The 144,179-nt window shown below is 34.3% G+C and overlaps 12 protein-coding genes across 47 annotated transcripts; 8 read left to right on the forward strand and 4 right to left on the reverse strand.

The window, feature by feature from the left end:
- Positions 1–1,275: 1,275 nt before the first annotated feature.
- Positions 1,276–38,748, reverse strand: LOC116770304 (uncharacterized). The gene is made up of 4 exons (XM_032661722.2): positions 38,699–38,748; positions 38,345–38,448; positions 34,372–37,873; positions 1,276–1,407 (listed from the first exon to the last, which is right to left on the reverse strand). Exons 1-4 carry the CDS (start codon positions 38,746–38,748, stop codon positions 1,350–1,352), a joined length of 3,714 nt encoding a protein of 1,237 aa, XP_032517613.2. The 3' UTR covers positions 1,276–1,349.
- A 1,307-nt stretch (positions 38,749–40,055) lies between these two features.
- LOC116770430 (uncharacterized) lies at positions 40,056–44,455 on the reverse strand. Its single transcript, XM_032661901.2, has 5 exons — positions 44,251–44,455; positions 43,859–44,006; positions 42,346–42,506; positions 40,649–40,814; positions 40,056–40,284 (listed from the first exon to the last, which is right to left on the reverse strand). The coding sequence occupies exons 1-5, from the start codon at positions 44,370–44,372 to the stop codon at positions 40,114–40,116; spliced, it is 768 nt and encodes a 255-aa protein (XP_032517792.2). The 5' UTR covers positions 44,373–44,455; the 3' UTR covers positions 40,056–40,113.
- A 2,713-nt stretch (positions 44,456–47,168) lies between these two features.
- On the forward strand, positions 47,169–63,193 carry LOC116770201 (protein yellow). The gene is made up of 3 exons (XM_032661574.2): positions 47,169–47,283; positions 60,449–60,720; positions 61,711–63,193. The coding sequence occupies exons 2-3, from the start codon at positions 60,456–60,458 to the stop codon at positions 62,808–62,810; spliced, it is 1,365 nt and encodes a 454-aa protein (XP_032517465.2). The 5' UTR covers positions 47,169–47,283; positions 60,449–60,455; the 3' UTR covers positions 62,811–63,193.
- A 1,118-nt stretch (positions 63,194–64,311) lies between these two features.
- On the forward strand, positions 64,312–70,001 carry LOC116770221 (uncharacterized). The gene is made up of 9 exons (XM_032661604.2): positions 64,312–64,441; positions 64,784–64,915; positions 65,050–65,197; positions 65,623–65,829; positions 66,056–66,204; positions 66,587–66,714; positions 67,114–67,264; positions 67,432–67,527; positions 69,677–70,001. Exons 1-9 carry the CDS (start codon positions 64,340–64,342, stop codon positions 69,800–69,802), a joined length of 1,239 nt encoding a protein of 412 aa, XP_032517495.2. The 5' UTR covers positions 64,312–64,339; the 3' UTR covers positions 69,803–70,001.
- A 14,424-nt stretch (positions 70,002–84,425) lies between these two features.
- Positions 84,426–102,599, forward strand: LOC116769983 (myosin heavy chain, muscle). Of its 36 annotated transcripts, XM_032661283.2 has the most exons (25): positions 84,426–84,694; positions 85,166–85,309; positions 86,442–86,626; positions 86,741–86,936; positions 87,108–87,171; positions 87,423–87,521; positions 88,155–88,258; positions 89,319–89,456; positions 89,557–89,826; positions 90,766–90,936; positions 92,139–92,318; positions 92,395–92,551; positions 93,015–93,073; positions 93,969–94,056; positions 94,450–94,567; positions 95,359–95,476; positions 96,175–96,311; positions 96,385–96,511; positions 96,923–97,132; positions 97,645–98,531; positions 99,031–99,109; positions 99,638–99,883; positions 99,964–101,799; positions 101,916–101,956; positions 102,196–102,599. In XM_032661283.2, exons 1-24 carry the CDS (start codon positions 84,488–84,490, stop codon positions 101,937–101,939), a joined length of 5,844 nt encoding a protein of 1,947 aa, XP_032517174.1. In that variant the 5' UTR covers positions 84,426–84,487; the 3' UTR covers positions 101,940–101,956; positions 102,196–102,599. The 36 variants fall into 36 exon arrangements, with proteins under 36 accessions (XP_032517174.1, XP_032517161.1, XP_032517173.1 ...); XM_032661270.2 differs by lacking the exons at positions 85,166–85,309; positions 88,155–88,258; positions 90,766–90,936; positions 93,015–93,073; positions 101,916–101,956 and adding exons at positions 84,958–85,101; positions 87,840–87,943; positions 90,364–90,534; positions 93,351–93,403; XM_032661282.2 differs by lacking the exons at positions 85,166–85,309; positions 88,155–88,258; positions 90,766–90,936; ... (2 more) ...; positions 99,031–99,109; positions 101,916–101,956 and adding exons at positions 84,958–85,101; positions 87,840–87,943; positions 90,364–90,534; ... (1 more) ...; positions 95,728–95,845; positions 98,731–98,809.
- Positions 102,600–106,182: 3,583 nt separating this feature from the next.
- LOC116770320 (multiple inositol polyphosphate phosphatase 1-like) lies at positions 106,183–110,755 on the reverse strand. The gene is made up of 8 exons (XM_032661741.2): positions 109,764–110,755; positions 109,499–109,667; positions 108,945–109,096; positions 108,474–108,758; positions 108,255–108,353; positions 107,942–108,151; positions 107,611–107,858; positions 106,183–107,130 (listed from the first exon to the last, which is right to left on the reverse strand). The coding sequence occupies exons 2-8, from the start codon at positions 109,650–109,652 to the stop codon at positions 106,878–106,880; spliced, it is 1,401 nt and encodes a 466-aa protein (XP_032517632.2). The 5' UTR covers positions 109,653–109,667; positions 109,764–110,755; the 3' UTR covers positions 106,183–106,877.
- A 122-nt stretch (positions 110,756–110,877) lies between these two features.
- Positions 110,878–114,529, reverse strand: LOC133320182 (odorant receptor 13a-like). Its single transcript, XM_061527627.1, has 9 exons — positions 114,384–114,529; positions 114,071–114,177; positions 112,691–112,801; positions 112,520–112,574; positions 112,298–112,441; positions 111,827–112,006; positions 111,562–111,663; positions 111,230–111,313; positions 110,878–111,036 (listed from the first exon to the last, which is right to left on the reverse strand). Exons 1-9 carry the CDS (start codon positions 114,507–114,509, stop codon positions 110,980–110,982), a joined length of 966 nt encoding a protein of 321 aa, XP_061383611.1. The 5' UTR covers positions 114,510–114,529; the 3' UTR covers positions 110,878–110,979.
- Positions 114,530–117,859: 3,330 nt separating this feature from the next.
- Positions 117,860–123,777, forward strand: LOC116770318 (odorant receptor Or1-like). Its single transcript, XM_061527628.1, has 8 exons — positions 117,860–118,238; positions 118,420–118,636; positions 118,844–118,954; positions 119,909–120,101; positions 121,294–121,455; positions 122,522–122,626; positions 123,218–123,373; positions 123,643–123,777. The coding sequence occupies exons 1-8, from the start codon at positions 118,088–118,090 to the stop codon at positions 123,700–123,702; spliced, it is 1,155 nt and encodes a 384-aa protein (XP_061383612.1). The 5' UTR covers positions 117,860–118,087; the 3' UTR covers positions 123,703–123,777.
- Positions 123,778–124,975: 1,198 nt separating this feature from the next.
- LOC116770321 (odorant receptor 94a-like) lies at positions 124,976–129,521 on the forward strand. Its single transcript, XM_061527629.1, has 9 exons — positions 124,976–125,248; positions 125,455–125,561; positions 126,831–126,941; positions 127,058–127,121; positions 127,172–127,315; positions 127,596–127,775; positions 127,939–128,040; positions 128,289–128,444; positions 128,567–129,521. The coding sequence occupies exons 1-9, from the start codon at positions 125,123–125,125 to the stop codon at positions 128,621–128,623; spliced, it is 1,047 nt and encodes a 348-aa protein (XP_061383613.1). The 5' UTR covers positions 124,976–125,122; the 3' UTR covers positions 128,624–129,521.
- A 116-nt stretch (positions 129,522–129,637) lies between these two features.
- Positions 129,638–132,206, forward strand: LOC133320181 (multiple inositol polyphosphate phosphatase 1-like). Its single transcript, XM_061527626.1, has 7 exons — positions 129,638–129,947; positions 130,044–130,212; positions 130,668–130,819; positions 131,005–131,289; positions 131,419–131,517; positions 131,629–131,838; positions 131,922–132,206. The coding sequence occupies exons 2-7, from the start codon at positions 130,059–130,061 to the stop codon at positions 132,171–132,173; spliced, it is 1,152 nt and encodes a 383-aa protein (XP_061383610.1). The 5' UTR covers positions 129,638–129,947; positions 130,044–130,058; the 3' UTR covers positions 132,174–132,206.
- A 1,199-nt stretch (positions 132,207–133,405) lies between these two features.
- On the forward strand, positions 133,406–138,281 carry LOC133320195 (odorant receptor 94a-like). The gene is made up of 10 exons (XM_061527757.1): positions 133,406–133,907; positions 134,114–134,220; positions 134,686–134,740; positions 135,541–135,701; positions 135,818–135,881; positions 135,932–136,075; positions 136,356–136,535; positions 136,699–136,800; positions 137,049–137,204; positions 137,327–138,281. The coding sequence occupies exons 1-10, from the start codon at positions 133,782–133,784 to the stop codon at positions 137,381–137,383; spliced, it is 1,152 nt and encodes a 383-aa protein (XP_061383741.1). The 5' UTR covers positions 133,406–133,781; the 3' UTR covers positions 137,384–138,281.
- Positions 138,282–138,397: 116 nt separating this feature from the next.
- On the forward strand, positions 138,398–142,363 carry LOC133320180 (multiple inositol polyphosphate phosphatase 1-like). Its single transcript, XM_061527623.1, has 8 exons — positions 138,398–138,707; positions 138,804–138,972; positions 139,428–139,579; positions 139,766–140,050; positions 140,180–140,278; positions 140,390–140,599; positions 140,683–140,930; positions 141,427–142,363. The coding sequence occupies exons 2-8, from the start codon at positions 138,819–138,821 to the stop codon at positions 141,677–141,679; spliced, it is 1,401 nt and encodes a 466-aa protein (XP_061383607.1). The 5' UTR covers positions 138,398–138,707; positions 138,804–138,818; the 3' UTR covers positions 141,680–142,363.
- Positions 142,364–144,179: the final 1,816 nt, after the last annotated feature.

Genomic DNA, 144,179 nt, shown 5'->3' on the forward strand with positions numbered 1-144,179 from the left:
ACTCAATGTAACTATCACAACTAAATAAATTATAAATCTATGCCATTTATTCCGTCTATACCCGATTTAATGCACCATCTTATAAAATAGGGATATGGTATTCGGAGCGTCGGCGATTTTTATTCGTTAGATCGCTACTGGATCGATTAATATGCAAATAACCGGCGCTCGCTCTAATGCTTCACTGTAAGCAATTCCGTACCAACATTGCCGCGACTGTGAACTCGTCTTAGCATTTCTTAATCACCGTTTAATTTCCTTCAAGCGGCGACCCAGCGATAGTTTTCATTGTTAAGAACGTTTAAGACGAAGAAAATAATATTTATCATAAAATTAAAACGTATACAGACAATATTATTTTTTGTCGCACTCAATATAACAATGGCGATGGTTTATGAACGTTATTTTAATATGTTTGTCACGTTAAAAGTATTAGTCTGCGGACGTCGGTCCCAGTCATTGACTTGCAATTAAAAAAACATTAAGCCGCGATATAGAACTAGCACGACAACCGCTCAAACAACGATGGCCGCGCTCTTACAAACTAAATGTAATTGCTTTTAGATATTCATTCGCAGCTGAATAAGTCACACGAATGCGTCGCCGGTTTAATAGGGAACTTAATGTTTTATATTATTATAGTATGTGATGTTGAGGCGAGTTCACGAGCCACTTTACATGTTACGACCACGACACGGGGAGCTAACGACATCGGACGGATCATTACGTTCGCCATACAGAGGGGTGCCGCGGGGTGAATAGAAACGGACCTTACTACTATAAAATACAGTTTGAAACGGTCTGACGCGGTGGACGAAATCCTAAACCATACCCCAAATCAAAACTCAACGAATTACAACATCAACATAGTTTCAAATCATAGCCTCTTTTTAAAACAAAAATATGAACAGACAATATTAAATTTGTGAGACGGGACGGCGACAGAAAAGGAATTAGTTAAAAACAACACGCGCCTTCGTCTCCGGTGACATTCGCCTCACGTCGAACGAAATCAACACAGATAATCTTAAATAACAATAAATAAAATAAAAACTACAAATAATAATTAACCTATTGTCTTTAACCAAGTTCGGGAACTTTGGAATTCGTTTAGTCTTTGCACGAATCACTTCAGCACCTCGTAGAAGGTGGCCACTAGCCGATATACATCTAATGTTCCGTCGTGTTGCGTGTCTAATGCTCTCCCCCTCCTCCACTCCCTCCGCAGCTCCTCACTCCCGCGCCGCTCCTCTCTCTCCACCAGCCCCCTCAACCCCCCAGTCCCCCCTCATCCCCCGTGCGTCGATCACGGCTCAGTGCGCAGGCGGCGGCCCGCGCGGTGCCCGCGGTCAGTCGCCGGTCGCGGTCACTGTCGTCCAACTCCACGGGCTGTTGTAGCTTTTTTGACTGAAAACAAACGAATAGAAAAATCACAAACTGTGACAAAAACAAAATTAATTAACATGAAAAATAAAGGAGATAAGATGTCGGTTGTTTCTATTTTATTTACTGTATTTCTATAGAAATCAGTCAGTCCGTGTCGTGGGCGGGAGAGCGAGAGACTCGAGCGTCCATACTCGTTCTTTGATTCTGAGTTGTATGTCAACAATAAATACGTTTAGGAAAATGCTGGTCTCTCACAAGAGTACTTCAACGATTCCTTCTCATTTTACATTAGGACTAAAAAAACAACGGACGAAGTAAAGATGGCTGTATGATTCAAACAATTAAAAATAAAATAAAATATTAGGATATCTATAGACATTTGTCAGGGTCAATACTCAAAATTATCTTTATTTTTAGACAAACGTGAAGACCCTATCACATGAGATTTAATTGGTTATCGTTAAGGTCCCAATAGTTATAGGGTTATAGATATTTTTTGTTGGATTGCTAGTTTGTTTTAGTTTAAACTAAAACCGGGTGTGATGAAAATAAATCTAAGACTAATAGAAAATAAGGCATATTATAATATGTATATCCTTTACCTATGTCTGTACACTGTTCTATCTGTTATAAATGGATGCAGCTTACAGCACTCGTCATGACGGCAGCAGTTTGTATTGGACACAATGACCTTGAAACGGTTCACTTCCTCACATAATCGTGCGTCTGGTAGCTTACGGGACGTAGCTGCATACGTACACTATCCCGTACAATGAATAGACGAACGCGCTTCCGTATTATTATTATTTTTGTATAATAAACACAAGAAAACCTCCGAAATTATCTTGTTTAGTAACAGCATGCACCGTTATAAAGATATTATATCAGTAGGGACGAACTAACTAACTATTGGCTTGAGTTGTTTAAACTTTAAATATCTTCATCTATGAATATTTCTAGACAAGACCCTCATAGAGTTGAGGCTCGCGTAATATTTGAAAGTATGTATTAAATTATTAAAGTTGTGTCACAATTCTTAGTCTAAAATCTGAATAACGTAAACGAAGTCTTTAGAATTTTAAGTTCATTCATAACGCATAACTTAATGTTTTATTCCGTTTGTCATAAAGAACATAATCGTATAAATGTATAAGTACTTATAGTGTCTTTGGTCTTCTTAAAGTGTTTATTTTAGCTTGTTTGCTAATCCTTCAGTGAGACTTAATTTAAATTCAAACTGAATACAAAGTCGAGGAGACTGTTAAAAAGGTTGGAATAACTTACAAGACAAGGTATTCCTTAACTTTTTTTACTCGACAGCAATTTCTTTGGGGATTAAGTTTAAGAGATAGGGCGAGAATAAATTGGTATTTAAATAAGTATGGAGTTTGTCGACCTTTTGTATTAATAGAAAAATATGAGTTTTACTCGCTGGTAATATATTGAACTTTTAGGGCGAACCGCTGGCGCGTTTTAATATATGTACTTTATATTTAAAGTAGAATTATATACACCCTATAAAAAACTGCAAGAAAACATCATTGATAGCGAAAACTCTGTCGTTTTTTTTTCAAATATAATAAAAATTAAATAAATTTTCTATCATATAAACTCAAAACATATGTTTGAAATAACTGTATGATGTGAAATTTAAACGCGAAGACGCATCTGAGAGAGACTTACACGAACTTGACACACATATCAGTTATGAATTATGTAGGATTTTACAACACGCGACGCGTTTTTAAATATAATTACGTTTGTGTGGTGTGAGCTGTGGCCGAGAGCGAGGATTATAATCAGGGAAAGGGAAAAGTAAACGTGTCGTAGATTTTGAAATTGAGGTTTAATTAGTTAAACTGATTAGAAGATTCAAATCAAGTCCTATTGATTCAATCTCAGCGCAGAAACTTAATGTTTAAAGATATAAATAATTAGATTAGGTTTGCACCATCAAGGAAGAATTTATAAAACTACACGAACAACTGAAAGGTTTTTTATAATCCCCCACTATGCGACCAGCTGTAATGCGACATGCGATAAATGGACATTGAACACTCGTGTAGTTAGTACTCAGCCTTCATTTGATCAATAATTTTATAACATCGATTTTCTTTAATAATTTTCAATATAATTTATTAAATTAATCGCTGAATACAATATTTTTATCAAAACTAAGCTTTACCTGAAAATCGTAACAGAATGAAAACAAAACCCTATAATTTAAAAGGTATTAGCGTAATTCAATAAAGTTTATAAGACGTTTATAGAATCATATAAATATTTATTTATTATAATATATATAATATGTCAGTAGTTTCTGAACGATCTTAATGCCTGTCATTTGCGGGTAACATTTCCGCCCGCAGCGCAGCGCCGCCGCGATTGTACAAGCACGTGAAGTGGAAATTATTGAATGATGTTTAAAAAATGTAATGGGAATTGTGTCTGTATCGCGGTAAGACACTTTGTTTTTTCCCCGCGTGATATGTAGTTCAGTGGACGTTTACCGAGAATAGTGATTAATATTTTTCATAGCTGTTTATTTAGTTTTTGTATTGATATAATATAACGATGTCCCTTAATATAGTCTAGTGCGTGTCTGGCATTCTAAACGATAGTTAATTTTGACACTCGCTAGAAAAATGTCAAACGTATATATATAGAGTTATTTATCGCGGGACAACTATTTTAATGAAGGCAATTCGCGGTGTCAAAACACATTCGTCTTATAGGAATTCAACGCTTATATTTTGTTATTTATTACGAGATGAATTTTACATGTGCATAAATATTAATGCAGTTCTCTGGAGTATATAATGTTGATACGAAACAGAAATAAGGCTAGCTCTCGCAGTGTGACGGAATCCATTCCTACTCTCCAATTTATAAATGTCGTGTCGCCAGTTTTGCTACCGATAATTGACGTTTAGTCGTGTCATACGGGCCATAGGGGCTGTATTGAAAATAACCTCAACTCTATTCATACATCGCACTAATCGTGACAAACAATAGTTTTTATTAGTTTGAAGCTATGAGTGTGTCAATACCGGGTGTATTCGTTCTAATAATAATTTTAACTTTCTAGTTATGTTACGTATTTAAATAAAACTCATATTATCAGGATGCTGATAAAACGAGAATCGTTCACATCTCGTCTGCGCGTGATAGCGGTTGCTCTAAACTAACCGAAACGTCGGGAGGATGTAGTTAAATAATACAGAAACGCGTAGTAAATCCAATAATATTAGTTTTATTTAAATGAATACTCCCGAAAGTCTTAGATCTCATTAATTTATTTTGCAATTCAAGTACAGGTAATTGTCAAACAGTTTACCTTTAAATCTAAACTACAAAAATAATATTAATATATATTCGATAAAACCGATATTTTTTTAATTGTTAGAGAAAACGACTTACATATAACAATGTATTTTAAAGAGTTTCTTATTTGATAATTTGTTAAAAGAAATTTGATATATTACAACGATTAATTTTATCTCGTGTTGGCTGCTTGGATTAGTTATTAGAACGTGACGTCAACTAACATGGACCCGTTATATGAAAGAATTACTCGATTTTTGAAGTGAAACTTCTTATGCGACTTTTAACAAGGTTGCGTTAAACTTTCAACGCTCCTGGGGAGGGGGAACAGAAAGAGACGGAGCGAGAGTAAATGGGTTGGTCAATTGTGAATTGTAAGCAATGTTTATGAACTTTGTCTTAAAAAAAACAATATGAGGTCACAAAAAATTTCTATCCTTTCCTATTTAGATTTACGAAGTTCGAAATCGAATATAGTAGCACAAAAATATTTATATATAGTGTCCTAGTAAGTACCTACCGTTAATTAAGCAACACTGAAACGACGCTAGAAAAAGTACCTTTAAGTATCTACTGTATTAGAACCTTATCCAACGAGATTAATCTCTGCCGTAAACGAAATACAATTTATCTAATAAAATGTAAAAGTCAATTTTACAATTACAAACTATCCCGATAAGAGTCTACTAACTAGGTATGTCTTGGAAAAATATTCAAAGCGAAAAATATAAGACTATATATTAAATAATATCTTGTTCATATTATAACATGTGTCATACCCAGGCGTCGCCTCATGGTATCAACTATCAAGGACTGGTGTCTTTGGTACCACTAATAAACATTATTTAGAGAATGTTTCACATCAAACGTAAAACATTTTACAAAAAACTAAACTTCCCTATATGAATGTTAGTTAAAACTCTCCACGCCGCTATCCTTTTTTTTTTATAAAAAAAAATCTATCTGAACTTCGGATATGTGATATTCTTTATTTTTATACAGCGCTGCAGTTTTCATGGAGATTAAATTTTTTTTACGCAATTATTCTGTTTTATTTCAAAATTGAAACAATGTCGCCTTTATAATAAAGAGAAACTGAATACAGACGTTTTGTAAACAAAATGTAAGCTGCGGGTGATGTATTCATTATAATAAAACCCGAAATGTCGAAACCGCTTGAATTATAGCGCAATAAAGCGACAATGTCGCTGAACTATTAAGATATTCGGAATAAAGTAGAACTCGTAATAAAATTTGAACATACTGTATGTAGGAAACATAAAATAATACTGCGGCTTTTATTACCAGATATTACAGAAGAAAACTACTAAAACAGTTCTTATTTGATTACAATATATATACATATATATACTAATATCCGTAATATTATTAAAACTTATGTATTTTATAAATAAAATTTTCACAGCGCATGAGTTTCGGTGTCATGTTTCTATTTAAAAAAAGCGTTAAAAATCGTTTTTTTTTTAAATAAATAGTAAAAAGTAAAGTAATTTATAATCGATTACCATATTAACAGCAGTGTGAAAGTCCGAATGTGTAAATACCATTACGGTTTTACATTAGCACACTGAGAAGAGAAAAACAAACATGGCGACCACTCATTACTATTAACGGAAGAGTTATTTGATATCTGGCAAATATATTAATATTATTTAATTATTATAATCATTAAATTCAGTCATCTTAATTATAAACACCATTTAATTTTGTAGACACACCTACTTTTTGTTTGTAAAAGTTAAAAAAAAAAGGAAACGATGATATATCGTATGTTCTAGAAATTAAAAAAAATATAATTCATATACATTTGTGTTTAACGCCGTTGTTTCTTATATAAAGGCGTAATTTCAAATTTGTTTACATCAGTATATCTAGTGATGGTTTATAGAAGATATTCGGTTGACATAATACATCGATACATTAGTGTTGTGCGACACATTACAGTATTTATCGGTTTTCGTATTTTATTTTTTTATATTGGTACTGTAGTAAATTTTAGTTAAAATAGTTATTATTGTTACTATAAATTGTGATTGTTATTACAAATGTAACATTGTTTGTAAATTAGTTCAGACAATGACTCATTTACGAGTAAATATGATTGTAAAAACAGTTCTGGTGATTTGTTAGATTAGATCAGCTCTTCGTTCGTTGCTTTGAAGATTTAAAAAAATATATATAATAAATTATTTCTTCTACAAACATGGGTATTGTGTAATAAAATCTATTCTCAGAAAACTAGTAAATACTTAGTTAAAACTTATCATGATACTAAATGATATTTACCGATAAACCGATAAATTATTGAATCGAGATCAAGGCGTGAATAATAAAAGATATTACAAATAACTATAATAAATTATATGAATGTATGTTAATATACATATAATATAAATTCCACAAGCGAATGTATCTGTGGCATTTCACGATATTGTTATAAAATGAAGCCCCTTAAATATCAGAACATTTGAATCGTTCGAATTGTTTACTTAATAAAGGTCATCGACCCGATTTTGGTTTATTTAGTGTTTGGTACCGAATTTGTCGTTATAGAATGTGAATAATGCAGTGCTATTATAATAATATAATTATATTTAATTCATGTATTAATTAAAGCCCTTCGCAACATGAACGTAATTGAAATTGAAACATTATTGTCATATTAAATTACCTACTCCCACGATAGTACGAATTGTTCTAATTTACGTACAATATAACAATACACAATGATATTATAGTTATTATATATGTTAAGAAGCTTTCTTTAAATACCCTATTAGACCGGTATAACGTTTATGAGACGGTCTCATGGCGATTGGAACAAATTGTGTCATCCCGAGAAGATCCTTACATTGTAACGACCATTCAAATGATAGCATCGCACTAATGAGACACGTCTATTGTTTATAATAATTATTAATTATTTAATTCAATATCTACGGCAACACTTTATTCTTGAAAATGATATTTAATTACAATGGCAACATTTGTTTGTACAGATAATATAGAATTTCATCAAACATTTCTACTTTGTTCTGTCTTTTTTCCTCATGTCAAAGTAATTCGAGATACTCGGTGAATTTAAAATTGGAATATCTATAACTGAGGAAATTTCGAGTGGTTTTTCATAAGAATTCTAAATATGAGTCTTAATAAAAAAATATTATGGTTTTGTTTAGTGAATTTAATATGACTAGTAGCGTCTGGTTACAACATTGTTTTAAAATTTACATAACTTATGTACGAGCAAATATTAAATATACGTTTTGGACGCTTCTCTACGATCCTCTTTGCATTCACTTTGCGTCGTGTCGTTTCAAATTAAGGAATATGCAAACGGAAAACATAATAAATATAACATAAAATGGACTCAAATTAATTAAATAAATTGAAATGTAACGTAATATTAATAATATTGTAAGCGGGAAACCATAAATGTTTCGTATAATTTGAAAAAGTCCAACCCGGCTTTAATAAATATCAGAGGAATGAAGACCTTTGAATATTCTGATAATTAAACATCAGCGCATATTAATTTAATAAAAATATGTTGTGTCAAAGCGAAACGACGACGAGGTCGCTTCCAATTTACTTAACGAGGAAATTTCACGAATATATTTCTTTGCTTGATGTAAGATGTGTACATTTCGACATCCTGGGGTCGTGGGAGGTCTCGGGGGGTCTCGGGGGGTCGTGGGGGGGGACCCCCGGGCTGTTCGAGGGGGTCGAGACATGCAAGTATGTTTGCACACCATTTGCTTGTTTTCGTATATCAAATGTTATACCTCATATAATAAGTAATATATGTGACGTCAGTTCTTATCAGTCTCTTTAATATGCTTACGTCTATAAAGCATATAAGAGTATTATATTATAATGAATGTTTATATAAAATTTCCGACTCAGTATGATAGTCTTGTTTTTTTGATGTCTATCAACCTCTGGTAATATAATAGATGTGAATCATATTTTTCTTCCAGGGATACTGCAATACTTTTTATTCTCCAATACGATTTTTCTAAGGGTGGCTTAGATTTTAGTTTTTGTTCCAATGTGGAAACGTTCCTTCTAGTTGGTAAATGACTGGCCCACGGAGCCTTCAACTGATTTCATCTGTGAGATATCTTATCCTTTTCACTTGATTCAATAAAAATACAAATAATTCAGAGTCTGTCATAAACTTTTCGTTGTAAGAAAAATTGAAATTTTACTAAAATATTTTTTATAACTTTTTGTTCAAATAATCAAAATGACTAAAATACTATTTCTAATTTAAAATAACAAGTTTAAATTAATATTATTGAGTGTTGCGACTGATTTCGTATATAACTTGTACTTTATCTTTTGGAAAATATAATACGCATTCGTACAAGATACAAATCTTCAAATGGACATCATCTTATTTATAGCCCAAAATTAATAAAAAATATAAAATTAATGGTAAAGTCATGATTAATATTATATTTTTCATTAAATAAAATGAATTTACATTAAGATCTCTCTGTTTCGCTTGTCAAATTAAGTGTCAAAAGTAATAATCGAAAACCGTAAGGTATGAAGTATAAGGTATAATAATTAAATAGTGCTACAGTTTAATTAAAAAGAAAAGAGGTATATTATTATACTTTTTATATTAATTAATATTATTAAAGTTAAGTTAAAAAATACTTGAGTAATGTCAACAGGATTTAAGTGGAGACTCATTTTTGTAGATGTCACAGTGACATATCTGACACTTGACAGATATTTATTAATAACATTAAATATATATCTACTTAATACTTAATAAGTAATAACATCATCCTTTTTCCATAATTTAATTGATTCAAAGCATTTATTCTTTACTGTTATCCGCATCAGCAATCAATAAAGTTTTGTTAAAGACGGAGAAAATTGTTGCTAATTCAAAGGTAAGCGACTTCCATACACTCTGTTGATGTGTGTACTATTCATAAGAGAGGGATATAGAATCTTCTGGAATATACTATAAAAGACGCAACAAGTCCAATTATATTACATAATTTGTACTATTTTTATACAATAGTGACAATATATTTGACAACAGTGTTTCGTTTGAAATAACTAGTACGAGTATGATTTCCACAAGTTTGAATCGTAACACTACAAAATCCTCTCTCGTTTATCATTCAATAATCAGCGTTAATACTATAATGTGCGAAGATGAAAAACTATTACCCCACCGTATGCTGTGTGATTGTAAGCTTGTGATAAACATAATAAGTATGAACAAAATCAAAATAGAAAGCCTTATATATAGGTTCACGGACCTATAGATAAAAATAATAGTAATTTATGTATCCATTAGTCAATCCTGGGGACGTTCAGAAACATTACATGGAAATTTGAAAAATTAATTTGGTTATATTTTCCTATTTCATATTTCATTAGCCGAAGTCGAAGCACGAGTTCGTAAAGTAATAAATGTAATATCTTTATACACAGACGGATTAATGAACAAACATTTAATATATATGTATATATGTTTTAGAGCGTCACAATGTATATATACATATGAAGAACAGTTGCAATTTTCATTAAAACCAGCTCGTCCGGGACCTGGTCGGGGTGAGGCCGGGGTGAGGCCGCGGGCCGCGGGCCCCGGGCGATGTAATTACTGGAAAATCTATTACGTTAAACGCATCATAGAATAACTATTTATATTACTAGTACACGCTTCGCACAACTCCCATCATGATTCAAATGTTTCGCGTGGATTTTATTTGATTTCAATTATTCCGAATCAATCCACAATCGAATATAAATCGCCATTGGAACATTCAAAACTGCGACGTTAAAAATAACTATGTTGATAGTCGATAAAAAAGGTTTTATTGTAACGAAAAACAAAACAATTCCTTCATTAAATCGTTCCACTCGTAGTCAAAATAACAGAAATCCATTAGTGTTGCTTAGCAGTAATGCCAATTAGAGATATTTTTGTTACGAAAAAATCTCCGTATTCCGACCCACGCACGGGGTGCCACCCTACTCCCTGCACCCTGCACCCTTCGCCCCCCGCGTACACCCTCGGGGGGTGTGAACCACCTCTCAGCCATCCCACTAAGGGTGCGCTCACATGAAGACAATGCCGTCCTGTGTAACGCTGTACTCTCGTTATAAACTAGTTCCTATGATAGGACCTCTTTATAAGTTTACCAATCAATCGATGTCCTCTGTTCCATTAAGTATCTTCTTTTCCATTATTTTCCATTAACCAAATCAGTTAAACAAAGCGGATTACTTCGTGCGAGCGAATAATCCTTATTGATTGATGTGACGTTGATCAGAATTAATATTAGCATTTGGAGGCGACATGCAATACGTGTCGATAAAACTATTATTAATTTAATAAAGTTATTATAAAAGCCGTAATAAAATATATGGCGTCTGTATAATTAATATAATGGAATTATTAATTTATAACGTTACTTCAATAATATCAAAGAGATGTCAAATATTCAGGAAGCATATATTAATGATGGCGTCCGATTTTTTCTTTTTTCCTGTTGTGAATTATTCCGACCTCGCCTTTATAGGTCAGAGCGTGTCATATGAAAGCGGACCTTATGCTTCATGTGTTACGTGCCACGTTCGTGTGCACCGATCGATCGATCCCGACACACGCGTATTGACGTATGCCAAATACACTTATGTAACATGACGCGTATCTGAATAATGGCTTTAGAATTTATTATTTACTCCTTTTAATTATAACACAAACGTTTTGTACATATTATAATATAACCTCTTTCCCTAAAGTCGATGTTTTATAATCGATATTTTTTTTTTGTAAAACATCGATTTTGGTCAAGACACCTGTCAAGGTCCTGTTTTTTGTTTTGGTTTATTATAGTTTCCTTGGCACTTTTCGTTAATGCGTCTTCGTTTAATTTAAAAGAATCGTGTTTTTTTTAATATATGACTCTGAAGTAACCAAAGATGGCGCACGACACTGCACAATATTAAAAATAATTATGGAATATACTTTATAGAGTATATACATTTATTTAAAATCCACGAAGGCCGTATGTTCAGCGTCATAAATTAACATTTCATCAGCTCTAATCTAATTGACTGTTGACCTCACACGCTTACCACTGCACGTAATCTAATAAACCACAGAAAAAAACATCCTAGCTACGTTAAAGAGATTTACAAGAGAACTAGAAACTTTTTAACGTTTATAGAAAGCATTTCTATTTATATTTGTAAAATAGTTTGAAATTCACAACTTAAATGAAGTGATGTCTTCGGATATAACTCATAAAAAAGCCTCCTTACATAGTTAGACTATAAACCGAATATTATAAAATTTTATGTTACTAACAATAGTTTAATATTTCTGTTTAAATATACTTTTATTCACAAATTTATCCTTATATTATGTTTTGCAATCGATGTGTTTTTTTGTGAAAAAGTCAAAGGCCTAAGTGAATTATGTTATCTGTTGCAGTTGACGTGTTGAACGACACATGCGTAAACAAAATGGAGGACGCATCACTCAATACGTAATGACGTTAAATGTAATGAGAATACTAAAATAAAAATCGCATTCACTATATTAGTGTTAGAAAGACACTGAAATAGTTAAAATTATTGTGATATTATACACTTATATAGAAATAAATCATAGTACTTGTTACTTGTAAGTACCTAGTAGTATTTATATATTTCATCATATCCTTTTTATGCACTTTATTTTCCTGTTGTTTTTGTAACTCAATTCATTATACGTATTATAATGGAAATCTGATATAGAATTTGCATTTTATAACTCAATTTATTTGAATTAGTATTTTAATAACGCGACATGAATGGTACGATTAAAAGTATTGATATATTATACGTAATGCGCTTTAATAATATGTAGTTTTTTCATCAGAATTAAACTAGTATCTTAATATTAGTCGAGAGATAATATGAGAAGAGAAGTTACGTTTGTATTGTAAAGAAAACCGTGTGTTTGATACTAATATCACTTGTAATAAAAATTCAATATAAATATATACCAAAAGACTATCTCCGTATAACTTAATAAGTAAACGTAATTTAATTCAACCAGAGGGATTCCCGTTAGTTCAATCCAAATCTTCTCAGGTTGTTTGTTATATATTCTTAATCATGTGAATGAAGATCATTTCTTTGTAAAGTATTTCTGGGACGGCCTTTAATATAACAACTGATGCTACATACGATGTCCAATAGATGGCGCTAATAAAATACTGAGACTAAATTAGGCGTAATGGATATTTTTTGCAATATATTTGCCTAAGACTTTGTCTCCATATTAAACTCAATTTAAGATAGACGTCATCATCTTTATGAGGCGTCATGAGATTTCTCGAGGACCCATGACTAACAATGGAACTTCCTTAGGATAAGATTCTTTCGATTAAAAAAGATTGTATATTGGCCTTTAATTTAAGGAGAAACAGCGTGACAAACATATAGCGGAATTAAAAACTATACTCTTTTGAAATCGGTTAAAAAATAGCGTACTCCTCTTGCTATTACCTGTTTGTTAGTGATATCCCATCAAAATCAGTCCAACGGTTATTGAGATTACGGAGCAAACAGACAGACAGTCAGACAAAAATTTAAAATGTTCATTTTTGTTGTAGGTATTGTATAAAACCGTTTAAATGAAACTAGTATTGCGAATACTCGCGAAAATCTTAGATCTCATTATTGTATAAAACCGTATCAAAAATTTAGATTTTATTCAAATCATGAATAATTATCAATTAATATTTAATTGTAAGAATGAGATGACTTTTCTAAATGAAAATAATTTCCTACCTTACGATGTTTTGAAATTGAACAATTAATAAATTTAATAAAAATTTTCAGTAGGATATACCGGTTTTTACAAATTCCTTATTTGAAAAATTTGTTTGAGTGATTCTCATTGACGCGAAAAATTGACCAATGGAATAGCTTCTTTTGTGTTGAATATGTTGAAATTATTGAATCTGGAGAGACGCTATTGGTGGAAATATTTATAATTTTGACAATGTCACTACTACTAAGAGACGAGACGCGACAAATTCTGCTAGCAAACGTTTAAGTTTCGAAGTCACCTGGAGAATTAAATTGACAATACTTATATATAAATAAATAATAAATACTCGAGATTTTTACAACTTAATCAGTTCAGTGTAACGGTAGTCGGAGGGGCGATTCCCACATACATTATTATAGTTTTTCGAATTTACTCCTAAAGGTTAGAATTTTTTTTCGTGAAACCTATAAAATAAGATACAGTAAATATTTTTGCTCAAAATATAAATCGATTTAAAATATATATCTTTTACACACTTGCATATAATATATTGATATTATAATGATTTATATGACAGTTAACGGAAACGGGTAACATTCATAACGAGATAATCACAGTTCGGACGGATATCACAAAAGGAGACTCGCTGGCAATTATTGTGAAATATGATTTAATATACCTAACACGGTCACTCGGAACACATCCGAGACCAACTCCGAGAAGTACTTAGATATAAAACTACAAGTAAAATATCATTCATAATCCGTTTAAATTGAAAGATTCCTCGGGCGTTGCGGGGGTTACGATGTGTATGGTTTTTGATCCAGCTATCCCGCGGGATCTCCGGGATGCCGGGATCGGCGGGATACGGGATTATATATAAAATCGGTTTCCATTTAAGCACCTTTCGTTTTACAATTCGATTTATTTTGTTTGGATTTATGTCTGATAGGGTTGAATATAGGCGAGGACTAAAAGTATTGAGCTACGAAAAGACACATTTAAAGTTGGTTTAAATATTTATTAATCAAACTTCGTGAAAAAGACATAGAAATATGCATAAAAATATTTTTTTTTTGGTACATGTAACAAATAATAAGAAACTATGTTCAACAAATAATCCTAATTCCTAAGTAAATAAGCAGAAAGTTTAAAAATTTTGAATAATAAGTGCGCTCTCGGTTCAATGGAACACTCCAAGGTTGTTGCTAAGTGACGCGAGCGAGCGGCACGGGAAAATATTATCTACAGACTCGACAATAAGGACTGACACATACAGCCGCGGGACATTAAAATGTGTAGTAATTACATTTATCCAATAACATATTTAAACGATACTCAAAACTCATAGGAAACAAAACAAAAGAGAAATAATTTATTCGTCTATTAAAACTTCATTAATAGTTTACAATATAAATAAGTGTTTAATCGGATGCACGGATTCTATAAAATTCAAATTTACAAGTCGACGTTCCGACCCAAATCCGCGTTCATAATATTGCATATTTCATAAAGGAGGTTAGCGACCTGCATGACACATTGTATGCAAGCGATTATGACCTTTATTTAAAACACTAATAAAGGATATAATAACGTGCATTATTTGGCGTTCAACTTGCTCAATACAGATGGCACATGTCATTTGGATTTTAATCGCCCTTCCTTTCCTGATTTTGCCTTTACTTATATATATTATGCCAAAACTAAAATTACACATTTCCTTTGTTATTATCCTCATTAATGTGTAGTAAATATTGCTTACTTGTTACATAAATGGCGGAAAGTTATCATTGCTGGCAATACTATCAGATTCTATAGCACTTCTTGTGATGTGTTCTCTTTATACGGAAAATAAGTTTTTAATTACATTAACATTATAATTGAATTCTATTATGGTCATTATATATTCATCAGCAAAACTTCAGTATGTTGTACATTGCCAGTGGAAAATAATCGTTTGTAACAATGTACTTTATATGTACATTTATATTATCATAAACATGGAATGAAATTACGTTCGCAATAAATATAAATTAATGTATACGTACATAACAAATTACGACTTCATATTCTTTGAATCAAATATATAAAAACTTTTTCGTTCCGATTTTTTTGCTTGGTTCAAATAATTATTACGCTGAAATATTAACGTCATCAATATTTATAAAGTAATTACGTCCGTACATTAATTAAATGTTTTAAAGCTATAAAGCTTAAGTTAATTTATTTTGGAATAAATATTATACATCCTTGTTTGGATAATTTTATTGCTATTATTACGGAGTAGTTTTATTTATTTAAACTGTGGCTTCTGCGGAGCACAGTGTATAAATAAGTTTAAATTGACATACGTCATAATGAAAATGTCCGCTGTCACAAAACAATCAAATTATTGTCAATTTACGATACTTAAAATAATGATAGTGTAATATCTTGTCTTTGATGTATTTCATGAGAACTATACACTACTATTATATTCATATAGTCAACGAAATATAATTATATCATTTTTATCAATACATAAGGCGGACAAACGTTAGAACGTTTATAAACGCAGTCTGTTTTACGTAAATATAAAAAAAATTGATATATTTCTGTCTAAGAACAAAAGATTAAATTAAATACATTTTTAAATAAGCAGAGTAATTTCTTTAATATTTAATAACCGAAATAAAATAGTCTTTTATAATCTGTCATGTGATAATAAGGCTGCAAGGACTCAGAATAGTCGATGTTTAAATGAAACTAGTGTTATTCGGATTTACTACGCGGATTTTTATTATTTAAAAACTACATAATCCCGACGTTTCGGTTACTTTGCAGCAACCGTGATCACGCCTCGTCTGCCCGTGATCACGGTTGCTGCAAAGTAACCGAAACGTCGGGATTATGTAGTTTTTAAATAATAAAAATCCGCGTAGTAAATCCGAATAACACTAGTTTCATTTAAATGAATACTCGCGAAAATCTTAGATCTCAATAGTCGATGTTATTTGATTTCCATTATAATCTCAGCTTTTCTCAAGTAAAACAAACGCAGTTGCTAACGTTTTATTCAGATCTTTAGCTGAGGCTTAGGTTTCCTCACTCCTGACCCACTCTGATATGTTTAGCGATTTAGTTTTCTTTCGTTGCAATCCATTATAATAACTTCAACGTTTTCTTCTATAGTATTGAATTTGATTTAATATGTATGCCAAAATGTTACGGTCTTTGTATTTAGGGACAGTATAAGGAAACACATTATACACACACATACATGTAAATAACGCACACATACAATTTGGCAATGTCGTGAATGATGGAGAATGTGGATGTAGTCTTATTCGGTAGTTTTTACTTCATTTAACATAGTGAGATGTAAGACTTTCGCGAGTTTTATATTTAAATTCATTGAACATAGTATTTAATGAAGAAACCCTATAAAAACTCATTATCCACTATAGGAATGTTTGTCAGTGATTTTGAAATAAACTGTTTTATAACGTATGAGCTATTTAATATGTGCTGGGAATTCCTTTAAAGTTATTTCAATTATCAACGAAATAACGCATCAGTTATCCGACGAATGCAATACAAATGGCATTTGATTTTCGTTTGATGTTTCTGTTTCGCCGTTGATGAGGCTTGGGAGGTTCGGCAAACCCCATCGGCTGTACAAATATATCCAATCGACAAACTATACGCGAAATATAACCTAGCGTTAAGCGTAGCTTTGTTGACTTTAAATTTTATATGAAATAAGAATATGTTTGAGTTCCTATATATGTATGTATAGTATTTTCTAATCATTCAGTAGGTATAAATTTATTGCAACAATAATTAATACAAGTTTTCATCGACGCACTATATACGAAGCGTTTCTCGTTTCTGTTTCAATAATCTACATTAATATTGTATTGTACGAAATTTTATGTATGATAAACTGTTAACGCTCAGTATGTAGTGTGACGATAAAAACTGATGGTAAGAGTACTGGTCACCGGTCACGTCTATCCTCTTTATCCAATCAAATATTAAGGACTTAATACATTCTATTGAAATGTTACTTGTATATTATTTAATATATATCACATAAAGTTCAAACCCGTATACACTATTTTATTATATTTTTTATTTCTTGAAATCTTTTCTTAGAAAATTGCAAGATTCCAACAGCATAATTTTAATAACAGTTAGGAAATTTTCTCACGAGTTTCAGACGATTATTTTCATTAAATCTATATACTGTACGTGTTTTGTGGCTTTGCTTGAAATGTTCTGATGTGTGGAGTAATCATTATCAAACATCAACTATCATGTCCATACAAAGCCTTGGACTGCTGACGAATTACTTGTTTAAAAAAAATCATTTTGTTTTCTATCAAAACTTTTGCTTTGTGATTTCCCGTTGAGAGCACAAAATTAGATTTAAAAACACGTCTTCAATCAGCGTGTCATTACAGAGTTTCTATTAAGGTCGTAAATAACAAATATATAATTCTATTTTCTTTTGCATATTCGACTCAAGAATTTATTAAGCCTTTTAAGAAACTAAGTATAGCAATAATGTTATTTAGATATTCATGATTTAAAGTCCAATCACGAATAAAAACAAAGTAATGAGTGTTTTCATTGCAAATTGATAACACGTCCCGACTGGATATAATCATGAAGTGCTCTCTCTGAGACACGTCTTTCACCCCGCTCCTATTTCTCTACGCTTATTTCGTATAACTAATTATGCCTGTTTTTTGTGATATTTTACGCAGGCTGTTGGACAAAAAAAAATGTATATAACGCTATTTCTGTTGTCAAGTGTGAAGGGCCCTCGTCGTACCTCAAGCACCCGGTGACTGAAGGGCCACTAGTTTATGGGGTAACTTTATTATACTAAAATTTAACTACGTACTTTCTATGTTGCGGTTTATGAGTTTTTGCGTAATACCCTCAGTGGAATTTTGTCTATGTTTATCGATTCTGAAAGCTTGAGACAATATTTTTATACCAATGATGGTGCTAAAATATTAAAGCAATAGATATTAAGGAAGCGAACCACAGGACAGGTTGGGATCCTCTCCGTATTGATGTATATTTCTTTCAAACTATTATTATATCGTTTAAAAAAGTTAAAATTTCTTAATAATTCTCTTAACTGTATTCTATACTAGTATTAAAATCTTATATCAATGTATATAGAAAATATTTCTATTTTAAGAAACTCGAAAATACAGTTAAAATCTTATATCTCGTCTCTACCTGAGCGGAACACACCGCTTCATGTTGGAACAGCTCTGCGGTCTGCGGTCTGCGGTCGGCGAGACGGTTTTAACATTTTAAGCATTTAAAAGAAACAATGTAGCCTAAGTGCTAACAGTAGCCAGGCGAGGCGATGGATAACTAGAATCTACGCTAACTGTGATGCTATTTAAAAAAAATAAATCATTAAATACTCTGTGTTCATCTTGTGTTATCTTGAACGAAGTCTTAATAAATTTCAATGTCATAAATAATTTGACATATATGACAATAATACTGTCATCTCGATTGTCAGATTCGAAGATGAAATACAGTGAGAACTGTTTTTTAAATATTATCTCGTATTAAGATAAATAAAAGAAATAATTTATATAGTTAGTAATGATTTAAATCTAATTTAAATGAATGAAAACAAAGAATATTAGTGAATAGGCAGCATGGTCTAAGATCTCAGTCAATCCAAAAGGAAGAAAAAAAAATTAATTACAGATTCGTAAATTATTTAGTGTTCATTCTTGTTATCCACGTTGTATGTTACGTCACTATTTTAATCATGGCTTTATTATCTTGAACATACATTTTAACAAATTAAATTAAACAAGGGATTATATTATATATCAAACAAAACATTATTGTGCTGTATCTGTTATGAAATAAATATTTATTATTTACAATACGTTATATTATATTTCCTTTGATCTTTTATTGTTAATTCAATTAATAATTTATTTGGATGGCCGATATTTGTTCACTTTGTTTGTCCGCGAGTTGTTTGAATTGAAAATTTAATATTGAAAGTCAATTATCGATAACTTCGTTATATTTATAAAGATATTATTGTTTCAGTTATTTTTATTATATCTACTGTAAAAAAAACTTAAACTATTTCGTGTAATCTGAGTTTTCTGTATTTCCGCAACTCTTAGTAAATATTTCATAAATTAAAGTATGAGATTGAGAACGAACGATAAACGAATACTATGAAAGTTTACGGTAACCGAAATCTAGACGTTTCCTCGAGGCCATCGACAGGACAATGAAACATACCGTGAAGCGTGTGTTGCAAGTATTAAGGGAGTTATCGACTCGCTGTAAGGTTGAGCGAACAATGGAGCTTTTAGTTCGTCAATAGCTGGTGCGGCTCGTGTTCTTCAAGCACGTCCAGGATAACGTACAATGAGAGAGAGGTCCCCGACCCCGGGCCTCGCTTAAACATTAACTTTCATACTGATAACGCGTGGAAACGGCGCAAATATGAAATAAATGCTTGTATATTTTGATTTATATATTTTCTAGTTTATTATTTGACAACAGATCTATTTCAAATCTCTCTAATATTAGACCACAGATAAAATATATGAATGTAACAGCCAAACATATTTTTAATTATGTTGCAGAATGCACATTAATGTTTTGTGATTAAATATAATTAAAAGTTAAATATATTATAAGCATTGTATATTAACGCGAACTAACACAGTTAGACCGTCGTAACTGTTAGCAAGGAATGTTCATACTACCAGCGAGCGCGGGCAACACTACACTGACAGCTCGTTGGTCTATGACGCCGAAGTTGATTGACATATTTTTAATCTACTCTTTATTTGACACATTTAAGTTTTATTTTTTAGTTTTGTATTTTATAATTAAAAAATTTAGAACTTAAGAATAACTGAAATATACTTTATATCACGGAAAATAAAGTTTGATATTGTATGTAAATAATAATAATATATTTATGACTTTTTTTTTATCATGCAACAATTTAATTGAATAATCTTGTTGAACTGAATTCAAATTAAAATGAATAAAATATAAAAGAATATTTTAAAGTACATAATTTATTAATTTTTTTTATTGTTGTGACGTTTAAAGTATCAATTTCATTAAATTAAAAAAAACTCGACAAAAGTGTTACTGAATACAAGGAAATTCCAATTATATATAAAAATATATATATTTTTTAAATATACACAACTGAATCGACAACTCTAATTACGTTGTTGAAAATTACTCTTTCAAGCGATATTTAAAAGTATATCGTTGTGTGGCGTCAGAGCTTTGTGAAGATAGTTTAAAACTGGGTTAATGTTAACTAGAACTAAACTACCGATAACTGTAAGTAATTACAGTCCTTATGAGAAACGAAATCAGTTGAAACTTATTGTAACAAAATTATAATATATTCATTTTCTTTAGGAATGTAATTTAATACTAGACATTTTTCAAACGATATTAAAGTTTAAATATCTTAATACTTTTAAAGAACAATGAATAGAAATTATAACATTATTATGACAAGTTTAAAGTTAAGCAAACAAAATTGAAAACACTGTTACATAAAATACAAACAAATTTAAGAAAACAGTGGAATTAGTACGATTCGTATTAAAAAAAAAAGATCAAAAATCCATTTAAACAATTATAACAATTATAAATGACTCCTGAACCCCTTGCAAGTTCAATTGCCGTGTCCAATTGCTGCGCGGATACAATGAGCAACCCCACACCGACACAAAACGACCTAATAATATTAACCCTTAACACTCACAATTAAAGCGTAAATTCCTTTGACGTAAAAAGACAGCGACAACTCGAACGACAACATGTATCTTAATGAGCGGGAACAAGTTTGAATTTCGAACGTCGGTTTCAGACCGCATTCTTATTCGTATGCATCTTAATGCAACGGGTGAAGTTCTAATTTGGAACATCAGCGGAGTGTGTTGGCATTCCTGCATGGAAGCATTCTTGACGCTTTGAACCCACATTTTAATTGATAAAAACAGGGGTGAGCTCGCTTTGCTATAAATACTCTTGTTAAGAATGAAGCCCCATCGGAGTAACTCTATTGACGACTGAGCTGTCAATTGACTCGGTGGGAATTAGTGCACGGTTTGTTTTTGTTGAAACCGTTCAACAAATTTATATTGGAAGAATATTTGAAACATTACACTCTTTAACATAACATTATTGTTACAAAAAAATACTCTATACGTCTACAGACCGTATAAAGACGGAGAGAGCAAAAAGGATTTATATAACACGAATGGTTCGTTGAAGTATGTATAATGCATGTATTCCAGTGTAGTCAAGGTTAGCAATGCAACGTGTTTCATACCGGTTCTGCTTACCCGGTCGGCTCCTAACATACTTACTAACTTATTAGTGATAATAGACGTTCAAGCAATACTTTAATTTTTTATACATCTTACTCACAGACGAGGGCTGTAAGTTTTTATATAACTTCTGATATTTATAGAATGAGTATAATCCATTATTAACGCTCAATTTATAATACGATAAGATAATTCTAAAAGTGAAATTATTATGCATATATTATAATTTTCCTTGATTTATTTAATTGTATGCTAATTTATCTTCCTTCATCACGTGTGAGTGAAACATTAGTTGTTTTAAATTATATTTTTGAAGCAGTCATTTTAGATCGATCTAGAAATAATGGTTTGATATATTTAAGAAAATACCATAGATAATATTCAATTTAATCTCCGGAGCGTTGAACCGCCAACCCACAGACTATATAGAGGGACATTTTTAATTGAATTATAATCTATTCGTTGTGGTTTCAACAAAGTTACTCATTTTTCTAATTTTCTCTGCGGTCAAATAAAAAAATGTAATAGAACTATGTAGTTAAAATTAACACAATTTAATTTATATTTAAAGATATATAATTTTATTTTTATTTAATACTGATGTGGCTGAATATAAGTCATATATGACATATGACTGAAATGTTCAAAGAAGACTGAAATAGAGATTTTTTTATGTTCATTTAATTTAGAAAGGAAATTCAAAGTCTGCTAAACTTAAGTCTCAGAAAAATATGTATGAAAACATATAGTGGTAGTAAATATTTATCTTTATTGTGTTGACAGTTTTTTTCTGATGGACTAAGCTGGTAGTCATAAATAACTCTTATTGTCTTTGGCTTACAGAATGAGAAGTGTCTTATGATAAACAATATTAATATATTTTTCTATTTATTTCACTTATTATTATGTAATTAAAAAATAATAATTAATTACATTTCAGTGTTTTTAAGACTATTAATTTTTCTTTTTTATAAATATCTATAAACCCGGTTAGAGCTAGAACTCTTTAAATGAAAACTAAATTTCTAAACGGAAAATCATTTGAGAGAAATCACTGCTCTAAGTTGCTTTCCTGACACGAGACCGAGGCGGGTTTGTAGCGCAACTTTCATCAATTTCATAATTCCAAAACTATTCGCAAATACAATCTAACAACCTTCAATAAATGATTAAATTTAATAACAGGATGTTAAAGAAAGTAACAACCACAATAATACTTTAAGAAAAAAAACAGAGGTTAAGACGACAGTAACTTGATTTTGTGGTATCGCGTATAATAGTTCGAAATTCAAAAAAAGCCCGGCATGAATGAATCGCGTGTAGCGACAGTGACCTTGCACGCGTCCCCCGCACGCAAATTATCGACCGCTGCAGTTCCTTCCGCCGGCTCCCTTGTTTGGGATTTTGAAAATGGAATGTTTGTATTACTACACTTTTTTTGTGGCCGCGACCAGGTTAGCGATAGCGAAAGTTTAAAGCGGTTCAGCCATCTTCCCTTATATACAGCAGAACGTTTGAATTCAATTTCTTTTATCCGTTTCGTTTGTAGGTCAGCAGGATACTGAAGTTCATATAATATTAGTAATACGATAAGGCGTAATTACCAATGTTTAACGATGGTTATGAATATTCAGCACAAAATGTTATCTTTACGAGCAGAAATTAATAATGACGTTTTAACGATAAGATACGTTACTGCACCAATTTTTTAGTAGTTACTAGTTAGGTAGTTGATTCATGTAATTTAAGGGGAAGTTGATTTATTTAAAAAAAAAAATTGTATTTATTTAAAATAATAAATTAAAAACGTATACATAAAATTTTTAGTTCCGTATAAAAGGCACATATATTGTTAATACTTTATTATCCTAAACATTAAGTCGGAGCCGCATAAAGCATTCACAATGTGTTTTTTTTACTCCATGGAGTCCAACTAAAAGGAGGTTATTAAATTTATAGGTACTATATATATGTTTATATAGTACCTATAAATGAAACATCGATTAATCCTTCCGCTGTTAGCTTTACGCGAATACAATTCGCCTTAATCTCTTTACATCCGACGTAATGTTACTAAATGAATAATTTAATTCCATCCATTTTAATTGCGTTAAGTAAAATTGAATTTGACAATTTTCCAGTGAGGAAAGTTCTAGTATTATTTTTATTTTATACTGTTTGATAAATAGCAGTTTCTAGTTATAGTTTTATTATTTATTCTATTTTAAAGCGCCAAAGAGGTGTGTAATAACAACGAAATAAATCTAAGATTTTGAACAAAAAGTGTGCATGTATATTTTATTTAACGATCTGCTTAATTTCTTGTAATTCTCGTTACAATGTCATTTTTTATCGTATCGAGTTCTATTCAAGATTTGTACAAAAATTTGTCAGATTTATTTTTGCATTTATAATATCTGTATTATAATTATAACAAATTTTAAAACTTGCTTTTTTTCGTCAACTTTATCTTTTATGATTTATATTACATTTATTTCTGGACATGAAATTTAAATGTCATTTGAAATTGACATTAGTTTTTCTCTTCTTAATAAATTATTTCTATTCACAAAATAAAAGCACCCATTAAATAAAATTGTTAGCTATTTCTCAAAAGATAAGCCCCTTGTAATTATTAAGATGTTATCATACGTGCAATTATAGAATAACGCAACAAGCACTACAAGCAACCCATAAAAGATAATTGATTTCACTATTAATATATAGAATATGTTTACGATGATACAGCCAATGTCGACACGTCAAAAGTGGAATCCACTGAACACTTTGAAAATCAAAAAAAAAAAAAAACACTATCTAGTGAATTTTTGAAAAAATATATGTACATTTTATATTCTGATTTATTTATTCAAACGTTTCGTAGACGTAAATAACGTGACCTGCTGATACTTGAGCATTGCGACACGTGAACGACATAATATAAAAGCGGATAGTGAAATAAAAAAAAATCAAGAGAAGACAAGACGATTTCATTATGTTTTCTATTCGCATCCTTCAATCTATGGACATCTCACATGAATTTACCTAAAGCTCAAGAAATAACAAAAAAGGTTCTATTTTTTTTTTACTATGACTACAGTTTAAATGTTTCTCTGGTCATTTGATATCAAACATGGCTATCTCCTAGGATAGGAGCGAGGCAATCAGCCACGAGTTACAACCAGTTGTTAAGATAAAATCAATAACAGTATCCTCATATCTGCGATATCTTTAATATTCCATTGTACGTTCATTTTATCCATCGCTTTCAAGTGAACTCGGATTCTGTACAACGTCCTCCCCCGTGACAGCGCGCTTAATTCATACTATTAAACTCTTTGGATTATTTTTTATAAAATTCTTACTAGCTTCAAATTCAATCTATTTATAATGGTCCATCGGATGAGATTTAAAATTTAAATCCGCTGTATTGAAAAAATAATAGATTGCTTGACGCAGCTCTCGGCGCGAGTGCGTCTGCAAATCCGATTTTATTAATTAAAAACAATCAATATCCTTTTCTGTTTGACGGCTTTCAGATATCCAGCTCATCTGCTGTACGTGCCCTAAACGTACGTCGATAACTGTAACATTTGACATTATTCTGACAGTGACGTATAAATATTAATTTGAACGTATTTTACACACTACACATACATACTACATACGATAAACAAAGAAGAGATTAAAAGCTATCAAAGCTATCTATACTGTGTTTCAACTCATTAATCCCCTCGGTGTTATACAAAACGTCTACGTGTTTCCTGTTCGGAGTTATCTCTGTAGCAGATCAGCGATTTAATCGTAAGGATGAAGCAATGTAACATATAACATACGTAGAGGAGTGCTTCGAGTTGTATGGAATAAATCACGTGATACATCTGTAGTCGATGAGATCGATAGTGGCCATGGACAAGAAGGTATCCGGGCTAAGCGAGCTCCCCCGGGATACCCTGCACCCTGCATCCATTGCAACTGTTTTGAATGTAAGCAACAGCTGACTGCGAGGTTGCCTCTCCCCGGCGCGAGGTTGCCGCTCGGCGAGGCGATCGACCGACCGTCCCCCCCGACCCGCCACCACCCCCCACGGCTAGGTACATTCTACGTTTCTCAACGCTCAGCCTGAAATAGTTGGCCCTTTTATAGACAGTGGGAAAGGTAATTTTTGCGTTTGTTACGATACCGGAGCCGAATATAGAGCTGGGATGTTTATGATGATGTGGCGAGTGCCGCGTCACTGCTCTGTGTTCCCATGTAGTGAGTGAGGACGACGTTTATTCAATTAGCCCCGAAACGTCGTAAAAAGCTGAATGATCTCGTGGGAGTCTGCCTTTTATCGATCCACGTCGAGCGGGTCGGATGCTGCTCGGATGCTGATCGGATGCGAAACGAGTATATCCGACAGAACAGAGATGAAGCCTTTTGAATTATTTAAATTTTTTCCCAATCAAAATCAATACGCCATACTCGATTGTAGATTAATTTAATGAAAGTCCTAACTCTTAGGAATAGTCTGCATTTGATTTAAATAAATAAACCGATGTTAATTTATGCTCGTCTGTGGCATTTACAGGTTTAAGAAACCATGTGTTAGTGTTAAAATTGTGTATTAAACTTCGAACCGACTTGGAGGTCGTATTTCATCTTACGAAAAAAGTATTACATACTTTCATAATACATATGATCATGTTGGTATACTGAGTTGATTTCCGACTTCAAACAAACAGCATTTAAAGTTATCTAAAAGCAGTCTATCTCAAGGTAATTCTATATTTTACTACTTAAAAAAAATCCCAACCTTAAAATGTTCCGTCTATCAAATCCGCATAATCTTTCAGTTTCCCCAATGTTTATTTGAATCTACAAACTAAACACTCACAGTCCATGTTTTTTTTATTTTTAAATAATAGTGACATCAGTATACGAGCAAAAAAACTACCTCCTAATAACCTACTACAGAAGAATGGTGTGAACGACAATCCCAAAGAAAAATTCTCATATAAATTATTAATATATGATAAGTCTTAGTTATTGCTTCAACTAATATATCTTTACTTTTACCACATCTAGCGTCACACCACTCACGAAGCGTTTCTAATATCAATTCATAAACCTTCACAATATAGTATCAACTAATTTAAAAACTCGAAATGCACCGTATATAGTGGGACGATGCTAATTTGTGGAACAAAACAGCATTCTATACAAACAGATATAAACTCACTAATGTAATTACACAAACAATAACAATAAAAGTAATACAAACAGAAGTATCGCTAAAAGATGCTCGAAATTAAATAAAGTCTTCATTGTATCTAGAGTCCTATAATATTCAATCATGCAATCGACAGATGTTCAAAATCTCGAAGCGCTTAATCCTTGCAGGTGTATGACGAAAAGATAACTCGGATTACACGTCAATTTAATGACGTATTTTAATATCAGGTGCAATTAAATTAATTTAAACGATAAATGCATTTCCATTTTATTCGTCCTAATATTATAAGGTTATAATTTCCGAAGTGACGTTTGGTTTAACTTGAGAATAGCTTAATATTATAATGGAGTCAAGGCCGGGTTTTTAAAACAAGCTCTTAAGAATACGAATATATCTAGAAACGCTATTTTAGCTGTCAACAAGCTGTTAACGACTTATTGAAAAATAAAAAATAAAAGTCTGTCTCTATCGATTGTGATTCTAATTCATTAAACGTAATTTGGTTTCTTCTATATAAAATTTTCAATAGTTAATTTTTAATATTGAAACAGGAAACGTATTATTATGCACAGTTATAATTGAATATTAAGTCATTGCTTCAGTAATTTTACATAACTTTCCATTCGAACACGCGGAACGAACATTTAAATATCTGTTGTTATATTTGTGGTTTTGGTCAAAGTAGTTTGACCTCTTGAATAAAAGTTATAAATTATAAAGCCCTAAAGTTATAAATTTATAAACAACATAAAAAACACCTTAAACTGGACTTACCAGGCTTAAAACTAAAAAGGTTTTCTCCAAAACTTTTCTGCTATTTAATTTTGTATGGCAGTTACGCAATAAATCAAAATTCATATTTTTTCTTCTTTCATTATCTACATATCTTCAGGATTTTTATATGATTAAGTTTACATCAATGGACATTTTCAATAAAAAGACATAATTATTAAGACATAATATTATCATAAAATGTACTGTTAAAATATAAAATTTTATTTTAGTTACACATGAATAAACCATTTAAAATGTAATGTGAGTTCTCTTTCATTTTTAGTCTGTGTGCAGAGTGTGACGAAATTAGCTCAGTGTCAAAAATGGCAACTATTGTTAGCAAACGTCACAATGGAAGGGTCCACTTTCTATACTACAAAGGTATGTATTATCATGCTAAAATGAAAAGAGGAAATCTAATAGGATCTGCTCGTTTTTGTTCTAAATGTACGTGTATTGTTTGAACGAAATGTTTTTAGATAAAAGCATGTTAATTTTAAAAATTTTAATCACGGGTATCGTGCTCAAATAAACTAAAGATATTTATAAGCAATAACTATTTTTCTTTTACTTGTGTCAGGTTATTATATAAGTTTTATAACTGTGCTTTAATGAAAATAGTTTTGTCAACTATTAAGAATGATCTTTACTCAGAAAGTTTCATAATTACTATCTTATTGGAACGTTAGTTTTGCAATCAAATATTTTCTGCTAATTATTTTCAGAGCACACATGCCTTAGACATCATATTTACATTTAATTACTACTTTTAATATTGTCTAAATATTGATTTAATTTAACTTGACCATTTAAGTGATTTTGACTTCAGTACAATTACGGCTGAAAAAGACGAGTTATTAATTACGTTAAATGTATACAAGACGTAACGATATGTGCGATTTGTAAAGAGAACAAATTAAAGCTAATTCCAATAATAGATAACACAAAATTTAATATTTAACTGGTAGGATAGATTGATGTAATGATTCGTACAAAAAAGTTGAATACAACAAAAGTTCGGTACGTAATCCCCGAAAGGCGAGTCAGCTGTGACGTCACGCCTCTGACAAAGGTGGTTGAACTTCAACCAAGTTTGAGACAATGACGCTAAACACGGTTAGCCTATTTAATAATTTGTTAAGTTAGCCGTGCCATAATTTTTTTAATGTTTGATGGTAACTCGTTACGAATATAGAAATTAACGTTATTACGTATATATAAAATATGAAGTGCTTTCTGTCGGTCCGTTTTGAATGTTTACTGTTCGTAGTTCTATTTCATTTTACTTTATTTCAAAACACTGCTGAAAACTGCGTTCGAATTTCAAACTCCTGTATTCGGTTTTGTTTAAAATCCCGCTGTTTTTTTTTAATGAAAACAATGGAATCCAATGAAGCGCTTTTCAATTACATCGCAAACTTCTTTCAGAACTAGGTATACTGTTTATGGAATATATACTTTAAAAATATATATAATGGATGTTAATCAATTGTTTTGCTTATCATTGTGTAAAAAAAGTAAGTTTTTCGATTGTTTTTATAATAACATTGAATACAAGGACTGTCTAATAAAGAGTATTTTTTAATTTAGTTGTCCCACAGTTCCGCCAGGGGCGCTGCTGACGGGAGCCTCGTGTATGTCTTTCAATATATAAATGAATGTAGGACCTTGAATGTAAAACCTATGTAGGTATTATATATGTGTTTCTGTTAGGTAATTTTATCGCAGGCACTAAACAAATTAATGACTGCTGGTTAATTGGCGTAATTAAAACCAGCCGTGCGATCCTAGAAGTAGTTATTGTTTTATATGTGTGTGAGTTTAATATATATAAATATATATTATATACACGTGTGCGGTATAAAGTGAAGTCGAAAGCTTTTATACAAAATATATATACATATTTGTAAATGGTCCTCGCAGCCTCCTACAGTATTCCAACTCAGCGACCGTGAGTATATTATATAATTCTATGTACCGTAAAATGTCTGAGTGCTAAATAACTAGAATTATAAAGGTGAAAAAAAAATTAATTAGACTCGGCGAGGGAAGTGTTTAGTGATGTCGGAGATGGAGGACGGCTGAGGAAATTTTTAATGATGTAAATTTAAAAAAGTTTTTAACAAACCAGAGAAATTTTGAAAAAAAAAACGACGAATACATCCAAAACCTACTATATCGAACGCAGCCTTTTGATAAATAGGAAAATGTGTGTAAGATGGTGAATGAGGTCAAACCGTCTTGTATCCGAATGTATGATACGTATTTCAAGGAAAATCGATAAATACAAGGAACTGTCCCGGGCGCAGTCACTGGCCTGCGTGTGAGGAGTTACGACTTGTACGAGAGCGAGCGAGACAACAGATGTACTACACGGAACACACAGTACTGCAATGTTCAATTGAAACACTAACACGCCACCTCTCCATACGTCACATCGCACAGCCCATTATAAGTTTATATAAAAATATATAGCATTATAAAAATAAATATGGTTTAAAAAATGTCGCCGAAAGGGAACGCTGTTTGATACATTTCATCTTGCCCCGGGGACCAATCACTGGCGGGGCACGATAACGTCAGAGACGAGTTCGTGTAATATAATGAAAGACACTCTCTAGCCAAAACAACTCATACATCCACACGATCAGCTCCAGAAGACTTAAAATTAATGGCACATAATTAATGACTATGTTTAAAAAAGATTTTAATTAAAAAAAAAACAACTCAAATCCATTACGTTTCGAAATATATGTGATGCTTTCTGTGTGATCTCGTGAGTAATTAGTAAACAGTTTTTTAATTCATGATATATTTTTAATTTAATTGCTCAACCGTCATACAAAAGAATTGAACATACAGTCACAGAGTATTTTAAAATCGTTTAAAGATGTACATCACTAGAAAGAACTGCGCCATTATGGTTGTAACATCAATCATGTTTGACATTTGCTAAATATGTCTGATTTGGTTTGACATTTTGGTGAATCGTCCAAAGTAATTCGCTTTTCGTGCTGTCGAGATTACCTTTGAACGTACAAGCTAGTTCCCGAAACGTTTAACCTTTATATTTAATATATGTAGTTACATCTATCAGAACCAGCTTTATTTGTATGAAAGTATAACGTGTATTGATTTAAGTCTGACAATTACTATCAGCGGTCGCTTCCCACGACTTTACTTTAATAAATTAAACATAATACTAACTGGACACTGGACCTTGAAACGATGGAAAATACACTTGAATTATTAAAACTTCAAGGACTTCTCTGTTTTAAGGTAAAATATTAAAAATATATGGAATAAAAGCTTCTTACGTTGTATTGAAGTTATTGAATTGGCCCTCATACTTATATCGATTAATATTAATTATATAACATCAATCAATTGGAGCTGATTGATATCTTCATATATTGATTATCGGTAATACATTTAACTATAGCACGGCTGGTTCTAATTAAATACTACCGAATTAATTGATCCACCGTCGGCATGTCAAAGGCAACAATACGATACGTACATGTATATGATATATATAATACATATGTACAATAATAACTACATAACCCACGAACTCCGTATATATTTTTTCTATGTAATTAAACATTAAAGTTATTATTATTAATCGCGTTACTACGGGAATATTTATTGTGTTCATGACTTCCGAGAGCTCCGATTTTAATATTATCTGTGACTAGCGAAGCAACCCCGCCCGGTTTGTTCCGAAAATCTTATACGAATTCGATGCTGTGTGGGAATTAAATATATTGTGTTATATATAATACGAGCTGCAAGGGAACCCTCACTTTAATATATCATGAGTTCAGTGTTGTTACTCCAAGTTTCCATATGCCCACTGCATACGAATGGTCTCACGTTTCTCATTCAATGATCTACGTTAATGCTATAATGTGACATGATCTATGAATGAAAAACTATTAAATCTCCGTATGTAGTGTGACGATGGAAACTTGTTGTAAGCGTACTGAGTATATAACTTTAAAAAAAATCATAGATTTCTGTTTGAATTAAATTAACTTCCAATAAAATAAATTTTCAATAACCCAAAAATATATCTACATTAGTGCGCCTCTAAAGGAAGAAAAACTTTTCGTATGTCACCTCATGTATTTCCGCATTGTTTGTGTTATAAATATTATTTTATAATTTAACAACAATAATTTGATAACAAATAATTGCTTATAACCTCTTATTCGATTAATATAACATTGTTTGAGGATATGTTTGGGATAACAAGACAAAGTTTTTGCCCTGTTATTGTAATATATTATTATTTTGTTGTATTATTAATGGCTGAGATTGTGATGGAATATTAGGAATATTAACAAAATAAATTTCTAACAACAAGAGCTCTTAGGTTTCAAATAAGACTCTTTAAGTTTAGAATTCTAAATTTGTTTAGAAATGCCGGCGACAGATTTGGTTCCGTATTTAGTGTTTATATTGGAACTATTTGGGTCAGACGATGTCATTTCGAGAAATGTCCAAGAATGGTGATTCAGAGAGTCCCAAATTAAAACTGTTACACCACTGAATTATTATTGGTGGATTTTAAGGAACGATTGAATTGACACTATCGGTTGACTGGAGGGCACCTAGATTTGAAATGTGACAGATTCTCCAAACTGTCTGAAATATTTTCCATTTACAGTGGTTTGAATTCATCGTATCTGTTATAAAATTTAAAAACTGTATACGTAGTGTAAGTTGTAAGTTTCACGGTTACTGCGGACTTAGCGTTTTCATTTTCTCATTCAATAACCTTAATACTATGTGCAAAGGTTTGTGAATGAAAACTTTTAACGCTCCGTTTGTAGTGTGACGACGAAAATTTCTCGTAGTTATAAAGTACACAGACTAAAATTATAAGTAAAAAATAGCTTATTTAAAAAATGTATGACCGAAGAAAATCAATTTTTACATCTATAATAATAATACTCTCACTGGTTCTGTTATAGTAGCATTACACAGAAATCCTCACAAGAATCTTCAAAAAAATATTCATCTATAAAATAAGGTTAGAAAATTTAAGGAGAAAGTTTAAAAATTCAATCAAATATAAGTGCGAAATAAAGTTAAAAGGTTCCAATGAGATATTCAGATTGCTTCAAACAATTAACATTTTTGTTTCCTTGTCGGTATAATGTTTGGTTTATGGAAGGGTTGAATTTTAATGAAATTTTTATAAAATGTAATCCTTTAGGCTGTTTGTGTAACATGTTCCCTAAATACAAAGTCTTGTTACAACACACCCTGTGCTTTAATTGGGCTCTGTCCATAAAATGTGTACTTTAGTTTAAAACGTTATTTACGTGGAAAATGTTGAAAGCTCTTGTTATTATTGAAATAATTAAAGCGAATTATCTCTTAAATTTCACTTTATTGTTGACCGGAAAAATGTAATTGTGTTGTTAGGCTTTCGCTTTTTACGACATAATAATGTAATTGGTCAACAGACAACAGTGTAACACAAAATTTTTACCAGACATCGACTACTGAACCCGATGCGCATTGTTTTATTACAATCTTAAAACTCTTATATTTTGATAGAATCATACGTTTATTTTTAAAACGGAGCAGACAGAGTAAGCAGAGCATTCAAAGGAAAAGATCTTCCAATAGATATGAAAATAAATTCGGTAATCACACAATATGATCTCAAATAAACCTGATTGAGGTGCGATTAACAGGCAAACGGAGTCGGGGCCCGAGGCTTGTATAATATCGTAAAGGAATAACGCTCTTTCAATGCTACACGATGATGATACAATTCATATGTATAATTAATAGTTCGTTATTACCATGTTTCTTCAAAAGAAATCGGTAGTTATGTGTAATGGCCGGATATAATGGTGTAATGAACTTAATGGCTCTGTGAGAACTTTGACAATATATCGTTACTTAATATAACTGTTCGGTCAATGAGATTAAATATTGGTTTGTGTTACGGAAGGTTTAGGCATTATCACTTGCTTCACTATCATACTTAGAAGTTGTGCGTCAAAATTGTATTCTAATGTCAAATAGTATGCAGCCATCATATATAAAAATTGGCTTCCATAGCATAATGTGTAAGCGATTATTGTTTCATTAACGGACGATGCTGTTTTTTTTTTTAAGTTATTGTATTCAACGAAAATATTCGCCAGCTCTTATAGATGTAATGAATTTCAAATGTTTTTGTAAAAAAAACGTTTAGACGCCTCGTTAATTCATATTTAAAGGACGTTCGGATAACAATAAGTTAATTTGTACCCGTGGCACGTATAAAGTATGTGCAGATATCTGCATTTATTATTGGCATCCTTTTTATCTAGTCGCGTTCCCGAGATATCGGTATGTAGAAAATATGACGGCGTCATTTGAGGTTACGAGAAAGAAACATGGCTCATAGTTTATGTGAAGTGAACAGAATAATACGAAAAAAATAAAGGCCCTCGTGGCTGTAATGAAACTAAAAGACTTACTTGCCGAATAAGGGATGCCACAGGTGGAAGGACGAGGGGTCGTGGGGGTGCGGCGGAAGGTGAGCCGGGGGCTCCCCTGACGTGGTGCTGCCGACCTCGGGCTCCTCTCGACGCCGGCCCAACGGTGTACCAGCCGTCCGACGAGACCCCACCGAGGCCGCCGCCGCCGCCGGCTCCAACAGGTTGTGCAGCGACTTCACACTGATCCGAGGCCGCGTGGACTCCTGGCTGGTCGGTGTTCGCTGGTGGTTCTGTGACTCCGACTGTTTCACAGATTGCAGGTAGTTGTTGTTCGGGTAGTACGGACTGCTCGGACTCTTCTGCTGTCCGGTGCGAGGGGAGCGTTGGTTGCTCATCATCTGAGGGTTGAAATATGGTATCTGCAGTCCCGGCAATGGCATGTTGGGCCTCATGTTCGGATTCATGCCAGGATACATCCCTTGTAGGAACGGATTGTGGGCCATCGATCTCTGGTTGTTGTAGTTGTGAGCTACAGGGCTCGTCCGTGCCGAGGAGTGCGGTTTGTTGGGATGACTCTTAGTGGAATGCACGAAGGGATTCTGAACGTCGCTCGATTTCGAAAGTTCCTTCATCTGCTCGGCCATCGTTGGCTTGGGTCTCTGAGAGGACGAGGCGTTAGCGTGCGACATGGCCTCCTGCCACATTGCGAACTGTAATCTGTTATCGTAATCCATAGGTGGCATCATGGGGAAGCCTCCCGGGTTCATGAAACGAGCGGAGGGGTTGAACATCTGCGACAGATCTGGATAGTTGGGACCGGTATAGCCAGATGAATTCAAAGCTTTCAGGAAGTCCATGTTTTGAGAGCAAGCCGCCATCGCCTCGAGCTGACTTAAGTACGGTAACCACAACATCTGGTTGAGCGCGGCTGAGGTTGCCGCGTCTATGTCGCCGGCGAGAGCGTCCATAGACGGTATGGGCTTCGGTTGACTAGTTTGATCCGGCTGCGGTGTGCTCGTGTGATCTGTTCGCGGATAGTTCTTAGATGATGAGGTTAATTTCGCTTCTTTTTCCTTTGGCTTAGGCGAGGTCAGATTCTTCTCCTCGTTTTCTATGATATTCTCCAACTGTGATAATGATATGACGAGTATGTCCGGGTCTTGTAAGACGGCCGGGTAAGCGAACGCTTCCGGTAACCTCAGCTCCGGCCTTTGTAACAGTAATGCGGGTATCTCTCTGCCGGGAGCAGCCAATATTGAATTTAATTTATCTTTAGGAACTAAGAGAGGATCCGGAATGTGAAATTCTGGGCTCGATTTCAATAGTTGGAATTGTTGGTGAGGTGTCGCCTCGTCATAAGTTTGACTGTGGAGTTTCTCCGGTTTTTTAGATAACTGTTCTTCTCCACATTTCTTAAACACCTTACTTATCTTCGCCAAGTCTTCGGTGGACTCGCGTCTCAATTTTTTCTCCTGAGGTTCGCCGAATTCTTTATTGAGTTTTTTCATCTCGTCGGAACAACTGGACACTGTCGGGCTGGCAGACTTTCTATGTTTTCCCAAATTTAACGGTTCACACTGTTGTTTTGTTATCGTAACTTCGGACGTGTACATCTTAGGCGAGGGAGAGGATAAAAGAGTTTCCAAAAATAGTGTCTGTTTGCTCTTAGTGAGCGGCATCGTGAATATTTCTGGCGAGGACGGTACAGCCGGAATGCCGCTGGGTTGTGGTGATTGCATCGCATCCGACTCCCTGGATGGCGCCCGCGGCACGTCCGTCCTACGCGGCGAGGCGTGCGGCGTCGGCAGTCGCCTGTGGACTGTTAAATCCTTAGGTTGTTCGTCGTTGACGGACATGTTGTCATGCATATGCGAAGTGTCATTATCGTTGGCGAGCATGAAGGCAGGAATGTTCTTTTCAACATGTTTTGTGCTTAAGTCTGTTGGTTGATCATCTTTGGTCGACAATTCTTCTGAAATATCTTTATCATATTCATCATGTACGTCCTGGATTGTTGGAATGCTCTCTTGAATCTGTTGAATACTTTCCAGGGCGACTTCAGCGGTTTCCTCTTCAGGATCTTCTGGGATTTGTTCACTTTTTTGGGGACAAATCGCGTTTAGTGGCTGTTCTTCACTAGATGGTTCATCGACTGTGTTTATTTCGCTTTGATCAGGATCTGATACAGCGTGTGGGTCCTCGTATGTCTTATCTTCATACGTTTCCTTCGTGTCGGCCTCGGGTTCGGTGTAACTAGAGTCATCGACACTGACCTCACCTTGTTGTTTCTTTTCAGCGTCCATGTTATAGTCAATTTGATTATCTTCATTCGCTTCTTGTTGCTCGATGACAGCGGGTACGGTTTCGACAGGACATGGCGACGTTTCCGGCGGGGCAAATACTTCTTCCGTCATGTAAGATTGTTCTACATCTTGAGTGGGGTCCGCTTGTGTCATGTGATCACCGATATGATGCAAATGGAGAAGACCCTGAGCAGCAGTGATACTGCTCTGGCCGGGCGATTCCAGCGTCTGTTCCAGGCGGTTTATAATATCCGAAACTGGCGCGTTGTTCAGCAGCATATCGGCCTCTTCCTCTGCATACTCTCCCGACCCGTGAACCAGATGCGCTAACTTATCCAAAGCCTGCCCGAGTATCTGGTTGTCTTCGCATCCTTTTTCAACTAACGATTCCAGCAACGCTTCATCGTGCGGTCCTCCCAACTCCGGCAGGTAATGTACCTCGCTGATGGTCTCAAACAGATCTTTATGAGCACCGATTTCACTGGCGTACTCTTCGGCGCGGTCGGGAGGAGCCTTCCGATCGAAGTACATCGTGTCGTCAGCTCGCTTCGGTTCACCGAGATCGAAAGACATGACGTCACGGGCGACCTCTTCACCCGGCAGGAACGGGTAGGACGAGGAGGCGTCCAGTTCGAGGAGACGCTCGCCGCGCTGCTGGTTGAACTCCAGCTCAGCCACCGCCAGCAGGTTATCCAGAGGAGTAGGCGGCGGCCGCGGCACTGCAATAGTATGTGACGGGATGTGGGACTCCAGATCGGGCTGCAACCACACGGAGGGCGCGGGCCGAGGCAAGGGCTCGGGCGGCTCGGGGGGCGCGACGGACACCGCGGACCGCGCTCGACGTCGAGAACGTCTGCGCCGGCGACGCTCACGAGGGGTCACCGGAGGCGCCGGGGGCGGGGGAACACGGATAGAATTATATATCTCGGTGCGCGGGATTACGCGCCAACCGGAGGGAGTTCGCGCTATACGGATACGATTCCGAGGGTCGTAGTCTTCGCAGCGGACCTCCTGCACTTCGCCGTCTCGCTGGCGCGCCCACAGGAACACGGGCCGCAGACGAGGGGCCGGACGGTCGCACAGCGAGGGTGCGGAGCTGCGCGCGCGGCGCTGGGGCGGCACGAGGGGGGCGCGGGGCGGGGGCGCGCTGCGGCCGCGCGCGGCATGGAGGCGGGCGGCGCGAGGCTCGCCGCCGCCGCCGGGCGCCCGCGGAGACACTCCGGCCGCCGCACGACTCTCTCAGGCGACGACCGCGCGAACGCGGCCCCGAGGCGGACTGGCGGCCGGCGCTCGCCCCGCCCCGCGGCCCGCGCGCCCCGCTCCCGCCGCGCCCCGCCCAGCATCGATCGGCGCCTGCACGCCCTGCACCCGCACGTAAACACGCCGCCCGCCGCTCCCCGCCGCGCTGCGTGCCCTCGTTAATCTTAAATCCATATCTGAGCGCCGCGGCGCCGTCCGCCCCCGGCCGCCCCCGGTCGACCGAGCCCCGGGAACGGTCGAGGTGTCCGCTTACAAAAAATATCTTATATCTGTCGACCGTCCGTTCAGGTTCCCCGTCCCGAACTATTGATTTTTATCTTCCTATAGGTCCCCCGCTAATGCCCGCCGTGCGATCGTCATATCACTCGTTCTAGAGCGTCTCTCTGTCTGTAACACTACAACCTAACCCGCGTCCTCACCGGGGGTCGGTCACATGTTCCGTCTCTAACCACTAGTCTGATCGTGAGGTCCCGGTAACGATCTGTAATCCTGGTCGGCTCCGGTCTGAGCTTTGCGGTCGAACGACGATTTAACGTAGAGAGTATGAAAGTCCCTACAAATGAACACGTATATACAAACTTTACGCTCGATAATATTACGAGATACAGAATAAAGTATGCGGCAATAAATTTCAGCAAATATACTATGAAAATGCGTATAGTCGAGTGATGACTTTTCCCCCCCGAGTGGACTATTCAAAGTTAAGAATTTAATATGAAAATTTATTTATGTTTTCCTATAAGATTCACAGATGGCCTTCTCACTGCTCTAGGTTACTCGTGTATCTGTGTTCAGACTATCGCCGAGAGAGGGCGCTTACATCTTTCTTTTCAACGACGTTTTCTTGCACCATTTTCTACACATATAATATGAATAAATTATAAAAACTTAATCACGATGAAAACTGAAACAGCACTCGAAGGCTCTATAGTCCTCACCGTCTACCCTTGCGTCCTTGCAGCCCTACTACTGTTACAGTTCTCGTAATGAACGGGATAGTTTTCAATGTTATTTGTACACATACCTGGTCTCAGTTTCTGACCTGTGACTGTTAACTCACCGGAATTAGCTTTCGAAAATAAAACTACTATAGCTCCAAAAATTTCCTTTGAATCTTTCTTTTATTTCAGAAAACATGTGCACTTGTTTCGTGTTCTATTCAGAAGCGACTACCACCTCTCTAATGATTGGTACAGTGAATTAATGTTGGAGGCTGGCTAAAGTGTGTGTTAGAGAGTTAGATGCAGGCCTACATAGGAGGGTATATTTCAGTTACCTCTACTCTCTAAGATAATTCATAATATAATATGATAAAGCCCCTTTACTATAAGTCTTACATTTTACTGTTGACATACGTTAGACACCTCACTTATCAGTACCGATAACAAGTTGTAATACATCGATCTCCTACCGATATCAGGTATAGAGGTGCCCTTGAGCCCTAATTATGCCCATCCAAGAGGGAAGTTTTTTGTGTGTATATAGAGAACAAGTCCGGCCATTTGTGGGATACTGCTGTCACATGGTAGCTGGTAGGTGCTGATCACATTTATCAGCACCTACCTCGCAGCTTGGGACGTCGTCGACACGTAGAGGTCAGGTCCTTGGTGACCACGATTTCGTTATAACCCTAATGATGTGGACCTATCATGTTGATATTTGTTAAGAGCTAGTCACTCCTGACGGCCTCTCGGAATTTAATATGATACGCTTTGGAGAGTGCGCACAGGAACCGAGAGCATCAGTTCTATAACGAAATAAGAGGTATAGCGGATGGGTTTACAAAAAATATGCATTTTGACGCATAAAAAATGCTTACGACAGATCTTGATAGCAACTAACTCAGATACATTTGTTGATGATTTTTGGTCCGTCGGTTTAATCACGAAATAATCACCGAAAAATATTTCAGGTACTGAACGTTAGATCACATCGTGAGAGATATTTTTTTTTTATTTTCCCGTCTAACTATCCAATGCACAAACCAGCGATAGAAAAGTCGTATTCAGTACAAATTTATACATACGGAACACTCTTGTAAATATATAGTAACTAAAAAAAATGCTATTAAAAAAAAGAATAAGAAATGAGAGTCGTTTGTTATGTTTGTACACAGATTGTATTTATAACTGGCGCGATAGCATTAAAAAATAAAAAAAATTATGGTTCATATAATTTATTGTAATGACTAGTTCGTAGTTAAAGTTGCCATTTTCTTTTACGTCCGCCTCCTTTGCTTTTTGTTTCTCTCGAGCTGTATTTTGTATCTGTGTACAGTCTGCAGCACGTGTATCGTCCCGGCTAACATCACCACCACCGTCCCGAACGTTACTATATAGTAATGATCAGAGTTACCGACGGCTACATGCCACTCGAGTGGATCTGAGACCTGGAACACAAAAATTTGTTTTGTAAAATTATTTACAAATATATAAATGTAATACTAGGTTTTGTTGGCGACTTCCTTGGCTCTGTCTTTTGTTATATGTTAATAGTGAAACGAATGACTTGTGCTTAACACAATAGTGAGCCAGTTCTTAGAGACATTTATCGCATGTGACCTTGACAGACAACTGTTAAGACATACCGAGGGGGTAAATGACTGGCAGTGCGATGTCTAATCAACATAATTAAAAAGTTGTATCAAAATCCGCTCAGTATATTTTATATGAAAGAATAAAAACCATCCACAGCCCCTCACTAATTTACGTATTTACAATATTAGTGCTATATTTAATATATACAACACTTACAACATCAGCTGGTAGCTGTTTCCAATGACACACCCTCAGTGACACGTGGTCCGGGCAGAAGCTGTTAGCCTGCGACAGTTCACTGTAGAAGTCCCCGCACCCGTCCAACTTGTTCTTTGGGCAGTATAAATACAACTTTGGATGCGCCACATCGTTTTTTACAGCTCTGAAAAAAAAACATTTCAATACATGTTGTTTTCAAGATTTATGTTTTTATTTTTGTTGTAATCAGAGCATTTGGTCACAGTCGATACTGTTCATCCATGAGACGGGCGCTTCGTATTCTCGATCAGCACATCAATTTTTTTTTTGATTGGCGTTCGAAGCGAGATGCGAATGGAAACGTCAAATTGTGAACGGTCAGTGGTTAGCGTAAATCAGAGACAGATGGCGCTGGCATCGACATAGATCACGCTATTTATGGTATGAATTGATTCGGTTAGGGGCCTCCGGTTTTATATTAAGTATAGTAAATTGGTCTCAGATATACTTATTAGCTAGATCAGTACACGGAGTGGTGTAATATGTATATACCCCTATCAGTATACAGGACTTCCGGGAGTGAATAGTGTGAGCGTGAAATACACCAGGAGAAGATCAATCACTTGGCTTCATTTAAGTTGGAAAGTGTTGTTATATATTGTCTTTGATAGCAGTATATAGTAATAAAATGCTTCCAAAAAAAACTACCCCCAAAAGAGACTAAACTCAGATTTTTAGTTCAGAATATTATAAAGTATAAACTGACTAACAAAACTATTGTTGTAAAGATTTATCTGATGTTTTGTTATGATTAGTATCTTTTGAAATTGAATCAGAAGTGATGTCTGTATGTAAGGTACAAAAAAATGTAAATAGCTCCTAACGGTCACTGGTCTTACAAAAGAAAAATTTGATCAGAGTTGACGAATAAATGGAACTTCTATGAGATATAAGTAACTGAGACATTGATAAAGATTAATTGCACTAGCTTTGTTGGTGCTTGACTATTACGGATGGCTTGCTGACTTGTACTAAGGACCTAGCAAGTTATTTTTAATATTTTAGCCATTACTGTAATACCAGTTTTTAAATCTTAATTTAACAAACTTTATAAATATACAACAATTTAATAAATTAACATTTTAAATAGCAGCACTACTCACACAAGTAATTAATGAAGGTACACCGGACTGGTATAAGTTCACTTACCACCCGCCTCTACTTAACAAACCGGATATACTGTTAATAAGTTAAACATCAAACAGGAAGGGGTTATTGTAAATTATGATCTCATAACAAACAAAACTAACAAGTGTTTCATACATTATTTTTATTTATGTGAATGGTGGCAAGCGAGCAGACGGCCTACTTCATGGGCAGTAGTGACCCTCGCCCATGGACATCAGCAACATAGATGTTGCGTTGCCAAACTTGACTGTTGTGGAAAAGGAAGGGCTAGGAATAAGGAAATGGCAGGAAAGGTTGGAAACAGGGAAAGGGCAACCAGCTCTCTCACTCATCGGACAAAACGCAGCCACTAAAGGCTACATCACGCCGATCTTCTGTGAGAGGGTGGTACTTCTCCGGTCGAGCCAACCCATGTTTCAGCTGCAGTAACTTGACCACAGTTAGGCTTTCATTCACATTATGATCCGATAGAAAAATTCAAGAGAGTTTAAAAATTAATATTATATGCATGTGGTATTAATTGTTACCTGCCCCCGGCCCTGGCTCGGTGGTACCTGGCGTGGACGGGCACATGTATGTTTATGTGTGACCTGTTGTCAGTGATGTGACCGAACAGCTGCATCACCACAGGGCTGGCGTCCTCAGCAAACAGTTCAGTATTCACTGGACTCTTAAAGAATGTGTATATCTGGAATTATGTATTAGATATTTATATCATCAGTACATTTAAAAACAAAAATAGTGCAGGCACTAACAAAAACAGCTACACAAGGATAGAGATGGGAGGAAATAAAAAAAAATGTTGTCTAAAACATAATGTAGACAAGAAACTTATGTAAAATATCTTCATAGAATCTATGTAACTTTCTTTTATACAGAATATATTTGAGTTTTATTATTAGAAGACGAACCTATTAAGTAATGCGGTTACTACATTTAATATATAATAAAAAAATATCAGTTATATTCAGGATTCAATCATTTTCAATGAATTTCTTAAAAATTATGATACATTATGGGATCCTAACTCATAGACGACTACAGTAAGGATCTATATATCTTAAATATAATATATACATAGATATAGTTAAATTAAACGAGTGACTAATATATGCAGAGTTCTCTAAAAGTCATACTAACTAGATGTATGACCAATATATTCACAGTGGCGTAGTTATAAGTACATACATATATATATATGTTATCAAACAATTTCCTACATAATATAAATATAAACACAAATTTATCTCTTCTTGAGTTATCAATAACTTAATCACTAAAATATTGTGTTTCAATGAATACAGAGAACTCCTTACATGTTCAAATAACTCGGTAATATTTTTGTAAAACATCTGAATAACAATTCCTTATGAACTAGTTAGAGAAAGTGACAGTAGATTAGTATGTGTGGATAACTAAACCTTACATGATAAGGTTATATGTTCTGTTCAATGTTATGTGTTTATTTCATTACAAAAAATTGATTAAATTGGAAATTTAGCATGTGTATCAGAGCAGATCTCACATAGCAATGGTACATCTGAAGCATTGTCTTGCAAAAAATTAAGTTATTACTATACCATATCCCAAGTAACAGGAAATATTAAAAATATATATGTTATTAAAAGGGAACCAAAACAAAATATAAAATTGGTAATAAATTTTGATATATTTCTCAAAATATTGAAATAAAAGCCAGATTTCTATGAGGTAATAACCGACCGAATAGCATATCAAAGAGGCGAGTTGTATTATACATACATTGGGTGGTTAAGATCACACCAACAAGTTAAAATAAGGTAAACAGAATTCCTCATAAATAAGGAATTAATATAATAATTGATTAATTTACCTAATTAAGTTAAGTTTATTAAACATTACTTGTTCCACATCTTTAACTCCACATTTTGTAGCTATGAATTAAAATAAAAAATAAAATCACGGGAAGGGAAATTTTAGTGGGGTAAAAATTATCGAGATATAATTATTTTGTAGTAAATGAAGGATAAAATAGAAAAATTAAACAATATTACAACCAACCAATTCTTTACACTTGTGTGCTTTAACTTCATCGGGACTGGCATACAATCCCGCTGGCAGCGTTTGTTCTATCCCAATCAAGCAGTCATCGTACAACCACTTTGAAAATTCATCTTCACTTGGCAAAGATATAGTGTAGTTAAGGATTCTGGAAGCAGCATCAGATAAATAAAACGACTTTTGAACATCTATAAAAAAATCGAGGGTAAATTACTGAATAGAATAACTGTGAAATCATAATAAATTTATTAAGTAATTTTGGAGCACTAAGTTAATGTTAGATTATGAAAATAGCATTTGAAGTGAAAATTTGAGTAGAAATACTAAAAACGAGTAAAAAGTATCTTAAAATTCCATCTTCAGAACTTTTATTTAATATAAAAGTATTTTACCTATGAAATCCTATATTTTTAAGTGACTGTTCAACTTTTACATTCAAATTGCATTTTTCTCCCCGTATATTGAGGAAACATAAAACATACAACATTATAATTATTTTTAAAAATATAGCCATAGTAAGTTTAATAATGTTTGTTTACAAATATTTTATGAAAACAATTGGCCGAAAACCTAGTTTGATGATTTAACTGTCAAGTATCAAACTGTCAAATTTTAACATTTCTAACTGTCCCTAACTTTATTTTATTTGCAGGATAAGGTTCAGTCAATACTGCATTCTCATGTATACTATAATAAGTACGAAATTATGAATTACAAAATTTTGTAAAATTAATAAGTTTTGTATAATAAATAAAAGCTTAAGTTAAATAGTTCATATCATTAGTACATACTTCTTCCCTTAATTGATATCGAATTTTTTGCGATATTCCAAGCTGAATACAGACTGTAAAACTTGAGAATCGCACCCAAAGCCTCGTACTAATGAAGTCCTTTGATTCGAGTCTGTGCAATGTGAATGAAGCAGTGTACCTTTAATTTTTACTCTGTAGTTTCGTTAAGTTCGTAATTAATATTTATCACCCCATGTAAATTATTCCTACGAAGATACTACAAAGTAGCAATCTGTAAAATTTGTTTTTAAATACTACCTAATACTTACGTCTTTTTATTTATGTATACATAGGGCTCGACTGTCACTTCACTGTCATTGAATTCAAACATATTTTGTTACTACTTATACCAGACAAATGTGCACATGACATAAGTTTAGCTATAATTAGTATAATATTATGTCTTATCCACGAACTTCAGTAGTTAGTGAAGTACTGAGTAGTTAGTTAAATGTGAAACAAGTAGTTACTTGTTTCACTTTTTGCCCTTTACTTGTATTTTTTTAAGTTTTTCTGCTTTCACAAGTATTTGTCACTGTCAGAATTCAGTACTATTTGTCAACTGTTATCTTCTATTTAAAAGCGAAATTGTTAATAATATATTTTCGTGTTTTCTCCACATAGTACTCAAGACTACAATTTGTGCAACAAATAAAAACCTTGACTTCTGCAAATTTTTCAACGATTCGAGTGCGAAAGAAACCACAGGTTAAAATATAGAATATCGTTGTATAGGAATTTATCGTGAACAATAAAAATAAATCTTTACCTTCTCCTTTGAAGTTTTTTTCTCTTTTACTTGTTTTCATTAAATTTATATTAAAATTGTATCCAACCCTAAATATACATTTTCCGCTCCATTTTAAGCCTACCAAAGCAATGTAATTTTTTAAAGTTAAATTATGTATAGTGCATTTGAAAATGATTTTTTTTTACAAATTATGTGACAAAAGTTTGAATGCAAAACACCGAGTGTCTATGTTCACGTGTCAGAGACTTAATTTTATTCTGAAGTAACATGTTCTCTTAATACATGTTGAGATTTCTTTTTAATCGTTACGTCATCGATCCGTTTCGTTAGATCTCTGTGACGTAATTTATTAACTCGGTCTTATTAGGTTTTTCAAGGGCGCCATTCCGTTGACTTGAACTAATCAAGTCGAACTTTCGTTTTACAACATTATATCATGTATATCCTTGAATGCTTCTCCAATTATATCATTAACATCTTTTCTTATGCAATCCTCAACTAGAGACTAGAAATTAATAGTCTTACTTTTTTCAACAATTTTTTTAGATATATACGTCAGTTGAGCCTCCACTTCGTGTTACTCCTACGCGCTGGCATAGATAGTATTAGTTAAATATAATTGAACACTATTAATCACAAAAAATTAATGATTAATGTTCTGAATTCATTCATTAAGCTTCTAAATATGTGCTTAGTAAAGTTTACATCAGAATCCACTGACGGGATCCAAAAAACCTGATCAAAATCCTGCCGTGTATGTTAGGTTAATTTAATCAAATATATTGTCTGATTACCAAAGCAACAGATAATAGTAGAAACTGTGATAATAACTATAATATTTATAGTCTGTGTTTCTATTATTTCTATTTATACTTATAATGGTAGTAGATTACAAAGTACCTACGTTATATATAGTGTATACAATATTGACGAATAGTATTAAATATTCTTTATGGGGGCGGCCTGACATTTACCTGATGAGGACGAAGAAGCTGTTTGGGGTAATATGTAAACAAGACAACATTGGCGATGTACACATATTATTATTTAAATAAATCGATTAAAACTTATACAATATTGTAGACATTACGTCGCGTGTGTGTCAAATTATAAACTTAATTCAAATATTAAACAAAATTAATTAAAATAATAAGATTCATATAAGACTTGTTGTTAGTGTATTTCTATTACGAGTAGCATTTTTTCTTGTTTAAATATATAAGTGATTTTTTTAATTAAAGATTCACTAAAAATGATAATTACATTATAAGTAATAATATAATAATCATTTTAAGTGAACCTATTTGACTATTTTGGTGCCGGACAAGTGTTACGTAACATCTTTAACATATTAAGTAGACACGAATCAGACGTTTTTTCGTCTATTCTATTCCCAATTATGATATTAACAGTGAGACTGAGCGGACCCACCTTGAGCTGCGTCATTCATGATTATGAGACTCACGTGACAACATTATGTGAGAAAAGAGGGAAAATATTTAGACATATAGTTATATTCACATTTTGTTCGTATCTGTAGTGGTCAATTTTGAATTCACGTTACATAATCTGAATACTTTATAAATTTAAATGAAACTAATATCAACACATTTACCGAGTTCGTAGCTTTACACGAACCGATTTACAATTATTTTTATATCTGTTGGAAAAAATTAGAAACTAAGTCCCTATTGGCCTCAAATTTTGCAAATAAAACACGGACTGTCCACAAATGGCCACCCTACAAAAACAACTGATCGCCAATCGTGAAGCCGGTTACAGAACACAGCACAGTTTACGTTTGCACACGCGAAAGGCCGCTTGTGTTTGTCATTTCATTATTATTGTGTGCACGGAGCGCTTCATACCGAAGACATTATAAGGTACGCATTCTCATATATATAAATATTTGTCGTTACATTCGTAATTAGCTTTATGACTACGTGCATTTTAATCCCAAGTCGAAACGTCTCTTCCCTTTCCCATCTGAGTAATTTGAATCTTGTATTTTTCTTGCATACTAACTCGTTTTATTCCGCCCGTTTGGAAAAACATTTGTTCGAACTTAACGTATTCTTTATTTTTTAATTTCGTTCAAAACTTTTTGGAAGACTTGTTTGATGTGACAATAAGACATTATGTAGAATATAATAGTTTAAAAGGTTATCAAATAGTGTGGATATATTTAAAAACGGTATTCGATATTCAAATTGCAAAATAACATGAGAAATGTTTTTTTTTTTATGTAATTTAAATTTTATATATGTATATCATTAATTTCATATCATTAATCTTTAACGGTATTATGGTTCTGTTATGAAATATATACGCTTGAGAATGGAAAATGCGTTCCATAATTTATTAGACATATTGTTAGTGGCTGAATAGATGCAAACAGGTGTCTGGGTTTTGATTTGTTGTTCCCCAGATCGTAGCTCCGTGGCTAGGTAACAAATTATCAGAATTCAATGGACCGTTTGAAGCATCGTGCAGACGTTGTAATAAAACACATGTCTATAACAATAAGCGTCAAAGAAACTTAGTAAATTTATTGCTGGGCGTTATAAAATTAGGATTTATGTCCAAGTATATCAGGTTTTGATTGGATCGAGTGCATTCAACACAGACGCAGTGTCATTCAAACGACGATAGCGATGTATGTGGTGCCACTCGGTTAACTTCTCAGAGTGTAGCACTAATATTCTTGATGTATATGCGAGGTATTATTTAACTTATTTATTCACTGTTGTCAATTTCAACCGAAGATAATAGTTCATTTTTATTACGCTGATATAATATTCGATTGATTAATAACTACCTACATTATCTTAGGTTAATTGTTAAGGCATAACAGTGTTCGCTTTACGACAACGACGCTTTGTGTTTTTAATAATATTTATATAGATATACAATAATAATAAATTGTGATAGTACTATTGAACGGACGAATATAAACACTATACTATTGAAGTTGGGATAGATTATATGGAATTAATTGAAGAAGGCTCTTACACAATACATTTGTTAAGTAGACCTATTTCATCACGTACGTCAAAATTTGGTTAAAATTCAAATTGAGGGAACATTAACTACAGGTGGAATGTCCAGGGGCTTGTTTTTTTTATCCCGGCGATTTTTCGATAATGTTTTGCCCCGTACACATAAAGGTCGTTGTAAATCAGACTTTTGATTAACAGTATCGTTTTATAAGAATTCATTGCCTTTAACGGTAAAATCCCTTTTCGAGATTGTTTTAAATCATTTTACTTCAAATTTTCCTTAAACCGGAATCCTGTATCCTCGTGTTTTTCTCGTATATTCTTAATATTTTGCTAGAATTTTTGTGTATATATGTAAATAATATATTATTGTGTGCATGGTTGTTTTCAAACTGGTTTTTTATTTATTATCTGAAGTTGATCCACTTAACGTTAAAATTTAAATTATAAGGAGATATTTATTAGTTAAGACAAGAAATGATTATTTTTTACTTTTGTTTCATTATTTTTTTAAAGATGCCATCTTCTTTTTTTCACAACAAAATATCCTCTGTAAATTGAACTACCAACTTTTAATACCTAAAGTGAGCTCCACATAGATCACCAAGATTACTCTCAAACATCACCTGCATCACATCACCTGCCCAGAAATGTAGAGTTTTATAATTGATAATTTTAGTACATTAGAAAATCGCTATTATGTTCATATAAAAAACAGTAATATTTTATTTAAACAAGAGGACCAAAGACATTAAAAAATCAACCAAACTATCAGACACATTTTATTCAGTGATGGCATCTCAAATAAAAGTATTAATGTTTCGGTTATGGATGTGAAATTACGTTAGGCGTGTTCGTGGACTCGCGGTGACAGTGTAAATAGTATGATCCCTCACCGACAACATATAACGGACACTTTCGAAGCTGTTTTTATCATTCTTGCTAACGAAATTGTATATTATATGACAGATACGTTGTAACTGACTGTGTTCAGGTTGGCTATTAACGGGGACCAAGTGTACTGTTTGTTAATCATCTATATTCATAGAATTAAAAGTTGAAATATCAATTTTGCCATGAATTCTAATTTTGCCCAAAACTTTCCAATAAAGATATATAAAAATTATAAAATAATGCTATGTAACTCCTTAAAATCAGCTATATGCCAATGAAAGTCCCATCACAATCGGTCCAGCCGTTACAGAAATAAACCGAAATAAACAGAAATCTTGACGGACGGATCAAATTTAAAAATAATTTTAATGTGTATGTCATGTGCGCACTGCAGGTGCGAATATGAATTCTAATGAAAAACAGTTTCGCAGGTACAGGCTTACAATCAATCATAGTTTTATATATCTATAGTAGTGTCGGCGACAATTTATAAAGGACTACATTGACAACCTCGGTGTTGAGTTAAGTATTCATTTACTCAGGTCCCTAATACATGATAATACACTGTGGCATTTAGCTGAATGTGCTATGAAGTGCTTCATCATTCATAAATCTTTTTCATTTATGAAATCGCTTACACTTTATCATATTTAGTTACTGGCTGCGTTCAAAACCACAGAAGATTCAAATTTTTTAACAAATGGTTATTATTTATCATATCTAAATTTTCTATACATTTTTGTTGATATTTTTTCCAATCCGCGAAGCGCTTTAATAACCTTGAGTATTTCCAAAATCCATGGCTTTTCATGAGTCCCTTTCATCTCATGAACAGGAAAGGTCGCAAGGATGAGTTTTGGTATGGTTCTCGAGGTATGATTGGTGTTGTTTTGGGACAAACATTCTTATAAGCAGCGTTTAGACAGCTGGTGCGTTGTCGTGATGCTGAAGTTATAAATTATTTATCCACAACTCTGGTAATTTTCTTCGTTTTGCTTTAAACGAGAAATCGATGCGCCGACATCTTTAACGTCTACTCTACCAGTGCTCAAAAAAAATGTTCAATACAATATTCTTGATGGCTTAAATGTTTTCACCTGTTGCCGACGTTCTTGGGCACGCAGAATCTGTTTCGTCGTTAGTAATTCCGCGGCTAACTTGGAAGAATTTGTACCACTCATAAATAATTTAGTAACTTTTGGATATACCCATCGTATACCAGTGTAAACTTTTTAAGTGTTAATGATTACTTAATTCCATTTTTGACATAAAATTCTTAGATCCATTTTTTGATAGCAAATTCGACGAGCCTACCAAAATGCCTGCCGCTTGTTTCTGTCAAAGACACACTTGATTCTTTATAAACTTGAAACTGTACACATATTTGGGGTATGTCCAGGAACACAACAAATTAAACAATCTAATTTCGATTGTACATTCCTAACAAAATATGATAAGTGACCTTACCAAAGCTTGTATATGAAAGAGCTTAAATAGGTTCACTATAGTTTTTCTAAACAATTCAATATTTTTGTTGCCCAGAGTTTACCTTTAACTATGAAATTGAAAAAGAAAACATTGAATATTCGCATGAGTCCGTAAAGTTATAGAAAATCACGATTATCATGAGGCTTTAATTTGAACTGAAATTAACGTCATTATGATCGTGTGCACGGATAAACTATTTGTATACTCGTATGTGTACTAAAATAAAAAATCTGTCTATTTATTTTGCGTATTAAATATTATTGAGATTAAATTACAATTTAATTCACGACTTAAATTGCAAAATTAATTTTTATTATTTAAAAATTTTAATCAACTTTATGTTATTTATGGTAAAATTACAATTTTATATACTTGTCTTTTTATCTTTTTGAGGACGAACTTGTTTCCTCCACACATCAAATACCCAACACCCTAATCGCATCGGCATTTCATATACCTACTCGTAATATAACATTAATATATGTTTCGTATAAAAATTGTTTTACATTATTATATTATAAAACGAATCGAACGGGATTCCTTCATTAATATTTATTTAAGTATCTGTGACTCGTTTGTAGACGCGACAACTCCATCGTAACCGGCTTTTTAATTAATACATGTTGATTAAATAATTAAATATATACATATAGCTGTATACATTTTAACGTGTAGTTTTTATTTACAATAGAAAAAATATTTAAAAATATATAAACATACTTAACGGATGAAATTTGACAAAAATTTTATGTATGACGAAACAGAAGAGCGAGAGCACAATTTTTTGTAGTAATTAAAGTAAAAGGATCGGGTGTCAAAGAATGAATGTAGGTTCGATTCCTGACGAATGAAGACTCGCGATGAAGTGTTGAAGGTGTCTGACGCTTCACACAGACAGGTTACTCATGCTACTTCAAAGAAAAACACGTCAGGAAGTGAATAAAATGGGAATTTTGGATGTCAATAATCAGTTGAGTGTTGACTCATACACAACTTGGAGAGAGGACATTTTGAAAACAGATCATTAGACTTATAGAGGTCTAATGAAAAGAGAATTAAAGAGAAAAAAAGAAAGACTTGAAAAACAAATGCTTAGTAATAGTATAATTATTAAAGTTCTTGCGTAGACTAAAAAAAAACCAAGAGAGATCCTCACAATGATTTCATTCATTAGAAAGTTTTTGTTTCTAATTAGGGAAATATTTTTTTATAAATTAATTCTGGAATAATATCTGTAAGGTATTGGTTTGTATACTGTTAGAATTTTAGTTTTATTTGCTACGGATTTCCGGAATTTTAATAAAACGATTCCATGCTTATGTCACAATCCTTATTGTGATAATTGATTAGCGTTTAATCACTGGCTTTAATATTAAGTAGCTTTCAGGTATTTTAATAAAACAATTATATTTCTTTGTCATAATTCATATATATGGATTAAGATTTAAGATCACTCAACTATATCATATTTTACTTATTAAGAGTCATTAATTCAGTTAGTGAAATGCTAATAGCTAGAACATTGTACAAAAGACGAAATATTACTTACAAGGTGTAAGCCCTCGTTGAAACACAACATATATTCACAATTTAGTGCACACTTCATGAAGTCTTCGCCGACCGAACGATGGGAATTGACTGACTGTTGCATTAAGCACATTATAACATTTGCCAGTCTTTTTAAAAACTACCCTCTTATAGTTTCTAGGTACATTCGCAACAGAGAGTAAACTCACAAATTAATGTTAACAATTATTAAACATACTCTTCTAAGGTGGTAGAGCCTAGCCGTTGACTAATTAAGTACCTCCCTCTCACAGAAGATCGGCGTGAAGTAGCCTTTCGTGGCTGCGTTTCGTCCGATGAGCGAGAGAGCCGGTTTCCCTTTCCTCGTTCCCACTCTTTCCTGCCAGTTCCTTATTCCCACCGCTCCCTCTTCCTCAATAACCAAGGTTTGCAACGCATACGCAACATAAGACTTGTTGTGGATGTCTCTTGGCGACGGTGACTACTGCCCATCAAGTAGGCCGTCTGCTTGTTTGGCACCTCTCTCTTAAAAAAGAAAATACCACTACAATTCAGTAAATCATTACAATATCTAACATACCTAATTGTCTGTTGTGAATTTTTTGGGGAGATGTTATACATATTTTAAGCAAACGGTATAGTAAGTGTGTACAGAGTACAGTCTATGACTGAATTAGTGAACATCAAATATTTACTTACAGTACGTGTATTCATAGCCTTTATTATTTCATATAAAATTTCTGCTCATATAAATTACTTCAGATATTCAATTACACGGTTGCCTTTCATTAAATTTATTACTTTTTGTAAATATTTAGCCTCATACAACCTGTAATTTGAATTGGACTTTAATATTAAATAATAAGGTCCCTTTTCCGTCGGCTCTGTTGAAATGAGTCATTCGATATAACAAATCGATTTATTTTATTGGTATGCGAAGTATTCGAAGTAAAACATAACAATAACAATGTATTGTGTAAACCTGCAAAGTTCTTGTAAATGTTAATCAAACATATAAAACGCTACAAGAAGGTTCAACACTTCTCAAGCTATCTTTTTGACAGATACAAAAAAAAAATGGCTGATTAACTACATTGTCATATGTAACTCAAATTTAAACCAACAACCAACAATTAAAATTTTCAAACACATATTTTTGTCGATAATCTAACAACGTGCTAGACATTATTTTTGATACTGGATCAGTAAGAAAAAGTCTCTTCGAAGACTAACTTTTATCCGTACTCACCGACAATACACTAAAGGACATCACACACAATAGTCTCAACATTGACGTAAGACAGTAATGAAAACTTCTTGCAACAAAAAAATTACAACACAAAAAACAAGATGTGATTTGTCGATCCCCCTAGTCCATATCGATTATCATAAACTTAATATAACTGAATGTCTCAAAAGAATCTCAGGAAAATGCCTTCATACGACTGAATACATATCGTGATAAACCTTCAATAACAATTAAGGTAATTTCAACTAGCCTATCTGATAACTAAACCTACACATGTAATTCTAAACTGGCAGATTTTTGATATGATGTGAGTTTTGTCATATCGCCAACTCAATAGTTTAGGCTGAACACTGCCTGGCAACATACGTTTTCCAAGCCGTGTCTAACCTGTTACTCTGCTTGTGTGTGCGGGCCCTAAATATAATAATTATTTAATAGCATCAGTGCACACGGTGAGTGATCTCAGTGTTACGTAGAGATTATGAAAGTTATACGTTAGATCATTTTATTTATTCTCTTACTTAACGATGTTGGGTAAGAGTAATTGTTATGCCCTTTTGACAACACCAACAATAAAAGACGAGTTTTCATATATATGTTTAAGGAACTGTCTTATTGTTATATTAAGTGTTATATATTTTTTATTGTAAGCCTCGACACGATTCGGCGTTGTCCTTGTTGCAATCTGTGCGTGTGTGTGAGCTCCTTTGGATACGCTTTGTTGGAATTGTAAAAGAAATCATTGTTACGATTGTAATAATTATATGTATTTCAATTACTCGTATATTCCAGCGAGACAGCCGACAGTCGACTAGCGAGGCAGTCTCACATTCTAGTTATTTTATAATTTAAATTATTTTATTATACTTCATTTATACGTGTTTTATTATAGGCTTCACTTGTATCTACATATTTATGTATGTTCGTAAAGAATTGTCGAGTGTAGTCACCAATGACAGTGCCTTAAAATGATGACAGTTTTAGTTTATAGTTATCAGGAACTCTGAGACTGATAAACTATTGTATAAATCCTCTGTAAGGGAGTAAAAGAGATAGGCCGTAAGGTTGTGCAGTCGATCTGTCAGTCATTTGTTTAAGGTCGCGACTGTTTGCTGTCGGAGCTTGTGTAGTACTTAGTACAGCAAGATCTAAAGGTGGTGGTCCGGTTGAAGTACTTGATAGCTGTAGGTTAAAAAATGAGACGTTCCTCCCTGAACACCCAGCCAAAACTTATTTTTCTGATACCTTTTTTGAAAATTTTTTCGTTTCAAATGAATTATTTGGTCAAAATATTTATTTTTATACAACTTTGAAATGAGCTCCAATTACAAACCTGGGCCTAGGAGATTTGGGTATCAACTGTAATTTTGAACATATCAAGGTTGATCCCCTGACTCGTGTCTTGAAAAATCACTTCAGCAGCTGTTCAGCACAACTTCCTAGTCCTGTTGAGTTTCCGGGGACGGAAACAATGGCATGAGACTGTTTCCAAACAAGAAAATGAAGTCTTTTCCAATTTCCTGTGTTAGTATTTTTTATTAAAAATTGCGAATTAGTAAAGGATCTAACGTATTCAATCGACGAAGATGGATCATCTCTCACCGCAAATATAACACATCTTAATCCCAAACTTGTAGCAGAATTCAGTCCTAAACGCTAATTCCAGTCCCGCTACAAGACAGCTCTGGTGAAGAAATGAATCGTTACACCCGAAATATTGAACTTGGATATTATTCTCTGTGTAAATTACTGTATTTATTTCTTGTAGACACCTTCACTATAGCTTTTATTAATTGAAGCGCTAAATATGATAACTTTTATAATTATATTTCTACTTTATGGAGTAGTGTAATGTACGTACTATCGTAACTATTATGTGAGCATCAATCGATTAACAAAGTAGAGAACAAAAGCTATAATATAAATAATTAATAAATACTTTTTTGTTACATACTAAATGATCGAAATTACTTGATTTATATGCGTTTTTATTATTTTAATCGCTTTTTTAATGTCAGCCTTGAAATAATTCAAAGTCATCCTTGTTTTAAACCGTGCGAGTATGTGTGATCCACTCAACGTGCGCTTCGTTGGAATTCATTGTTTAAATTGTTTATTACAAAAAAAAAAAAAAAAAATTACTTGCCAGTGAGGCGGACGTGGAAGTTATAATATATTCTGTTCAATATATCATTTAACACATTGTACTTTTGTGACTTAAATTAAATGATATAAAAATAAAAAATAAAAAAAAATATTAATATAAAAATATTAAATTTTTGTAGGATAGCTTTTAATGAATCTTTTGTTTATTTCGAAAATGATTGTAATGTTTAAAACGAAATACATCTGTTATGGTAACAATGCGGTCTCAATAGTCGAAATTAAAATGGTCACTCGGACGATTTCAATCTCAATTCATTTAAGAATAAGTTATTGTTAAAATTACTGTACAAAATCTTTATTATTTGTGTATTTACATCGATGTAATATTTTTGTCTTATTTTTTATAGTGTTGTTGATTTTTGCGTTAAATATTATTAAACTATATATGAAATGCTGGTAATAAATCGTTCATTGGTCGCAGCAATTAGACCGTGGCTAACTTATTTACTAAACCCGCTAATGTAATACGAAAAACGCAGTTATACAGCGATTAATATTGAAACATTTTATGTAATTTAAAATATAAAACAAAACTGTAGCTAATATTAAAAAACTTTCAGGTGCAAATAAAACATTTTCACGAGAACTACATTATCTATGGACAATTTTTTTAAGAACTTTAGTCGCTGTGTGCTAAACATGATACTTTTCTTAACAACTGCTACATAGTTATAGGAATGTCGAATTAGAAATCAAAATTCTAACAAAAGTAGGTAAAACACGGAAATACTGCTTCATTAAGAGTTATGTCTGCCGCGAGATAATGATGGTTATAGTATGACGATTTATGGTTTAAGAGAAAAATAAAACCTCGCTGGACGGACACTGTTATCAGTTAAGTTAAGAATTACATAAAAGCTAAGTTTACTAAGAACAGTTTGCTATTAATTTAAGCGGTCCGTAACTACCTTTAGCATTCATTATCAAACGCGTTCCTTATAGTTTACAATATATTTTTTTAACGCCAAATAAGAAAGAGTTATTAGAGGTTGTTTGAATTGTTTTACTTTGTTTCGTCGAACATTAACCACGAAACTACGTTACTGTTTGAATGCTGCTTGTAAAATGTTAAATTATTCTCGTATTGTATTGTATTGTTGTATTAGTTATAAATTGTAAGGCTCAGACGTCCCATACGACATTACTACTCGTTTTTATAACAAAATATTCACAGAAACGATAATAACAGAAATAACTCTGTCGTGATGTCGATTTATGTTAATATATTGGCAATTATTATCAACGACACAAAAAAATATATAACCGTCCCTATAGTAAAAGATAAAGAAACATTCTGCAAGTAATAATTTTAAAGCAATCATATGGAACTCTGGCCTCAGACATTACTGGGTCAGGGTGGCCCGGGGTACGGCCGCGCCCGCGCACACCACACGGAAACACCTTCACACCAATATCCTCGCTATTCCCACCGAATAAGGAGCATTATACAGTGATCCGTTTATGTGGAAATGTCGTATTTTTTTATCCTAATATCTGTGCGAAGGTCCGAAGAAAGGTTGTGTTAAGTATGATTGACTATATTGTGATATAATATTATATGTGACACGATGGTAATGAATGCTGATTAGCAGACGGACGGTCAGCGTTGCTTTGTATAGTATAAGTTGTAACTTAAATAAGGTAACTACGATATAATACTTAGAGACTTCAGCAGACTTAGGCTTTTTCGCCAGTCCTTGGATGAGACTGAGAATATTTACAACATGTCAAAAATAGGCTTATTTAAACATAGACTTTTTTTTGGTTAAATTCGTTCCGTTCAGAACTAAAACATAGACATTAAAATGTATATGATCAATTTTAATTCAATTATAGATAACAACTTGTCTATGGACTGTAATCATACTGCCACATTCAATTAATTAACGAAAAAGGTTCAATTAATGTGAAAGGTTAACTATATTTATAATTGCAGACTAGGATAATTAATAATATTTGTTTATGTGTGCCATGAAGCACTCTCATAGATTATATTAAATGCCACAGAGGGTATTATTGTTATACAATAGACTATTAAGATAATTTAATTTTTATTACATGTCCTGTCACCGTACCACCTATCATAACTGTCTCGTACGTTTCATATTTTTATGAAATCCAGGAAGAATTTATTTTCCTTTGCTCGCTTCAAGGACGTCATGTGAATGGAACAAATGGTATTGTGTATTAATTTATAATTATATATTTTTATTGCTCGTAAAGTTGCTAGAAGTTTCCTTACAAACAATAGCAAAAAGCGTTACAATTGAATACAGTCTTCATGAGTAAAAGTCAAAGGGAGGCGGAACTTGATGGCTATTACTCAACAGTAACTTACTATGAGATCGCGTCTTAAAACTTAATCCAGACAGTTTCGAGTTCTGAATTCAAATACTATTATGTGAAAGTTTGCGGAGAAAAACTGAACTGTTTGGACTTTAACTCGTGATAGCATCACTGAGAGTATTTAAACAATTCTACATCACCATAATACAGAAGTCAAAAGTTTAATATTTTTTTTTTGCCAAAAACGACAAAATTCAAATAAAGAATACGAAAAAAACGTTTCTAAATTACAAGACTAATAGTAACAGACGTCCTTATGACCAGGACAAGCTAATTGACGTCTAGAAACAATACCACAATTGGATTCTATTGTTTTAATGAAAAAAACCCGTTCATATTACGTTTTTATCCGCTTTTAATTGAATTTACAATGTCAACTTAGGAAACTGATATCAAGTTTGTTATAATAATATTAACGTTAAAGCAAAATGAGTTAATGTAAAAATAATTTAACCAAAAATAGTCGTACCACTTACTAAACCGATGATTTAACATTTTTTTTTAAACTTAGATAGCCACAAATAAATTTATATTTAACAGCGCATGTAATATTGAAGTAGGAAAAATATAGAGGAAATAGAAAGGTCAGCGGCCTTCAATATAGTATTTTTAAACCTGACCTTGGTTCTACTTACGACTCAATTATTTATACCAATTATTATTTAGAATATAATTAAACCAAATAAGCTTTTAACGACGTAACTAGTCACTAGTGACCAACGAGTCAGTATTCAACCTTCTTCTGTAGTTCAATGACGTCACGTCCACCCGCAGAATATATAAACTTTTATGTATATTTTTTATACTTTTTTTATATTTAAATTTCTCTTTAATGAGTTGTTAACAGCTGAATAATTTTTTTGAAAATATTCTATTATATGAATTTAAAATAATGAAACAATTGACCGCGAATTTTTTTTTTTTATGTAAATGAAACTTATTTAACTCGTACTTTACTTTATAGGACGAAGAAACATCACCATTATTGATAGTCGGTTAAATGTAAGATACTTTTAGTAAAATTTTCTATTAAATCACAATTATTTAGCGGTATTGCCAACACATAAATTTGGTCAGATTTCTGTTACTATGTCACGCGGTAGGGCCGTGTGATTTGAGAAGTATATTTTATGTTCGTCCAGAAGAACACAATCAAGGGTTATCTTGACAATAGCAGTAAAATCTAAGGTCTTCAAAATATCTATTATATATATATAAACAAATGACAAAAGCTATCATCAAATAAAAAATATTTTTTATCAGCTTAATATAGTGCCTTTAATATATAAATATATGAAGTAATGATGTGTGTTTAAGGACTTATGACATTATTATTGTAATGTAATGTAGCTTGTCAGTAGAGCAGAGGCCCGAGGTCGTCCCCCAAGGTCGTTCACCTCATCCCATCGTTATAAAATATTCCGATGCGTACAAAACAAACACCATGGCGAGCGTTTGCAGCCCAGGAGACATGATGCACTTGTTTTATTTTAAGTTCCGTTTTTCATTTTAAAAATTATTGATATTATTATTGTTTGCTCAGAATTTTTTTTTTATCAAAATTTATTCTTATTCACTTTAAACATATTTTTTTTCGTTTCACTTTGCAAAATTATCTTTAAGAAAACAAAAGAGATTTCCTTCAACTATGCTCCCTGTTTATGATGTGGAAGAGTGAGAAAAATTATTGATAAAAGGATATAAAGATACAAAATAATGCGGATAAGGAATTAATATTTTAAAATATACTCGTATACTGGATTTTGACGAAAACATACAAATATTTAATAAGCACATTTACTGATATAAAATTATTTAGGAAAATACCTGAAAACATCTTGTTGTTGAATGTTTTTAAATAAATAATGACGAAATAAAAAAATTATATTTTTTTTGCTAAAAACTTGGCAAGAATCGCAAGCAAGCTTTTAAGCATATCAAGTAGACGTAAGCAATATTTTAATGTGAAACAAATTTACAAAATAGGGCATTGGTAAGACAAAGAATAATAAAGAATTTTATCTATGACAACATAGACAATGGTGGTAACTTGTAATGAAATCCAAGATGGCCGTCTTATAACAAAATATAAGCTGAATCAAACTGCTGAGGTAAAATAATTATGTTCCAATAAAATTACTACATCTTAGATGTTGTTTTGTTCTCTAACTAAAGATTTGTTGTAAAACAAAGTTATAATATAATGTTCTTCAATACTTCCACACACGTCAGACGTCTTACCTCATCGGTAACGTTGTCAAAGCGAATAAGGCTAACAGCAATAGACAAGTCAAAAAAAATTAAATATGGAAAACTCATTACAAAATTAATTAACAATAAAGTAATATATTTATCTGATTTATATAATCTATGTTTCAGTCTCAAGATGGGGGTCTTTAAAGCCCTGATTCTACTCCAGTTAGTGTACCTCAGTACGTGTATGGAACAGTTGGACATCATCTATGAATGGAATCAACTAGATTTCGAGTTTCCCTCGCCTGAGGCTCGTCAGCAGGCCATAGACAACGGCAGCTTCATCCCGGAGAACAACATACCAATGGGCCTGGAGGTGTTCGCAGATCGGCTGTTTATAACAGTCCCACGGTGGAGGAATGGAGTGCCCGCCAGTTTGACATATGTCAATCTGAAAGGTTAGTCATGATACTTCCTAATAAGTAAATTATATAAAAGAAGAAATAAGATAACAAAAAAAAAACATTAATAACTTCCTTAATAAATGATAAATGCTTAGAATACACTGTGGTTGTTAATTTTTATGAGAAATATACAAAAGAATGTAATATACATTAACTTGATCATATACCAACGTCTGTTGATCAATTCGTATAAATTAAATAAAAATTTATAAAAGGACATGTCAATGCAAAGTACAAAACAAGTAATATTGATTGTTTAAATTATACAGCCGACATATAAATCACATCATAGACAATATTGTATAGTATTTATGGACGTATTGTAGTTTTTTATTAAATATAATTATAATTGCAAGTCAATCCCATATAATTTCAAATCAGAGGCGATTTTCTCATATCTTCGTCATGTTTGGTGCAGCACAAACCGGTTGAGACTCTGTTTTAATGATCGCGTGATGTAAGGGAATCAGCCGAATCCATCAGGTCACCTCTACAGCTTACCTGGACCTGTCACTGTGAGAGCTAGAGGTCGTTTGAGGTCGAGGGTCGACTCACATATGACAATTTTATAAACGAAATTGTCAATTTCATTATGGTTTCGTGCTTGCTGCAATTACGTCAGATATTTGTTATTACTTACAAACATGTTCGTATAAAATAGATATTTGCTATTTTCTATATATTTTTAAAATCTTTCAAGAACTCTAATTCTGTTTTCGGTTGGTTGTGAGAGTGGCGATCTCCATCACCTCATTGAATAACACAAAACATACAAATGAAAGTTATCACACGTCACTCCCACTCTGTAGGGTTATTGGTTTTCTAAAACGAATGTCTCTGAGGTTATCGTTTGCGATAAAATATATATGACCACATCTGCCTGCGATCACAATTACTACAAAGTAACAAAAGCGTCGAATAAAATGTATAACAATAAAATAAGCCGTGCAAATTATTATTATTTAAAGTATTACTTATCCGCAGACAACTCGACGAAGTCACCTAAACTGATCCCGTATCCGAATTGGGAGGCTCACAACATCGTCGATGGTAAACCTGAGATCGTCTCTCCGTTCAGGGTGAGAGCTGACAGATGCGGTCGTCTTTGGGTTTTGGACAATGGGAAGATTGGCAGCCTCGAAGCTAACGTCACCAAGTTCACACCATTTATATCTATTTACGACCTGAAGACGGACAATCTCTTGAGGAAGTACGTGTTCCCCGAGGACCAAGTGAAGGAAGATTCAGGGTTCGCGAACATTGCCGTGGAGGATATAGACTGTGATAGAACTTATGCTTACGCCGGTGACGTCGGGAAGGCCGGGGTCGTGGTGTACTCGTGGGAGAAGAACGACTCCTGGAGGATCACCCATCACTTCTTCAACCCCGACCCGCTGGCCTGTGACTTCAGCGTGAAGGGCTACAACTTCAGCTGGACAGACGCCATCTTCGGCATCGGCATATCGGCGCCAAACGCTGACAACTTCAGCACGATATACTTCCACCCGATGGCCAGCAACAACGAGTTCGCCGTCTCCACTGAGTACTTGAGAAACAAGACGGTCGCCGAACAGAACTTCGACGCCTTCAAAGTCCTCGGCAGCAGAGGACCGAATGCGCAGTCCAGCGCCTCGTTCGTGGACCCGAAGACCGGGGTGTTGTTCTATTCGCTGGTAAATCTGAACGCCGTAGCGTGCTGGAGAACCACCAACAAGGAATACCTGATGAAGAATCAGGGAAGAATATACATGGATGATGTTAAAATGATCTATCCCACGGACATCAAGGTGGACTACGACGAGAACCTCTGGGTCCTGTCGAATCGCATGCCAATATGGATGTACGCTAAGCTGGACAGTAACGACACCAACTTCAGGGTGTTCTCCGCTCCGGTCCTCAAAGCGATCAGTCACACAGCCTGTGACGTCACCGCCAGATCAGACATCCTCGACAAGTTCGTTAATAAAGTCAAAAACGTCACCAAAAACATATCGTCCAAGTTGAATCCCAACTCCGCGCCGATCCTCTCGTCCTCTTCATTGACATCCCTCGTAGTTCTGACCGTCTTGAGTTTGTTTGTGTGACTCGTTGCCTGCGTCTAGTGTACAAATGAAGGATTCAGTTACATAGAAATATTCACAACATTTGAGATGCAAGTTATAATTTTATAGCTTTTCAAAACATATTTTTAACGAAGCTTTGTTTTTGTATTACAAAACGGAAGCGATCTATAGGGTGGAGCTCATTTAAGGCTCGTCTACACCAACATTATAAAGTCCCATGTACACTATTAAGCGTTACCTTAATTTATTGTGATTGTACATAATCCTGTATTTTACGTGTGTACTTACTCGATTGTGCCTTATTCAAGTGATACTAAGTTATTAGGAGTAAGTCTGTCTGTCTGTCAGGTTAACATTCCGTGTGTAAATAATTATTACTAGATTAAAATAAAATATAAAAGTTGTCTCTGTTTTGTTTCTAATATATTGTAGCCTTCGTCCCAGGAGCGAGTATTAAAAATTTTTAATAAAAAAAACATTTACTAAATAAACGAGACCGGACTCATGATCCAGGATGCTTCTTTCAATGAAGAATGTCCATTTGGTCTTTGTAATGTCAAGGAAAATATTGAATCTTCGCTTTCATTAATATTATTTTTAGCTTAAGTACATTTAAATTCTAATTAATGAACATAGTTCTGACGAGTGAACTTTGCTAACAATAGTCAATAGTTATTGCTTGCTTCATTATGATATTATTAATTGTTGAAGGTAGAGAAAAAATATAATTTAGTAAAATTATTGTTACCGAAATCACGTAAAAGTAAAGAAGTCCGATGAGAGCATTGAAGTTGAAAAACAGACGTTTGTGTGACATAAACCGAAGAAATTTATCTCTTAAGAGAAAAGAAGACAAGTTGACGGAAATTAAATTTACAAACGACTTTCTTTACTTTCTCTCGGGCATTAAGTAGAGCGACATCTATTGGTATATTTATTAATTCATCTAAATCTGTTGTGGTCTCTATAAGAGTAAGCGATGAATTTCCGTTAGATGGCGCAAAAATAAAACTGTGTGCGCGAATTGATTATCTTTTTTTAGATGTTCTATTTTCAAACTGGTGTAGTATTGAAATCGAAGATACGCCGCATTGGCACAATGATGCTAGTTTTACATTTTCTTTAATGAAAATTTTGCTTCTAAAGAAGAAATTAATCATTATTATATAAGATACGTTAAAGAGAAGCTAAAAATATTATGCTGATCATTTTGTAACATTAACAAAGAAACAAAATTTTGAGTAATTTACATGTAACAATTAATCAAAATCTTCTGGCAATAAAAATATTAAAACTTTAATTACTAACTTTTTACAAAGGTATAATTTTGTTTAAATATATGTAATTGCACAAACAACTACAGAGTTATACCGTTGGTAAGGTAAAATTAATTAATATAAAATTATATATTTTTTATAGTATAATAAACCCTTGTTAATTTTTATCGGACAGGTCAAATAGCGTCCATAAATAATAGGTAGATATCACCTTAATTAATTCCATAACTAAAAGTCAGGTGAAGGCAGTTTCTCTGACAAAACACCCGTAAAATGGCTGAAGGTGAAAGTGTTAAATGTTCTCGATTCTTTAAAGGTTCCAATCCTATCAAGATTGTGCTGGTAATGCTTTGCGTCGGCCTCGTGGTGCAGCAGGTAAGACTTCTTCAACGGACAAACTAAAGAACAGCTATAAAATAGATTAACGAAGTTTCCTTTTTTATTCCTTGGACCAGACTGAACTGCAGTTATAAATAATCGACAGGGCTCAGAACACTGAGATTAGGATCATTAGTAAATAGATCTCATAGCCTTACAATTAGTGGTAAAACATTTCGGTAAAGCATTTAATCGGAACTGATGTCAACCAATTTACTATAGAAAAAAAAAAATGCAACGAGCGCCTGGAAGAATATAATTGATGTATTTTATACATTATTTATGAGTCAATAAGTAAGGTGTTTCAATGATGTTAGTGCTATGAGTGCATGCCCACAGATATCAGTGTGCATCATGAAGCTCATCGACATCCCAGTGACCACGTATACCCACTTTGACTTCAATAAGACCATCACGTATCCTAGCATCACGCTGTGCAGGGAACCGCCTTACAAACAGGACAAGTTGTTAGTGAGTAGAATAGAGATCACTTTATAAGATGCTGTCTGTATGAATTGGCTTGTTTTGAACAGTAATAGAAAAATAATATCCATATCATAACTAAATATATTGGGTAAAAATCTTTATAGTCATATGTTTTTAAGGAATACGGCTTATATTCTCACCCCATCTTAACTTCTGCGTGGAGGAACTTTAATTTCTCCAGCATCTTCCTGGACGACCTCTGGGAGGAGATCACATACAACGACGAGGATTTCTTTGTCCAATACGCTTTAGACTCCGTGAGAGACAGTGAGATGCTCTATAGATACATTTTAATGAGATGTTTTTGCCGTCCTAAACATTTCTCGTTACGATCTTTTTGCTATAGAATTAAATTACTGAGGCTTTAGAAGTAAAAACTAAATAATTCCAGTTAAACCGCTTTTATTGGATTTATAAAAAGATTAACTTTGATTAAAAGCTCAAGAAAATTCGCAAGACTGACAAAAACTGACACATTTTATTTTAATCTATAAATAATAATAAATTGATCCTTTCTTTTAAATATTTACGTAATTAGTAAGTTTCTATTTGTTGAGACCACAATTATGATCAAATTTTTTTTATTTAAGAATGTTTTGAAACTAGAGGTTTGTTTGATAAGCAAACAAATGTTATTTCTTCGATCCTTCCAACCTGCGTCATTTCCTTCAAGTCATGATATATTTTGTTAGACGTAGAAGTGACATCAACTATGACGTTTATGCACGGTCGCTGCTATACGCTCTCCCCGCGAGATCTGTCAAGGGAAGCGGAGGCCACCATCGAGAGCGGGTACTCCATCATGGTGCAGCATAACAAAACTGATCTCGAAAATCCCATCACTCTTAAAACTCCTGGATACTACGTCTTCGTTCACTATGTCCGAGAACCGTTCACAGGTTAGCAATATAGTATGCCCTTCAAATGAATAGTATGTCGCTTTAATATATAGTACATCTGTAAAGTTTTCAACTTTTGCTTTAGGAAACTCTATTAAAAGTCCCTTGAAAACCTGACATTTTTACTTTATACATCAAAGATCAGCATTTAAAATATTTTATGTACTTCAATTAGGCTATAATAACTATTATTATGTATCCATTATCCACATCAATGGCTGTTCAGAGGTGGACGTATTTAATGGCGGGCTGGTGGACCAGTTGTATGTGAACACCGGAGAGACCCTCACTGCCAAGCTGAAGGTGGACGAGTACGTCAAGATAAACGATGATGAAGATCCCTGTTCTCGTACAGCTAATTACAGTGCTAGTGTTGTTAGTATAACATCTGTGTATCAAATACTTCAGACTCAGTTTAATATTTGTTAATTTGGTTATACATGTATTTTATGAATGCCTAAGTAATTTTTGCACTAATAATCAATACATACATAATATTATAGTTTACCCTATTTAAGAGTAGGAATGAAACCCTGTGACTTTTCTATCTATTTACTTGTTTATACTTCCAAGGACTATTAAGGCTTGATAGGCCTTTATTAGCTTTTCTTAGGATCAATTCCATGATCACATTCGATCATAAATTCCAGAAAATACTGATCATAAACTCCAGAAAACACGACCCGCTGCAGATTCAGCCACATACTATCAGCAAGTATTTCATTGTGATCCGTATCACTCTCCTCATTTCTTTTAGTGTACAACTCAATACGTGTCGGACGAGGTGGTTTCAGCGGTGAACTGCTCCGGACCCTGGATGAACAGCGACAGACCATATTGTAACAACTTCCAAGACATGAGAAATCTTATTTCTACTTATTACTCGTAAGACTGTTATTACTGTCTCCGAGATTATCTTAATATTCTCTGAAGTAACGTTTGCCGTTGTGTTGACAACAACATAATTAGCTTCAATAAAGGAAGGTTTCACAGCTACTTATTTTTTATTATTGATGTAAATTAAAACTTTCTTTGAAACAATTAGTCTTAATGCTGTATTTATCAATACAATTCCAGAGTATAATGAGATCTGAGACTCGAGAGATTTATTCATTTTCATTTTTGAATTCACACTCACATCTCGTCTCCCCGTGATCACGGTTGCTGAAAAGTAACTGGAACATCGGGTGTATGTAGTTTTTTACAAAAATAAAGCACGCGTAGTTTATCCAAAAATATTAGTTTCATTTAAATTCCAGAGTATATTTATTTTTATTTCTTCAGATTGTATAAAAACCACAATAGCAGCACCTGTCCTCGTCTCTGTCATTCATATCTCTATAACGTGTATGTGACGGACAGACAGAAGTTCTACTACTGGGACACTCGGAGCGATGTCGCCAAGGAGACGTCTGAAGCTGCACTGCAGACACAAGTTAGTTGGACCAAACCAAGCAAGTTTAAAACTAAATAAAGTTAACTAAAGTCTATGTAACTTTGGCTCGTTGTTGAGACTGATCAATTGTCATCCATTTCTGATTGAAAACTTTGAATATTTCTTGAAGAAAAATATCCTTGAAATTGAAATGATTTCTGTTCCAGCTGTATTTCTACTTCAACAGTATGATGGTGTCTGTGTTTGAGGAGAAATATAATTACGACTGGAATGTCTTCTTGGCGGACCTCGGAGGTAGTGTGGTGAGTGGGGACTGCTTATACTTTGGTCTTTGTGTTACTGACTGTTACATAACCCGTTTCAGTCAGGTCTAAAACCGTTATTGAGAATCGTATTTCAATACAAAAAAGTTTACATTGTACTAAATAATTATGGACTTTTGCAACTTATAACTGCATGCAGAAAGTAGCATAAATGAGGTTGTAGAGGTCTTGGATCGCATTTTTCATATTTTGTCACTGGTCGTAATGGAGGCTTTAGCAAAGGAAATTGATACTTCCGCAGAATCGTTCTGTTACAGGGACTGGATCGAAGACTTTGCTACGCTTTGTTTTCTATTTTTGTCATAGTTGTTTTTGTTATTGTCATTTTTGTCATTTGGTACTAGTGATACTACGAAATATTATTATGTAGGGACTTGTTATACCGTTAGATCACTCAGTTTATTCCACCAGAAAATATGGTATAAATCAAGTGTTTGTCAACATTAGAGGGAAGTAATAGAAATAACACATTAAAAACGAGAAACTAGAAGAGTGGAACAGTTATTAAAATAAGTCTTAATATCTTTATTGTAATAAAACACGATCAAGTTATAGAATACATTAATAACTTTCATGCTCATCAAATCTGTTATAACGCAACTAGTCTAAACAGATATCAAAGACCATGTGGCAGGTTTTTTGGGGAGAGGTTATTGCTTCGCTTTAAAGACATAAAATTTTTATCTAGAACCAAAGAATTATGAATATAGCGTATGATAATAATGGCGTATCGCCAGAGAAGGTTACGGGGAGCTTGCGGGTCTAATTATAACTCCGGTTAGAGGTTATGACTCACTCGTATTCAGTTGTAATATAAATGACTTCCTATTAATTACCGTCTTGTTAAATCTTCAGTAAGGTGTATCAGCTAATGTGTACGGTACAGGTAAATTAATGTCTACTAACGTTTACAAGCAATTTATTTTGATTCCGTTTCGAATTGCAACAAAATTTATGTTTCCGCAAGATTTAATCCAGCAGATCTGGATGATTCAGCTTCAATTGGCCTCCTGCGTGTAGTGTTAAATCCTTTCATGAAACGAGACTGACTGCCCGTTTTATGATATATTTTTCAAGAGAAATAATTTTCCGTCTGACCTTAGAGAGTCAAATAAAAGAGCAACAAAAAAACAAATATTTTTTCTAATATTATATCGATGGTATCGCAAATTGTTTATATTTGAATGGTAAAGTAGCGATTCATCATATATTTTGTTTATTTTACTGAACCATAAAATAAGCATCGCTCTGTTATTTTCGTTAGGAGTTATGTATGTATGTATGTATGTGTAATTCCTCTAATACTTAATGTATTTATGCCTATAGAAGTAGACCTCTTGTAATTTTATTAGTCCATCTCTATGTTCGTTTTACTTTTTAATAGAGTTCATATATTGAAAACATATTAACCATCGATATTTTGCTAATTTTATTAATATCGTTTTGTATGAAATATTATATATAATGATTCACATCGTATCAAAGTTCTGAATAAATTATATACATCGGCGCCATTGTTATTATTTGAATAACTAATAATTGAGGGTAGTTGAAAATATCATGTGTAACCCGCATAACCACCTGCGTAGCCAACTGTGCGAGTGTGGTCACAACAATGTTTGTATAAATAGAGGCGAGAGTGCAGATTATGAGGGTCCGCTCGAGCCGTTGCAGGGTACGGACCTCTTCCAAGTAAGGGATCCGTCAAACCGTCTACGAGCTTACCTTCAAGAGTCTGAGATCCTGACGACAGTCAATAATAAAGTCATTGGTGACGTCACTCTTTTAAAAAAACGACAAGTGCTCACTCCTTCGACATATACATACATCATATATAATTCAGATTCATAGAGACCACTTGTCATGTTTGTGATAACTATCAGTTAATGACGTCAACATTTAAATATTCGTATAGTAACTAATACTACGAAATTACTTCATGCACACGAAAATACAGCCTAATCTATAGAATAAATTTCTGTGCTGTATGTGCGTAAAATATTTATTGATAATTTTAATTAAAATCGATTTTTTACAATTTTAATAGGAACGAGAAGCGTCTTTGCTGCAATATCTCACTACTATAGGTATAACTAATACTAAATCTAGAATGTGTTACTTGTTTCAGGGTTTCCTTTTGGGTCTGTCTGTGATTGGATTGATAAATATCATCGGCAGGATCTGGATCACGATCGAACCGTTGATATGCAAGAAACATATTAGAGACGAAGACAAGAAAGTAGACGGCGAGTGATAGACGTAGGATAACAACAAAAAACGATAATAATAATAATAATTTTTGAAAAAATATTTTTAATTATTTATAATTTACATAAAAATAATTTTTTATATACATTCGAATAGAACTTTATCAAGTTCATTTGCTTCTGTTTTATTGTCATTTTTATTTATATTAATAAAGACGCGTTTTCATTGATAATGTGCCAGTTTTACTTTTGATGTTGTTTTATTTCCTTTGGTAATTTTTGTGTCGTTTCTTTTGTCTGAACTCCATGCTAATAAAATACGCTCAACACCTCAAAACACATTCAGGTTGATGCAGGACAGAATATTGGACAGAAAAAGATATGTTTTGGTTCTCGTGATAATACAAATATGTGTTGTAAATTCAATATGGCCGCCGCTACAAGATGGCGGATAGAAGTTTTTTTATTTCCCATTAATATGGCTATCACTAAAGGACTTGACTAGTTGAAATTGTCACGGGCTTCCACGACGCATAAAATGCTGGGCAGAATTGTAGATTACTCAGTCGTATACTAATAAAACTATTTGAGGAAGGTCAAGCTTACGTGGCTCTTAGTAGAGTGAAATCTTAGGAGGGATTACGTATCGAGGAGTTAGAATGTAACAGCATAGCGGGAAACAAACCCTGCAACAATGAGGCTTAAAATATTTAAATAGAATGAGAAAGAAGAAATTATAACTTGAAAATAAGAAAAGGAAAAAAAAATGGTTTTAATAAAATTTTTTAAATTTACGGTTTATGTTCACACACATTCCTGAAAATCATTTGCGTTACAGATTAATATAAGTATGTCGAAAATTCTAAGATTATGCAGACTCCACTGATAGGCGGTGAAGGAAAATATCGTAAGGAAACCTGGACTTTGCATTGAAGTGGTCTCCAATAGGGCCGATTGTAATGTTAATTTCGTTTACAATAAAGGCCTTAAATTTTTTATTCATGATTGTTATTTCAAGTTACAATATTTTTTAACACATAAATCTCATTAATTGCATCTTGTAATAGAACTTTCGCGAGCAAAATATATATTTTTTTAAATATTTTCTCTTGGAATTTCTTCGTTAATGTTTGATCATTAAATAAAAAATGTATACGTAATCATAGCTTTCCTGGATACAGCTAATATAAAAAGGATACACCACTCTTTAAATAACAATAAAAAAATGAAACTAATATTTTTCGGAGATGAGATACGTTGAGATGAGTTGTAGTTTGTAAAATAATAATATACGCGTAGTGATCCGGAAAATATTAGTTTCATTTAAATGAATACTCGCGAAAGTCGTAGATCTCATTACATTCTGTAACTCTGAAGTGTTGTTAGAGAGATGTTTATGTTTTTTTAATGTATGTGACATTTTAAAAGGATAACGTAATATATGAGGACGCTTCCATTACTTAAATAGAATCACATACAACGCATCGCGTCTCTTGCCAGATAACTCACTAACTACAGAGTATATAAACAAGACCAGCGTACACTGTAATTAAATGAGAATTTATTCATTGTGTTTCATATATATATTTCATTACATTCAATCGGTTCATCATATCTTAAATCGCGTTTTAACTGCCAGTGCACGCCTCTACCGATTATCCGCTCCTCTCGTGTAATGGAAACGCATCTTATATTAGTCACTCGTCTGTTGGTTGATAACCCAAATACGATACGCAAGACATTAAATATATTTGTTTTACTCGTGAATTTGACATGATAAGTTAAAATTAACTTGTCACATCAAAATTATTCCAAACAAAATTCGTAGAATAGTTATTAGCAGAAGATTAATATTATATTAGTGCTGGAATTGGTGATAGATGTAGGAAGCGCTATAAAATAATAAGTCATAAGTAAGAGTTCCCAACCTTGTACTAAATACTGACAGTCACAACGACTTCAACAACCTAGTAAAAATCATATTTTTTATATAGTAGTGGTAAAATCAATACTTTCCGTGTACAGTTTAATGATTTAACATCTTACTTAGGGTACAGATGATGGGTGTATTTATTTATGGCAAAGGTTATTTGCTACCAGGAAGTGAGATGTGGGTGAATCCAACGTCACACGAATAAAGCCGACTACACAATAAAGTCTCGATATACAACGGAAGAATTTACTTGCGTTTGTTGTGAGATTTATTATAAAATATTTCAATTATGTATTCTAAAACAATGTAAATTTCATAAAAAGGACTTTGAGTTTTACTTTATTTAGAGAAAATAATGTGATCGTAAAAAAAAAATTACATTATACTAGTATATTTTCTTAAACCATCTACAGAATAAATGTCCCAACACATTTACAGAACTTTACATTAGTCTTGACGTTTCAGAAAATCTAGATTAATTTAAAGTTAATTTTCTGTAGTACACATACCTGACCTATATAGAAGATATTTTTATGTAACACAAATAAAACGTTTGTATGTGTTACAATTGATTTATATTTTAAGGCGTAAAGTATAATTGAGTTATCTATAACTGGCGTCCTATTAATACAGGGATGGCAAACCGTTGGTATTCCACAAGCAGTTCTCTAATTCTACATCTATATTATATCTATCGTCAGTATTCAGATGATTTCGCAGAGCGCTGCCGACGCTCTCGCCATGATTCACTTACGTTTGCGCCAAATACGCTATTTTCATATATCGACCTGGTTTAACTTTATAGAATTACAGAGAATTACCGACTGCATAACCATTATATTAGTTTGAAATTGAAAATCATTTCTAATATTGCACAGCCTGTGTACGACACGATACGGCATAGGTAGGAGCGAGGTTGTAGGTTATTTATAAGCAAAGATTAATTAGATAGATATTTATAGTTAACATAATACAACTAGTCTCTACATATAAGTTAGAGAGGTGGAGCTCAAATTATAAGAGGCATTATGAACATTTATTTCCAACTCTCCAGTATCCGCACAACTGCAACATGCTTTCGGTTGAATAAAGTTCTAAAAATATCAAACAAACGATCAAATTTAACGCTCAAAATACGAGTAATCTTGAATCGAACGCCAAGAATTCCCAGATATTCCAGCATTGACCTTGCGATTCCTCGGACAGGTTGGTAAAACACCATCCAGCAATTTATCGAGACATAGACGATTAGCCTTACTGAGTAATTACGAAATTACAAAGCATATTTGTCAAGACAGAATTGTTCTGTCAGTTTGCTATAGCAGGTGCTGTTAAAACCAGTGTAGTTTAATTAATGGAATTGCAAACTGTCGAGTGGCGTGCCTACTTGTGTCGCTAATTTTGTAAGAAGCTTCTGCTTTGAAGAAGGTATTTGGTAGAAAAATGTACTTAGTAGAAAAAAAGTGCTATTTACTTAGTAGCAAAAACTTGTTTATCATTCAATATATATCAGAAGCAGTATCTGATAAGTTATTTTGTATTTTTTCGTACCGACGCTGTTTTTGGGTATACATCTTGTTGTGTAACAATCAATATTCATTCAAGTATTTGCCTTTCTTCAACCTGACATTCAGCAAAAAACTTTTTAGTATAAACGATAACAGATGTCTAAAAGTCGGAGATTTCGAATGAGATCGTTGTTAGTGCATTATCAAATATAGTGAGAGACACCTGGGCCTCTAACGTTTCTTTGTGAAATTATGAGAATGAAATAAATGTTTTCAGTTAAATGGTTAAACATTTCGTTTTTAAAATAAGTCAGAATCAGTAACTTAGCAAATTGAAAATTAGGCCAAGAGAAAAAAATATCTAGATGCGCCTTGCACTTGAAGATAAAATTAAGTATAAAGTTAAGTTTGCCTACTGACAGTTGTAAGTGCTAGTTGTTTTTATTTTTGTTATCAGGGAGGGATAAATTAAAAATATCGAATGTACCTTGTTCCATACGAATTTTGTAATAGTTTCTTTCATAATAATATTCAACTGAGTTTTAAACCATTTTAAAAAAGTAAAACTACAGTATGACATTTAGGAAAAAACATATATTTTTTTTACAACACACTATATCTATAGAGTATTTTTTTCATTATGCAATTAAGATTTTAGGGTTATAGAATTGTCTATGTTTTAAAGAGGAGAAACACTTCTGTTTAAAATAATTCTTCAAATATTTTTTTAAAAAGAAAGTAAGGCTTTTAAAAGCAACCTCTGTTTATACTGTGACTAAAAACGTTAAGATATTTCGGTCATTACTAAAAAACATATCTGTTTACAGCAGTGACGACCGAATAAGATGATATAGAGATGTTAAAACATCTCAGTTCTTCTTGTCAAAGTTACAGACGGATTTTGCTAATGGAGCAAATTGTAAAAAAATAATCATATTATACTCGTACATTTTTAATTCTTTTCAACATTGTGATTACACGCTTAAACTTTTTTGAATAATCGACAACAAAAAAGTATCTATAAATATAAAAAAATTTGTTCGTGAAAATATTTTTAAAATAATATGTTTTAAAATACATATATAATATAAAGACTTCAGAGGCAATTACTCCATTTACGTATCGTTTGCCACGTATAAAATCTGACACACGCGAGTCGACCATGAATGACCAGTATACTCTGGAAGTGTTCCAGAAGACGACATCCAAAATGAATAGGAGGCGAACAGTTCAGAAACACAGCTAAAGCAGAAACACACTAAACAATACGATCAGAAACATATTAAATAATCCGTTTAAAATGATCTAAGAAGATATAGACATATTAAAAATAAATTAGGTTTTGAACAAATATAAAATAATTGCAGTTATGATAGTGCCGCTCCGTCTAGGCGACAATCTTTATGAAGCATGGTGACCATTAGTGAGCAAGCTGGACGGCACACTTGTTCTCAACAGTTACAGCTAATTTTAAACCAACACTCATCGCAAAGATATTTACATGGAGATATTATTTGGGTTCGTTATGAACAGCACGAATCATTTGCGTCACACTATTCGAATTACGTGGATTGATTCTGTGCTACCAAAATTATTATAATAAAATTAACCGTGACTGCAAATGATGAGGGGTTCAGATATTGCGCAAGTATGGAAACGTAAAATAAGAATTAAATAAAATTAAAAAGTGCTGCAAGATTGGACGATGTCTTGTTAAATCGATTGATGACTATAAAAAGAAATTTAATTTTAACTCAATCGAAAAATTAAAAAAAACATGAATTATAATAATTTGGTCTCCAACAGTATAAAAATAGAGTTCACATTCTAATAACAATTGTTCTGATCTTCGTCTTGGCTAAGTTGAATTTTATTACTCACGTAATAGAATACACATTGGGTTGAAATTTTTTCGAGCAGTTTGTAAGAATAGATTTGGCAAGAGCAATACTGAGGTGCATATTAGGTTTCTAACGTGAGCCAGCACTGCCTTAGTCATTTGTCGTTTGTATTAAACAACTTTTAACTACTCTGTTGACATTTTGCAAAATAATTCAGTGTCGTTTGAAAAATGTGCAATTAAAGTTTGGGATAGTACTACATTTTCCTTAGACATCGAATATATGCAATAGGATCGCGTTATTTGGATCTATAAGGTACAGATGGTTTTAAAAGTTGTAATAGTCAGTCAGACTTACTTAGTTCAGAATATTAGGGAATTAATAATTGTCTGTTGGCAGCGATGGAACTGAATACCTGGATATTTCATAAAACATGATATGTTTACGGACGGCCAAGTGGAACGATGTCCTGCTAATGATCACATTACCAGAATCAATGCGCTACAATTTTTGGCAACCATACATCACTTTGTAGGTCATATTTGTCCAGAAACCTTGTGGAAAGAGTTTACAAAGCTTTCCATATCTGTACCGTCTCCGTGTAGGAACTTCATTTTGTTATAAATTTAGAAAGAATTTCTATATATATATATATTTTAGCTTGTTCTTGTTATGTTTTTACTTGACTCAATTTTTTAGGTTCCGTAGGCACTGACAGTGAAAGGTAGTGAGGAAACAATACTATTAAAATAAACTAAATATGTATATGTTACGCACAAATTTATACACGTTTAGTGTATTATGGGTAGTGGCAATTTATGCTCTATATCTTATAATTAAATGAGATAATAGTCTGACACAATAGCTTCTATGACAAGATCTAAAAGAGTCATCCCGAAAGTTAGTTCATTTCTTTAATTTCATAAGAGTCTGGGAGGTTCTCTGACTCATTCCAGAGCAAAACTTCGCCAACTACACCTGATATAGATCTAAATGGCTGTAGAAATACACATAAATAAAACAATAAACACTATTTTCATTCATAAACAGGACTACGACGAAGTAAAATCTAGATAATAAAATTCTTTAAAAGTTATATAGTTATATATAAAGTGTAGTAAAACAGTTGTCAACAAAATTACAAAAATTTTATAATAATATTATATATTAAGTAATTTTTTAAACTGAAATATTCTTTTACAATCACCATCATGTTTTTTTTATGAAAAACTTTATTATAGTGCACTTAAGGTTTGCACTGAAAAGATCCATAAGTAAAGGAAACTATAAGTAAAGGAAAGGTGCTCAAGAAAAAAATCACTCACAAACTGGGCTATTTGTGCTCAGTTTATAAGTCTTTCGTTCGTTCGTAACATTCCGTGTAATATATATGTATGTGAGCAGGCTGACATGAAGCTAGCGCCATCGGTGATGACCAGCGAGCCCACCTTTTCTAATTCTGTCGCCCGCCCTGCCGACTATTTCAGCTGACCTATAAATAGGCTGAAGATGCTCTCGATGTGGGTCGCTTTCAATTCGATACAATAGCGGATGCTGCGTGTGACATTTGCGTAATGTGAGGCAGAAGGTTTCGTTACGTAGGTTTTAACTACAATACGCTAAGACTTCGGACCAGCGATTCACACTTTGTTCATTTTATAATATTATATACAAATTAAATTCAAATCTATCTTGCGAAATAATCATATGATGACAAAGTTATTTGTGAGTTTTGTTGTAAAAATGTGATTATATTATTTTAATTCAATAATAAAATTGAGCAAATTCATTACTAAGAATATTAAAGCTATTCAGTTTCATCCAAGCCGCTCTAATCTATTTATAGATATTGTTTATTTTTAACTAAAACTGGTCGTGATATTTCGAATTTGACTGAAGATTTTTAGTTGCTGAATGTTTCAGAGTAACAAGATATTATAGGTATTACACATAAGAGTACTTTGAAAATTATTACCTGCGTTTGTTTAGAATGTTAAGTTTTATTTAGGTATATCATATTTTATAACCACGACCTTCAGACGCCTGATCGTGTGCCGCGGCGTTTCAAGATACAATGAACGATTTATGTATAAGAACGGTTATTATATTTTTGTTGTTACGTTAGCAGCTGCTTTAGTATTAGAATAAATTTAATTAACGTGTTTTCGTCAAAAAAATTTAAATTCTTGCTTCAGTGTATCAGTTTTTTATTTTATTGTAAATTACGTGTAAAATGTTTCGGTTTTATTTTAATATAAACTGGATCATGAAGATCAAATAAAGACGGATGTTAGTTTAACAGAAATAAACAATGTGAGCGCAGAAAAATGCAGTCGGCGAGTCAGCAGACTCTAAATTTATCATATATATGCAATCAGAACTTCTTTTTTATATTAATATGTAAAAATGTAAGGCAAAATTCTGGATAGTTTATTTTAATAAATTCATTTTTATTCCTTATGTCTATTATACGTATAAAGTTTAGTAAAACATAAAATGCAATTTTTAATATATTTTCGTTGTAAAACGCCACGTGACTGAAACAGAAACAAGTCTTGTAACTAACAAGCCGTAATTCAGTTTGTACAAACAGTTCAGTTTAAACAAAATTTCGGACGGACTAATGTGCATTATCAAATAAGATTAATAAGTCAAGTTAAAAAATATACCGCAACGCGAACGAACTAAGCATTCTTGGCACGGACCCGTGACGCCGGATTTTTGCATTTTGTCCAACAATTGAACGTTACTATAGCACGGTTGCTATGCGCCTCGCTTTCATGATTAGTACTGGCAGCTCGATCAAAGTAATTTATAATAATTAAAACTAGACTTCTTAATGAGCTGTCAGAGAACCTTCCACTGGAAGTTGTTTATTGATAAATAAATTATCATCGTCTCCGCTGCTCGTTCGGTTGTCCGCTGCAACATCTGCGTGTTTAAACTCGTAATACAAATTACGAAGTGACCAATGAATGCTGTCTGAGTGATCGGGAAACAAACGCTATATACATTGTTAAATATTTCTATATGTTAACTGTGTGTGTGTGTTTGTATGTCTTATTCCAATAACTTATTTTTGAATTATGTTGCAGTTATATTATAAAGAAGACATAATCCTAGTCATTTGTTTTTTATAGATTCTTTGAAATCTGCTATAAGCCTGTCGCTGGGATATATTTTAGGAATATTATGATTTTTTTATCATTTTTTTTATAAAATAATATTCGTTGGAGCTTTGTATTGCAGGTTAGTAAAAAAAATAGGTCCGTCATCTATGTAAGTATATCGAAGTATATAAAGAGTTTTTAAAATTAACCATACAATTCAAGTACACAAGATAAGCATACAATTCTTTTATAAAAGATAATGAGATACGAATTTATAAAACATATTGTACTACGTGTATAATATCGTTATAAATGCTAAAGTGAAATAATGCACAGGATATTCAGTTTCTATATTTATTTAAATTCCTGTTATAACATCTTGTACTGACATTTTAGCTTTCCAGGCGAAAGAAATTTTTATAATAGTGTCTCTCACAGTCTCCTGTCAAAGATTCGTCCGATGGTTAAGAGCACTGGAAGCTCGAAATAATATTCAACTCTGTACTTTCCTAATCTTTTCACTTTTGAGAAATTCTATGGACAAAAGCTCCTCCAAAGCTCACTGTAGTTAGTTCACCCTAGTCTCGTTTGATTGTTTCCTGCTTGTAAGACCTCATAACAAAACCTCACAAGCTCACTGTGAGTAATTAATCTAAGGCTCATAGGGGGGCCCGTACCTGTATGACCTCATAACAAAGAAAAAAAATTTCTGAGCTTGTCATTAAGACAGGATTTTTTTTTTTATGGTGATGGAGCTGTATTTTTGCGTCTTCGCTCTCTCCAATAAGAAAGTGAGGGTGGTTATCTAGGAATGACTTCCCACATTGACCATCCTATCAACTTTAGGTTAGTTTTCCCCATAATAATAAAACCTATTAAAGTGAATGGTAAGAGCTTCTTCTTCACTCTGGTCTTCACGCTTTACATATCGCTGGACTTATACTTCAGCGTCTGTGAATTCTTTGACAGCATATTTTTAGTATAAATCATTTTAAATTATTTGATCCACGAAAAAAATATATTGTGTTAAATATCGTTATGTGTAACGAAGTAAAATATCTCGCGTGTATAACTATACTTTGAACTCAATAATAACTGGAACTTATGGTGAATATTAGATTACAAAGATTAAGATGTAGTTATTATTTGTGTTATATTTTGTAACTATTATAATATTGGAAGGAGTGATAAAGTAACCTCTTTTGTACATTTTATAGAACTTATACGATATAGTCTTCGCCTCAACAATGCATATACACACATAAACCTGTATTTATATATCTAAACGATTTTCTAACTGTGTTTTATGTGTTCTTGATTCCTTAGTCCGTGATTTATGGTTCAGCACGATAATGACGACTGCCAGTTTAATAATAACTTCAATGTTTAAGAAATGGTGAAGCATTATGGCTTTATATTGTGTATATAAATATTAATATAATATAATATAAATTTCACTATTCACTGTTCCAAATACACTTTTTATTAAGAAATCCCGTTCAAACTATAGATTTACAGGTTACGAATCACATGCCACATATACTCGATATGAACGTTTGAAGTCTATAGTTGTTTAAGCTTCAAGTTTTTCAAGTACTTGAACTATAATTAATGCGTAAGGATAATTAATCTATACCGAAGGCATCTGGCTCGTCGCCAGCTAGTCTCCCATTACAGACAGCGGGAGTATAAGTTCTTGATGATACTCAGACTTCTTGAACTCTCCTGATAGAGAGCACTCGAGCTGTTTGATGAGGAAAACAGAACTTTGTTACAAAATAACCATATTCAACTGTAGATGAATGTGTACTAGGAACATTTAATGTGCTTGTGCTGAGACTATGAAATAAAATTAGTATTTAATTATAATTAATCAGTCAGTCATTAAGTAGCACTAGCCCATCCTATGATGCAAAATGATTCATTGCACTGAAATGTTTTACATTTATGATATATGTACTTCCTTACAGTTCTTTTTTGTCCTTCATTTTGAAACTTCCTGTAGATTATTCTTCTGTAAAAATTGTTTATTACTTCGTCTTTTCCTGTCCCTAGCCCCTATAGTTTTTACGTATACCTATTCACTGGCTAGCCAAGTCATTCCGTAAGCCATCAATTAGCCGAATTTCACCCTTGCAATAAATTTTTAAAATATTATTAGTGTAGAAGTAATATAAGTTTATAAAAAGCTTTTAAGATAGTCATGAATGGTGGTTTTTGTCTGAACATTAATAAAATTAAATAAACCATAAAACAAACTTCTCTTAAAATATTAAATAACAGTACATAATTTCACAAAAACAAAATAAAAATAATTAATCTGATTGTTATTAAGCGGTCTACCGTTTAGTTCAATTGAAATTAAAAAGACAATTTTCTGCCCAAAAGTGACTCTCGTATAAAAAGACAAAAATCTATGGATTAATATGAGTTTTGACAAACATGGGGCAACGCATGTGTTCGATTTAAATTGAAAAAGGATTTAAAAAAAAGTTTTTTTTTGTGTAGAATATTCATTACTCCTAGCCCTTTGACAGCGTCATCGAGACATGTTGGTTTTCCTTTCTGACCACAGGTAAGTCAAAAACTACGTAAAATTTAATAAGGTGTTTTAAAGCGCGTAGTGATGATAGAGTTTACGGTTCCTTGGGCAACCAACATCCCCAAAGACCATACCATCAAGGTCAACAAATATTACGAGCTCACAAACGAACTCATTCGAAATGGTTTCGTCGTGGATTTACATATACGCGGTAGAAGTGGGAGCGAGAGGTATAACGGCAAAATCTCTCTACAACTTACTAAAAGACTTGGGCGTGTCCAGAACTCACATCAATTCATTCTTGGAACGTACTTCGAAGGCAGCCCTAGTATTTTCTTTTCAAATTTGGTTAGGTAGGGTGAGGAGCTTGGACAGTGGAGGTGAGCGTTTAATGCGCGTTAGATAGGGTTCCCTTAAACCTACAGCTGGGTCGCAAGTCCCAGGCACTGTTGAAGCTCCTCTCCCGACAACGCGATGGACCCGGCACCCGCACGGTGAATCCATTGAATGCTAAGAGGTTTCGTCTTAGATGTTTTTTAAATAAATTAACTGGTCTAAGTTTTAGTAACTTGGAAAAAAACAAGAATACTCATTATTAGAATTAGTTTTATAGATTATAGTATGTTATACTAAAGACCTGTGGGTCTCTCATGTGAAGAGAAAAAGAAAATTTGGACACATGATTTGAAATACACAAAAATATAAGTATATATAGATGAATATTTGTATTAAGACGATGTCTGGCGCAATACCAAGATGAGACCCCGTTCATCTGATGCTGTGCGCGTTCAATCTCTTAAACAAATTGTGTTTATTTTCAGCTTATTGCCCTAAAAGCAGATAACGTCATTAATACAGATATATGAACGAACTGTGGGTTACTCTAGTCTGTATATACTTGCAGCCAAAATGAAAGCTACGTAATTAAAACCGTACGAAATATAAATTTCAATAATGTTTGTCTCCGAGCAAAACTAGTAACACTAGAAAAAAAGATATTTGATAATTAAAAATATATATAAAAAAAAATATGTCATTTTTATTCTTTGTAATTTTAATTTACAGCTATTTTTTTTTTAAGAATCTTACTAAAAATTAATTCATTAATTAATAAGGTCAGGTACAGTTCGAACTGTGCTGGCTCGATTGGCAAGTACTACCCTGAACCCTCTCACATAAGATCGGAGTAAAGTAGTCTTTAAAGGCTGCGTTTCGTCTGATGAGTGTGAGAGCCGGTTGCCCTTTCCCTATTCCCACCCTTTCCTGACATCTCCTTATTCTCTCCCTTTCCTCTTTCCTCAATAGCCAAGTCTGGAAAAGCATCTGCAACGTCTCTTATGTTGCAGACGTCCATGGGCGAAGGTCACATCGTCTCATCAAGAAGGCCGGCTGCTCGTTTTCCACCATTATAATAAAAAAAAATAGGAGGATCCTATAACAAATGCTGTCTAACATTATTTATCAAATCTGAACATACGATATGTCATTTAATTTGAAAAGTTTATTGAAAAATATTTAATAATAATAATTTTTAAAAGTTAGTATGTGTGTTAGTTACTGTTCCACATAAGAAGTAGAAAACTAATTATATTTCGCATGCCCATATATTCCCTGTGAACCGCTGACCGCGCTGCAAACTATTTGTCATTTTATGAATTTACAGCACTAATTACGCCAGATGTTGTTATATGTATTCAAATAGATTTTGAATGGATCCGGTGATGTGATATCTGGCATATATTATGACATTCTAAGAGCTCCGTGAAATTTACAACAGAAATATATATTTTGTTGTTGTTTTAGATATTTAAAGTTATTTCAGCTCTCGTAAATGTTGAAAAATAAAAAACTTAAGATAGAAGAAAGTACCTTGTCAAATGACATTGGTTTAGTTCAATAGGTCACGCGTATTATACGACATATTCTTATATTTTGTCGTCATTTCATTTGAACATTGCACAATGTCTTCATTGTTAATCCGTATATAATTCAGTTATTGTAAATCAAGCCTGCACAGCGAGCTAATAATGGAAAATACCCTTGAATTTCTTGAAAATATGAAGTCACGAAGTGAATTGGAGAACATAGTTTTTTTATCACAGCGTCTGATATGTTTGGACATTTGGACGAATTGATTAACAAATAACCGATCAAAGCTACATTTATTTGCAATAAACAAGATCGATACAGGTTTAAAATCACTATTTTTTACGATCTTTGGCCATTAATAGTGACAAACGTTTAATTTATATAAATAGTATACACATAAAAAGTTCGTTTAACTATTTTCAGGGACTCGAGTAATGTTTAACTTTAGTTGGTGCTCGCTGACAACCCTGATCATAATCTAATTTAAAACATAACTTCACAATATTCAGTACACATGTTAATGACACGTTCCGTAATATTTCATGAGATATTTATTATTTCTATAAGAGAATTTATGTTCATGTTCCAATTACATTAGATACAAATTTATTTTAGGCTTTTAGGATGTGGATTTGCGATTTCTGTTATAATATTGAATGATAATCTATATATATTGCTTCAAAAAGAACTTGCAAAAACGTATTTTAAACTATATAGTTTGATTTCATTTAGTTATTATATTAAAGCACTTCGCTGATAATTAGTAACTAACGTTTGTTTTGATATACCGTTTTCGTTTAAGACCTTTATTCCATTTCAAACGCTATAATCAGATCAAACGCCTGCACAGTGTCATAAACATCCAGTGTATTCCATGTAACACGGAGCTGTTAAATTCGACAATCCGACCGTTGTTTCCGAGCGAGCGTCGCCGCTCAAGTGAAAGCTAAGCTCATCTGAAAGTGTAGATGCTGCTCAGCCAGCATCCGCCTAAAATGGGGTGGTCGGGAGCTGTGGTGTCGTGTTGCTGGTATAAAAAGCAGCTGCCATCCCCGCCGCCGGTCAGAACGGCTTCAAACGTAAGTACGCACGCATGCCCCCCGTGCGTCTAGTGATGTGCATCAAAATCATATCGCGAGTGTAGATAAGTGACGTCGCCCAACTGGTTTACCGATTGGATTGGATTGGATTGGATTTGATTATAGAATATGTGTTGTGGAAGAGTGAGCTATTGTTTACCGATGGTGATGGATTGTTGAAGCGATCATTTTGGTGATGGTTTAAACACCGATCTTATGAAGAATATAAATTTTTGATAATTCAAATTGAAATGCAAATAGAAATTAAACGTACTGATCGATTTCAATACTAGATGTTCATTTAAAATCTCTTTTTTTTTCACAAAGTTTTAGTTGCATATAATTTATAACTTTACTTGTCAACCGTTTATATATAAGTTAAAACAGATTAAAAACAGAAATAAATAATAAATAGATCCTGATAAAAGATATTTTTAGAACAATAAAAATATAATCTATATTTACAATCCATAAAGCGAGCTACAAATCCGTCGGCTTCCTAAACCATCAACCATTGCCATAAAAGACAATAAGCAACAATCCATGATCGGTTCAAATCTGTTGGCGTCGTTCCAGAACCGCATTCCTGTGACGTAACATCCGCGTATAGCGGCACGGGATAAGCTACTAAAAACGAGCGCATAAAATTCTGTATTACGCAAACGGCGTCCGAGCTGGCAGCGTTCCCAAAGAGGCTACTACTCGGGTTACAACCGCAAATAGACGCACGGGGGCCTCGGTTCAAAGATATCGGCAAACAATCCCCTAACTCGTTATATTTCTAACAGGCAGGCTCCAGGGCTGTGTTCTCGTGTCTCAACTAGCCCAAAAGTCTCGTTAGCCCTCCGAAATGCCGAAGCCACAAGTTCAAGAGGGCGAGGACCCCGATCCGACTCCATACCTGTTCGTTTCTCTCGAACAGAAACGTATCGACCAAAGCAAGCCCTACGATGGTAAGAAGGCTTGCTGGGTGCCCGACGAGAAGGAGGGCTTCGTCCAGGGTGAAATCAAGGCCACCAAGGGAGAGCTGGTGACAGTCAACCTGCCCGGAGGCGAGGTAATTAAACATAGAGTCAGGCAGCGGTCAAGGAAAAGTATTAGCAGTATGAAAGGGTAGAGTTTTAGATATTCACTCAGAATATATATTTAATAAAAAAAAGCAAACTTATTAATCATTTGGAATTTCCTTATCAAGTAGGATGAATTTAAGAAATATTATTACTGTAATTGCAAACTGAGATAACTTCAACCTAATTAAGTTTAACATATTGAAAGTTACTATTTACAAACACATATATAACACATTTATTAAATGAGCAGGAGAAGACATTAAAAAAGGAACTCCTCTCACAAGTAAACCCCCCGAAATTCGAGAAAGTCGAAGATATGGCTGACCTGACGTACCTCAATGATGCCGCTGTTCTTCACAATCTTCGACAACGATATTATGCGAAACTCATTTATGTAAGTCGGCGCGAGAAGCGCCTTTACCATTACTGTAATATTGACTATTATATTTTTCTCGCAGACCAAAGACTTCAAGAAGGACCTAGTTGCCCAAGTCAACCCGCCTAAGTACGAAAAATGCGAGGATATGTCCAACTTGACATACCTCAACGACGCTTCAGTTTTGTATAACTTGAAGCAAAGATATTACCATAAACTTATTTACGTAAGTCGGGATCCAGAAAGGAGTTGCAGCGTTCGAGTTTTGCATGTTTACCTTACCTTACCTCTCAGTACATAGACACCTTGGAAGCTTACCAAGTTATTTGTAATTCATTATAAGTCGACTGGAAGATATGATTGTTATGTAAAATGAATGCAATCTGTTTCCTCTCCGTGGTGCTAAATAGAGCGCAATGATTTGAGTTCGCTCGTTTCAGATATAACGTCCAAGTTATGATTAATGACGCAAGCATAACTTTATATAATTAACTTTTCCTTGAAGTATCAATATAGACAGTATATTTTTAAATTTTGCTTAATTATTTATTTTGCTATTGCTTGCGTTGCAACAGATTCTTTTAGTTTCGTTATACTATAAGGTGTCTATGATTCCACGGTGTTCCCTTCCTGTTGTTTTTCAATCTCTTTTCAGTGCCGTTCTTGAACCCTTATACACAGGACAAGACGGTTAAAAGGACTCGAAGACGTCCAGGACGATGATTTTTCGTTATCGTGATAGTTGTTTCAGTGTTGTGTTTATAGAGCTCTATTATCTACGACATATTCCGAAGACGGTCTCTTATATCGAATCACTGGATATTTAGAAACTTTTGTACAGAAATAAAAATTGTATTGTTAATAATTCAATTTATATCTCGGTCTAGACAAAAGAGCTCTAATTTTTTTATACTACAGCTGGATAAAAGACATCGCAAAATGTCCCCGGCTCGTTCTTGGAAGATATTTTTCATATTTTTTTGTATGATTTTTCTTCGACTTGTATCTTATGCTAAAATTCTCTATATCTTTTTTCAATAAAATATGGAAAATTTTAGTATAATGTGACACAGTAAGAAAAAGTATCAGTACCGTACTATTACTGTGTCCGTTTTTTTTTACGTTTTTCCGTCAATGTATTAATTTTTATCTTCGGTTTCTCTTTTAAGCATTATTTAGACATTATTCCTCATTAATTATTAAATTATATGATAATCATCAATACACAATGATACAAAATTAATACATTATATTTCATTCAATATTCAACTCAGAATTTTGCTATATATATTCATATAAAAAAACAAGTATGCTGTTTTTCCCATTCATTTTATCATGTAACTTATCACCACCTGCAGACGTACTCCGGTCTCTTCTGTGTGGCCATCAACCCTTACAAGAGATTCCCCGTGTACACTACACGATGCGCCAAGCTCTACCGTGGCAAGCGCCGTTCAGAGGTGCCACCCCACATCTTCGCCATTTCCGACGGCGCTTACGTCAACATGTTGACCAACCACGAGAATCAATCTATGTTGATTACGTAAGTACAAATTGAGACAAATTTAATATCGAAGGGTGTTTCAAACGACGAGTTTCTATAAAATGTTCTCCGTATCGCTGCGAGGTATTTCTAATGTAAATATTCTACTAACAGCGGTGAGTCTGGTGCTGGTAAGACTGAAAACACGAAGAAGGTAATTGCTTACTTCGCTACCGTCGGTGCGTCTCAAAAGAAGGATCCTACCCAGGAGAAGAAGGGATCCCTGGAAGACCAGGTCGTACAAACTAACCCTGTGCTTGAAGCCTTTGGTAACGCCAAGACTGTGCGTAACGACAACTCTTCCCGTTTCGTAAGTATTATTTTTTTATATTTCCACTTATTACATAAAATACTATTAAGTTTTACAAAGGAGAAAACAATTCACATTACAACATTTTTTTTAAATTAAAGCAACTTATGAACGATCTAAGATCTTCAACTTACACATTTGTTTGTAAACAACCTTTCCGTCCTTACCCAGGGTAAATTCATCCGTATCCACTTCGGACCCTCTGGAAAACTGGCTGGTGCTGACATAGAAACCTGTAAGTACTTTAAGTACTTTCAATAATTTAAATTGTTAGCAGATTCTTAATGCTTAAAACTATTATAAAATTACTTTCATTACTATAAAATCCATAAGTATTTTTTTTGTGGAAGTTCCTTATAAGTTCGATTTGACATCGTACTATTGCCCAATATTTTCATTAAAAAATTAAACTTTATTTAGTATAGAAATAGATACCAAAGTGATCAATTTTTCATAATAATCTGAAATTAATTCCTCTCTTCTCAGATCTGCTTGAGAAGGCTCGTGTCATCTCCCAACAGTCCCTTGAGCGTTCCTACCACATCTTCTACCAGATGATGTCCGGTTCCGTCCCTGGACTCAAGGGTATGTTGTCTGTTCAAATAATAGGTCAAATTATGTATTTGTTCATCCGAAACTAATTCTTACAGCGGACGAATGTATACGTAATTGACCATAAATAATTTACTTCGACTTTTTGTACTATTTTGTATGTTCATATAAGATTTTTTATATAAGGACTACACATTACAGGCAATGTTTATGTTAATTTTAGGTTAATTTATTATTAAAATATTTAAGTTGGTTTAATTTTATCATATCAAATTAATTTAGATCTGAATATTGACACGACCATTTACATACACACCAAAACATATATGATAATTGAATTTTGATATTTAGAGATGTGTTTGCTGTCAAACGACGTATATGATTATTTCATCATATCGCAAGGAAAAACCACCATCCCCAACGTAGACGATGGCGAGGAATGTACTTTGACAGACGTAAGTTGAGCCTTCCCAGAACAGAGGGCTTGATCGCGTTTATACCCTATAACCACTTCTTTACAACGGAAGGATGGTTAGGGCAACTCGTCTGTGAACAGAACCGAGATCAACTTAGTTTAGTTATTGTACCTCCCAAGCATGTATATTATACCTCCCTAGCTTTAAAGGAGCCAATACCATTGTGACTGTTATTGGTGTTGTTTTGTAGCACTGTGTCTTTTGTCTAACGACGTAATGGACTACAACATCGTATCACAAGGCAAGACTGTAATCCCTGGCGTCGACGACGGCGAGGAAATGAAACTTACAGACGTGAGTCCAGAATAAGACTACTGGCTCATCTTTCTGTCTCGAAAAATCTTCCCTTTTCTCTATGCTTGCTTCGCTTATGACTGATCAAAAACTCAGTCTATGCATGTGTATGTCAGACGATCTGGTCTTTACAGAGCTAACGATGCTAAGCAACCGCATCTCGAACTTTCCTCTATTAAGTCAAGGAACGACTAGGATACCTGGGGTCAACGACGCAGAGCAATTTGAACTCACGCTCGTAAGTTCTGAACCAACACAAGGAGCGTGCGTCTTGCTTCAGTTATTGCATCCTTTAAGGCTTCCAGGCCTGTTCTGACCAAAATCCTAACATACACATGGCTCGCTTCCTGCTGACCCTCAGGTCGAGTGAGCATAATGCACAAGTTTTGTACACGAAAGTGTTCCCATTAAATCACAAGCACTATTAATTATGTTTACAATCACAGACAAAACAATGACAGGCTAAAAAGGATAGGTTCTAGGTTTTACCAGTGGAGATCTTAATCCAGTATGCTATTAGTAATTGTCAAATTTAACCAACAGAGATGTGTATGTTATCCAACGACATATACGATTACAATAACGTCGCTCAGGGTAAGATTACAATTCCCAACGTCGATGATGGAGAAGAATGCGGTTTGACCGATGTAAGTTTAAAATCAAGTTCCAGGAGATAGAATAGAAAATACCTGAAGGCCAAAAGATACTGGAGGAAAATTTTTACCGTAGATGTTATAAGAAACTCATACGTATTGATAAAAGTTTATAAAAAATCCAAAGAAATGGATTGTATTATCGAAGCACGATGTAGTAGTCTCCAGAGATTATGAAAAGAAAAAAAAACTTGAGCTTAAATATCGCGAAATGCTAAGAATAAGACTAATGCTTTCTTTTTCCACTACTAATCTGTATGGTTTGCAAGGGTATCCACCCGTTTTTTGTTTTTTTTTTTTTGACAAATGATGTGATTTTTTATAAAAAAATTGATTTCTATGTAAACGTGAATATTTTAATTTCCTAAAACATGACACAAAGTTCTAAAGTACTTTTGGTATTATAGCAAGCTATGGACGTTCTTGGTTTTACCCAAGAAGAAAAGGACAATGTATACAAGATCACCGCCGCTGTAATGCACATGGGTTGTATGAAGTTCAAGCAGAGGGGTCGTGAGGAACAGGCAGAAGCTGACGGCACTGAGGCGAGTTTAAATTTATTTCTCATTAAGTGATCATTAAAGTGATTAAAATTTAGGCTACGATCTTCAGACAGATTTTATAAAAAGCTATTTTTTCATCTAGGATGGTGACAAGGTTGCCAAGCTCCTCGGAGTCGATTGTGCGGATTTATACAAGAACTTGCTGAAGCCTCGCATCAAGGTCGGAAACGAGTTCGTCACCCAGGGTCGTAACAAGGACCAGGTCATCAACTCCGTCGGTGCCCTTTGCAAGGGTGTGTTCGATCGTCTGTTCAAGTGGCTCGTGAAGAAGTGTAACGAAACTCTAGACACCAAGCAGAAGAGACAACACTTCATTGGTGTACTGGATATTGCTGGTTTCGAGATCTTCGACGTGAGTATGAAATGAGACACAAATACAAAAAAGTAGAGGAAACTTTTTATCAAAATCGGTTCTTTCGTCCCAATCGGACGACTAAATATTGTCGATAAAGTAAAATATCCGATGTATTTTTCTATTTATGTAATATGGAATTTGAGAAGAGATCAAAGATCAAAAGAATAGAGATTATTTATTCGTATGATATTAATGCAATTTACTTCCCTAGTTTAATGGGTTCGAACAACTTTGTATTAACTTCACAAATGAAAAACTGCAACAATTTTTCAACCACCACATGTTTGTATTGGAACAAGAAGAGTACACTAAAGAAGGCATTCATTGGGAGTTCATTGACTTTGGGATGGACTTATTAGCCTGCATTGACCTTATAGAAAAGGTACACTCGGTGGAAAACTCCATGCCGAAACAGAGCCTTTGGTGTTATCAATGTTTGATTTTAGCTATCGACGTTTCCCGCGACTAACGATTTTTTAGTTAGCATCTAACTCTTTCCCCTCTATTTATTTGGGTCTCGTATTGTTTATAAAGTACAACGGTTTCGAGCAACTCTGCATTAACTTCACAAATGAGAAGCTCCAGCAATTCTTTAACCACCACATGTTCGTACTCGAACAAGAGGAGTACAAGAAGGAAGGCATCAACTGGGCTTTCATTGATTTCGGAATGGACTTGCTAGCTTGTATCGATTTGATCGAGAAGGTAATAGTCTACCCGAACGTTTTGCTAGTCGTCGCCTGAAGAATGCAGACAGGATTTATTTATGCACAATTGCTGAGTCTATGGGGATAGACGCGGCTGATAAATGTACTTTGCACATCCAGGTCTTGGTTAGGAAAAATATCTGCGGAATGTAATCCGTCAGGATATTTTTATTCCCTTTTGATGTTATAAACCCCTAGCTTTAACCATTTCATTAATGTGTCCCTGCAGTACAACGGTTTTGAACAACTCTGCATTAATTTCACCAATGAGAAACTCCAGCAATTCTTTAACCACCATATGTTCGTGTTGGAGCAAGAAGAATACCAACGCGAAGGCATCGAATGGACTTTCATTGACTTTGGCATGGATCTTCAGAATTGCATTGACCTTATAGAAAAGGTAGATGGCGAAAACGCAACAATGAACGCTTGCAACTCGCCATGGTCTCAGAGACAAGCTAATGAAAAATTCCATTGGCATTTCTTAAAAAAATTTTATATAATTGGATTTTAAAGCTTGTTTCTGTAGACCTGCAATGTGACAAATGTTTTGTGTGTTTTCTGTGTGTACCTTTATGTATGGTTTAATATTACAAACTACCCACACCACCAGATAGACGCAACTACACCCACTATAATAATACAAATAAGTACATAGGGAAATAACAACAGCTTCAATATCTTTTACATGTTCGCGAGGCAGATCAATGGATTTAATCAGCTCTGCGTTAATTTTACGAATGAAAAATTGCAACAGTACTTTAATCATTTCATGTTCGTCCTAGAACAAGAGGAATATGAACGAGAAGGGATATTATGGGAGTTCATAGATTTTGGTATAGATCTCCAACCTACAATAAATTTAATAGAAAAGGTATTAGGGGTATGAAGTTAGAGATATAGCTTGCTGCTACAGGGTCGTTAGAAGCAGCTTCCGACTGAAATTATAAAGGCTAATGCCTCTCATCGCCTGCAGACACAACATTATTTGCTGGCTGTATACCTTGTCCCCCGGGATATTCGTTAAAATATCAAAGCTTTATAAACTCCTGCCAAATCAATACGAAACCTAATTCATTAGCTGTTCTTTAGATCACTTAAAATTTGCACTCAGCTATCGAGGTTCATATAAAATATACCTTTGTTAGAGTCCGTTTATATGGTAGTGTAAATACTAGGTAAGCTTAACTTGAAGCAGTTGTTTATGGCAAAGAAGGCGGTTAAAGTAACAGATATGTATAAGGCGATTTTTTAACCAATATTTAAACCGCTTCTGAAAAGAATACAAGTATTATTATTAAGGCTACGTATAACAATAAGCACATTCTGAACTCGCACATAAATATTGCACATTACACTATTTATATTGCATGATGCTTTCAAAATAACGCTTGAATTTAGATATAAGCACACAAAATACACTATCCCTTACATTCAAAACATTTTTTTTTTTCGAAACAAACTTACTATTTTAGCTAAACAAATTCTTGCATATATTGCACACAGTCAGAGTAGCTTTTACACTTGGCAGTTAAAAATCCAATACACAATATTCGTTTAACAATGTTTGCGCAAATACTCATATCAATGGTTCGATTTCAGCCTATGGGTATCCTCTCAATTCTTGAGGAAGAGTCTATGTTCCCTAAAGCTACCGATCAAACCTTCGTTGAAAAGTTGAACAACAACCACTTGGGTAAATCTGCTCCTTACCTGAAGCCCAAACCCCCCAAGCCTGGTTGTCAAGCCGCCCACTTCGCCATCGGTCACTACGCCGGAAATGTAAGTATCACCAGTAGCCTGCAGCATAAATAGGCTAGGGAACTATTTAATTTACAACACCTCTTTTGATACTTAGGTCGGCTACAACATCACTGGATGGCTTGAGAAGAACAAGGATCCCCTTAACGACACTGTCGTAGACCAATTCAAGAAGGGTAGCAACAAACTGTTAGTCGAGATCTTTGCTGATCATCCCGGACAGTCCGGTGACGCCGGTGGTGGTGGTGGCAAGGGTATGTAGAGAATTCATTAAAAAATATCTTGTTATAAGAGTAGTGGGACGACTGTGGACCTAATTAAGTTGCATCTGAAGTGAACGAGAATAAAATTTATAATAATTCGAAAAATAACATATAAACTCAAGGAAAAAGAATATAAAAATAATAATGCTCTATAGTAATTAATGAAGAAAGATCTATTGTAACCATATTTACTCGACTCTTGCTCTATTATAGTATTTAGTAAATAAGGAATCCCCAAAAATGTGAGCGAGTTTATCAAAAATTACCTCAAAAGTTGGGCTGATTTTCTCCATAGATATAGGTAAAAGAAAATTGTCATAACACATACACTATTACACTCATCAACACCACTACCCATAAAAGTAACACAACACATTAAATAATTATTGCTCTAAAGGGAAGGTGCAACTATAAAATATATTTCCTTTTCACAACTGTCTTTTACATGAAATAGGGGCTGGTGGCAAGCGTGCCAAGGGTTCTGCATTCCAGACCGTATCATCACTTTACAGGGTAAAAAGACACACGAATCCAAAAATTTGCTTATGTCGCTGTCTGATTGCCCTCGTCTCAACATGCTTCGGGTTGACACCTACTATATTATTATCATTATTTAAGTATTATAAAAATCAATAAGGTGTCAACTCTCCATGCTAACAATATATGTCCACGTCTATATATGTCTCACAGTCGATTCGTCGTATTTTGCAGGTGTTTCGTCAAAGTATTATGTCCGTTTTATTTGTGATTGTCCTTGCATTAATTTTTGCTTATTAATGTATATCCATAGGAGGTCGCGGTAAGAAGGGAGGTGGTTTTGCTACTGTCTCCTCCGCGTACAGGGTACACAACTTTAAGAAATATTTTTTTTTTTAGATTTTTTTTGATATCTTTTATCATCCTCATTTAGTGCAGCTACAAAAGTCTGCATTTATAAAACTATGTTTCTGACCACAGGAGAGATTCTTTACTCTGATTAATACCTACTAAAAAACGGGGTATTAATCCTCTCAATTCATAATATTCTTGTTTTCTTGAAGCATTACATTTGGCGCAAAGAATACGAATGCGTCTTAATCTGTTTTTTGAACCAGCAGCAAAAAATCTTAAAAAAAGCCAATTTGATTGCCGCTGAACTATACATGTACTAAGATCTATGTTTGCTGTTGTATGTTTGTGTCTAACCCAGTTTTGTGTGTTTTTATCTAATTCTCTCATAATTATCAGAAATACTTCAAAAGCCACTCATTTATTGAAGTACATTAATGTAAAAATTTCATCCGTTTCCCAAATTTTATTAATGGTTTTTTATGAAAAAAAATCTTAAATGTTTTATTACGTACATGGATTTTGCTTTGATTTTGTTAAGAAGAATGCAAATAAGTTCTAATCGATTATATATCTATAGGAACAACTGAACAACCTGATGACCACTCTGAGGTCGACCCAACCTCACTTCGTACGTTGTATCATTCCCAATGAAACGAAGACTCCTGGTAAGTTTAACTTCATAACTTCGTCTTTTAATATATTTAGATTTTATATATAAAATATAAAAAATACTTCAATGATTCTACACCCACGTGCTCTATCTTGGATTGAGTCAACACCTACATTAGTATGTAGGTGTTGAATCTTTGAAATACGATCAGCTCTCCGTAGCTATGTTTATTTATATACCAAAAAGTTATCATAATTTTAGATTTTTTTATTCACATAAAATATGTGGTTAAATTTAATATAGCAATAATAAATAAAATGTATCCTTTTAAAAATGAAGGAATATTTATAGAAATAACAAGTCAAGTTTATTATGATGTAAGAACAAACTTTCGTATATCTACATTACGTTTTTAAATGGATATTTTTTAAACCACCCCATCCACCAGGTCTCATCGACTCTCACCTTGTTATGCACCAGCTGACCTGTAACGGTGTGCTTGAAGGCATCCGTATTTGCCGTAAAGGTTTCCCCAACAGGATGGTATATCCCGACTTCAAGCTCCGGTAAGTTTCACAGAAAAATAATGTCAACATGGATATTAGTAAAAAGATATGAGACTGGATATTCTCGGTATAGTGTCACAAAGCACTGAAATTTATCTTATTTTTATTTTAAAGGATCATAAATATTTTAGTGAGTGTTGAATTTTAGTTGGCAGTCTAAGCAAATTCTTTCAGCTCTGGAACATTCGTAAAAGTGGAACAGTTTTATTTCTGAATAGCTGCAGCTGACTCTGACGTCATCGGAAGCATTTTCGCTATGAGCAACCGATTCTAAAATAATTTGATGAATCGTCTAGACATTCACACCTCATTTACATAAATTGTTTTAATTATTCTAATTTCAAATAGTAAAATGAAATTTTAAACAAACAGTTACATGATCCTTGCACCAGCGATCATGCAAGCTGAAAAAGATCCTAAAGAGGCAGCTAGGAAGTGTCTCGAAGCCATCAACTTAGATCCCGAAAGCTATCGTATAGGTCACACGAAGGCAAGGCATATAATATTATCCTTGGACTGATTACGAATCATGAAGCTCTAAGGAATAGAGTTTTTACAAATGATAAAACTCTAAGGAATAGAGTGTTTATCAATTTTTTTTACTCTAGTAGTTTATTTTAAAATCTCCTTTTCCACCGATGCTTAATTTCAAGTAGCGGCTACATGACACTACAAAATCATGTCGTTATTACCTAATATACCCAATCTTCCTAGAACCGTTATGATAATTTCATTAGGTACTTGATTTTTTCCACTTCCTCACTGTGTGACAATTTATTTTGAAAATGTAGCTACAAGATCCTGGCTCCACAAGCCTGCGCTAAGGAATCTGACCCTAAGAAAATCGCCCAAGTCATTTTGGATACAACTGGCTTGGATGTCGAGTCATACCGTCTGGGTCACACGAAGGCATGTTTGAAGTTTTCGTAAATCGTAATGGCATTTAAGCTATTTACGATTTATCTATTAGATAGCAGGGCAATAGTACGCCTGAAGAAGCTGTAGAAACTTGAGAAACTGGTTTTGTGTATCCCAATCCTTAAAAACTAAGGACGCTTTTTTCCTAAGGGCCCTAGATACTCTGGCTCACGTGTGATACCCCTTTCCTACCATAATCCTATTTTGCATCTTAATCTTATTTTTGTAATCCCTAAACGCAGATACAAAATTCTGTGCCCGAACCTGGTCAAAGAACCAATAAGTGCTGAGAAAGCCACCGAGAAAATTCTCGAACATACTGGCTTGGACTCGGAGTCTTTCAGGCTCGGAAAAACTAAGGTAGAGCTATATACAAATAGCTACCAGTCTAATACTCACTGACTTCAATGCATGATCATAACTTTCCCTGTGTTTAGTCTAATGTCTTTTGTTTGTTCTATCTTTTAATATATGTACTGTGTGATTTAGTTTTGTTACGAATGTAAATTATAAAAAAATTGTTACAAAAAATAGATAACAACTAAAACTTTTATTCTATTTCAAAAAAATAGAATTCTAGTTTTTAGTTAAGTATTTAATTCTCTGTTTGATGCAAAATTCAAATCAATATGTATTTCACTCATGTATATGACTGAAAAAAGATACTGAACTTTGCTTTCGATGAGTAGGTATTCTTCCGTGCCGGTGTCTTGGGTCAGATGGAAGAGTTGCGTGACGATAGGCTGTCCAAGATTATCTCTTGGCTCCAAGCATACATCCGTGGTTACCTGTCCCGTAAGGAATACAAGAAGTTGCAGGAACAGAGGTACAGAAATACAAATTCGACGAAATGCTAGATTGGGCTAGGAAAAGCAATATTTTAACACATTATGTTTCAGATTGGCTCTCCAAGTTGTCCAGCGCAACTTGCGCAAGTACTTGCAGCTCCGCACCTGGCCATGGTGGAAACTCTGGCAGAAGGTCAAGCCTCTTCTCAACGTCACCCGCATCGAGGATGAAATCGCGGTGCGTATGCTCACCTGTTAAAATTTTATAGAACATTTTGACCCATAACATATTCTAGCGCTTATACTGAGTGATTCAAGTGTACGCAAATAGATTCGACCGCGCCCACCTGGCGGTTACGTGACACCACCGCACCTGCCGCATCCATTTCTGGATTTCGCCCCACTCCAGCGATTACGCACTTCTTCCTAACACAATGTATTGCGTGCGGGGGCGATTACACGTTCGCTGGAAAACTCCAGCGCGACTTAGTTACGGAGTGGTCGGCGGCGCGCACCTACCCTTCCTTAACTCTCGAACGAACCCGAAATATAGCATTCCTAATTTAAATTTATATTATACGCATTAACGATGGCAGCAAATTTTAATTCAACATGGGATGGTGTAGATAAAAGTGAGGTTGTTTTACAGAAATTGGAAGAGAAAGCACAAAAGGCCCAGGAAGCCTTCGAAAAGGAAGAGAAACTCCGAAAGGAAGTTGAGGCCCTTAACAGCAAGCTTCTGGAAGAGAAGCAAGCCCTTCTGTCTACACTTGAGGGAGAGAAGGGTTCTCTTTCCGAGACCCAAGAGCGTGCTGCTAAACTCCAGGCCCAAAAGGCTGACCTCGAGAGTCAACTTAGGGTAAGTCTTCAAGAAATTTAAATAAATTTATAACAGTGAAATTTTTTTTTAAACTGAATAAATTAATAAGTTTCATCATCATCATCATCAAGTTCAACATCTCAAATAAATTTTTAATTTTTTTTATGATATTATATTTTTATTTATTAAAAATAATAAATTCAACGTGAAGTGAAACTCCTGATATTATCTTAATAATAGTAAGTGTTATCGACCACATCCAAATATGTTTCGGCACCTAACGAACAAAACGATATATCGATAGCTAAAAATAACCAAGCTCCTTAAATAAACACGCTTTTGTTTACAAGAGAAATAGCCTGAGATGTTAAAAATAAATTGCACGTCTGCAATGTGCACGATTTTATTGCAAACTATAACGATAAATAACATTTACTTCTCGATAGATGGAAAACAGACATGCTATAATAAAAGACATTTGTAGGTATAACATAAATAAAAAAACATCCATTTTATTATCCCAGACTTTAGAAACTTCTTCCATGTTCTAGGATACTCAAGACCGTCTTACTCAAGAAGAAGATGCCCGTAACCAACTCTTCCAAGCCAAAAAGAAGTTGGAGCAGGAAGTCTCCGGTCTTAAGAAGGACATTGAAGACCTCGAACTTTCCGTCCAGAAGTCTGAACAGGATAAGGCAACTAAAGACCACCAAATCCGCAACTTGAATGATGAGATCGCCCACCAGGACGAGCTCATCAACAAACTCAACAAGGAAAAGAAACTCCAAGGTGAATCCACTCAGAAGACAGCTGAAGAGTTGCAGGCTGCTGAAGACAAGGTCAACCACCTCAACAAGGTTAAGCAAAAGCTTGAGCAAACTCTTGACGAACTCGAGGACTCTCTTGAGCGTGAGAAGAAACTCCGCGCTGATGTTGAGAAACAGAGGAGGAAGGTTGAGGGTGACCTTAAACTTACACAAGAGGCTGTTTCCGATCTTGAACGCAACAAGAAGGAGCTCGAACAGACCATCCAACGCAAGGACAAAGAAATCTCTTCCCTTACTGCCAAGCTTGAGGACGAACAGTCTTTGGTTAGCAAGGTTCAGAAACAAATCAAGGAACTGCAGGCCCGTATCGAAGAATTGGAAGAGGAAGTCGAATCCGAACGTCAAGCTCGCGCAAAGGCTGAGAAACAACGTGCTGACTTGGCTCGCGAACTCGAAGAGTTGGGTGAGCGTCTTGAGGAAGCTGGTGGTGCAACCTCTGCTCAAATCGAGCTTAACAAGAAGCGTGAAGCCGAGCTTAGCAAGCTTCGTCGGGACTTGGAGGAAGCTAACATTCAACATGAGTCTACCCTCGCTAACCTTCGCAAGAAGCACAACGATGCTGTTGCGGAGATGGGCGAGCAGCTAGACCAGCTTAACAAACTTAAGGCTAAGTGAGTAAAATTTTAATTACTACTAGTTATAGGTGAAAAGGCCATCACTGAAATGACTAATTATCAGAGTATACGACTTTTCTTTGTAATTTCAACTATATAAATGGAAAATAATAACTATGTAATCATAGCAGAAGGCAACCAGACGATGATAATGACAGAGTATCATTTTGCCATATTTAAATTACTACGAATTCAGGGCTGAACATGATCGGGCTTCTTGCTACAACGAGCTCAACAACACCCGCGCAGCAATTGATCAAGTAGCAAGGGAAAAGGTAACATGTCTACCATAGGCATGTGTACCGCTTGGGGGTGTAATTGCATGAGAAATTCCTTTACCCGGTAGATCCTCGATCACACAAACAACATCTATTATATACTCTCTACAGTTTTTTCAACCTGGTGAAATAAGCCCATGTAAATCCTTATCATAGAGACATACCTATAACTCGTAGCGTTACCCTACTGAATATTTTGTTGTATTTTATCTACCCAGGGCTGAGAAAGAGCGTTCTCAATACTTTAGCGAAGTCAATGACCTTCGCGCCGGTCTCGACCACTTATCCAACGAAAAGGTATATTAAGATGAAATGGTAATCGTGTTGGCATCAGCAATTATAAGACGCTTCGCAGCTTTGTACAAATAAAATGCGGAATTAGATATAATTTACGTAAAACACAAATTCACGGAGACTCTCATTCACGAAATAAAATGTAACAATAAAAATTTTGCCGTAGGACTGCTTCTAATTTTTTATATAACTGTGTGTGTACTAACGTTCAACAAAGAAATAATTTAAACGCATGTCATTTTAGTAAAGTTTAACATAAATCTGATGTTTTTTTAGTATTTTTTTTACGTAAAATGTTTTCCTAATATTACAATTTCAATAAGTATCTCTGTAGTAACCATACAATAACAAGAGTAACAATAAAAAAATGTAGGATTTTATCCACCGACAAAAAAGTTAACCATGTTGGTTTTTAAAGTATTAACATCCTCGAAACACATTTGTAAGTTTTAAGTTTAAAGCCGCTAGCTTAAAGTGATATTACAAGAAATACAATAATGAAGTTCTTAATAAACTTGAATAATTATTTAGGCTGGCCAAGAGAAGATCGTCAAACAACTGCAACACCAACTTAATGAAGTACAAGGTAGAGCTGATGAGGCCAACCGTACCCTCAATGACTTGGACGCCGCCAAGAAGAAGTTGTCCATCGAGAACTCTGACCTTCTCCGTCAGTTGGAGGAGGCCGAGTCCCAGGTGTCTCAGCTATCTAAGATCAAGGTGTCGCTTACCACTCAGTTGGAAGACACCAAGAGGCTTGCTGACGAGGAGGCTAGGGTAAGTAAAATGACGGCTTCTATAAATATAATTTAAATTTAAATTAAGTACATTAGTCACGTTCTTTTTTTTTCCAACAGGAACGTGCCACCCTTCTCGGCAAGTTCCGCAACCTCGAGCACGACTTGGACAACATTCGTGAACAAGTTGAAGAGGAAGCCGAGGGCAAGGCTGACTTACAACGCCAATTATCTAAGGCCAACGCTGAAGCTCAATTATGGCGTTCCAAGTACGAGTCTGAAGGTGTCGCTCGCTCCGAAGAACTTGAGGAAGCCAAGCGCAAACTCCAGGCCCGTCTTGCTGAAGCCGAAGAGACCATTGAGTCCCTCAACCAGAAGGTCGTTGCTCTCGAAAAGACCAAGCAACGTCTTGCCACCGAAGTCGAGGACCTGCAACTCGAGGTTGACCGTGCTACCGCTATTGCTAACGCAGCTGAGAAGAAACAGAAAGCCTTCGACAAGATCATTGGAGAATGGAAACTTAAGGTTGATGACCTGGCAGCTGAACTTGATGCTAGCCAGAAGGAATGCCGCAATTACTCTACCGAACTGTTCCGTCTCAAGGGTGCCTATGAAGAAGGACAGGAACAACTTGAAGCTGTCCGCCGTGAAAACAAGAACCTTGCCGATGAAGTTAAGGACTTGCTTGACCAAATCGGTGAAGGTGGTCGCAACATTCACGAAATTGAGAAGGCTAGGAAACGTCTTGAAGCCGAGAAAGATGAACTCCAAGCTGCTCTCGAGGAGGCTGAAGCTGCTCTTGAACAAGAAGAAAACAAGGTCCTCCGTGCTCAACTTGAGTTGTCTCAAGTCAGACAAGAGATTGACAGGAGAATCCAAGAGAAGGAAGAGGAATTCGAAAACACCCGCAAGAACCACCAACGTGCCCTGGACTCTATGCAAGCTTCCCTCGAAGCAGAAGCCAAGGGTAAGGCTGAGGCCCTACGCATGAAGAAGAAGTTAGAAGCCGATATCAATGAACTTGAAATCGCTCTTGACCACGCTAACAAGGCTAACGCTGAAGCACAGAAGAACATTAAGCGCTACCAAGGACAAATCAAGGACCTCCAGACAGCTCTTGAAGAGGAACAACGTGCTCGTGATGACGCTCGTGAACAGCTTGGTATCTCAGAACGTCGTGCCAACGCTCTTCAGAATGAACTTGAAGAGTCTCGTACTCTTCTTGAACAGGCTGACCGTGCTCGCCGCCAGGCTGAACAAGAACTTGGCGATGCTCATGAACAGCTTAATGAGTTATCTGCCCAGAACGCTTCACTGTCTGCAGCCAAGAGGAAACTTGAATCTGAGCTCCAGACCCTTCACTCTGACCTCGACGAACTTCTCAATGAAGCTAAGAACTCTGAAGAGAAGGCAAAGAAGGCTATGGTTGATGCCGCCAGGCTTGCTGACGAACTCCGCGCTGAACAGGAGCACGCTCAGACCCAGGAGAAACTCCGTAAAGCCCTTGAACAACAAATCAAGGAATTGCAAGTCAGGCTTGACGAGGCTGAGGCCAACGCACTTAAGGGAGGAAAGAAGGCCATCCAGAAACTCGAACAGAGGGTACGAGAACTCGAGAACGAGCTCGACGGCGAACAAAGGAGACATGCTGATGCCCAGAAGAACCTGCGTAAGGCTGAAAGACGCATTAAGGAACTGTCCTTCCAAGCTGAGGAAGACCGCAAGAACCACGAGCGTATGCAAGACCTTGTTGACAAACTGCAACAGAAGATCAAGACCTACAAGAGGCAGATCGAGGAAGCCGAAGAAATCGCCGCCCTCAACTTGGCTAAATTCCGCAAAGCACAACAAGAGCTTGAGGAAGCCGAGGAAAGGGCAGACCTTGCTGAGCAGGCCATTAGCAAATTCCGTGGCAAGGGACGTGCGGGATCTGCTGCGAGAGGAGTCAGTCCGGCGGTAAGTTTCCCATCTAATTTTAATATACAACGTTATCTGGCAAAGAACTATTAAGTATATATCTGTGGAAGTTCATTAATCTGAGATAACTTAATTGTATTATTTCATCCATTCAGGCGTCCGTTAAAGGGCGTCCATAGATCACCACTGGATAAATGTAAGTTGTGTTTCCCTAAAACACAACAGCACATGTACTATGCTGTTCACGAGAACTTTCCCATCCTGAGAAATATATACATTTATATGTTTATTGTTGCATGAACTTGTAACAAGTGAGGCTGAAAAGATTTTTTCCAGATGATGATGATACAAGTAGTCTTTCTATCTGTTTATCCCGCATGACCAGATATTAATTCTGTTGAAAGGCAGAGAGTGTAATGAGTGTTTGTTTTGCAGCCCCAACGCCAGCGCCCCGCCCACGACGGCTTCGGCACCTTCCCACCAAGGTTCGACCTGGCGCTTGAAAACGATTTTTAAACGTTCCAAAACAGAAAATAAACACGGACTGTACAGATCGTTACCATTCTATATTATAACAGTGTTAAAATGTGAAAATGTATTAAATTGCGCCCAAAATTTTTTTAGCTCTATTAATGTTTTTACGAAAGGTTATTTTGTAACTTGTTGATATTTATTTATAATTATTTATTACCGTGATGTATGTTCGCGGCTCGGTTCGGGTGTGCGATCTCCCGATCCCCAGAGACACACCTGACAACTTCACACGGAGCAGTTCGCACACCCCTCCCTCGCCATTTTGACATCCAATAAAGAGATATCGTTGTCATAAATATAAATAATGTTTTATTTATTATTTATTAACCCATCTATTGAATATGAAATACAAATAAAAATTATTTAACAAATTCATTAAATATTTTACATGAACGGAAATATTTTCTTTACCCATCTTAATAGTTTAGTTTCTTCACTATTAGTTAATAAAAGATAACACTATACCTTCGAAAACTTTTATCGTATGGTATTGAGTAGTAATATTTTAATTCCATTTTTACTATGCATCAGTTATATTTTGTGTTATGTGCTTCTGCGTTGTATAAACACTTACACTTTTAAAATTAAAAGACGACTCAGTATCACCTGGTGACCTCCACACTCTAATGCAACTGTGACCGATATTATCATAATGATCAATTTGTTCTGGATTTGATTAGTTTATTGTGAATACAATGAGTGCAATTAAAATGGCCTCACATATAAGTCACCTTACACCGCTGATGAATGACATAATCATTTTACTTTGCATAAGTATTGGTGATGATAGCCATAATGTGTGTCTGTATTAATCTGCCGTTAGTGTACAGCCAGTGTTACTGGAATAGAACACCGTATAGTTATTATGGTAGCAAGACACCATATGATGCAACAAGAGGAGATTTTAGAGACGTTCCTCCATTGAAAGGTATATGGCTGCATTTTGCCAACACCACTAAATCTGTTATTTGGTAAGGGAATACCTTGCCGCAATTGGAGCTATATTTTAAAACCCGTTAAACAAAATAAGCTACATAGATTTAATTTTACGTAACGATAGGTTGTAAACCTGAAAGCATATGGTTCATGGCGCGTCATGGAGCTCGGCACCATGATAAAAGAGATAAGAATGACATGAAGGACATTCTAGATCTGAAGGATGATATCTTGGACAATTATGAAGATGGAAGAGGTGACTTATGTGCACAGGTATCCCATAGTCAAGGTAAAGGTTTAAAGCCGCCAAAACCAACTGCACTCGACTAAATATTTAAAGTCCATATTGAAATGCTAGGACAGTATTAGTTGTACATTCCATGCTGAAATGTACGACTGCTTTAGTATATTTATAAAAAATCTAAATCTTTACAGGATATTGCAGATTTGCGGGCATGGACCTGGAATGATAAATTGGATAGAGCTGTTTACCACCTAACTCCAGAAGGTTACAGGGAATTACTGGGTTTTGGTGAAAGGTTTTCAGTAATGTTTCAATAATTATTGGAAAACTTGGATGTATCTCTCGTCAGATCGACTACAGAGCAGAGAACTATTAAAAGTGCAAGAGCTTTTATCGAAGGTTTGAAAAATATCAAAAAACCTATTGTAGTGGACGATCCTATTTTGGACAACCCTGTAGCAAGAGTACGTATTGTGACTATTTGAGTGACAGAAATGTTAATTATTAATATTAACAATTTTAATGCATGTAATTGAAAACTATACAATAATATTTTTTTATTTAAAACACGATAAACAAGATCATTCGTGTCCTTATTTCTCTTTATATTATTGCGCAATATTAGCTTATAATATTTCTTTACACTGAAAATAATCAAATACTTATCATTATTGTTTACGATTAGCCTTACAGATATTGCCAAAAAAGGTGGGACGAAATTTTAAATAATACTAGAATAGCTTCAGAAATACAAAAATATACGGAGACGAAAGAGTTTAAGAAGGTGGGTTATATTAGATTATGTTTTAAAAAATATACAGAAATAAATGAATTTTTTTTTTATCGAACCAATGTATTTGCACGTTATTTGAAAAGATGCATAGTGGTAAAATACACTGATTATATTGTCAAATGTCAATCCCGATTTCTCCGACGATATTAAAATTGAGTCATTCGATCATAAATAATTTAATATTTATTTCAGGTAGATTTATTTAACCTAATTTTTATACGCTATCTATAGGCCAAATTTACAACTTTACAATGCTGACCTCAATTTTTAGTTATGCTGTTTGTGATTATTTCTAAGCTATTACGATATCTCAGAGATTTTTTTTTGTTTCATATTTTGTCATTTCCAGCTCCAAGCTAGTGTACAAAGACGAGTAGGTCTCGATTTTGAATAAAATCCTAAAAGTATTCTCAGTATATACAATCTCTGTAGGAACTACCGATCATATTCTGTGCTGAAGAGAAGTCCTTGGTGTGCACTTTTCACTGACGATGAGCTTATGATCTTGGAATATGTTGAGGATATCACACATTATTACAGGTTTAATGTTTCTTCACACAGGTTTCTTTAAAAAATAAACTAAAATAGTATTTTTTTTTAATAATGTTGTTGGAAACATGTTTTGCACTCATTGAGCCGATTTTCCGTATTTGTATGAGTGACTTTAAAAAATCTGTGGCAGAGGTGTATCATATACATATGTTGAATAATAATAGATTGTTTATTGATTATCGATCATCCTATTTATAATTCAATTTATACACTGACACAATTTTTGTAAAAGAATGGCTACGGGCATTCCACCAACATACTTCTTGGGGCTCAGGGTCTGAAAGATCTTTATCAGAAGTTTGAAGTGGCGTCAAAGGGGGGCTTGAAAACGTTGACGGGTTACTTTACTCATGAAACTATGCTGCATATGATTTACACGGCCATGGGACTTTATATGGATTACCCAGAAGTATCCGGTCTCGAGAGGGTTAAACATAGAAAGTGGCGGACGAGTTTCTTGACACCATTCGCTGCTAATTTCGTCGCCGTTCTACACAGGTGAAAATGATATTATGACGCGAGCTGTGAGCTAAATTAGAACATTTCCTGGCGTTATAAACATGAGCGTACATATACATATATATAACGTTGATTACACGACTCATACGTTACTTGAAGAATTTGAATTTCTATTTCTTATTAGTGTTTTTATTACAAAACTTATGCTAATTAGAATGTTTAATTTTTTTTTTAATAATTTGGGAGCTTAATTAATTCAGATCTTAGCTCTGGATGGATGGCAATGAAAAAATTCGTTATTAGGTTACAAAATGAAACAAGGTCATAAGAGAGACTAAAGACATAATATATTGTAGTTGTGAAACCATTAATGGGTTTGTACATAGAGTGCAGTTCTTAGTCAACGAGAAAGAGCTACATCTTTGCGGGGACCGCTCCTGTTCCCTTGAGGAATTCAGACATAAGTTCCAAAAATTCAACAACGCCTCGTACGACTTCTGCAATGAGGACTATTAATAATAAAGAGATTGTTTATTGTTGACATTAGTATGTAAACTATTTTATTTTGATACTTCTCTCCTCTAAAGTTTCTATTAGAATTCATTTCGAATGTTAGCAATTATAGAAACAGGTTGATTTCAACAACAATAATAGATCCTCATTCAATTTTAATGTGACACTCATTAGATATTTCTTTGACGGTTAACTACCTAAGTTAAAAATTTTCCTATTAACCTTCTATTAATTTAAGAGAGCAATACCAAAACATGTCCATATAATAATAACATCAGAATAAAATGAATAGTCAAAAGTCACTTTATTATTTGAAGTCCCAACATTCATCGCTTTCCTTCTGTTGAGTTTGTAATTTGGCACACAACGTAAGGTAATTAATGAAACGAAGTCTTGTTAATAAGTTTATTTAACGTAATCGTACAAAATCTTAATAGTTCGACGTCATTTGACTCTATAACAAAACTATTGATTGTGATCACTGTAACATTCCTTATTTCTGTTGTTTATTGAGTAATAAGTAGATTTATGTTTATATTTTCTGTGACTCATAAATTATTAAAACACTTCACATTGTTTATCTATAAAAGGTTTCACAACGTTTAGATCTCTATGATGATGCCGATCTGATACCGAGTGATGACAGCTAATGTCAGATGTCTGCCAAACCCTGAGTATGCTCGTCTTGTTCGTGTGTCTAATAGCAGCTTTGTGAATCATTTCACAAAATGTTTACAAGATTTGCACGCTTGAGTATTTAGGGTATCTTACTTTTATATGAAATCTGCTAAATATAGATTTTTACTTCACGGAGAAAGGATGGAGATACCAGCAGTACATATAAATAAAGCACTAGAATTAAACATCTTTTAAGTTATTATTCAAATTGTATACGAAGACATAGTGTTCGTTTACTGAGAAGAATTTTAGGATGTCCGAGATCTAGCGTTACAATAAAAAAATTGTTTGATAGGTACATCACGATTTTCACACACTCCTTTATATAAAACAAATAATTCAAAACTAATAAAAATACTTTGTAATATTGTGAAGTGACAAAATATTTCTGTTGAAATAAATTATATTTTAATTAGCAGAAAGCACCAATGGAAGCAACATTAAAAGTGAGGTCAAAAATTTCGAGACGGTAATTATATTACTTAAATTATTGCTGTCTTCATCCACAACAGAGCGTCGATTTGTACAAAATGCTAGTGAGGAGTTCGAGAATCTTTGGAAAGTTTCGACGAACTCTGACCACGAGCAGCCTTCGACAGGGCAAAGACTGGTGGGCTTCTCGTTGATGAACAGCTGGACTCTATGAGTATCGGAGTCACATCTGGAACAACGACAACACGTTATTTTATGACCTTTGTCTATATTCACACATCTCTGAACTAACTTGTTCACAAGAAACCGAACAAACAACCCAACACTCGTTTAGTCTTTCAGTAGATGTCTGGACTGAATTCGGTCAAAATAAAAATGTTACTTATATATTAGAATAGAGTTGAAATTGAAACGCGATACAATGTCTCCAATAAGCGGATGCAGTTATGATAATGTTATCAAGTGTCCCTGTGTAGGTAGCAGTAGGTACACACACATACATGCGCATACACTGCTCAGTTCATAGTGCCAATTTAAAAGTAGGTATACACAAATAAATAAAAGTGTCCGTCACCACGAACTAACCGTTTTATTGATACGGTTTGGGTAACGTATATATTTGAACCTTCAAGTCATATTTACTGGAACTCAATATACAGAACATACAATACGGGTACTATTAAAATAATTTATTTTCTGTATCTCTTACCTGTGAAGGACGGCGATAAAATTTGTAGAAAACGATGCTATATAACTTGCCCGCCATAATCTGTCTGGATTTCTTGAGGATCCCTTTATGACGCTCTTGTCCTTATAGAGCCCAAGAGCGCAGAACATCATTTCCATCATAGTGTCGTGGGTAAAGTACGAAACTATGTTCTTACCCTCCCCTCTCGTCGCTAACTCAAAATTCTCAAATAAATCCCTCAGTGGGAGTGTACCTAAATCTGCATTAATCTATAAAGAGACGAACAGTTCAAAATTCAAAGTGCAATTAAAATTATTAGTTGTAGTATATATAACAGCGTGATTGTACTAACATCAAACCCGTATCCGTTTTTGTAATAATGCCGTACATCATCTCTGTACTCCAACACAACCAGGTCTTCGTCGGAGAAGAGCGAGCACCATGGACACTGAAGATTAGGACTCCAGGTCCGATAGAACCGACATAGCTCATAAAGATTGAATACGTTTATTTCTTCCGTGTCGTTTGTTATACCTAGTCGCTCGAAAACTCGGTCTCTGACCTACATGATAATAATGAGGCAATTTACATATGATAATTTAAAAAAACTAAACTAGTATTTCACGTCTTCGTGTACTATAGTCATATTATTTTCACTAGCTTACCGCTAAATACTCGGGGCTTTGACCATACTCAGCCAACTGATCAGGCAACAGCGAACCGTTCTTAACTGACTCCTGGTAGCGATCACAGTTTTCGTAAGGCTAAATGAAATTAAGGGCATGTTTGGTTAACGAAATACGTCACGTAATAATGTTGTCCATTTATTATAAGTAAGGTAACTCATTAATACTATTGCAGCTATTGGCAATATTGTCACTCACCCGAATAGTGTCATCTCGTTCCTTAGATTCCTCTATCCGTGAAGTGAGGTTCATGTCTGAACCATGAGTTAGGCCATTGACGTACGCGAGAACACTTGCTTTCGTACGTTGTTCGTTGGTTCCTCTGAAATAATATCGGTCAATCCTTTCGTGCATCAGTTCACTGTATTTTTTCGCTACCCTTTTGCCGATCGAGTATATTTCGTCGTTACCCACTTGTGTGAGGTAAGATGGTGTAGTTTCTAGCGAAGAATCCCATTTCCAATTTAATATATCTTCCAAGTCCTAGAAAATATTTTTGTACATAAAAAAATGTTCTTAATCTATAGTTAGCGATTTTTCTCCAACATTTATCGCATTTTCATTGTAATCCTTAATGATTTAATGGATCCTAAATAACTCGTCCCACTAATAAAAGTATTGTGGTCTTTTTATTTACATATAATACCTTATAATTAGCGTTTTATTTACCTGTGAGCAAAGTGAGTTCCTTGACTCTGCCTCACTTCTTATAATTTGGTCCCTCAACTTGACCCATAACTCGTTGGTGTCCTTTACGACCCTGCTTCCAGGATGACGGTTCCCGTGTCGATGTATTGACCACAAACTCACGACCTTACAACCTAATGTAACGTAATGTAATGCAAGGTAAGGTAATGAATGTTCTTGCTTACAAGTTAAACAATTCCTAATTAATTATTATGAAGGTCATGTGTGTAGTCAAGGATTATTACTGACAACTAAAACAACAATAATAAACCTACATTCACATTAATTCTTGACGTCTGCAAAGATCACATTAAATTGTAGTCATTTATAAATAATAATGAATAGGAGATAGAAGGCTAGAATTACAGTTTCTACAATGTTCGTCTCCAATGACGTTTAGAAGGATAAAGGATATGTATGACCCTATAAAAAACCTCATATAGCTATAATCATACTTTAACTGGCTCAATTTTTTTAGACTATATATATATATATATATATTACGACCTCGACAACTAATTGATAATTGTACTGACCGTTAGGGTTGGGCTGGTCACGAATGTCCCCTCGTATGATATCATAGGGTGTAGTCGTTGAAAATAACTGATACTTGCACTGTCTATTCCAGTAACACTCCTCTTTACTGACCACGACACTCGACATAAACAACAATGAGATAATTAACAACATCTTACTGTTACCGCACTAAGAATGAATAAAAGAATTCACATCAAAACTTTAAAGACTTCGCCGAGATAAGGAATTGAAAATATAGATAGTGGATGTTAAAAAATTACTTACACTACGAAATAACACACCGTTAGTTGTGAATAATTAAACATTGAAGACGGGACAACCAGAGAGCGCTGTTGGTGTAAGGAAATGCGTTGCTTGTGAATGTTGAAATGGAAATATTTTAACACTACTACTCGCAAAACGCTAAACGTGAAGTCAACTACAACTCAAACTAATGTAATCATAATTTAAATAAGTAAATGTCGGTAGTTCCTCTGACAGCTGTGTTCGCGCCGCTATTGGTCAAGTCCTGTGTGAACGGATAATTTATTGTTCTCTGAAATTACATTTTTTATACTCACTATAACAATAAACAAAAATAATCTCTTAGAACTCATTACTTCAAAATATACAACGCCTAGAACACGGGGACTTGGTTGTTATCGTTAGTATTTTAACGAGTATTATAATGTCAAGAACAGTAAAAAAAATTATAATATTTTTCGTTTTCTTTAATTATAAAGAAATACAAAAACAAATATTTTACTATGAGAATATTAGGAGCGACCTATAGTACAGGGACGTTATCTATATCGGCGATAGAGTTTCAATAGCTGTATAGATATGAGATTGTTCTTCAGCAGTGTCGTGAAAGACACGTTCGTGTTCCGTGGGTTTCATATAAGCAATAAATGTATTCCACAACATCTTCCACGTGAGATCATCGTAAAGCATATCGCATAAATTTGTTTGATTACACTACGAACACGTTTTATTATTATTATTATTTATTTATTGTTTTATTAATCCAATAAAGACAAATTGTTCGTAGAATTACAAGGTACTTTTAAATATAAAATTACGCTTTTATAAATGTTTAAGTTTGCTACTATTACTAAATGAGGCCTTTCTTTCTTGAAATTCAGCAAGTTTATACTACGTTTGTGTCGACACAAAAAATATGTAGGAAGTGTCTCTCGTTAAATTTGTGAATGCAAATCTGTTAATGTTTTTACGCAGCGAGTCGATGTCAGCTGAAACATACAGATACAGGTATGAAAAGATTCTCATCGCACTGATCGGTAGTAGTGAATAAAAAACATTTATATTTTCAAAAGTTACTTTATGAAGAAGTTGCATGATATTTAAAAAACTCAAATCTTTATCCGAAAAAAATATACATATATGTATTTATATATCAATATTTGCCTAGAGGTGCTTTTATAAGATGTTTTTTATTCTAAATTCAAATAAATAATAACAAAATACAAGCTGCTGTAGGTTACAACTCTCCTGTGCTTTGTAAAACCGTGAAAAACGTGTAAGAAGCTTTCATAATCTGCAAAAGTATAAAAGTATTAGGCATATAATAGTTGCTTTCGGCTTATTGTAAAATGATAACGGTAATAGAACATTAAGTCAATAATCTATCATAGCGAGTATGTGTCGTCGTTACGTACAGACATAAATGTGTCCAACGATATTTCCACGATTCCAGCCACAGTGATTACAGTGGCTCGCTTACATCTCACCATAATCACGAGGAGGAGGCGGCGGATGGAGGCAGGACACCCGTACCAGGGACACTCGTAGGCCGCCCTCGAGACTTCGTCACTCTGGAGGTGTCGAAATCACCAGAACCCATCGCAAGGTTGGAAGGCGAACGACAACATTGTGTTCATTTTATATTTTTAAATAGTTGGGACTTGGATCGTTCTGATCGTTAGACGTAACTAAATTACTTGCTGTTTTAGAAATTTAGTTAAACCAAAAATTTCTACTAATCAACGATTTCAAATGATTGTCGATATTTTTCACGATGAGTTTTAAGTAAAATCATATTGTATCGGTAGTTGGTACTTACATCTATAGTGAGACTTGTTCCCGCTACACAATAGATGTACACTTGTATCGTTACTGCTATTTCAAATGAGGCCATAGAGATTAGACGATATAAGTTTGTAACCTAAACAAATGAAGAGAAACATTCAATCCAATCAAATAGTATAAGTTTTTATTATTTATACTGCAAATTAAGGTTTTTAAGCAATATGGGTAAGTTAATAGCATAAGTAACATAGAAATATGAATTTCAAACACAATCTTTATAATTTTTGAACATTACTTACGAATGCCATTTGGTAGGCTGTCACGCATATTATAAAGGAGGCGACAGCGAACTGCCCCAGTATTGGTACGGAAAAGCACTGCTGAAGTTGCTCCACCTGCGCCAACACGAGCTGGTGACGCATCACAATACTACGGACACGGCTGCTGACAACCTTCTCACTGTCTGCCGTTATACGACCCTACCATGTCACATTTAATTAATTAAGATAAAGTAACTCTCCTTTATGTCCTTGAAGACTGGTTTTCAACAATAATTATTACTTGATTATTACTTAACTAATCGGTTTAATTTGTTGTCTTAAAATTTCTTTTCTTAATCTCTTTGTGTGACAGATTTGGGTAAATGTTGTCTGCGACCAAAACAATATGTTCTAACTTTATTGTTTTATTTCAGTATGTATTTGTTCTGATCACAGAGGCTTCTTAATCTTCCGAACAAGCGGAAAGTCCTGTTTTCAAATAAAACAAACCTTTTTATCGACATCGACGTCATCGCACAAAGTTCTTAACGACTGAGCTATCAGCCGCAGTCGGCAGCGGCACTGAGCGATGAGTGTCGCAACCAACACGTCGCAACACAAATTTACAGCAGCATTGATACTTAATGCAATGAACTAGAAAATTTGAATCCTCAATACTGAGTGTAACAAACACATTAAACTACAAATAAAATTGTATAAGATCACACATACTTGGTGAGCATAAGTCCATTGGTACGCTGGCCTCTTAGTTGCATCAAAGGGGTACCTTTTGAAAAATATATTAGAAGTAGTAGCAAGCTATAGACATTTTTACAAAGAAGACTGTTGTATGCTGACCAGTCGATACAAAAATTATATTGCAACTGTATGCTAAGCACTGACCAGGCTCTCAGAGGCAGTTGATCCTTCTCTCCGGAAAATGTGATGCCAAAAACGCTGGAGAATGCTACAGAAAAGTAGACTGTAACTAGCCGGATGGTATCCTTGCGATATCTATTATAAAATACATAGAAAGCATTTTTTTGCGGTCTGCCTGTTTGTTTCTGAGTATTTCATAAGTTGATATGGAAGCAGTACGATAGGTTAATTCTTTCTTAGAAATTTTATGTACGTTTATTATTGTCACAAATAAAAAACAACAATTCCACTCAGACGAAGTCACGAGCAAAGCCAGTAAACTATATATAAGATGACGAAACTGCAACCAATTCTGTTTATTGGATACAAGCTGTGTCCGCGACTTTGTCGCTTGAAATTTGGCAGGAAATTTCTGAGATACAAGTTCCTAAACTACTCTTTTTTACATTAACTACCTGCCACTGAATAATCCATCAAAATCAATCTAGCCGTTTTAGGGATAAGCAGGAATAGACAAACAGATAAAAGGTATATGTGCGACTAAAAATTCAACCATATTTATGCAACTGTCACAAGCTTTAAAATATTAGTCATCAAAGTTACTTCTTATTTTGTTTTAAAACGCTGTTCTCCGAGACTTTTTATACGTTAAATGGCCACATAAGAAAGATTGTTTACTTGTTATTTCGTTTGTACAAATTGGAAAATGATGAACCAAATTTAATAAATTTTGGTATGAAGATACATTAAACAATTCGGAGTAACATTTGAGTACGTGGACGAAATTGTATTGCAAAGCTCTGCCAGTGAGATGTAAACTATAATTAATTCAATTTTAGAATTTACGCAAACGTAATAGTAGCGTTCGATAAAACCTGGTGACGCTGTAACGGCCATTAGGGCTAACAGCAATAGACAAAACGAAGATAAAAAAAGAGAAAACATAACACTATGACCACTGAATCCGAGTTGCGCTTCATGGTTCTGCCTGTGTAGTTTTAGGGTCAGTGTCGGGATCCGGATCAGGATCTTGACAAATTATTCTATAAGCTGATTATTTGAATTATGGGTAGGTGTTATGATACAAAAGGTTGCCTCTTTCCTTCTCCAGAGTTTGATTTATCTCTTTATATCAAGATTTATCAAAATCGGCTCAGCGGTTAAGGCGTGAATGTAACGTAACAGACAGACAGACAGACAGAGTTACTTTCCATTTATAATATTACTCGGACTTAATTATTGCTCTGTTGAAAAAAAAACCAAAGGAACTGAAAACTGAAAAATGTTTGTTCGTCTAAGATAATATACTGTATACAGAATCATAAACTATTTGTAGCTCTTAGAAAACATTTATATATCAAATTCTTTTTATAAATAATATGTGACCAATATCAATACAAAAACCTTTCAACTGTTTGAATCGCTAGCTTCGTCTTTTGACCGTCCAGTTCATTGTCTCCGTCAAAAATAATTTTTTGAATCAACTCCCTTCTTAGAATAACATAAGCGAGCTGAAATATAAATGGCAAGTCATAATTTAATTCCCTTATACACTATGGACACCCTACACTACATCTGTGTCCGGTGTCGCTTAGCTCAATGAACAGTTTATTCGACAATTTAATTCATCTTAATATAAGGACACTCGAAGATTTTAAATATTGTAAGGTCTCATATCTAGTAATAAGCGCGTCTCTTGGTATGTTGTTGAAATTACCTTAATAGCATAAGCGATGTTTGTAAAGAGCATGAAAACGGAAGCTGTCATAAGAGTGAGATCGCCCCACGCCTGGACCAGATCTCCAGTTTGAATTATTATGTACACGCCTAACACATAATACATACATATATTAAAAATCACTTTTTTAAATCTAATATATAACTTTCAATTGGCCTGTAAAGATTTCTCAGTCACACTCGTACACTTTGACTAAGAGAAGAATCTCCCTCAAGTAAGTCTTTGTCAACATCAACATTTGTATCTTGAATTAATAGTTAATTATAGTTAATACTCATCATCTCAGATACTTTAGCAATCATTGTGTCTAATAAAGGAAGAGTTTGTTTTTTCTCCAAACAATTCTTCCATTATTCCTCGACAAAATTTAAAGCGTTCCGTGGTGGAACATCTCCGTTAAGAACGCTTCATGTCATTTATGTAATGATATAATTTATATAATGAAAAGATTTATTAAAGAAATGTCAGTAACGCTTTCATATCAGCCAATCATAGCAATTTGTCTTTTAGAATTAATATTCAAAAAACAAAGACGACCTATTAATGATACTGAATAGCGCCAGCCTGTTTTGATGCGATTCCTTTTATCTTTACCTATACTTATAACTTACCAATAGTTAGAAACAGTAAGAGAAAAGAATACAAAGAGTACACCCGTCTGGCGAGGTCGTTAAGGCCAGGAGGCGGCCATACGCCAAAAACAGTAAAAATAACATTAGTGAACTTCAAAGATGACTCTATATGCGTGAATAGGGACATATTCGATTATAATCAAAAATAAATTGAGTTCAGAAAAAACCCTTTTATACCTTCACATGGCTATTGTCCACAGGGGATCAGGAATCGTGAACCCTTTCGTTAACTCGAGTCCAAAAGAATTGTCTATGTCGATAAACAGTTGCATTGCCTATAAACTTGGCCGTTGTCTTCGACCGCAACGAATCGTCAACCCAATCAATGAAATCATCTCCAACTGAATTCAGAATTCGTCGATTCAAAGTGTGAAACAGAATTGTGTCAGATATAAACCAGAGTTTGCGATGTATGACTATGAATATTTATTTGTTGTTTGTTAGTAGTACGTATGCATAATTACACCACCTCGCATATAACACGCGTCAACGTATAATTACATCGTGACGACAATTTGTAATAGAATGCACTTAGAGGTAATCATAACGTACTGAATATGAGAATATGCATTTATTCTCACATTTAAAATTTTGTGTTGATTCGTGTTCAAATTAGTTTTCTTAGTGTTTTAAATAAGTTTCTAAGGTGATTTATAGAGCCTAGCTGTGGGCATGTAACTACCTCTCTATGGTATGGTAAATATGGTCTGGCTCGACCAGAATACCACCTTCTCACAGAAGATCGACGTGAAGTAGTCTTCAATGGCTGTGTTTCGTCAGATGAGTGAGAGAGCCGGATGCAATTTTCCTATTCCCAGACTTTCCTGACGTCTTCTTATTCCCTCCTTTTCCTCCTTCCTCAACAACTAGGGCTGCCTCAAACTTCAACATCTCTTATGTTGCAGATGTACTTGGGCGACGGTGACTACTTCCCCTAAAGTAGTCCGTCTGCTCATTTGTCAACGTTCTAAAAAAAATATATATAGAAAAAATTAGATATTAGCATAATTTATTAATTATTATTATATTTTTATGTTTATTATTTTATGTTTATCTTCAATTTTAACACCTGCGTGAGCATAATGTTTTAAGTTAACTTGTTGCAGTAGCGTCAGCATCGTGTAGGACAATTTTATAAGCTGTAAATAAAGTACAAAAGTTACTACAGTCCATAATGGTACAGAAGCTTATGGTTTGTCTCGTAGAAATTTTATATAAACTTTTCTAAGTCTATCCAACAAACTGTAATTATATATTTATTCCTTTACTACCTAGTTCTACGTAATCGGTATTTTGTAGTGTCTAGAGTGAGGAGTTAGCACGGCGAGCGTACGAGATGCTTGTGCAGCGTCAACGTAATCTATCTATCTATTTCATCTTTAATATGATTTTAACTTTTACAAATACTTGTTTGTGATAGAAATTATCACAATTGCCAATTGTTATAAATCAGGTACCCTTACGACACGAGCGTCTCTCCCGCCTACGAGCTGACCTACATGCACCAGACGTTGAGCATCATGATCGGGGCTGTACTGAACATCAGTAATGACAGCCTGGTCACCACTCTGTTAGCGCAGACCAGGTGTCGGCTTGGACTTGTTGGATTGGCCTTAACTAATGTATGCAGCGGTCTCATGCCTGAAGTGAGCATGATTTTATATGTTGTGAGCTAGTAAGTGTGTCAAAATATTGCAAAGGACTTTGATAAAATATCTATGCACCAGTCTAGATCAAACTTGTGAAGCTTTTCGAAAAAAATATCTTCAGCAGTTATTAATTATATTTTAGTAAAGGTAAACCAAACGCAAGGGATCAGGCTCACATTAACTTATCGTAAGAGGTAAGGTTTGCTAGAATAACGGCATCGAAAGCTTTCATAGCTTCAGAGCCAAAAAATGTCAAAATAGTTATGGTGCATTAGTGGGGCTGGTTACAGGTGGCAAAATGCTTGATACACCAGCTATGAAGAAAGCCATAGTTTTGGAACAAAAAAGGTTGAGGTACAAAAGGAAAAGATAAAATAAAAATCAGCGCTGCGGCTTTTTATAAATAAAAATTTGCTGTCGTTTTGTATTTCAATTTCAAGACAATATATAATACTTGTGACGTCACGACAATTTTTAGTTACAACAATTCATCACTTAGTTCAGAGAATTATTTAATTCAAGTATTTTCATTTTAAATCTTAATTATATAACAATCCTTAAGGACAACAACAACAATGTGAACGTTTAAACATGATCTAGAAGACCGAGATCAGTTAACCTACCAGGTCACGTATCTTAGTTAAGTCTAAAGCGGATAACTGATATAAGATTTTTGACCAAATGCGATTAAATTTTGATTAAAAATGTTTTGTATCGAATGTTGGAACAAAGCTAATATTTACAATAATTGTATAATTGTGTTTGTCTTTAAACAAAGTAAGGCTAATAACGGCGATTACGTCAGGTGTGTCGGGTGTTCTGTTTTTATTGTTTTGTTACGCTACAAAAAGCTTTTATAATAAAGAGCAAGTAAATAAAAAGGCACGAAAACGGTTTAAGTATTTCTTATATTGTATCTAATATGTCTTTATGGAATTCGCCTATACAATAATATCTTTCGCTCAGATTCATATTTTTACAGGTTGCATTTAATTAAATAATCGTGTTGTTTAAATTATTTTTGTAAACAAATTTTTATACTACTATTGAAGTATAGGATTCTAAATTTAAATGAGACTTTTCCTTAAAGTTGTAAATCTTTGCTGGATAACATTACTATCTGATGTTCTATATTATAGTAATATTTTAAGATTGATGTTTTAACCGCTGTGAAGTTCATTTTGAAGTCTTCGAAAAATAATCAAAATTGTTTTGAGTCCCTTAAATCTCTAATTACATATCAGAGCATAACTCGCGAACGCTTTCGTGTGTTTTTGAAAGACAAACATGACTATTGATCGTTTCATACTATAAAAGGCAGTGATTCAATCATACAATAAATAAAACTTGTCTCTCCATATAAGAATAGCTGAAGCCTGTAAAGTCTAAGGAAGACATCATCATGGGACTCATAGTACAGAATATTAATTTCTCTCTCCGTTTTTCGCTAACCGCCCTAAAGATGGCGGGTCTCTGGGCGCCGGATGGAATGCAAACCAGGAAGAAGGCTCTGTATTATTGTTACACTTTTGTATTTTTCGTGTTTCTTTTGGGTAAAAGATATCTTTTTTCATATTTTTTTCTTTCTTGTATCTTCTATAATTATTTTCTACAATTCTAGACGAGGGGGAGTGTAGTGAATCAGTTCATCAATAAATAACTCTCCTAAAATCTATTCCGCGCCTTAAGCCTTTAGTAATATTCATAAATACGATGTTATTTTTCCTGTTTTAGACACATTAATAGTCTTACAAGTAATAGATCTTTATCTCATCTGGGGCAACCTGCCTTTAATGACGGGTACAGCTCTCGTCTTATTCACTAATATCTCTCAAGTCACCAAAATTATTAACCTCCTTGCTCGGCGGAAGCACATCGAGTTTCTTATAAAGGACACTAACGACGGTTTGGAAGTTATGACTAGTTCTCGAGCCAGAGAGTTGATCAAAAGGTACTCTTACTAATATTCAATGTATTTGTTTTAAATTGCGAACTGTGGAGCTTCATTGTTTTAGTAGAATGTGATTTCTGTCAATTTCAAACTATCATTAGTTTATATTAACTTTAATATATTTGCACTTAGTTTATTTCAAAGCTAAAGTCTCTTAATATGATGCAGGAAGTGAATGAAGAGGTTTGTAAATATTTGTTCTTCTAGTTGTGACCATGAGACCCGAAATCAACAAGTTATATTCCTGCTCGTGACTTTCGTCACTACTGTCGGCTGGGCGACCATCACTGACAAGAATGGACTGCCTCTACCGGCCTGGTATACACTAACGTTATATTAATTTGCAGTTAATTAGTTTTTTTAAGTAGGTACTTTTATTGTAGATTAATGTATTCTGTCGCTATGTAGCGTTATCATCATGCTTTAATGTTACTCTGTTACTTTAATATGAACTCGTAATTCAATAATGTACCAAAGGTTAAAATAGAATACAGGTTTTTGATATTAGATAGCCGTCTTTTTAATGGTTTTAATATAACTATAATAGTACAAGGCGTCACAACTTAATATCTCTATAAGTCTAATCTAAAATATATATTGGTTGTAAATTAAGAACAACATAGTATTGAAATTTATTTAATTTGAATAAGTCGTTTTCGTATTTAACTCGCGTATGAATCATCATCACTAGCCTACCCTCTAGCCTAGCCTAGCCTCATCTCAAATGGAGAAGGTTAGAGAATTATTCACCACGCTTGTTCAAGGCGGATTGGCGAATTCGACTTATAACTTTAAATTATAAGTCCCGGTTTGCACAAGATGTTTTCCTTCACCGCCAGTTAGCGGTGTCTAAATACTCTTAGAAAGTACATACAACTGAATAAATGAAACAGATATTAGCCAGGTTTCAAGCCCGCGTCCTCATGCATCCTCTGCTTCTCATGAGAAGCGGGCCTTAACCTTCGGCTACGACGACTTTTTCATATGAATATTTCGGTTAAATTAATATTATTAAATTAATATATTTCGGGTAATCTGGATTTGCTGGATTTTGAGACATGGACATGGGATTTTATATTCATCTTGAGAGGAATATTTTCATCTGGTTATCTTATAAACGTTAAATTATATAGTTTATAATATAAAGCTATATAAAACAGTTTAATTTCAAAATATAATTTTAAATACAAGTTATAATAATTTAAGAAACTTTTATACCTTTAAAACTACACAGCTGTCAATATAACCTCACAGAATATATTTGTCAACCAGGTACCCTTACGACACGAGCGTGTCTCCCGCCTACGAGCTGACCTACATGCACCAGACGTTGAGCATCATGATTGTGGCTGTACTGAACATCAGTAAGGACAGCCTGGTCACCACGCTGTTAGCGCAGACCAGGTGTCGGCTTGGACTTGTCGGATTGGCCTTAACTAATGTATGCAGCGGTCTCATGCCTGAAGTGAGCATGATTTTATATGTTGAGTTAAAAAAAAAATGTAGAGTTTATGTCAAAATCCAAAGTGCGAGTAAGAGTGGTTCTTAAAATTATAGTGTTTCCTAGTTCGATATTAAATATTTCTGAATTTAAAACTTTCTTTCTAAGTGTTAATTCGTATTAGAGTTAGAGAATATATTTAAAATATTGAATAAATATGGTGACCAAGAGACCCACAAATAAGTTCCTTACAAACAATATAAGATGATTTAAATAATATCCTTTTTTTTGTAAGTTTACAATTTATGTATATATATATGAAGCGTGTTCCTTGTACATTGAAGTGTGGTTTCCAAAATTGTATATTGATACAGCGTCACCTATATTCACAATTAAGACTTTTATAGTGGTAGGATGTGTGTCGTGCAACTGGCAATCACACAAAGTTCAGTCATACTTGTGATTATATTATTATAGTGTAGATGGCGCTGAATGGATCACGCATAATTATTTGCGGGTGATGTCACAGCAATTAACTCTATCAAACATCAATCATAAATCAATATACATATTATAAAACAAAGTCCCTTGCTGCGTCTGTCTGTCTGAAAACCACTGCACCGATTATGAAATAGTTATCACCACTCGGTAGCGTGATACCCGAGGAAGGTTTTAGTATATAATTTGTTAAGTTTTCGTATTTACTTTTGGGTACTTTAACGATATTTGTTGAACATGTCGGGAACACATGAGCCGTCTGAGAGCTTTTAACAAAAACGCTGCCCTAAGTCTTTGAGATATAACAAAATAATATATGGTAGAATTGTGTTTCGTATATAGGTCTTAGGAAAAGTCCGCGGTGGCATATGTCTTTACCTTAAAAATAACATAGTATATCCATTTTACAACTTTTAAACATTCTCATTCCTAAAGCGTCTATTGGAAAGCTATTTACATAAATACGGTATTAAGTCTTATAGTATCTGTAAATTACTTTTTAAATAATTGAAATCGCGCGGACTATTCGAAATTTATCACAATATAATCGTAAGTTTAATAATTCTCAAAATTAAAATAGACTATTTTATATTTATTGTTAAGAGCCCGTGCAAAACCGGGGCTGGTACCTAGCTTATTACTATAATACTGAATATATATTTTGTAGCAAGACAACACCTACTCTGGCGGTTATTCTAACAAGCTCTTCACAGCAAAGCAAGAAGCGATAGTAAAGAATCGTCTTCGAATATGTGTTCAGCAACACCAGAGGGCGTTACGGGCTGCTGAAATACTGCAGGAGTGCTTTTCAGTGCCAACATTCGCTCAGTTCAGCGTCTCACTGATTATTATATGTGTCACCGCCTTTCAAGTTTTGTCTGTTAGTGTTTTATATTTATTGGTCACTTAATATATTTTCTTACATTTTTATGCCATACAACTGAAAGAAATTATCGTATTTTAATACAGATTTCGGTTTTATATATCACCTGGCTGATTTTGAATACTTACAATTGTATGTGGATGAATTATATCTGCTAACGGTATATTCCGGGAATAATTATGGATATTTAACTGAAGACAGCTACAGCAACCTTTGCGCTATTGATAGAGTGGCCATTCTTTTCCCTTGAACCTGTATAAAGTCCCCGAAACGTACGCCCGTACTGAAAGTTGTTTGTAACCTTTTCTATTTCAATTATCATAATTAACTTGAAACCTCTCCAAAAACTCCAGAAGCAGAACTACTCTGCCATTAACTGTAGTAGAAGGTCCTAATTTTTACTGCAATTGTTGATATTTACAGGGAACCTTTTTGGTCGCTAAAGACATGAAATTAAATAACTTTCCTAACATTGGATAGGCACGTCGCGTAGTTGTCACCTTTATGGATTTATTAACAAAGCCAGACCATCCAACAGATAATTCAACTACAGCCGACATGCGCTAGCGAGTCCAAATTTACTATAGTAGTTTTCTTCGCCGCAATCTAATTAATTAAAATGACTAATTTCTTAAATAACTGCGATGGGCTGTCTTAATGTATATGGTACTTTTAGATGTCTATCGTCTGCTCCGTCGCTTGTTCATTGTGCCAGTTTAAAAAATCTGTTTAACTAGTGATTTTACTAAAACTATCGTTATCGTATCGCATCGACTACAAATTATTTTCTATTTTTTCCTAGTTATTAAAAAAAATAACTTTTCTGATTAGCATTCAAGTCGTTGTTGGATTCAACGGAGCTCTTATCCTCTCCGAACAGAGATATTTTATTATCGAATTATTATTTTTTTTCTAATTAAGGTAAAATGTGTTTATGAAGTAATTTTTCGTAAAAATATTTAACTATAACACAAATAGACTGTTTCACTAGATCAGGATTGAACTGAAAAGTGTTCATGTTTTAAATATTTTTGTCATAGTTATTATTTTTATTTTATTTCAGCATACAGGAAATGTAATGAGGCTGATACCAAGGTGTACTTATCTCCTGAATATGATTTTTCAGGTGTTCCTATATTGTTATCATGGACACCACCTGACGGTGGAGGTATGAACCGTACTCTATAATAACTTTATATATTTTTTTGTACACTAATACAAGAAAAAAATTAAAATCTAACATAAAAATTGATGAAACTAAAGGCGGTCTTAAAGACAAATGGCGATTTCAAACATACAACCGTGGGTCTAGAATACTTTTATATTGTTGTTATTGATCCACTATCAATACCAACAAAAAAGTAAGTAATATGTGGTGTACCATATTAAGGTAACATAAAATATACCTTATAGTTCTACAAATAACATAATAAAATAAATATTCAGATGTGTATATTTTCACAAGTCGAAGATTATTAAGTTTTCCTCTTATTAGTGAAGCTTGGGTCAGCATAATCAATTATTTTAAGAAGACAGTGTGCCAACTTAATTTAATTGGGAATACGAAGAAAAAAGACAATTATTTCGATGTTAATTTTTCTGTTAATTTGAGTAATTTGACTAATTTAAGGAACTTGTAGTAACAGATAGCGTATGAATTATGATACCACAAACATTGGGAAAATAGAACTTAATAAAATGTAATGTATTTAATCCTTTACTGCCTAATTTCACGTGTTCGGTGTTTTGTCGTGTCTAGAGTGAGGAGTTAGCACGGAGAGCGTACGAGATGCCGTGGTACATGTGCAGCGTCAACGTGCGCCGCTCCATCCTGATCATGATGATACGCTGCCACCGCATTGTCAAGTTCACCGCTGGAGGATTCACGACGCTATCTCTCGCCACTTTCACTGCTGTACGAGTTTGCTACTTCACTCATGCTTACGATAGACATATTCGTTTATTATTACTGTTTACATTACACTCATGAAAAGTAGACAGTTGCTCAAAAGTTTTCACGGATTTGGCTTTTAAAAAGCAAATGTACCATTTCCTAGAAATGGTTGTCGTCTCGCGTCTGTTACGGAACTCACATATATTGGCTTATATATTAAATTTCAATAAGATAAACCAGAGGTTTCTGTGCTATAATAAACTGTAGTAGTTTTTGAATTTAATTTTCAGGTTATAAAATTGTCCTACTCAATGCTGACGCTACTGCAACAAGTCAACGAAAAAATTTAAAAGTGCTGAGGCATGTTAAAATAGATATAAAATAAAAGAATTCACAGTTTAACAATATAATAATAATAATATTTACGCTAATATTTTATTTAAAAACACTAAGAAGACTGCCCTATCCCGTTTCCCACTCTCTCCTCTCCCTCTTCCCCAATCAAGGGAGGCAACGCATTCACAAAACTATGTTGCGGATGTCCATGGGAGTCGATAACTACCTACATCATGTAGGCCGTCTGCTCGTTTGACACCTTTAATATAAAAACAATTAGCTTGATCACGAAAAACTAATAACTTTCAATTTAGATATGTTTCTTATATTTTTAATGCATTTACATAATTCTTACTTCTACAGTAAGTTATGATTACCTCTAAGTGCATTCTATTACAAATTGTCGTCACGTTGTAATTATACGTTGACGCGTGTTATATGCGAGGTGGTGTTATTAACTCGGTGGTATAATTATGCATACGTACAACTAACAAACAACAAATAAATATTCATAGTCATACATCGCAAACTCTGGTTTATATCTGACACAATTCTGTTCCACTTGCTTTGAATCGACGAATTCTGAATTCAGTTGGAGATGATTTCATGGATTGGGTTGACGATTCGTTGCGGTCGAAGACAACGGCCAAGTTTATAGGCAATGCAACTGTTTATCGACATAGACAATTCTTGTGGACTCGAGTTAACGAAAGGGTTCACGATTCCTGATCCCCTGTGGACAATAGCCATGTGAAGGTATAAAAGGGTTTTTTCTGAACTCAATTTATTTTTGATTATAATCGAATATGTCCCTATTCACGCATATAAAGTCGTCTTTGAAGTTCACTAATGTTATTTTTACTGTTTTTGGCGTATGGCCGCCTCCTGGCCTTAACGACCTCGCCAGACGGGTGTACTCTTTGTATTCTTTTCTCTTACTGTTTCTAACTATTGGTAAGTGATAAGTATAGGTAAAGATAAAAGGGATCGTATCAAAACCGGCTGGCGCTATTTAGTATTAATAATAGGTCGTCTTTGTTTTTTGAATATTAATTCTAAAAGACAAATTGCTATGATTGGCTGATATGAAAGCGTTACTGACATTTCTTTAATAAGTCTATTCATTATATAAATTATATCATTACATAAATGCCAAGAACCGTTCTTAACGATGATGTTCCATCACGGAACGCTTTAAATATTGTCGGGGAGTAATGGAAGAATTGTTTGGAGAAAAAAAAACTCTTCCTTTATCAGACACAATGATTGCTAAAGTATCTGAACTATTAATTCAAGATACAAATGTTGATGTTGACAAAGACTTACTTGAGGGAGATTCTTCTCTTAGTCAAAGTGTACGAGTGTGACTGAGAAATCTATACAGGCCATTGAAAGTTATATATTAGATTTAAAAAAGTGATTTTTAATATATGTATGTATTATGTGTTAGGCGTGTACATAATAATTCAAACTGGAGATCTGGTCCAGGTGTGGGGCGATCTCACTCTTATGACAGCTTCCGTTTTCATGCTCTTTACAAACATCGCTTATGCTATTAAGGTAATTCGAACAACAAACAAAGAGACATGCTTATTACTAGATATGAGACCTTACAATATTTAAAATCTTCGAGTGTCCCTCTATTAAGATGAATTAAATTGTCGAATAAACTGTTCATTGAGCTAAGCGACACCGGACACAGATGTAGTGTAGGGTGTCCATAGTGTATAAGGGAATTAAATTATGACTTGCCATTTATATTTCAGCTCGCTTGTGTTATTCAAAGAAGGGAGTTGATTCAAAAAATTATTTTTGACGGAGACAATGAACTGGACGGTCAAAAGACAAAGCTAGCGATTCAAACAGTTGAAAGGTTTTTGTATTGATATTGGTCACATATTATTTATAAAAAGAATTTGATATATAAGTGTTTTCTAAGAGCTCCAAATAGTTTATGATTCTGTATACAGTATATTATCTTAGACGAACAAACATTTTTCAGTGTTTAGTTCCTTGTTTTTTTTTCAACAGAGCAACAATTAAGTCCGAGTAATATTATAAATGCGAAAGTAACTCTGTCTGTCTGTCTGTCTGTTACGTTACGTTCACGCCTTAACCGCTGAGCCGATTTTGATAAATCTTGATATAAAGAGATAAATCAAACTCTGGAGAAGGATAGAGGAAACCTTTTGTATCGTAACACCTGCCCATAATTCAAATAATCATCCTATAGAATATTTTGTCCCGATCCTGATCCGGATCCGGAAGCTGACTCTAAAACTACACAGGCAGAACCATGAAGCGCAACTCGAGTTCAGTGGTCATAGTGTTATGTTTTTCTCTTTTTTTAGCTTCGTTTAGTCTATTGCTGTTAGCCCTAATGGCAGTTACAGCGTCACCGGGAAGGGTTTTTATCGAACGCTACTATTACGTTTGCGTAAATTCTAAAATTGAATTAATTATAGTTTACATCTCACTGGCAAAGCTTTGCGATAAAATTTCGTCCACGTACTGAAATGTTACTCCCAATTGTTTAATGTATCTTCATACTAAAATTCATTAAATTTGGTTCATCATTTTCCAATTTGTACAAACGAAATAACAAGTAAACAATCTTTCTTATGTGGCCATTTAACGTATAAAAAGTCTCGGAGAACAGCGTTTTAAAACAAAATAAGAAGTAACTTTGATGAGTAATATTTTAAAACTTGTGACAGTTGCATAAATATGGTTGAATTTTTAGTCGCACATCTTATCTGTTTGTCTATTCCTGCTTATCCCTAAAACGGCTAGATTGATTTTGATGGATTATTCAGTGGCAGGTAGTTGATGTAATAAAGAGTAGTTTAGGAACTTGTATCTTAGAAAATTCCTGCCAAATTTCAAGCGACAAAGTCGCGGACACAGCTAGTATCCAATAAACAGAATTGGTTGCAGTTTCGTCATCTTATATATTGTTTACTGGCTTTGCTCGTGACTTCGTCTGAGTGGAATTGTTGTTTTTTATTTGTAACAATAATAAACGTACATAAAATTTCTAAAAAAGAAGTAACCTATCGTACTGCTTCCATATCAACTTATGAAATACTCAGAAACAAACAGGCAGACCGCAAAAAAATGCTTTCTATGTGTTTTATAATAGATATCGCAAGGATACCATCCGGCTAGTTACAGTCTACTTTTCTGTAGCATTCTCCAGCGTTTTTGGCATCACATTTTCCGGTGAGAAGGATCAGCTGCCTCTGAGAGCCTGGTCAGTGCTTAGCATACAGTTGCAATATAATTTTTGTATCGACTGGTCAGCATACAACAGTCTTCTTTGTAAAAATGTCTATAGCTTGCTACTACTTCTAATATATTTTTCAAAAGGTACCCCTTTGATGCAACTAAGAGGCCAGCGTACCAATGGACTTATGCTTATACAATTTTATTTGTAGTTTAATGTGTTTGTTACACTCAGTATTGAGGATTCAAATTTTCTAGTTCATTGCATTAAGTATCAATGCTGCTGTAAATTTGTGTTGCGACGTGTTGGTTGCGGCACTCATCGCTCAGTGCCGCTGCCGACTGCGGCTGATAGCTCAGTCGTTAAGGACTTTGTGCGATGACGTCGATGTCGATAAAAAGGTTTGTTTTATTTGAAAACAGGACTTTCCGCTTGTTTGGAAGATTAAGAAGCCTCTGTGATCAGAACAAATACATACTGAAATAAAACAATAAAGTTAGAACATATTGTTTTGGTCGCAGACAACATTTACCCAAATCTGTCACACAAAAAGATTAAGAAAAGAAATTTTAAGAGAACAAATTAAACCGATTAGTTAAGTAATAATTATTGTCGAAAAGCAGTCTTCAAAGACACAAAGGGGAGTTACTTTATCTTAATTAATTAAATATGACATGGTAGGGTCGCATAACGGCAGACAGTGAGAAGGTTGTCGGCAGCCGCGTCCGTAGTATTGTGATGCGTCACCAGCTCGTGTTGGCGCAGGTGGAGCAACTTCAGCAGTGCTTTTCCGTACCAATACTGGGGCAGTTCGCTGTCGCCTCCTTTATAATATGCGTGACAGCCTACCAAATGGCATTCGTAAGTAATGTTCAAAAATTATAAAGATTGTGTTTGAAATTCATATTTCTATGTTACTTATGCTATTAACTTACGCACACTGCTTAAAAACCTTAATTTGCAGTATAAATAATAAAAACTTATACTATTTGATTGGATTGAACGTTTCTCTTCATTTGTTTAGGTTACAAACTTATATCGTCTAATCTCTATGGCCTCGTTTGAAATAGCAGTAACGATACAAGTGTACATCTACTGTGTAGCGGGAACAAATCTCACTATAGATGTAAGTACCAACTACCGATACAATATGATATTACTTAAAAGTCGTGGTGAAAAATATCTACAATTATCTGAATTCGTTGATTAGTAGAAATTTTTGGTTTAACTAAATTTCTAAAACAGCAAGTAATTTAGTTACGTCTAATGATCAGAACGATCCAAGTCCCAACTAGTTAAAAATATAAAATGAACACAATGTTTTCGTTCGCCTTCCAACCTTGCGATGGGTTCTGGTGATTTCGACACCTCCAGAGTGACGAAGTCTCGAGGGCGGCCTACGAGTGTCCCTGGTACGAGTGTCCTGCCTCCATCCGCCGCCTCCTCCTCGTGATTATGGTGAGATGTAAGCGAGCCACTGTAATCACTGTGGCTGGAATCGTGGAAATATCGTTGGACACATTTATGTCTGTACGTGACGACGACACATACTCGCTATCATAGATTATTAACTTAATGTTCTATTACCGTTGTCATTTTACAATAAGCCGAAAGCAACTATTATATGCCTGATACTTTTATAATTTTTGCAGATTATGAAAGCTTCTTACACGTTTTTCACGGTTTTACAAAGCACAGGAGAGTTGTAACCTACAGCAGCTTGTATTTTGTTATTATTTATTTGAATTTAGAATAATAAACATCTTATAAAAGCACCTCTAGGCAAATATTGATATATAAATACATATATGTATATTTTTTTTCGGATAAAAATTTGAGTGTTTTAAATATCATGGAACTTCTTCATAAAGTAACTTTTTGAAAATACAAATGTTTTTTATACATTACTACCGATCACTGCGATGAGAATCTTTTCATACAGTAAAAAGCTAAGTAATAAAACAAAAAGCGAAACTTATAATGGTAATGTCAATGACAGCTTGGAATACAAAACAAGAAAAATGAACTCGTTTAAACAAATATGATCTGTATCTTTATATTTCAGCTGACATCGACTCGCTGCGTAAAAACATTAACAGATTTGCATTCACAAATTTAACGAGAGACGCTTCCTACATATTTTTTGTGTCGACACAAACGTAGTATAAACTTGCTGAATTTCAAGAAAGAAAGGCCTCTTTTGGTAATTGTAGCAAACTTAAACATTTATAAAAGCGTAATTTTATATTTAAAAGTACCTTGTAATTCTACGAACAATTTGTCTTTATTGGATTAATAAAACAAAAAATAATAATAATAATAAAAAAACGTGTTCGTAGTATAATCAAACATATTTATGCGATATGCTTTACGATGATCTCACGTGGAAGATGTTGTGGAATACATTTATTGCTTATATGAAACCCACGGAACACGAACGTGTCTTTCACGACACTGCTGAAGAACAATCTCATATCTATACAGCTATTGAAACTCTATCGCCGATATAGATAACGTCCCTGTACTATAGGTCGCTCCTAATATTCTCATAGTAAAATATTTGTTTTTGTATTTCTTTATAATTAAAGAAAACGAAAAATATTATAATTTTTTTTACTGTTCTTGACATTATAATACTCGTTAAAATACTAACGATAACAACCAAGTCCCCGTGTTCTAGGCATTGTATATTTTGAAGTAATGAGTTCTAAGAGATTGTTTTTGTTTATTGTTATAGTGAGTATAAAAAATGTAATTTCAGAGAACAAATAAATTATCCGTTCACACAGGACGTGACCAATAGCGGAGCGAACACAGCTGTCAGAGGAACTACCGACATTTACTTATTTAAATTATGATTACATTAGTTTGAGTTGTAGTTGACTTCACGTTTAGCGTTTTGCGAGTATTAGTGTTAAAATATTTCCATTTCCACATATACAAGAAACACATTTCTTTACACCAACAGTTCTCTCTGTTTGTCCCGCCTTTAATGTTTAGTTATTCACAACTAACGGCGTGTTATTTCGTAGTGTAAGTAATTTTTTAACATCCACTATCTATATTTTCAATTCCTTATCTCGGCGAAGTCTTTAAAGTTTTGATGTGAATTCTTTTATTCATTCTTAGTGCGGTAACAGTAAGATGTTGTTAATTATCTCATTGTTGTTTATGTCGAGTGTCGTGGTCAGTAAAGATGAGTGTTACTGGAATAGACAGTGCAAGTATCAGTTATTTTCAACGACTACACCTTATGATATCGTACGAGGGGATATTCGTGACCAGCCCAACCCTGACGGTCAGTACAATTACCAATTGGTTGTCGAGGTCGTAATATATATGTATATTTATACAATAATTTCGAATTTATGAGGATTGAGGACCACAGTCTAAAGAATTGAGCCAGTTAAAGTATGATGATAGCAATATGAGGTTTTTTATAGGGTCATACATTTCCTTTATCATTCTAAACGTCATTGGAGACGAACATTGTAGAAACTGTAATTCTAGCCTTCTATCTCCTATTGACTATTATTTATAAATGACGACAATTTAATGTGATCTTTGCAGACGTCACGAATAAATGTGAATGTAGGTTTGTCCGTTGTTTTAGTTGTCAGTAATAATCCTTGACTATACACTCATGTGGTTATCCTCATCAAGGTCATCCTTCACAATAATTAATTAGGAATTGTTTAACTTTTAAGTAAGAACTTTCATTACCTTACCTTGCATTACATTACGTTACATTAGGTTGTAAGGTCGTGAGTTTGTGGTCAATACATCGACACGGGAACCGTCATCCTGGCAGCAGGGTCGTAAAGGACACCAACGAGTTATGGGTCAAGTTGAGGGACCAAATTATAAGAAGTGAGGCAGAGTCAAGGAACTCACTTTGCTCACAGGTAAATAAACCGTAATTATAAGCGTATTATATGTAAATAAAAAGACCACAATACTTTTATTAGTGGGACGAGTTATTTAGGATCCATTAAATCATTAAGGATTACAATGAAAATGCGATAAATGTTGGAGAAAAAAGGCTAACTATAGATTAAGAACATTTTTTTATGTACAATCTATTTTTTAGGACTTGGAAGATATATTAAATTGGAAATGGGATTCTTCGCTAGAAACTACACCATCTTACCTCACACAAGTGGGTAACGACGAAATATACTCGATCGGCAAAAGGGTAGCGAAAAAATACAGTGAACTGATGCACGAAAGGATTGACCGATATTATTTCAGAGGAACCAACGAACAACGTACGAAAGCAAGTGTTCTCGCGTACGTCAATGGCCTAACTCATGGTTCAGACATGAACCTCACTTCACGGATAGAGGAATCTAGAGAACGAGATGACACGATTCGAGTGAGTGACAATATTGCCAATAGCTGCAATAATGAGTAATATTAATGAGTTACCTTTCTTATAATAAAAGTACAGGATTTTTAAACGTGACGTATTTCGTTTACCAAACATGCCCTTAATTTCATTTAGCCTTACGAAAACTGTGATCGCTACCAGGAGTCAGTTAAGAACGGTTCGCTGTTGCCTGATCAGTTGGCTGAGTATGATCAAAGCCCCGAGTATTTAGCGGTAAGCTAATGAAAATAATATAGTCCATAATATAAATTACACGAAGACGTGAGATACTAGTTTAATTTATTTAAATTATCATATGTAAATTGCCTCATTATTATCATGTAGGTTAGAGACCGAGTTTTCAAGCGACTAGGTATAACAAACGACACGGAAGAAATAAACGTATTCAATCTTTATGAGCTATGTCGGTTCTATCGGACCTGGAGTCCTAATCTTCAGTGTCCATGGTGCTCGCTCTTCTCCGACGAAGACCTGGTTGTGTTGGAGTACAGAGATGATGTACGGCATTATTACAAAAACGGATACGGGTTTGATGTTAGTACAATCACACTGTTATATATACTACAACTAATAATTTTAATTGCACTTTGAATTTTGAACTGTTCGTCTCTTTATAGATTAATGCAGATTTAGGTACACTCCCACTGAGGGATTTATTTGAGAATTTTGAGTTAGTGACGAGAGGGGAGGGTAAGAACATAGTTTCGTACTTTACCCACGACACTATGATGGAAATGATGTTCTGCGCTCTTGGGCTCTATAAGGACAAGAGCGTCATAAAAGGATCCTCAAGAAATCCAGACAGATTATGGCGGACAAGTTATATAGCATCGTTTTCTACAAATTTTATCGCCGTCCTTCACAGGTAAGAGATACAGAAAATAAATTATTTTAATAGTACCCGTATTGTATGTTCTGTATATTGAGTTCCAGTAAATATGACTTGAAGGTTCAAATATATACGTTACCCAAACCGTATCAATAAAACGGTTAGTTCATGGTGACGGACACTTTTATTTATTTGTGTATACCTACTTTTAAATTGGCACTATAAACTGAGCAGTGTATGCGCATGTATGTGTGTGCACCTACTGCTACCTACACAGTGATACTTGATAACATTATCATAACAGCATCCGCTTAAACTCAGTTTATTGGAGACATTGTATCGTGTTTCAATTTCAACTCTATTCTAATATCTAAGTAGCATTTTTATTTTAACCGAGTTCAGTCCTAACATCTACTAAAAGACTAAACGAAACTAACTAGAAAACGAAACGAAACTAGAAATCACCTTAGAAACTTATTTAAAAACACTAAGAAAACTAATTTGAACACGAATCAACACAAAATTTTAAATGTGAGAATAAATGCATATTCTCATATTCAGTACGTTATGATTACCTCTAAGTGCATTCTATTACAAATTGTCGTCACGTTGTAATTATACGTTGACGCGTGTTATATGCGAGGTGGTGTTATTAACTCGGTGGTATAATTATGCATACGTACAACTAACAAACAACAAATAAATATTCATAGTCATACATCGCCAACTCTGGTTTATATCTGACACAATTCTGTTCCACTGGCTTTGAATCGACGAATTCTGAATTCAGTTGGAGATGATTTCATGGATTGGGTTGACGATTCGTTGCGGTCAAAGACAACGGCCAAGTTTAAAGGCAATGCAACTGTTTATAGACAAAGACAATTCTTTTGGACTCGAGTTAACGAAAGGGTTCACGATTCCTGATCCCCTGTGGACAATAGCCATGTGAAGGTATAAAAGGGTTTTTTCTGAACTCAATTTATTTTTGATTATAATCGAATATGTCCCTATTCACGCATATAAAGTCGTCTTTGAAGTTCACTAATGTTATTTTTACTGTTTTTGGCGTATGGCCGCCTCCTGGCCTTAACGACCTCGCCAGACGGGTGTACTCTTTGTATTCTTTTCTCTTACTGTTTCTAACTATTGGTAAGTGATAAGTATAGGTAAAGATAAAAGGAATCGTATCAAAACCGGCTGGCGCTATTTAGTATCAATAATAGGTCGTCTTTGTTTTTTAAAAATTAATTCTAAAAGACAAATTGCTATGATTGGCTGATATGAAAGCGTTACTGACATTTCTTTAATAAGTCTATTCATTATATAAATTATATCATTACATAAACGACATGAAGCGTTCTTAACGAAGATGTTCCACCACGGAACGCTTTAAATTTTGTCGAGGAGTAATGGAAGAATTGTTTGGAGAAAAAACAAACTCTTCCTTTATCAGACCCAATGATTGCTAAAGTATCTGAGATGATGAGTAATTAACTATTAATTCAAGATACAAATGTTGATGTTGACAAAGACTTACTTGAGGGAGATTCATCTCTTAGTCAAAGTGTACTAGTGTGACTGAGAAATCTATACAGGCCATTGAAAGTTATATATTAAATTAAAAAAAGTGATTTTTAATATATGTATGTATTATGTGTTAGGCGTGTACATAATAATTCAGACTGGAGATCTGGTCCAGGTGTGGGGCGATCTCACTCTTATGACAGCTTCCGTTTTCATGCTCTTTACAAACATCGCTTATGCTATTCAGGTAATTCGAACAACAAACAAAGAGACACGCTTATTACTAGATATGAGACCTTACAATATTTAAAATCTTCGAGTGTCCCTATATTAAGATGAATTAAATTGTCGAATAAACTGTTCATTGAGCTAAGCGACACCGGACACAGATGTAGTGTAGGGTGTCCATAGTGTATAAGGGAATTAAATTATGACTTGCCATTTGTATTTCAGCTCGCTTATGTTATTCAAAGAAGGGAGTTGATCCAAAAAATTATTTTTGACGGAGACAATGAACTGGACGGGCAAAAGACAAAGCTAGCGATTCAAACAGTTGAAAGGTTTTTGTATTGATATTGGTCATATATTATTTATAAAAAGAATTTGATATATAAGTGTTTTCTAAGAGCTACAAATAATTTATGATTCTGTATACAGTATTTTATCTTAGACGAACGAACATTTTTCAGTTTTCAGTTCCTTGGTTTTTTTTTTTCAACAGAGCAACAATTCATCCAAGGTTTCACAATTCATCCAATATTGATTTTGTTCTTTACACCTGAAGGTATTAATTAAATCTGTGTTAATCACTGTCACAAAATATTTATCTTTATTAAGTCCGAGTAATATTATAAATGGAAAGTAACTCTGTCTGTCTGTCTGTATGTTACGTTACGTTCACGCCTTAATCGCTGAGCCGATCTTGATAAATCTTGATATATAGAGATAAATCAAACTCTGGAGAAGGATAGAGGCAACCTTTTGTATCGTAACACCTACCCATAATTCAAATAATCATCCTATAGACTATTTTGTCCCGATCCTGATCCGGATCCCGAAGCTGATCCTAAAACTACACAGGCAGAACCATGAAGCGCAACTCGGGTTCAGTGGTCATAGTGTTATGTTTTTCTCTTTTTTTTTAGCTTCGTTTTGTCTATTGCTGTTAGCTCTAATGGCTGTTACAGCGTCACCAGGTTTTATCGAACGCTACTATTACGTTTGCGTAAATTCTAAAATTGTATTAATTATAGTTTACATCTCACTGGCAGAGCTTTGCGATACAATTTCGTCCACGTACTCAAATGTTACTCCCAATTGTTTAATGTATCTTCATACTAAAATTCATTAAATTTGGTTCATCATTTTCCAATTTGTACAAACGAAATAACAAGTAAACAATCTTTCTTATGTGGCCATTTAACGTATAAAAAGTCTCGGAGAACAGCGTTTTAAAACAAAATAAGAAGTAACTTTGATGAGTAATATTTTAAAACTTGTGACAGTTGCATAAATATGGTTGAATTTTTAGTCGCACATCTTATCTGTTTGTCTATTCCTGCTTATCCCTAAAACGGCTAGATTGATTTTGATGGATTATTCAGTGGCAGGTAGTTGATGTAATAAAGAGTAGTTTAGGAACTTGTATCTTAGAAAATTCCTGCCAAATTTCAAGCGACAAAGTCGCGGACACAGCTAGTATCCAATAAACAGAATTGGTTGCAGTTTCGTCATCTTATATATTGTTTACTGGCTTTGCTCGTGACTTCGTCTGAGTGGAATTGTTGTTTTTTATTTGTAACAATAATAAACGTACATAAAATTTCTAAAAAAGAAGTAACCTATCGTACTGCTTCCATATCAACTTATGAAATACTCAGAAACAAACAGGCAGACCGCAAAAAAATGCTTTCTATGTGTTTTATAATAGATATCGCAAGGATACCATCCGGCTAGTTACAGTCTACTTTTCTGTAGCATTCTCCAGCGTTTTTGGCATCACATTTTCCGGTGAGAAGGATCAGCTGCCTCTGAGAGCCTGGTCAGTGCTTAGCATACAGTTGCAATATAATTTTTGTATCGACTGGTCAGCATACAACAGTCTTCTTTGTAAAAATGTCTATAGCTTGCTACTACTTCTAATATATTTTTCAAAAGGTACCCCTTTGATGCAACTAAGAGGCCAGCGTACCAATGGACTTATGCTTATACAATTTTATTTGTAGTTTAATGTGTTTGTTACACTCAGTATTGAGGATTCAAATTTTCTAGTTCATTGCATTAAGTATCAATGCTGCTGTAAATTTGTGTTGCGACGTGTTGGTTGCGGCACTCATCGCTCAGTGCCGCTGCCGACTGCGGCTGATAGCTCAGTCGTTAAGGACTTTGTGCGATGACGTCGATGTCGATAAAAAGGTTTGTTTTATTTGAAAACAGGACTTTCCGCTTGTTTGGAAGATTAAGAAGCCTCTGTGATCAGAACAAATACATACTGAAATAAAACAATAAAGTTAGAACATATTGTTTTGGTCGCAGACAACATTTACCCAAATCTGTCACACAAAAAGATTAAGAAAAGAAATTTTAAGAGAACAAATTAAACCGATTAGTTAAGTAATAATTATTGTCGAAAAGCAGTCTTCAAAGACACAAAGGGGAGTTACTTTATCTTAATTAATTAAATATGACATGGTAGGGTCGCATAACGGCAGACAGTGAGAAGGTTGTCGGCAGCCGCGTCCGTAGTATTGTGATGCGTCACCAGCTCGTGTTGGCGCAGGTGGAGCAACTTCAGCAGTGCTTTTCCGTACCAATACTGGGGCAGTTCGCTGTCGCCTCCTTTATAATATGCGTGACAGCCTACCAAATGGCATTCGTAAGTAATGTTCAAAAATTATAAAGATTGTGTTTGAAATTCATATTTCTATGTTACTTATGCTATTAACTTACGCACACTGCTTAAAAACCTTAATTTGCAGTATAAATAATAAAAACTTATACTATTTGATTGGATTGAACGTTTCTCTTCATTTGTTTAGGTTACAAACTTATATCGTCTAATCTCTATGGCCTCGTTTGAAATAGCAGTAACGATACAAGTGTACATCTACTGTGTAGCGGGAACAAATCTCACTATAGATGTAAGTACCAACTACCGATACAATATGATATTACTTAAAAGTCGTGGTGAAAAATATCTACAATTATCTGAATTCGTTGATTAGTAGAAATTTTTGGTTTAACTAAATTTCTAAAACAGCAAGTAATTTAGTTACGTCTAATGATCAGAACGATCCAAGTCCCAACTAGTTAAAAATATAAAATGAACACAATGTTTTCGTTCGCCTTCCAACCTTGCGATGGGTTCTGGTGATTTCGACACCTCCAGAGTGACGAAGTCTCGAGGGCGGCCTACGAGTGTCCCTGGTACGAGTGTCCTGCCTCCATCCGCCGCCTCCTCCTCGTGATTATGGTGAGATGTAAGCGAGCCACTGTAATCACTGTGGCTGGAATCGTGGAAATATCGTTGGACACATTTATGTCTGTACGTGACGACGACACATACTCGCTATCATAGATTATTAACTTAATGTTCTATTACCGTTGTCATTTTACAATAAGCCGAAAGCAACTATTATATGCCTGATACTTTTATAATTTTTGCAGATTATGAAAGCTTCTTACACGTTTTTCACGGTTTTACAAAGCACAGGAGAGTTGTAACCTACAGCAGCTTGTATTTTGTTATTATTTATTTGAATTTAGAATAATAAACATCTTATAAAAGCACCTCTAGGCAAATATTGATATATAAATACATATATGTATATTTTTTTTCGGATAAAAATTTGAGTGTTTTAAATATCATGGAACTTCTTCATAAAGTAACTTTTTGAAAATACAAATGTTTTTTATACATTACTACCGATCACTGCGATGAGAATCTTTTCATACAGTAAAAAGCTAAGTAATAAAACAAAAAGCGAAACTTATAATGGTAATGTCAATGACAGCTTGGAATACAAAACAAGAAAAATGAACTCGTTTAAACAAATATGATCTGTATCTTTATATTTCAGCTGACATCGACTCGCTGCGTAAAAACATTAACAGATTTGCATTCACAAATTTAACGAGAGACGCTTCCTACATATTTTTTGTGTCGACACAAACGTAGTATAAACTTGCTGAATTTCAAGAAAGAAAGGCCTCTTTTGGTAATTGTAGCAAACTTAAACATTTATAAAAGCGTAATTTTATATTTAAAAGTACCTTGTAATTCTACGAACAATTTGTCTTTATTGGATTAATAAAACAAAAAATAATAATAATAATAAAAAAACGTGTTCGTAGTATAATCAAACATATTTATGCGATATGCTTTACGATGATCTCACGTGGAAGATGTTGTGGAATACATTTATTGCTTATATGAAACCCACGGAACACGAACGTGTCTTTCACGACACTGCTGAAGAACAATCTCATATCTATACAGCTATTGAAACTCTATCGCCGATATAGATAACGTCCCTGTACTATAGGTCGCTCCTAATATTCTCATAGTAAAATATTTGTTTTTGTATTTCTTTATAATTAAAGAAAACGAAAAATATTATAATTTTTTTTACTGTTCTTGACATTATAATACTCGTTAAAATACTAACGATAACAACCAAGTCCCCGTGTTCTAGGCATTGTATATTTTGAAGTAATGAGTTCTAAGAGATTGTTTTTGTTTATTGTTATAGTGAGTATAAAAAATGTAATTTCAGAGAACAAATAAATTATCCGTTCACACAGGACGTGACCAATAGCGGAGCGAACACAGCTGTCAGAGGAACTACCGACATTTACTTATTTAAATTATGATTACATTAGTTTGAGTTGTAGTTGACTTCACGTTTAGCGTTTTGCGAGTATTAGTGTTAAAATATTTCCATTTCCACATATACAAGAAACACATTTCTTTACACCAACAGTTCTCTCTGTTTGTCCCGCCTTTAATGTTTAGTTATTCACAACTAACGGCGTGTTATTTCGTAGTGTAAGTAATTTTTTAACATCCACTATCTATATTTTCAATTCCTTATCTCGGCGAAGTCTTTAAAGTTTTGATGTGAATTCTTTTATTCATTCTTAGTGCGGTAACAGTAAGATGTTGTTAATTATCTCATTGTTGTTTATGTCGAGTGTCGTGGTCAGTAAAGATGAGTGTTACTGGAATAGACAGTGCAAGTATCAGTTATTTTCAACGACTACACCTTATGATATCGTACGAGGGGATATTCGTGACCAGCCCAACCCTGACGGTCAGTACAATTACCAATTGGTTGTCGAGGTCGTAATATATATGTATATTTATACAATAATTTCGAATTTATGAGGATTGAGGACCACAGTCTAAAGAATTGAGCCAGTTAAAGTATGATGATAGCAATATGAGGTTTTTTATAGGGTCATACATTTCCTTTATCATTCTAAACGTCATTGGAGACGAACATTGTAGAAACTGTAATTCTAGCCTTCTATCTCCTATTGACTATTATTTATAAATGACGACAATTTAATGTGATCTTTGCAGACGTCACGAATAAATGTGAATGTAGGTTTGTCCGTTGTTTTAGTTGTCAGTAATAATCCTTGACTATACACTCATGTGGTTATCCTCATCAAGGTCATCCTTCACAATAATTAATTAGGAATTGTTTAACTTTTAAGTAAGAACTTTCATTACCTTACCTTGCATTACATTACGTTACATTAGGTTGTAAGGTCGTGAGTTTGTGGTCAATACATCGACACGGGAACCGTCATCCTGGCAGCAGGGTCGTAAAGGACACCAACGAGTTATGGGTCAAGTTGAGGGACCAAATTATAAGAAGTGAGGCAGAGTCAAGGAACTCACTTTGCTCACAGGTAAATAAAACCGTAATTATAAGCGTATTATATGTAAATAAAAAGACCACAATACTTTTATTAGTGGGACGAGTTATTTAGGATCCATTAAATCATTAAGGATTACAATGAAAATGCGATAAATGTTGGAGAAAAAAGGCTAACTATAGATTAAGAACATTTTTTTATGTACAATCTATTTTTTAGGACTTGGAAGATATATTAAATTGGAAATGGGATTCTTCGCTAGAAACTACACCATCTTACCTCACACAAGTGGGTAACGACGAAATATACTCGATCGGCAAAAGGGTAGCGAAAAAATACAGTGAACTGATGCACGAAAGGATTGACCGATATTATTTCAGAGGAACCAACGAACAACGTACGAAAGCAAGTGTTCTCGCGTACGTCAATGGCCTAACTCATGGTTCAGACATGAACCTCACTTCACGGATAGAGGAATCTAGAGAACGAGATGACACGATTCGAGTGAGTGACAATATTGCCAATAGCTGCAATAATGAGTAATATTAATGAGTTACCTTTCTTATAATAAAAGTACAGGATTTTTAAACGTGACGTATTTCGTTTACCAAACATGCCCTTAATTTCATTTAGCCTTACGAAAACTGTGATCGCTACCAGGAGTCAGTTAAGAACGGTTCGCTGTTGCCTGATCAGTTGGCTGAGTATGATCAAAGCCCCGAGTATTTAGCGGTAAGCTAATGAAAATAATATAGTCCATAATATAAATTACACGAAGACGTGAGATACTAGTTTAATTTATTTAAATTATCATATGTAAATTGCCTCATTATTATCATGTAGGTTAGAGACCGAGTTTTCAAGCGACTAGGTATAACAAACGACACGGAAGAAATAAACGTATTCAATCTTTATGAGCTATGTCGGTTCTATCGGACCTGGAGTCCTAATCTTCAGTGTCCATGGTGCTCGCTCTTCTCCGACGAAGACCTGGTTGTGTTGGAGTACAGAGATGATGTACGGCATTATTACAAAAACGGATACGGGTTTGATGTTAGTACAATCACACTGTTATATATACTACAACTAATAATTTTAATTGCACTTTGAATTTTGAACTGTTCGTCTCTTTATAGATTAATGCAGATTTAGGTACACTCCCACTGAGGGATTTATTTGAGAATTTTGAGTTAGTGACGAGAGGGGAGGGTAAGAACATAGTTTCGTACTTTACCCACGACACTATGATGGAAATGATGTTCTGCGCTCTTGGGCTCTATAAGGACAAGAGCGTCATAAAAGGATCCTCAAGAAATCCAGACAGATTATGGCGGACAAGTTATATAGCATCGTTTTCTACAAATTTTATCGCCGTCCTTCACAGGTAAGAGATACAGAAAATAAATTATTTTAATAGTACCCGTATTGTATGTTCTGTATATTGAGTTCCAGTAAATATGACTTGAAGGTTCAAATATATACGTTACCCAAACCGTATCAATAAAACGGTTAGTTCATGGTGACGGACACTTTTATTTATTTGTGTATACCTACTTTTAAATTGGCACTATAAACTGAGCAGTGTATGCGCATGTATGTGTGTGCACCTACTGCTACCTACACAGTGATACTTGATAACATTATCATAACAGCATCCGCTTAAACTCAGTTTATTGGAGACATTGTATCGTGTTTCAATTTCAACTCTATTCTAATATCTAAGTAGCATTTTTATTTTAACCGAGTTCAGTCCTAACATCTACTAAAAGACTAAACGAGTTTTTGGGGCGGATTGTTGTGTTTCTTGTGAACATGTTAGCTCAGAGATGCGTGAATATAGACAAAGGTCATACAATAACGTATATCCGTCGTTGTTCCAGATGTGACTCCGATACTCATAGAGTCCAGCTGTTCATCAACGAGAAGCCCACCAGTCTTTGCCCTGTCGAAGGCTGCTCGTGGTCAGAGTTCGTCGAAACTTTCCAAAGGTTCTCCAACTCCTCACTGGCATTTTGTACAAATCGACACTCTGATGTGGATGAAGATAGCAATAATTTAAGTAATACAATTACCGTCTCGAAATTTTTGACCTCACTTTTAATTTTGCTTCCATTGGTGCTTTCTGCTAATTAAAATTTAATTTATTTCAACAGAAATATTTTGTCACTTCACCATATTACAAAGTATTATTAATAGTTTTGATTTATTTGTTTTATATAAAGGAGTGTCTAAAAATCGTGATGTACCTATCAAACAATTTTTTTTATTGTAACACTAGATCTCGGACATCCTAAGATTCTTCTCAGTAAACGAACACTATATCTTCGTATACAATTTGAATTATAACTTAAAAGATGGTTAATTCTAGTGATTTATTTATATGTTCTGCTGGTATCTCCGTGAAGTAAAAAATCTATATTTAGCAGATTTTATATAAAAGTAAGATACCCTAAATACTCAAGCGTGCAAATCTTGTAAACATTTTGTGATATGATTCACAAAGCTGCTATTAGACACACGAACAAGACGAGCATACTCAGGGTTTGGCAGACATCTGACATTTGCTGTCATCACTCGGTATCAGATTCATCATCATAGAGATCTAAACGTTTTGAAACCTTTTATAACTAAACAATGTGAAGTGTTTTAATAATTTATGAGTCACAGAAAATACAAACATAAATCTACTTTTTACTCAATAAACAACACAAATAAGAAATGTCACAGTGATCTCAATCAATAGTTTTGTTATAGAGTCAAATGACGTCGCACTATTAAGATTTTGTACGATTACGTTAAATAAACTTATTAACAAGACTTCGTTTCATTAATTACCTTACGTTGTGTGCCAAATTACAAACTCAACAGAAGGAAAGCGACGAATGTTGGGACTTCAAATACTAAAGTGACTTTTGACTATTCATTCTATTCTGATGTTATTATTATATGGACATGTTTTGGGATTGTCTCTTAAATTAATAGTATTGCGCCAACTTAAAAAATCTCTTTCTCTAGTGATTTTACTTAAGGTATTATTACCGTATCGTATTAACATTGATTATTTCCTATTTTCCCCCTAGTTACTAAATACTTAAATTTTTCTGAATCGCATTAAAATCATTGTCGTATTCAACGGAGAGCTTTTATCTTCCTCGAACAGATTTATTTCCTTGTTGAGTCAAATCTTTTTCCCTAGTTATGTTAAAATGTTTGTATGTTTGTACTTGGTCAGGATTGAACTGAAGAGTGTTTATGTTTTAAATGTTTTGTCTATTTATCTAGATCTCAAACTAAATGTATTTTAATTAGAAGAAAAATCCATTGTTAGGTTAAACGATTACTAAGAAGAGATATCAGAGAGGCTAGAAAAAGTAGCTTAAGCTGTTACTAAAAAGTCTATTAAGAAAAGAGAGTAATGTTGAATCCATGTTTAAATTTTTACATTGATGTACATGAGGATTGATATTTTATTAAGATTTTATATGAAAATACTTGAAATAATTATTACAAGTTAGTAAATTCTCTAAACTAAGTGATGAACTGCTATATCTGTACCTTATGTTTCTAGAATTTTAAGGAAAATGTATCAGAAATAGGCACGCGGCCCTTTACTGTTCGATTAAATTAATCAGGAATAAGAAGATTTTTGTTAATAGCTTTTAGGAAAATTATCATATATATATATATACATATATAAATGAAATTGAAATACAAAACGGCAGCAAATTGTTATTTATAAAAAGCCGCAGCGCTGAATTTTTTTTACCTTTTCCTTTTGTACCTCAAGCATTTTTTGTTCCAAAACTATGGCTTTCTTCATAGCTGGTGTATCAAGCATTTTGCCACCCGTAACCAGCCCCCTAAGGCACCATAACTACTTTGACATTTTTTGGCTCTGAAGCTATGAAAGCTTTCGATGCCGTTATTCAAGCAAACCTTACCTCATACAATACGTTGCTGTTGGCCTAATCCTTTGCGTTTTATTGCACCTTTACTCAGGAGTAAAGGAAGAAAATATTTTTTCGAAAATCTTCACATGTTTGGTCTAGACACAGAGCTAACTAGTGCATAGATATTTTATCAGTCATTGGGAATATTTTGCACATATCTTAGTAACTCACAGTTTTAATATCTTTGGCTGTAACTTCTCCCAAAACGTTACCCTACGCACAGATATCTCCACATTTTGAAGCTATTTCTGATCCCATTTCTACGGTCGTTACATATTTTGTTGTTGTACCACCTTTGCATGATATTGATTTTTTTCCAATAGCACAAACCTTTTGTGCAAGAAGGTTCTTCGCTTCTCCGATTCTATCAAATCAAAAAAGCAGCAGCATGCTTACAGTCATGGCACATTGAACTTATAACGACACCATGCTTTTCGTAATGAGATCTAAGATTTTCGCGAGTATTCATTTAAATGAAACTAGTGTTGTTCGGATTTACTACGCGGATTTTATTATTTAAAAACTACATAATCCCGACGTTTCGGTTACTTTGCAGCAACCGTGATCACGGGCAGACGAGGTGTGAATGTCTGTCAGTTGGTCCTTGTTATTTATCATCTACCGCGATTAGCGACCGTAATAATGGATACGAGTGATTATGATAATAAAATAATCGAAATTCT

This window comes from Danaus plexippus, assembly GCF_018135715.1.
Source record: "Danaus plexippus chromosome 13 unlocalized genomic scaffold, MEX_DaPlex mxdp_15, whole genome shotgun sequence".
Classification (NCBI taxonomy): domain Eukaryota; kingdom Metazoa; phylum Arthropoda; class Insecta; order Lepidoptera; family Nymphalidae; genus Danaus; species Danaus plexippus.

Coding starts and splice junctions, on each gene's coding strand:
- LOC116770221 (XM_032661604.2), top strand. CDS start 64,340: ATGGCTGAAGGTGAAAGTGTTAAATGTTCTCGATTCTTTAAAGGTTCC. Junction 65,830..66,055: donor TGTCCGAGAACCGTTCACAG/GTTAGCAATATA, acceptor ATGGCTGTTCAG/AGGTGGACGTATTTAATGGC. Junction 66,715..67,113: donor CTTATTTCTACTTATTACTC/GTAAGACTGTTA, acceptor TTATTTCTTCAG/ATTGTATAAAAACCACAATA.
- LOC116770430 (XM_032661901.2), bottom strand. CDS start 44,372: ATGGCTATATTTTTAAAAATAATTATAATGTTGTATGTTTTATGTTTC. Junction 44,007..44,250: donor AAAAATATAGGATTTCATAG/GTAAAATACTTT, acceptor TGCTGCTTCCAG/AATCCTTAACTACACTATAT. Junction 40,285..40,648: donor AACAGCTACCAGCTGATGTT/GTAAGTGTTGTA, acceptor TTTGTGTTCCAG/GTCTCAGATCCACTCGAGTG.
- LOC116769983 (XM_032661286.2), top strand. CDS start 84,488: ATGCCGAAGCCACAAGTTCAAGAGGGCGAGGACCCCGATCCGACTCCA. Junction 94,057..94,449: donor CAATGAAACGAAGACTCCTG/GTAAGTTTAACT, acceptor CCCATCCACCAG/GTCTCATCGACTCTCACCTT. Junction 95,058..96,174: donor ATCGTATAGGTCACACGAAG/GCAAGGCATATA, acceptor TTCGATGAGTAG/GTATTCTTCCGTGCCGGTGT.
- LOC116770304 (XM_032661722.2), bottom strand. CDS start 38,748: ATGGTGCAAGAAAACGTCGTTGAAAAGAAAGATGTAAGCGCCCTCTCT. Junction 37,874..38,344: donor ACCTCACGATCAGACTAGTG/GTTAGAGACGGA, acceptor TCGTCGCCTGAG/AGAGTCGTGCGGCGGCCGGA. Junction 1,408..34,371: donor TGGCATCCCTTATTCGGCAA/GTAAGTCTTTTA, acceptor GTTTGTTTTCAG/TCAAAAAAGCTACAACAGCC.
- LOC116770321 (XM_061527629.1), top strand. CDS start 125,123: ATGTATTATGTGTTAGGCGTGTACATAATAATTCAAACTGGAGATCTG. Junction 125,249..125,454: donor ACATCGCTTATGCTATTAAG/GTAATTCGAACA, acceptor TTTATATTTCAG/CTCGCTTGTGTTATTCAAAG. Junction 127,122..127,171: donor ATGCTTATACAATTTTATTT/GTAGTTTAATGT, acceptor CAAATTTTCTAG/TTCATTGCATTAAGTATCAA.
- LOC133320182 (XM_061527627.1), bottom strand. CDS start 114,509: ATGTATTATGTGTTAGGCGTGTACATAATAATTCAAACTGGAGATCTG. Junction 112,575..112,690: donor CAACTGCCTCTGAGAGCCTG/GTCAGTGCTTAG, acceptor ATTTTTCAAAAG/GTACCCCTTTGATGCAACTA. Junction 112,007..112,297: donor ACGTCGATGTCGATAAAAAG/GTTTGTTTTATT, acceptor GTGACATGGTAG/GGTCGTATAACGGCAGACAG.
- LOC133320181 (XM_061527626.1), top strand. CDS start 130,059: ATGTTGTTAATTATCTCATTGTTGTTTATGTCGAGTGTCGTGGTCAGT. Junction 130,820..131,004: donor GGAACTCACTTTGCTCACAG/GTAAATAAACCG, acceptor TCTATTTTTTAG/GACTTGGAAGATATATTAAA. Junction 131,518..131,628: donor AAAGCCCCGAGTATTTAGCG/GTAAGCTAATGA, acceptor ATTATCATGTAG/GTTAGAGACCGAGTTTTCAA.
- LOC133320180 (XM_061527623.1), top strand. CDS start 138,819: ATGTTGTTAATTATCTCATTGTTGTTTATGTCGAGTGTCGTGGTCAGT. Junction 138,973..139,427: donor TGACCAGCCCAACCCTGACG/GTCAGTACAATT, acceptor ACGTTACATTAG/GTTGTAAGGTCGTGAGTTTG. Junction 140,931..141,426: donor TTTATCGCCGTCCTTCACAG/GTAAGAGATACA, acceptor TCGTTGTTCCAG/ATGTGACTCCGATACTCATA.
- LOC116770201 (XM_032661574.2), top strand. CDS start 60,456: ATGGGGGTCTTTAAAGCCCTGATTCTACTCCAGTTAGTGTACCTCAGT. Junction 60,721..61,710: donor GACATATGTCAATCTGAAAG/GTTAGTCATGAT, acceptor ACTTATCCGCAG/ACAACTCGACGAAGTCACCT.
- LOC116770318 (XM_061527628.1), top strand. CDS start 118,088: ATGGGACTCATAGTACAGAATATTAATTTCTCTCTCCGTTTTTCGCTA. Junction 118,239..118,419: donor ATTTTTCGTGTTTCTTTTGG/GTAAAAGATATC, acceptor TTCCTGTTTTAG/ACACATTAATAGTCTTACAA. Junction 118,955..119,908: donor GGACTGCCTCTACCGGCCTG/GTATACACTAAC, acceptor TTTGTCAACCAG/GTACCCTTACGACACGAGCG.
- LOC116770320 (XM_032661741.2), bottom strand. CDS start 109,652: ATGTTGTTAATTATCTCATTGTTGTTTATGTCGAGTGTCGTGGTCAGT. Junction 108,759..108,944: donor GGAACTCACTTTGCTCACAG/GTAAATAAAACG, acceptor AATATTTTCTAG/GACTTGGAAGATATATTAAA. Junction 108,354..108,473: donor AACGAGATGACACTATTCGG/GTGAGTGACAAT, acceptor AATTTCATTTAG/CCTTACGAAAACTGTGATCG.
- LOC133320195 (XM_061527757.1), top strand. CDS start 133,782: ATGTATTATGTGTTAGGCGTGTACATAATAATTCAGACTGGAGATCTG. Junction 136,801..137,048: donor GAACAAATCTCACTATAGAT/GTAAGTACCAAC, acceptor CGACACCTCCAG/AGTGACGAAGTCTCGAGGGC. Junction 137,205..137,326: donor CGTTGGACACATTTATGTCT/GTACGTGACGAC, acceptor TAATTTTTGCAG/ATTATGAAAGCTTCTTACAC.